The 144,179-nt window shown below is 36.5% G+C and overlaps 5 protein-coding genes and 2 long non-coding RNA genes across 8 annotated transcripts; 5 read left to right on the top strand and 2 right to left on the bottom strand.

Moving 5' to 3' along the window:
* Positions 1-2,099: 2,099 nt before the first annotated feature.
* Positions 2,100-8,850, bottom strand: LOC138325586 (WD repeat domain-containing protein 83-like). Its single transcript, XM_069271355.1, has 7 exons — positions 8,710-8,850; positions 5,862-6,086; positions 5,404-5,516; positions 4,956-5,088; positions 4,493-4,601; positions 3,842-3,956; positions 2,100-3,509 (listed from the first exon to the last, which is right to left on the bottom strand). The coding sequence occupies exons 1-7, from the start codon at positions 8,786-8,788 to the stop codon at positions 3,366-3,368; spliced, it is 918 nt and encodes a 305-aa protein (XP_069127456.1). The 5' UTR covers positions 8,789-8,850; the 3' UTR covers positions 2,100-3,365.
* A 211-nt stretch (positions 8,851-9,061) lies between these two features.
* Positions 9,062-19,331, top strand: LOC138325587 (protein mago nashi homolog 2). The gene is made up of 5 exons (XM_069271356.1): positions 9,062-9,210; positions 16,094-16,152; positions 17,542-17,652; positions 18,342-18,424; positions 18,764-19,331. Exons 1-5 carry the CDS (start codon positions 9,117-9,119, stop codon positions 18,861-18,863), a joined length of 447 nt encoding a protein of 148 aa, XP_069127457.1. The 5' UTR covers positions 9,062-9,116; the 3' UTR covers positions 18,864-19,331.
* A 5,398-nt stretch (positions 19,332-24,729) lies between these two features.
* On the top strand, positions 24,730-87,753 carry LOC138326448 (uncharacterized). Its single transcript, XM_069272555.1, has 30 exons — positions 24,730-24,868; positions 28,064-28,336; positions 29,103-29,120; positions 44,178-44,295; positions 44,774-44,942; positions 46,631-46,732; positions 47,295-47,419; positions 47,913-48,032; positions 55,072-55,199; positions 55,900-56,007; positions 57,192-57,265; positions 69,007-69,213; positions 69,682-69,901; positions 70,466-70,573; positions 71,250-71,347; positions 75,236-75,386; positions 77,931-78,210; positions 79,177-79,430; positions 79,741-79,860; positions 80,142-80,297; positions 82,805-82,921; positions 83,382-83,555; positions 83,797-84,030; positions 84,369-84,455; positions 84,746-84,832; positions 85,164-85,259; positions 85,593-85,700; positions 86,203-86,358; positions 86,753-86,845; positions 87,715-87,753. The coding sequence occupies exons 2-30, from the start codon at positions 28,154-28,156 to the stop codon at positions 87,751-87,753; spliced, it is 3,930 nt and encodes a 1,309-aa protein (XP_069128656.1). The 5' UTR covers positions 24,730-24,868; positions 28,064-28,153.
* On the top strand, positions 60,900-64,440 carry LOC138325584 (uncharacterized). Its single transcript, XR_011208802.1, has 2 exons — positions 60,900-62,241; positions 62,901-64,440. It is a non-coding gene; the product is annotated as an uncharacterized lncRNA (long non-coding RNA).
* Positions 87,754-101,351: 13,598 nt separating the features above from the next.
* LOC138325582 (uncharacterized) lies at positions 101,352-102,884 on the top strand. Its single transcript, XR_011208801.1, has 2 exons — positions 101,352-101,447; positions 102,558-102,884. It is a non-coding gene; the product is annotated as an uncharacterized lncRNA (long non-coding RNA).
* On the bottom strand, positions 102,537-115,828 carry LOC138325581 (DNA methyltransferase 1-associated protein 1-like). Of its 2 annotated transcripts, XM_069271350.1 has the most exons (14): positions 115,691-115,763; positions 115,256-115,288; positions 113,910-114,023; positions 113,295-113,386; positions 111,489-111,609; positions 110,950-111,024; positions 109,782-110,000; positions 109,013-109,120; positions 107,787-107,975; positions 107,104-107,175; positions 105,335-105,407; positions 104,539-104,693; positions 103,872-104,030; positions 102,537-103,559 (listed from the first exon to the last, which is right to left on the bottom strand). In XM_069271350.1, exons 2-14 carry the CDS (start codon positions 115,268-115,270, stop codon positions 103,503-103,505), a joined length of 1,449 nt encoding a protein of 482 aa, XP_069127451.1. In that variant the 5' UTR covers positions 115,271-115,288; positions 115,691-115,763; the 3' UTR covers positions 102,537-103,502. The 2 variants fall into 2 exon arrangements, with proteins under 2 accessions (XP_069127451.1, XP_069127452.1); XM_069271351.1 differs by lacking the exon at positions 115,256-115,288 and having other exon boundaries at positions 115,691-115,828.
* An 87-nt stretch (positions 115,829-115,915) lies between these two features.
* Positions 115,916-135,366, top strand: LOC138325580 (uncharacterized). Its single transcript, XM_069271349.1, has 11 exons — positions 115,916-116,438; positions 117,839-118,017; positions 120,712-120,783; positions 123,992-124,170; positions 124,731-124,917; positions 127,171-127,262; positions 127,395-127,546; positions 128,169-128,290; positions 130,230-130,325; positions 133,560-133,709; positions 133,929-135,366. The coding sequence occupies exons 1-11, from the start codon at positions 116,012-116,014 to the stop codon at positions 134,004-134,006; spliced, it is 1,734 nt and encodes a 577-aa protein (XP_069127450.1). The 5' UTR covers positions 115,916-116,011; the 3' UTR covers positions 134,007-135,366.
* Positions 135,367-144,179: the final 8,813 nt, after the last annotated feature.

Raw genomic sequence — 144,179 nt, 5'->3', positions numbered from 1 at the left:
CAGTTTTCTTATTTTTTTGTTTAAAGATTATAGAACATATACCAATTTGTATCTAGCAACAATGTTTGACCGAAAATCAACCATTGGAATAAATAAGTTATTTCTAACATGCACAAAAATACATAAATTTACTGCACTGTTAACCGACAACAGTTTAATTATTGGGTGCTCTTTTGCTATAATGACATACATTTACATTATAATGTAATCTCACGCTGATCTAGATATACCATCTTAGGATAAGAAAGCAGGAAAATTATATAATTATGATAAATTATATGCATCCTAATGCAACTTTCAAAATATATTGTATGTTCTTTTACCTTAAAAAGGTCAGTCATGTACAAGTAATACATTTTTAAAGTTTTGAAATCATATTTGACATAAATTCACTTACTCTTTGGTAGGTAATTAACGCAGATGTTACGTGTATTATATATTATATAAGGTCACTTAACAGACATATATGGAAGACCTTGTTGAAAAATATCACGTTTCAACTGGCAAAAGGCTTATATTATTTCAAACTTTTAATCGAATTGGTGTAAAACTAAGTTGAAATAGGATAATTCCTTTTTGGATTTTTTTCTTTGATATTACTGAATGGGAAAGTTACTTCCATGTGAAATAAGTTTCAATGAATTTTGCTTGATTTTAGTATCAATCCATTGAAAATCTAATGAGATTTATACCAGAGATTTTAGATCTATCAAGGAAATCTTTAAAATTCTTGAAATAAAATCATTGCGAATTAAATTTAATTTCATTCATAGATTCTATTGTTATATTTTCATAGATATTAACAGAAACATATATTATGTATATATGTATCTGATATTAAATCTGAACACTTATTGAAATAAAATTAATCAATATACATATAGATAAGTATCAACACAGGTAACTTATACAGGTAAATTTACCTGTTGGCATTGGGACTGCTTTTAGGAAAAAGACTATAACCACTGCCACAACAAACTACCCTACAGGTAAATCCAAAATGTTGGCGTTCAGAGATACACCCGTCCAGGGTTGAAGAGATAGTTAGTGATCATAACCCCTGAAAGATCGAGGATGATAGACAATGTGAAAGGGTTCATTAATAGAAGCTTATTAGCTATGTAGGCTAAGTCAATGACCGAATACAGACTAATATTTCAGTTTAATACTTAACTTTTTCATCATTTCTAAGAGCATTGGAGATCAGTAAACAGGTGGCATTCGTCATAACTATCACATGAATGATTCCACTGTGTATACATACATATGTACATGTATTAATATATTTGGTAATAAGTATTTGTTCCTGAACAAAGCTGCAAATACGCACAGAAAGGCGCAACCAAAAAGTTTTTGTAAGTATGGTGAGTTTGTTGGTGTATAATTTCTCTATAAGCTTACATGCAGGTTCTTCAAACTCGAACCATGGCCTTTCATACAGCTTTTTAATTTAAGCAGGCTGATATAAGTAAGTATGGCCATAAAAGTGTCAAACTGAACTCCTATCTACAAATCTGTGTACTACGGGAGATAGCTGCAATATTGTAGCTCAAAAGACTTTTAGACAGAAAATGGTATTGTCTTTTTTAGAGCTACAATTGGTGCCTATTACTGCTAATGGAGCAAAGTAATAATTATGCAAACCATTATAAAACATTTATTTGCATTTCATCTTACTTGTTTGATATTGCTTACTTACTAGGCAATAAAACTGAACCACATAGATTATCAAATTCCCACCGAGGCATTATTTTTTTATGTAATACATATGAAGGTCTTTCTGAAGGGGATTTTTATGGCAAGCCCAGAAATTGTGAATTTGACGTCTTGTGAGCGGTATGGTAGATATAGAGAATGGTAGTTATGTTTGTTTTGGACAAAAGTTATATGTTAATGCATGTATACTCTTAAAACAATTGGAAACCTACAAAAAAGTATAGAAAACTGTGTCCGAGTGATTTTCGGAGGCAGTGCTCCACTACGACACATACATGTAGGGACCAATTCGTACCCGGCCAAAAGGTATAGCTGGCCGGGTACATATTCGTTCTATACGGGAGATAACTCTTACACTTATAGTGACTAAGGCAGACACTTTGGTTTTTCTTTCAAAATTTTATTTTTAGTTAACACTGTACCATTGCATTAGCTTGCACTCTTCCCATAGAGTTGCCTTTACAGAAGTTCATGTCAGAAGTTCATGTCAGAAGTTCTTGTCAGTTGTCATGTCAGTTGTCATGTCAGTTGTCATGTCAGTTGTCATGTCAGTTGTCATGTCAGTTGTCATGTCAGTTGTCATGTCAGTTGTCATGTCAGTTGAGATTAATCACATGCACTAAGACAGACAACCTAAATTTTCAGTTGTTAGGGATAGTATCACCCATTCAAATACCTAATCCAAGGTCATGTAACTAATACAAGGTCAACTACCTAATACAAGGTCATCTACCTAATACAAGGTCAAGTACCTAATACAAGGTCAAGTACCTAATACAAGGTCAAGTACCTAATACAAGGTCAAGTACCTAATACAAGGTCAAGTACTTAATACAAGGTCAAGTACCTAATACAAGGTCAAGTACCTAGTGACCTAGATTTCCAAGTATTGACACTCTGCACCACATTCCTGTCAAGTGTCTTGTGACCTAGATTTCGGGTATTGACACTTTGTACCTCATTCAAGCCAAGTGTCTTGTGACCTAGATTTCCAAGTATTGACACTATGTACCATATTCCAGTCAAGTGTCTTTTGATTTAGATTTCAAGGTATTGACACTTTGTACCACATTCCTGTCAAGTGTCTTATTCCCAGGTATTGAAACTCTGTTCCACATTCCTGTCAAGTGTCTTATGACCTAGATTCCCAGGTATTGGCACTCTGTACCACATTCCTGTCAAGTGTCTTGTGACCTAGATTTCCAGGTATTGAAACTCTGTTCCACATTCCTGTCAAGTGTCTTATGACCTAGATTCCCAGGTATTGGCACTCTGTACCACATTCCTGTCAAGTGTCTTGTGACCTAGACTTCCAGGTATTGACACTCTGTTCCACGTTCCTGTCAAGTGTCTTGTGACCTAGATTTCTAGGTATTGATGCTCTGTACCACATTCCTGTCAAGTGTCTTTTGACCTAGATTCCCAGGTATTGATACTTTGTACAACATTCCTGTCAAGTGTCTTTTGACCTAGATTTCCAGGTATTGGCACTCTGTACCACATTCCTGTCAAGTGTCTTTTGACCTAGATTTCCAGGTATTGGCACTCTGTACCACATTCCTGTGAAGTTTCTTTTGACCTAGATTTCCAGGTATTGGCACTCTGTACCACATTACAGTGGTGATATAGCTAAGAGTATCTTGTCCATCTCAATCCCTGCTAGGAGCATATTTAGATTTCCAGACATACATTTTGTCCATGCTGGCTGTCAGAAGGCAGGTTTCCTCTGGATGGAAGGCAAGAGAGTGTATTGCTTTGTTGGAATCGTGATCTAACTTCTTCAAGACTTTTGCCTGGGTTAGAGATAGAAATTGTACAGGTCAGAATACTATATTTTAGAAGACTTAAGAGAGAAACAACAACAGGTAGTAAGAAAAGATAATATTTCTACCTCTGATTTTCATTTTAAGCATATGAGTGATTACATATTTTATTACAGTATTTATTCATTTAATAATTCTAAATGAAGGCAAATAGAACTTTCAAACTCTTACTCTAAATTTGAATGTATGTCTATAGACAAGTTTTGGTGTCTTCAATACCAGGTGATAAATGATTAAACTACAGTCAACCTTAAGATACTGTGTAATTAAACTAGAGGAAGATTGTCAACCTGTATAGTTACCTCGAGTAAACCCCAAATATATACACTGCCGTCCTCGGATCCACTCAGTACATGTGTATCCTGGACGTTCAGACAGCTGTCTAGACGGTAGTTATCGTTCTTGTGGCCTTTGTACCTAGGTGGAAATCAGACTTTATAATATATTTTCCATAAAATGTATACAGGCTCTTATTTTAGTGGGGCTGACCCAGCACTGCTTCACAACTTTTAGCAGTCATGTATTTGTTTCAGAAATTTTGGTAAAGCAGATTTTCAGCAGTTTGAAAATAATCTCCCTTCTCTTTAATTTCATCTTGACCTGTCCTTGGCATACGTGTATGTAGTGATACAGAATACAAAGATAATTTTATTATAAAAGCACCTGTATTAAGCTAAATTTTTGAACAAATTCCATACAGAGGTCTCTTCTTTTAAAATTTCATCAGGGCATTAAAATAAATCATATTTATAATGTATACACATGGTTGAATTTCCTTCTAATTACCGAGCACTTTCATTATTGATAAGCAAATTCTATGGGTGGCACCAAAAAACAAAACCTGATGTCTTAGAGTGGGGCAGACATTGTACAAAGAGGGATATCTTTGACATTTAGTTTAGTATTATATCAGAACTAGATTTCAAGTTAAACATTTAAAATCTAACACTCACTCGTTCAGCATCTCCCCTGTTTCTTTGTCCATCAGCTTTATACTACTGTCTAGTGTACTGGTCAGTATACACTGACCGTCCCGAGTAAAGTTCACACAGGTCACTGAAGCTGAAAACCACAAAATATGTGTCCTAGTTTGTAAATACTTACTGTAAAAATCATCCTAGGAAAAGGAATGTTAATAGCTGTCCCCTCTAAAAGTTCATACAATAAAGTTACATTCCTGGAAATCATTAAACCATGATTACTTGAATTGAACATACCAACTTTATAATCCCCTCAATAAGTAACAGGTACGTAACAGCAAGTGTGCTTTAAGAATTGGTATCATGACCTATTACAATAGAATTTATCAATTATCAAAGATGAATTATGGTTTCATACAAATATTACACAGGCACTACAGAATTTAAAAACATCTAACACAAGTCAGATTTTGTTTATGTTGTTGTTTTAACTTACCTCCTATTAGGTCTACCGACATCTTGCCGACACGGAGGTCGTATCTCCTGATCCTGCCATCAGTCGACCCAGTCAGGATCTCCTTGTCAGATACCTGAAGGGAGCTAACTCCATCTTTCGCTTCATCTAAAATCTGTTCAGGGAAAATCAAAATTTATTCTAAATATTATAATTTTGTACATTTTTGTATGTATTGTCTTAAATGAATAATGTGTGTACATATATAGCAACTTCATAGATTGAAATTTACAGAAAATTGATATAGGGAGTAAGGACAAGAAAATACACTGAGAGTGTCAAATTTGGAACAGAAATCTTGGTAATCAAATTGACTATTTAACATTATATCAGTTCATGACTTTTTAGAATATATTCTAATGTAATATCAAAAAAACCCATTGTGCCCCACCTGGGTGAATGATCAAAATCTGATGGTTCTGGTCCCTACCTGAATAGGTTCCATCTTTTTTGTGCGACAGTCCCAGATTCGGACTGTACTGTCTATAGATCCAGATAAGATAAGTGTTGACTCCTCGTTAAACTTCACACAATTTACAGTTCCTATATAGATAAAAAGAATTTGATAAAAAAACTCTCCCTACATTAAGGCATTTAATCAATCAAACAAAAAATCTTTTAGAATATCAATGATATATATAATATGATGTCTGATTAGGTTAAGGGGAGATATTCTTGCATTAGAAATATGCTGAGAAAATCTTATAAAATCTGGTGGCCATTCTGATGTTTTAAATGTATGGAAATAATAAACTTACAATAACAATAATAGTAAAGCTAGGTACATGTATATGCCTGAGGAAAAAGGATTCTTTATATCCTGATGCCAAGATCGAGGCAGGGCATAATTTTCTACAATTTTTCAAAGGCCTTTTTAGCTTTCATTACCTGCATGGCCTCTGTACTTGCGGATAGCTTTCCCTGTGGCCACATCAAACAACATGACAGTTTTGTCCATCCCTCCTGAGCATATCTGGCTATTGTCACTGGACGACTGGGCATCCAGTACTTCATAGCCATGGCCGGTGTAAGTCTTCAGGGCGATTCCTCTGTGGGGATTCCATAGTCTCACAGACTTGTCACTGCCACAGGTCAAACAGTAGTCTCCTCCAACTAAAAATGTAAACGTTAAAAAGGTACAGTACATTTAACAATATAACAGTCACATTCACAACATTTTAGTTATCTAAAACAGAAAAAACAAGTGATCCCAGAGGGATCTTGGCGCCCACCAAAGAATGAACTATATCTGACAAAGGAAAGATGGATCTTTTCTCTACTTTTTAAACTTTTTCAAACATACTACATATACAATTTGAGACAGATCGCTTCAGTACCTTTTGAGAAATAGCGGTAACAAACATTGAACATAAAAATCCAAGATGGGTGCCTGGCAGCAATCTTGTTGACCCATCGGTCCCAAATCACAATATGCACAACTAGGGCCCTAGGGGAACCTACATATGATTTTTGAGACAGATCCCTTCAGTACTTTCTGATAAATAGCGATAACAAACTTTGAATAACAAAATCCAAGATGGCTGCCTGGCGGCCATCTTGTTGACCGATCGGTCCCAAAATGCAATATGCACAACTAGGTCCCTAGGGGAACCTACATATGAAATTTGAGACAGATCCCTTCAGTACTATCTGAGAAATAGCCATAACAAACTTTAACTATCAAAATCCAAGATGGCGGCCTGGCGGCCATCTTGTTCACCGATTGGTCCAAAAATGCAATATGCACAACAAGGGCCCTAGGGGAACCTACATATTAAATTTGAAAAAGATCCCTTCAGCACTTTTTGAGAAATAGGGATATCAAACCTTAACTATCAAAATCCAAGATGGCCGCCTGGCGGCCATCTTGTTTTTCCGATCATCCTCAAAATCTGTATGGCACAAAAAGGGACCAAGGGTAACCTCCATGTGAAGTTTGAACAAAATTCCTTGAGTAGTTCTCAAGAAATATCGATAACAAACTTCAACTGCCAAAATCAAAGATGGCTGCCTGGCGGCCATCTTCTTTTTCCGATCAGCCTCAAAGTCAAAATCTGTATGGTAAAAAAAGGGACCAAGGGTAACCTCCATGTGAAGTACATTTGTATGAACAAAATTCCTTCAGTAGTTCTCAAGAAATATCGATAACAAACTTCAACTGCCAAAATCAAATGAAAAAAGATGGCTGCCTGGCGGCCATCTTGTTTTTCCGATCACGTCGCAATGTTTACATGTTGGGAACACATCTAGTATAGCGGACCCCATTTTTTCCGCGAAATATCACGAGTTTATTGACGGCGACCTGTATATATAGAGACCGCGTGAGCGGGCGGTCAAAAATTAAAAATATGGGTTTTTATGCAAAAAAATGTTAAAATTTGAGCTTACCGTGTCCTTTTTTGGTTAAAAACTGAAGTTTTCAACAAAGTTTTTAACTAAGGATCATGCGGAAAACATTGTAGACTGTACGAGAAAAAAATTCGGGATTTCGTTTTGGTTGTCAGCCGAGCACGCGCTGAACATGCGCAATGAGTGATTTTACGGACTTTGATTTTATTTGTAAACACAAGTACACGTGTAGTTTACGATGGTGACGATTCGAATGAAGGATATATGACAGAAATAATGAAAACGTGGCAATATCCATCCACTGGCTTATTGAAATTGGATCATTATTCAGTTTGTCAGGTAAATATTGCTCAACAGAGGAAAATTTGGCATGGAAAAGACAGCGAATCGGTGTTCACATGTGCTGGCCATGGTCCAAACATTATCGAAGATCACATTGAGGCCAAAGTTCCTTTCAAACGTCCTAGAATTGTTTTTTAAATATTTAAAATGCTACAAAAACAGTTAAGATGAGTTCAAGATGTAAAATTGAGTTGGTTTTTTTTTCTTTTCTCGGGGGTTTCACCCCCGAACCCCCGTCGGCTCTTCGAAGCGGTGATTCAAAATGGCGACATATTTACATGATCCGTAGCAACCTCTGACATGCGCACTGATTATTATGTTTCTAAACTTCCGGGGTCCGCTATACTAGAAACTTCCCAAAATATCTACTGTAAACTTCAACTGCCAAAATCAAATGAAAAAAGATGGCTGCCTGGCGGCCATCTTGTTTTTCCGATCAGCCTCAAAATCTGAATGGCACAAATATGGACCAAGGGGACCCTCCAGATGAAGTTTGAACAAAATCCCTGCAACAATTTTTAAGAAATAGTGATAACAAGCTTTGTTTACGGACGGACGACGGACAACGGACCACGGACGCAAGGCGATTTGAATAGCCCACCATCTGATGATGGTGGGCTAAAAATTTAAAAGATGCTACAGTGCTGACTAATGGTATGCTTTCGCTATCAAAAACAGGAGCAAATGAATAAGTGTATTTCTTCAGGTACAACAGTTACTTATTTAACACCATTAAAAACATGTGACCTGAAAAGTTTGAGTATATTTTATACTTCATGATAAAATGTTAAGCTACAATCACAGGGCCATGTATAGTTTCTATATGAAAAAAAATAGCCAGAAATACATATAAAAGAACACAAGGGATTATGTTATTTTTTTATGTATTTCTGGCTATTTTTTCATATAGAAACTTGTAGGGCTACAAAATTGTAGCACAGGGCCATGTAAAGAAAGAGTATTAGAATCTAACTTTAGCCTAAAAAATCTCTCTCGCATATCATTATATAGATTTCAACACAGAAATATAGCACGATATTTATACCATTAAATCTAACGGCTCTAACGGCTCCTTGTTTGCAATTCACCGTAGATATAAGTTTTTCTGGAAATTCTTCACCCATCCTCCATTCACATGAACTATAACGTTGTAGCAACGCTTGGTAAAGTTAGAGGGTAATGCGATACAAGCGTTTTGAAGACAGTGTATTGTAAAAATGTTTTCACGACAATTTCCGCTTTTAAAAGGCAAGCAACAGAAAATTATTTTATGTAATGTTATGTGGCATATACTTTACGATATATACATATATCAATATACCGAGATTCCAATATAAATAAAGTCATAAGTTAGCATTTATTACCGGGTTTTCTCAATACTTAGTATTAAATTCCGGAATCAATGACCGTCAAAACTCCCGTTTAACTATTAGAAATCGCGCATCTTGCAAAATGGCGGCGTCCTCGGATTTCTACCTACGATATTATGTTGGGCATAGAGGGAAATTTGGCCACGAATTCCTCGAATTTGAGTTTAGACCTGATGGTAAGTATTGCTTCATACTTCATAGAACTTGTTAGCCTCATTTGAAAACAAAAAGATTTCAACTTACAGAGAAATTAAGACTGAAATTTGTAGCCGGTGATGATCTCGGCACAACGTGTTTTGATTTCATTCAAATGATTTTTGATCGATTCACGATTGTTTACGCGGCACATTGCACAATACTAAATATATTGTGGATTGTGTTTTAAGGTTAATTTTCGATTATAATTTCAATGCAGGTCTAAGTGTGTTATATGATATAATATCGCCATGTGCATGATCATGATCAATAGAGCAGTACAGCAGACTCGTCTCCCTCAGTAACAAATATGGAGACTCTGTAAAGTTCACTATTCTAGAGTGCCCTTACTACAGTATCCGGTATGGAATGCGAATAAAGGCTATGAAAATCCTGAAACACTCGCCGACTCAGACTCTATCTTAAGAGCGAAAATAGATGAGCTGAACAAAGGTATCCACGCCCTAAACCGCGAATTAGGAACAGCCTCTCCCAAACTAACCCTGGACATGTTGAAGTCGAGAAAGAGCAACAAAGCCTACACAACCGAAAAAATATCATACTCGCTTCTATCTGACGGGGTCCATTCCACCAAAGTTCTAAACAAATACTGGCTGAGAAGGATCATAGAGTACGTTGTTGCTGACACTAACATTTATGTATACTAACTAGTTTCTGCTCAGTTGTTTGGGGATTGCTCCGCCACTGAGCTAGTAAACTACATATTTGTACAACATACAAGAACTGTCTTTAAATACCACATAGTATAGTTCATTTCTGTCTACCTAGTGTATTCACCATGGACAAAGACCAGCGCAATAAGAGGTCCAAAACCAGAAGACTCACTACATCTGTGTGGCCAATGTGAAACAGAACTCAACACACACACGAATCATATTCAGTGTGATATTTGTGGGTTAAACTACTGCCAAATAGATGTTCGAGGATTTCGGATATGGCCTATCAGTGTCTTATCAATAGTGACATTGATAACATGACCTGGTCATGCAGAGTGTGTAAAAGAACAAAACCAACTCTGGACCATATTAATAACTCCCTCAAAATGTTGTGTGAGAAAAACGAGGTCAGACTCGACAGCATAGAGAGCAGGCTAAACCAACTAGAAACCACCTCCAAAGAAACCAAGACGGAACTTCACAAAGCATCTACAATGATGGATAACCTCAGAGAAAATGTCTTCGATCTAGTTGACGAGAGAACGAACAGAACTTCAAGAACGACGTTCCAAGGAAGAAAATGTGATATTGTTTAATATGCCTGAATGTGAAAAACCAAACACAGATGAAATAAAAAAACACATGACACCCAGGTCTTTAACCAGTTATGTACAGCCCTCACTGGATCCATACCGGAAACACTCTCCATGTATAGACTCGGCAAGCATAACAAAGACAAATCCAGGCCACTAGTAGCTGTAATGAAGGCAAAACAGGAGCGTAAACAACTCCTGGAGAAGGCAAGAAATATCAAAGACAGAGCACCTCCATCTCTAAGAATGCCATATTGACAAGAGATCTTACCAAACTACAACGTGAGGAAAGAAAGGCAAAATTCAAAGCAAGAAAGACTGTGGAAAACTTAAAGGAGTCCTCCTCAAGCTCAAGCTCCTCTGGAACTAAGATAAAACAAAAAATCTAAGGAGAAAGACCTGCTGTCTGGGGATAGCCCCGCCACAGGTCCTATCCGAAACCCAAGTCATCAAAAACCCTTCAACCATCCAGAAATCAACAACCGTGGATGACGTTGTAGGTCACTACAATCAGTAGACTTTATAAGTCCTATAAGGCCCAGCCCAAAGGTCAGCCAAGTTGAGAATGGTTACAGCTAGTGTATATAATGATACAAAACTCTCAACTCTTCCCAAATATCCATCATGGACGACCAAGAGGAAACACTAGCATATGCAATTGATTCGGACGATGACCCGGTCAACGATACCATTACCGAATCAGGTTCCCAAAAGACCATATTATAGGATACCTGTTTTACCAGTTTTACCCCAAGATGATGTTCAAAATGAAGTATGTGGGAAACTAACTACTATGTACTCGAACTGTGATACACTAACACAAACCAAAAAAGCTGAATTAGAAGACATTATACGGATTAGTCACCCTGACATAATATGTCTAACCGAGATTCTTCAAAAAAACACCATCATATACTTATGATGATCGCCACTACAAGATAGAAAACTACCACCACTATGTAGCTAGCAACATTGAAGAGAGGAGTAGTGATCTACATTAAGAGTAACATCAACTCGGAATACGTTGAGCTAGACCCTCTAGAAGATCAAGTATCCTGCACCATTAATCTAACGAAATAGAGACCAACTCCTTATTTGGAATATCTATAGGAGCCCAAATAACACAGAAGAGAACAACAATAAAATACTAGAAATCTTTGACAGGCTGTATACTATGAACTTTACACATATATTAGTAGTAGGAGATTTGAACTTCAAACAGATCAACTGGGAGACTATGATCAACAACAGTCGGAAACAACCAACCTGCTAACAAATTTTGTGTCTACTATCGAGGACTGCTACATGTTTCAAACACGTAAAGGATCCGACTAGATATAGAGAAGGCCAAGTAAAGTAATATCCTGGACCTGATCATCACAAATGAGGAAGGAATGGTGGAAATCTTGAGTATAATCCAAGTCTAGGTTCCAGTGACCACCTAGTAAGACTAGCATTTGACCTAATCGTGTATGTTGATAGCAACCCTAAAGACAACACTAAAACAAGATACAACTTTCATAAAGGAGACTATGAAACTATCAGGCAAAATCTTACAAACATCCAAACTACAAGACATTGAGAACTGTTCTAATGTATCGGAAGCCTGGGAAAAAGTCTTCAGTCAACAACTCGATAGGGAAATTAGGGAGAACATTCCACTACATCACAAACTTACAGCCAAAGAAATTCAAAACCATACATATCCAAAACAGCAAAGGATGCAGTTAGACGAAAACGGAAATGCTGGACCAAATACCTACATTGTAAATCTGCTCACAATTTTGCTGAATATAAAATGGCTAGGAACCGAGCTACACAAACTCTGAGGCATTCCAAATACTACTACGAAAAAGACCTGGCTGACAAAATAAAAACTAATCCGAAGCTTTTCTGGAAATATGTTCGAACTAAAACTAACACAGCTACAACGATTGGAAATGTTACAATGCCATCAGGAGAGCTAACATCGACCTCCGAAGAAATAGCCAACACTATGAATAAATACTTCGCCAGTGTGTTTTACTGCAGAGGAAAGAATCAGAGAAAGACCACACCTTTCAACCAGAAATTATGCTGAACCCCTTGAGACGATTACTGTGACTGTCACACAAGTTGAAAAAGCCATCAATAAAATCAACCCTAACAAATCACCAGGTCCAGATAATATCCATCCAATGCTGCTGGCAAAAACATTAATGAAATAAAAAGTGTATACTAACTATTATATTCAACAAATCAATCCAAGAAGGGACACTCCCCAGACCCATGGAAAAAAGCCAACGTCTGCCCAATATTCAAAAAAGGTTCAAGGAAAGACCCAAGTAACTACAGACCAATCAGCCTGACCTCAGTACCTAGCAAGATTTTACAAAGAATAGTGAGAGACGAAATTGTCAAACATATGGATACCAACAACCTATTCACAAAAGAGCAACACGGTTTCAGACAGGGACGTTCATGCACCACTCAATTACTGGAATGCCTGGAAGACTGGACAATATCAATGGATGAAGGGCACAATACCGATGTGATATACCTGGACTTCAGCAAGGCGTTTGACAAGGTATGTCACAGCTTACTGCTACACAAACTGGAACAATATGGTATTAAAGGGAGAGTACTCCAATGGATAAGAAATTTTCTCACGGACATGGAACAACGAGTAATTGTTAACGGAACATGTTCCCATAGTCTACCTGTAACAAGTGGAGTTCCCCAAGGAAGTGTTCTGGTGACCTGTACTGTTTCTGATCTATGTAAATGATATTCCAGAAGTTGTGCCATGCCTCGTTAAAATGTTTGCTGACGACACCAAACTTTACAAAACAAATATCTACTCCGGGTAGCAGACAAGAACTACAAAATAGCATAGATAAAATGGTAAAGTGGGCAGAGAACTGGCTGATGACTCTCAATCTTACCAATGTAAACATATGGAGATTGGTAACAACGAGAAACACATCCCAATAACAACATCCGGAGACGAATCCTCAAACATAAACTATCCAGAAAGTCTCAACAGAAAAGATCTAGGTGTGATCATAGATGAGAAGCTGAACTTCTCGGAAACAAGCTAACATAGCAGCACAAAAGGAAATCGTATCATGGGAAGTAATTTTTAAAGTCCATTTACATACATGGCACCAACATATATTCAGAACTCTTTACAAATCCCTTGGTACGACCCGCACTTAGAATATGCACTACCCATCTGGTCACCATTCCTACAAAAAGATATCATCAAAATCGAAAATGTCCAATCGGAGAGCTACAAAGAGTGATTAAAAAATATCAAAAGACTTGTCCTACGAAGACAGACTTAGAACATTGGGTTCTCCCTACACTGGAGTATAGACGAAAAACGTTGTGATTTGATTCAACTAATACAAGATTATTTAATAAGCAGATAAAATAGTCTCAGACACAATGTTTAGTAGTCGACCATACCAGTCAACCCGAGGAAAATACCCACAAACTGTTCAAGAGACAGGTCAGGCTGAATACAACAAAAAATGCCTTCTCCAATAGAGTCGTCAACCACTGGAATGCATTACCAAACGAGGTAGTAAACGCCAAGTCAATCAACAGCTTTAAGACTCAGCTAAACAAATATTGGAAGACCAACAACAAGTTTGTCCTAAGTGATCATCCTTAGTGAGGCCGGTAGTGTAACTTTAAAATAGATTTGGTCTAAGGAAACTGCAAAAGAGACTCTATTAAACACATATGCAGCCTATAGACCAATTCTGATCGCCAGTCTACTCAGGTTTATATACTCATTTACCTTTAAGTAGTACAAGTTGTTTGGGGATTGCCCCGCCACTTGTATCAGTGTTCCCCATTATATATCATTGTATCAATCTACCCTATAGATAGATCATAATTTTATGAAACTAAATCTATTAACTAGTACGTATACACATAGGTACCCTCATTTCATTTGACACCAATATTTTAAAATGATACATATTCCCAGTCCCTATGACTGGAATTTATAGATATTTTATTTTTTTTTGTTAATAGTGATACTTTTAAATTTTTGTAAATAACTCTATAATATCTGTGCGTGCGTAGCCGGAACTCAAAAGTCGGTGTAGGAGGGGGAAAAACCCCTATCTCCACCAAGATCAATAATACCATCAATGCCTCTCTACAAGTGTGTACACTTTCAACGAGGCCGCCATCAGCGAAGTATCAGCGAAGTAAAGAAACTGGCATGGGCATTGCATTGCTAGCTAGCTCGAGATATCTGCTCGTCGTCATGATGCATGAAGCAGATCATCTAAGTGTCTGTAACTATAAATTGACCCAGCACGTTTTTCAGTCGTTTTTCAAATTCCCCAAACTATGATTTTATGTATTATTTTGACTTAAAAAAAGCGGCGTTGGTGGTGGGGGGTAATCCCTATTGAGATTCCTCCTCTAGACTCTTTCATATTCGGACGTCTGATAGATGTCTCTCGTCGGAATCCCTACTCGAGCCTTCTAAACTTTATTCTGGAAAATCAAGTCAGGTTGACCTACCTCTTGTAAGGGTCTATTACAGAAATAATCCAACTGGAGTGGTTCCCACACTGGCACACATCGATAGTGGAGATATTTTTCTCTCAAAACGCACATTTATTATGAAGTGACATGTATTGAAAACAAAGAACCATCTCATTTTGCAAACGATGTCTTGTTCTATCGCTACCTTGAGCAGCCATTTTGAAAGTCCCTCGCTGTCACATGACCACTATAGTGCGTTCCAGATAACGCCTATTACACTGAATGGAATAAGGTTATACAGGTAATGAATTTTATTGAAACAGACTATAGCGGTCACATGACAGAGAGGGACTTTCAAAATGGCTGCTCAAAGTAGCGATGGAACATAACATTGTTTACAATATGGGATGGTTCTTTGTTTTTAATATGTGTCACTAAATAATATATGTGCGTATGGAGAGAAAAATATCTCCACTAGCGATGTGTGCTAGTATGGGAACCACTGCAGTTGGATTATTTCTGTAATAGACCCTTACAAGAGGTAGGTCAACCTGACTTGATTTTCCAGAATAAAGTTTAGAAGGCTCGAGTAGGATTCCGACGAGAGACATCTATCAGACGTCCGAATATAAAAGAGTCTAGAGGAGGAATCTCAATAGGGATTAGTGGGGGGGGGGGGGGGGGGGGGGGGGAGGAGGAGAGCATTTCAAGCAAATATTCGTTATAAAATAAAGGGTGTTTAATATTACTATATTACTACCGGTTTGCTTTTAGCTTATTGAAGACAGTTTATAGTAATAAAGGAACTGTTTATATTTTTTTATATTGAGTTGGCCATTTACTGGCTTCTATGTCTAGAAATTCCCATGTTTAAATTTTACTATGCACATTTATATTGCAGAAATCATTGTCAAATTTTCTGTTAAAAATATTTTATTAATAAAGTTTTATGCACTAGTCTTAGATCTTCATTCACAATCATTAATTTGGAAAACAATGTTAAGTTTGGCAACACTGCTGTCAAAGGATGTGGTGTAAGTTCCAAAACAATCAAGCTTATCGAGGAGATGTGGGTTGACAACTTCTCTGTTCTTTGTTTTCAGGTAAACTTAGATATGCCAACAACTCAAACTACAAGAATGACACAATGATCAGGAAAGAGGTAATATTTACAATATGAAAACCTGATTAATTACCTGGTGCATTTTTATTTTAGCATTTGAATATTAACATCAAATCATTTAAGCGTCCCTTCTTTGCATCAGTTTAGGATGGAGAATATAGAGAGTACTGGATAAATTTCAACATTATATTGTTTGCATTTAGTTTCAATACACATACATGCCATTTCTACTTATATATAATAAGAAGAAATTAAAACATATTTTAAGTAATCTAGCTGCTAGGGATTAAAAATTCAAATCAAACTCAAAGTCTCTGCACAATTAAGTGATCAAAGCAATTCAAATTATATTGTAGTGAAACACTACCACATTAGTTGTAATCATGGTCACTTGGTCAGAGTGGTCAAACTATACAGATCTTCATTATGTTGCATACGCTATTCTACTTAATATTATATTTTGTGTATAAAAAGATCAGTATTTTAATTATATTAAGAGTACAAGGGGCAGAATACTGATTAAGATCTGGAACCAAAATTAGTTCATTACCAATAACCCACTTTAATGTTATACTTTCAAAACCCATGTTTTTCTCATGTAAAGACAGCCAATGAAAACTCGGGGAAATTGCTTTGATTGGCTAGACTCCATGTGGTGACCCCTGTTAGGTGTAGTGCAAACAATGTTGCCTTCAAAGGAACCTCCTAAATTGACTTGGCGTCACCTTTGTATCAATGATTTGTTAGCATACACCTGTGGATATAAAGATTTTTAATTTCTTTTTTTAAGTCACTCATCATTACATAACCACCTAGAGACAAAATCACACAAGATCTTTTCTGGCAGCTTTGCAAAACGTTACCTGTAAATGGCTATACATGCATATATGTAGATGTTTGAAAGGTGGAGAAAGGAAGCCAATCCGGAGGTGAATATGCCGCCTGTGACATGCATTGCCAATTGTAATAGAAATGATTAGAAATCTTCTTGTATATGGTCCTATAAAAGTCTTTGGTTTTTCACATATTTTGATATTTGAGATACTCTACATGGACTGGCATGGAGATATTAATCTAAGATTAGACTTGAATATAGGTCCAGATAATTAATCTAATTCCAACAGATCAGCATGACCCCTATGGTTAGCCAATCAGCGTGTCGTCTACGGAATCTTCGGTGTGTTTGATTTATTCGGAAGTGTAAACGGTTAAGAGTACATCCTGAGATGTTTCAATTCTAGGCCAGAGGTCATGCTGAGGTGACCCCGAACAGGGCTCTGTTAGATCTTGTATTGGAGCGTAATGTAGATTATCATAGTGGAGCGGAATTTAAAAGTCTGATTTTAATTAGATTGAGTGATACTTATATATTAAAATATTCAATAGTTTATTCAAGCATTATATAATTTGTTTTCTGTTCTATAATAGGCATTTGTACACAAGTCAGTGATGGAGGAACTGAAGCGTATCATTGAGGACTCCGAGGTGATCCAGGAAGATGACGCTGTGTGGCCGTCACCTGACCGTGTCGGCAGACAGGTAGAATATCATATATTGTCATGATACTGGCTATACTGTATTGTTTTGATGCCTTGATATGAGCTTTCTATATTTTTTATGCATTTGTTGTTAATAATTTGCATGAAGGAAAATGAAATACAATTTGGTTTAAAGATATGCTCCACCGCTGACAAAAGGTAATTTTTCTCTATAAAAAAACCAGGGACAGACAAATAAGCATTTTTCTTCAGTAACAAAAGTATTAAAGTTACACCATTACCACCATTGAAAAGTTTGAGCTTCTAATTTTTCTTCCAGACAAACATATTAAAAATAATTAATTGCATCCTGAAAAAATTCTATGGCACTATTTATGTCCTATGTGGAATGAAGTACTGATTGCGCATGCACCAAAAGCAAAATAAATTATCTTATATCATTTTTTGTGCTAATTAAACATATATGTATGGGTACATGATAAAACATCAATTATTGTTCAAAAGATGAGTATTGTTTATGCTCTGTCGGTGGTAGATTATCTTTAATGGAACAAATATCAAATATTAATTAAGGTGGTATTTGTTACATTGTCACAATAACTAGAAAAAACCCATACAATGGGATGATTGTTTTGAAAGAATCAATTATTGTTCAAATGATGAGTATTGTTTATGCTCTGTCGGTGGTAGATTTATCTTTAATTTAATTCTAAATAATTTTGATTTCAGGAGCTAGAAATTGTAATTGGAGATGAACATATATCTTTCACAACATCCAAAATTGGATCACTTGTTGACGTCAACCAGAGCAAGTATGTAAATGATATTTTATTTGATAAAGTTTAAATAAGGCACATTTCATGTTTGTACGGCTACGTTTTATTTCTAGGTCAAGTACTAATGTGAGATTATTTCCCCTTGACATGAAATTTGAGCTTGAATAAAACATTGTAATTGTAGAGACTAAAATAATCAACCTCAATTGTAAATGAATGTAATTTTGATATTGAGTTTATCAAGGGTGATATAGTTACTAAGTAGACTATAAAGAGAGTACAAAAAGCATTCTTGAAGATGGACTGTGTATTGATAATTTATTATCTTTTGTTATGTATTTGGTTTGTAATGATGTTTATTTGTCTAACACACAGAGACCCTGAAGGACTGAGGACTTTCTACTACCTTGTACAGGATCTTAAATGTCTGGTATTCTCCCTAATTGGGCTTCACTTCAAAATTAAACCCATCTAAAGATTCACTATCATCAGAGATTGTCTACGTATACATGTATACTGGCACAGGAGATATTAAGGGAGTACAATGGCTGCTATCTAGATATCAAGGGATGATTTGGCAACAAGTACTGAGAGTTTCATGAAGGACTAATTGATCATGTGATGACAGAGTGTGAGAGACATGGAATGGTTAAGTCCTGATTATCGAGGCAATGATAATAATCATCGAACTATTATGCATTTTCGTTGACATTTCTTATCACAGTAGTTTACAATTTTAATTCAGACTTCTATGGATGGCCGCCAGAGAGGATGAGGGATGGAAGATATTTTATGTTTCTGTAATGCAGTCTTAGAAAGCAACGTAACTACATTTCATTTCCATGTTTGTAAAATCTTACATATCTCTTTCAATTGCTGGTAAAGCAATTCATTTATCATTTCATTTGTCTTTTAGATAAAGAATAAAACTCATTAATGTAAATATATTTTGTTACTTTTTTCAATTGGAGGACAAATATACATAACTTTTCATTTTTTTTAGTAATCATAAACATTTACAAGAAAATTACCATGTTCTCTCTGCATAAGATGTTGACTAAAGCCAGGTTTGTCGTTACTGAGATCAACTGTGAAGTTTCGAAATAAAAAATATAAAAAAAAAAAAAAATAATCAATGTGGCCCACAATAAATATAAGCGGAAACGACACAACACAAAGAAGGATTTCCGCAAAAAAATCATGTGACCAGATTGACTTCACCCCCCCCCCCCCCCATACAGGTAAAATAGAAACAAACATGTTATCGGCCATAGAAAATGTGTAGACCTATTATTTATACAAAATGCTTCAGTAACTGTCAGTTTTGCTTTGTCTACTGTTTTCTTTTTTTTTTCTTTTCAAGACAATTCTTAACCGTTCGATATCATAGGTTTATCTGCATGGAATATAGTCATTATACACGTCTTTCATCTTTATTCTATGTCATCGGTACAATGTTGATCATTGTATATGTTTGTGTGATTACAAAAAAAAAAACACTGAAAAGTTACGTATATTCAAAATATTGATGTCTTCTTTTATTTGTAAAGTAATTTGAAAAACAAATGTCACTCAAAATTGATGTGATTTTTATGAAGAAAATTGTCAGTTTCAAGACCTTAGGTATTAATGACAAAACAAATCTTGAAAGTTGAACAGAATTTTTTTAAATAGATATTTCTAACTGAAATGGATGGATAATCTCCCCTGGATTGTTGGTGAATCATTTACTTAGTTTTAACTATTTAAGGGACCATGTCATTTATTATTCTACTTTTAGTTATCTGTTAGTCGATCATTATTTACTTGTACATGTTCTTAATTTAATTCAACATAGTATGCCTCACTGTTCTACTTTTTGACCTTTGACCAAGTACAAAGCGTATTCAGGGTATTACGCTGTATTTTGCCTTTTTTTCTTGTTTATGGAGAGTGTTATGATTAGGTGTCATTGTTAAAGATGGATTGGATATTACCATATTCGCTGTAATTAGCGCCCACAGCACTTTAAAAAAATGTAAAAAAAACAAGGGGGTTACTTATAAGTGAACCTAAATGTAAGTTTGATGAAAGAAGTTAGCCATGTCTTAACTCTTTCTGTAATCATGACACATTTTCTGTTACAGTAAATATGCATCATGCCTTTTATCCTCTGACACGTGTTATTGTGTCATGACTGACATGTAAAAGACTTGTAAGTTAATGTAATATGGGATACAATACTGATGTAAGAGGCATCCCATGTTATAAAACATTGTTAAATCCATAGGTTGGGGGCGTTTATATTTACAACTTCAACTCCTTCTCCAGAAAAGTGGAGGGGTGCTTATAGGTGGAGGAACTAATTTACGGCGCATACGGTAAACCATATGTACTCACTGGTAATGAAGAGCACCACATTTTAAGGGCACCTGAGATGAAGTTCAAGTGACCTATTCTAATCGCCTTTTGTGTGTCGTGCGTCGTCCATCTTATGTCCGTAAACAATTTACATTTTCGACTTCTTCTCCAAAACTACTGAAGCAATTTCAATGAAATTTTGCACAAACCTTTTAAGGCATAAGGCCAATCAAAATTTTGAATTATATGGTCCCCACCCCCCAGGGGGCTGTTGGAGGGGCCAAAAGGGGTAAAATTGAGTAAAATTTCAAAAATCTTCTTCTCTACTCACAGATATGATAGAATACTCTTCATAGATAGAAAGGTCTTAAGGTCCTTTACAAAAATTGTGAATTATATGACCCTGGGGTCTCTAGTTTCCCCCTGGGGAGGAGGTTAAGTTTACTATAGTTTATATTTGGAAAACACATTTTTGAGCATTATTTAGTCATTTGTAATAGAAAATGAGTCAAATGTTGTCAGAATTATCAGTATGAGATGGCCATTTAATCCTATTAACAAATTTTTTTATGACTGACCCCCAGGGGCCTTAGGGCGGGGTCAAAAAGGCTAAAACTTCAAAAATCTTCTTCTGAAATTCTGGAAATGGTAGAATCAAATATTAAGGTCCTTTACAAAAATTGTGAATTATATGACCTGCGGTCTCGTATTTCCCTTTGGGGTCAAATTTACTATAGTTTATATAGGGAAAACACATTTATGAGCATTTTTTTGCTCAATTTTCATTGGAAACGAGTCAAACTTGGTTAGAATTATAAGCCTGAGATAGCATTTTAACATCATATCCATATTGGTCCAGGCCGACCCCCTGGGGGCAGAGGGACGGGGCACAAAAAAGGGTCAAATAGGCTAAAACTTCAAAAATGTTCTTCTAAAATTCTGGAAATTGTAGAATCAAATACACTTTATAGATTAAAAGGTGTTTTATAAAATTTGTAAATTATATAACCCTAGGGTCTCGCGTGTCCCCTTGGGGAGGGAGTCAAGTTTACTATAGTTTATATAGGAAAAACACATTAATGAGCATTTTTTTGCTCAATTTTCATTGGAAATGAGTCCAACTTGGTAAGAATTATTAGCCTGAGATAGAATTTTAATATCATATCCATATTGGTCCTGGCCGACCCCCTGGGGGCAGAGGGGCGGGGCAAAAAAAGGGTCAAATAGGCTAAAACTTAAAAAATCTTCTAAAATTCTGGAAATAGTAGAATCAAATTATTATAGAAGGAAAGTTTGTAATGATCAATCATCGGTGTGTAAGTACGTCAATACTTAAATCAAGGATTTCTTCAATTGTTACGTAAAATTTCATTTTACAGTCACAAACTTTGTAATTCACAATGTATCAAAGATACAGACTACAGGAAAATATTATCTAATAAAAGCTTATTCGTTGCTGAACTCCTCGACAAAAAAAACGAAACTTTCATTTCTGTGTGGATTTTCTTTCATAATTACAAGAAGATACCTGCTATTAGAGCATAAATTAGAGTATTTGAAACATCGAATTTCACTCTTTTAGTTATTTACATTCGAGCTAATGTTATTGTACGATTAACTTCACTCAAAAGTAATCACAAAAAATCGTTGATCGGCTTTTCCTGTGACTGTCGATGTAAGTGATAGCACATCACTTAAAGTACAGCTATAAGCCACAGACTATTATGACGTCACACGGTTTAGAGCTAGAAAATATGCATAATCGGGCGGTCAGAATTTTGGACCTCAATATCGACGGTTTACAGGTTATTCTGGTCGCGCGCGCGGCACGGAGAGGTTTCTTCACGTGCTAATAAAGCCATTTCCAGCATAAACTGAAATTATCATTTTTGACTGCATAAATCCTTTAAGGTGTTTTATAAAAATTGTGAATTATATGACCTTGGGGTCTCATGTTATCCCCTGTGGAGGGGGTCAAGTTTACTTTAGTTTATATATCTCCAAAACATATTTGTGAACATTATTTGCCCAATTTTCATAGGAAATTAGTCAAACTTGATTAGAATTATTAGCCTAAGATATAGCATTTTAACATCCATATCAGTCCTCCATGACCCCCTGGGGGACCAGAGGGGCAGGACCAAACAGAGTCAAAATGATTAAGATTTCAAAAAAATACTTTTAAGTTCGCAGGTTTGATGAAAGCAAATACTCTTCATAGACTAAAAAGTCAAATTTATAAATCACTGACCAACTTCAAGGCCCAGCATATAGTGTTTATATGTCTTTAATTTGTTTCATTATTTGTTTCATTATATATTCTAACTCGGGTGACCGTTAAGGCCCATGGGCCTCTTGTTGTTATATGTTACCTTCTACTCCATTACTGATTGACTTGTATTTATAACGACAATTTGACATTTGACCTATGGGTACATCAAAAATAAAGATTCTCATTGCTCTTTCTCTAAAACTTGAGTATGTTTATAGTTATTGAAACTTCTATTTGAGTCAAAATTTCAGCCGGATAAGTTAATTGCTGGTGTATATATGTCATTTAGCAGAAACAGGTATTTCTTACCTATTGTTTTACCTTTGCTTATATGAATGAATATCAAATTTGATGATGAATTACGATTCACCTGGTAACTGATCTCTTTGGAAGTAATGTAAAGAGTTTTCCGAAGAGTGTAATATCTGCATAATAACTTATAAAGAAGTGATATCATTAATTATATACATGTATACAACTGAAATTTTGTCATATGTTTCTGTCACACCAAAATGTTAATTTATATTTACCATTCATTTTCAGCAGCTGTGTTATGAGACTAGCACAGATAGAATTAAAAAAAATTGAATGATGATGACCTGTCTAGCTTTTTACATGGCCTCATTTCTTATTCAAACATTTTCACATTTTGATATTGGCAAATCCATATTTTAAAAGGAATAATTACTTTTAAACGGAAAAGATGAAAATTTAAAGATTAAGACAGTAATGCTGACAATGCACTTAATATTGAGTCATTCACTTGTTAATTGACAAATGAAAATGCTAGCATAAAATTGAGTTTTAATTGTGTATTTCTTTTCTTCTATAAAACAGCTACCAATGTTGTAACGAAGTGTTGTTGAACATTCACAGAATACTAGAATGATGTTTCATAATGATTTGACCTCGATACTGGCCTTCAAAAATACGATGAATGAAGGAATATATTATATCATTACCTTGCAACAGACCTTCTTTGGCCTTGATCTTGCAAAAGTTGGAGTAGATATGTGGAAATATAAGACGTCTTAACACAGGGAACTATCTGTGATGGTGTAGCTCTAGACGACGGACTGAAGATGTGTAACAGATACTATTGTCGACAGAATGGAGTGAATGCAGGGAATGATTATTGGTTCTATGTTGAAGGTAAGATTCATATTGATGGACTTAATTTTACCAAGAGTTTGTTCCCTTTATACCCCTTGCCAAAGATCTATTATTGTTTCTGGTATTTCTTGAAAACTGACAAGATTAATTTCTTCGTGTACCTGTTATTTTCAAGCATAAAATACATTTTAGTTTGATCAATCAAAAACCTGCCTGTCACTTGATAAAATATCTAGGCCTATTATGAAACAAAATTATTTGTATTATATTTGTTCCTTTTTATTTTTATGTCCAATTTACATGTATTTAGATTAATATAAACTAAATTGAGTATGGAGATAAGCAAATAAATAAATGTCACTGAAAAGAAGGCTTGTGAAAAGCAGGTTTTGTTTTGTCTTTTCAGTTAATTAATGTATTAGAATCTATTTATTTCCCTTTTAATCCTTAAACGTTTGCGTTGTGCATTTCAAACTGTTTTATGAATGCATCAGCTGTTGTGGTCATAATTTTACTAAGTCTATGTGATGTTGTTCACTATAAAAAAAAACACGTGGTCGGTCATTGTGAAAGTAGGCTATTTGTAAACATCACCCAGGTAACGATAATAAAAGTAGCGATTTCGGCTGCGCGCGCAACAGGTGTCATGATGGCGTCCGACCAGAAGGTTAGCTTCTGTAGCGACCGATAAGAAAGTTTATAATGGATGTAAATATTCTGTAATATCGTTGTTTTGACCCAACTCTTATACAATGGTAAGTTTTATATTAATTTGATTTTAGTTTTGGTGTCTTTCTTGTGTGCACGGATATCGAATTGAAGTTGTCTTTATATGCTTTGCTAGGGCGGTACTTACTGTAACGCCTGTAACGTTACGCTAAGTCGGCAGTGTCGCTGACAGAAAGGCCTACACTTATATTTACGTACTGATTACTAAGGCATTGATGATGTGCTCCACGCTGTAACGAATACACATCTTGTGTAGTTTGCAGCGTATCATTTAGTCAAAGGATATTTACCCGCTTTGAAATTTTATTTCCTTTCTATTTCACATTTCAGTAGGCCTATGCAAAGTTAACAATGTAAATAATAAATAACATAAGCCATCAGAGGATAATTTGATTCATAACTCGATATCAGTAAACTATTTTCATACAGGTTTTGACAGTCTGTAGCAAACCAAAAGTTCTCAACATCCCACTGGAGTCAACTTCTCTTTTTTTTCCATATAACAACATAAACAACTAGTAGTTAGCCATGTAACTTGAAATACCTAGTCTGGGAATATCACTTTTAAATATTGTTAACCTTATTGTGAATTTTAGATCAGTTTGATATACATTTTATCTTATGTAGCTAGGAATTAAAGTACATTTCCATTTGCTTTAACTCTGGTTTTTGGATGGCAGCTGTCAATATTGCTTACATAATTCTGCTCCTAAAAGTTAATAAAATAATTTTAGGCCTACTTGTCATTCTACTCATTCAGTCCATAATGATAATAAGCTATGGATATCAAGGTTTCCGAAATGGAGTCCTTCTCTGATAATATGGACTTAAGAAAAAAAGCCAGTCATTTTCTTTTTCTGCCAGTTATGCTTAAAAAGGTCATGATCAGATCAGTGACTTGTATATAGATGGAGAAAACCATAATCCCTGGATATCATTCATGGTACATAACAAAGAGAAAATATTGTGGATAATTTTTTCAAAACTCTTGATAGTACTCTAAGGGATTTATGGGTCAGTTTAATTAGAAACTGATTTTAATGGCCTGCTGTATTATTATAAACTGTTTGTCTGGTGGTATGCTTCAGTAAGATCACACTATAAAATACTTTATGTATTGTAAAGAATCACAACACAGATATACCTCCGCCTCCAAAAACTGAAGCAAATAAGGGGTTGCTTTAATACAACCACATTTGGATTAGCCAATCATTGCACAAAGTAGCAGTGATTTTTCAGGGTATTTTGGGGAAAAGGTTTTGTAACAAATTGGGAATTTTTAATCGCGTAAAGAGCAGTTTTGGGAAAAATTACCCATTATAATTACTGAAAATGGTATTATAGGTGATTAAATATTGCAAAACAGTAAACTGTTTGATTTTACCAAAAGATGATGACCATCACAACAGTGTCAGCTAGCTAGAGTAGGTTGTTTTAGATTAAATAATGAGGGGAGAGATCTCAGGGTTTTATTTGTTTTTCAGCGATTTGATTTGGGAATTCTTCATTGTAATTGGGAAAAAATTGGGGAGGGGGGGGTTGGCAGGGGGGGGTTGGCATTGGGAATACCGACCCCAATTATATGAGTAGCCACAAATCATTTTGCAAAGAAAATTTTTTTATAAAGATACGACACCGTTTTCATATTTTGTAACTGCATTTAATTCGAGGTAAGTGAAATCAAGACCTCAAAAAGGGGGAGGAGCATTTATAGGGCACTTAGGTTTGAAAAGTTACTCTGATTACTGGACAAACTGGATAGATATATATTGTAGCAAAACTGAGTTGGGTCGATTATTGGCCACTATATTTTGTTATTTTGTTTAGCACAATTGGTAGAGCATCAAGCTTGAGTATTCAAGTGAAGTGTCCCTGTAGATTTGAATCCCGGTCTGGCTGGTACAATTTCTCATCTCCTGTTGCAAATATAAAATACACCCAAAAATTTCATATGTCCTGTAGGGAATATGTTTGCTACAGGTGTTTATTTGTCATTATAAATATAGTTTTATTACTAATGTACAATAGTACACAGAGAAAGTGCATTTAAAATCTACAATTTCCTAATTTGCGAGATAAGCAGATATTTGAAAATCTCTAAATAAAAATTTTTCAAAGATGATAAGATATTTTAGTATTGAATGTGACTACCAATACCTTCTTTTATTTGTTTACCATGCCCTTTATAAAATCTCATTATCAAACCATCCTATTATATAATGCTAAATAACTTTAAAATAAATTTTCTTATATTTTCCTATTTTGGGCGAAGGTACTTGACGTGTTGTTAATAAGGACATGAGGACACTAGAGCCCTCAATGATCCACTGTCAGTGTCGTGATAACAGTTGAGCCAGACTTTACAAAGCTACCTGGTTACCATACAACTGTTCATTTCATGTCCACTAATCTACCATAGGTGTGCAGAAATCAAATTTAAACATCATTGAAGTTTATGAAAAGGCAAATTCTGATCCTGGATGTCATTACGTTTTAGGATGGCGTTTATTATGTTCAGGTAAATAAAATGCTATTGAGAAATCCATGGAGCTTTGTAAATAGGCGGAATATGTCCTCAATACATGTATTCATGAAGAAAAGTCTAACGGCTCTATGTGGTGAAGAGGTCTGATAAGTAATTTATTACCCATGGATTCAAAGGTACAGGATATAATTTTGCTTTGTGAGAAAAATGTTGTGTTGTTTTTTCTAAAGATTTAAATTTGTGTAATGAGATTAGCATTGAAGAGGCCATGGTATAAATGTACTCTTGTTAATGCAGGTATATTTTTACAGTTATCATAATTATCTTTCATAAAAGTTAGTGCACTAATGTAGATATTGTAGTTGTTGTTGTTGAATAATAATATTGTTATTTACGGTAAGTTGATCCGTTGGTGAAATTGATTGTAATTTGGGACACTTAAAATCAGAAATCTTGATTATCTGGTATTAATGTAATTCACTAATTGACATATGATTATACTGACTTATATATTATCTTAGAATAGGTTAAAAAATAGAAATTGATAATTATAAATAATTGCATTACTTGTTCCAGGTCAAAAATTAGTTGGCAGGTGCAGCCATTTGTGTAATGGTGCGGTGTCTTTAATTTAAAGGCACAACTTAGGAAATCTCACAACATGCAATTAAATCTATCTAAACTTTGCTGGAGTTTTTATCGGTCAACAATGATGACATCTTTTATTTTCATTCAGTTTCAGGATTAAAGAATGATTTGGAGGAAGAGGAAGAAGAAATAAAACTTTTTTGTGTTAGTGTACGACAAAAAGGACAAAGCTGCCATCATGGCAGACGGGAAATATAAGTGCCATGATTGTCATATGACTTTTGATTCTACACAACTTTTACAAAAACATAAGAAAAAGTTTTGTGTTGGTGGAAATATTGGTGATCCTGATAATCTGTTGCTGAGGAGGGGTCTTTGGTCGGCTGGCACACCATCCCCTCCACCACATTCTCCTGACGTGGTAAGTTGATATATCCTCCATCATTATTGATTCTTTGAATGTAAAGATCTATAGTAAATAACTTTTTTTATATATCAAGATAATCTATCTTAGAGAACCAACTCCCAATCCCTCTAGGCTCTTAGAATAGAAGTATAGGTACCAGCTGATATTATCTTTTTTCCATCTTACCGTTATCCCAGAAATTCATACTCCTAAGCTTTTAAAGACTACTTTACTATCTCAATCTTAGTTGATTATCTTAGTTGATAATCTTAGTTCTGTGTATGAAAAAATTAATCTCTCAAAATATGATACAATATTAATGTATTTAATTATTTGTTTGAAAGTATAATTGGAACCCATTTTTCAAACTGATAATTGATATAATGTATGGTTATACGGATATAATTATAACCAGTACATTTTATTCCGTTAGAATTATTGTAAACAAAAAAAAGTGTTTTATCAGTACATGTATTATCATGTTTTAGTGCGTTTCAAACTAAAAATTTCACACTAAGATATGACTTTCTGTTCTAAATGTTGTTTGATAGCAATTTTTCTGTCTGGATAGACACTGTATAGAGTTATCTGTAAAATACAAATGCAGAAGTGTTAATCTACAAAGGAACGATAATCAGTTATTACCTGTACCTAATTTGAAGATTTACTGCAAGTTTGAGATAGTGAGGTTTAACTACTTTTTGATAAAAATATGCAAATTATAATAATAGCCTAGGATAATTTAGGGTAATGGTATGATAAGTAAGTTAATATTTTACAGAAAAAAGCAGAAAAGAAGGTGAGTGAGTGTATAACACTGGTTCTATGTGGTTTATTATATTAATTATGTCACAGAGTTAATTAATGCTTTATAATTAATTGGTTTTGAGTTTCTCCTTCAATAATACATGATCACCTGTCCTCAAACTCTCTCAAAGTCTAATACCACCGAGTTCTGCCAAATCCTTGACAAGATCGATCACCTTAGCTGGGTGTGATAAGAGATATCATAACAAAGCTTTATTTGGATATATTTCGGGGTGAATTCAGTTTGAAGAAGGGTCTGTTTATCTCTGGTTTCCTTCAAACAGTACCTTGGAAGATTCTAATTTCACTGTCGATATATGATCCACCCAGACAGGTGATTGGTCATTTTAACAGCTGAACTCATTTTCTGTTGACAATATTTCTGCTTTGTTTTTCTAAATAATTTGTTATTTAAATATTTTAGTTTGTGTAAATTTATCAAAACTTAATCTTATCTATCATTTAGCCAAATTCTGTTCTTAGATGTGTAAATATCATGTGTACAACTACAAACAAAACAATTTTAAACCTAATATATACAGTAAATTGGGATGGGATTCATGTTTGATTTGCTCAGGCATGGGCATTTATTTGCAAACTGTTTAGCGTCAAAGAATATTATTTTTTAAAACCTAAATAATGGATGTGTATTTCTTTGTATTTATTGATTGAAAATGACCATAAGGAGAAAAAACAAAGAACATTTTTGCACTTTCCTTTCTAAGTATGTATGAGTAGGAAAGAATAAACTGAAAATTGTGTCCCATCCAACTGGCCTTAGTACCTAATTGATTTACTTAAAATTGTTTATGTCAGATTTTTATCTAATTCAAGATATTGATGTTTTTATCCGAAGGGTCAGGATGACATATAGTCATCATGCACCGTCCGTCGTCGTCCACCGTGCACCATTTGACGTGTGCCATGCATAAATTTTCAAACGACTTCTTCTCAATAACCGTAAGGCCTAAAGTACTTATATATGGCCTGTAGCATGATTGGATGAAGGCTACTAATGTTGTGAAAATGAATGACCTTGACCTACTTTCAAGGTCACAGGAGTCAAATAGGCTTAAATCTTTTAATGACTTCTTCTAAATAACCATATGGCCCAGAGTACTCATATTTAATCTAAAGCATGCAGGGACAAAGGGCTACCAAAGTTATAAAAATGAAAGACCTTGACCTATTCTCAAGGTCACAGGGGTCAAATAGGCTAAAATCTTTCAATGACTTCTTCTTAATAACCGTAAGGCCCAGATTACTCATATTTGGCCTAAAGCATACTGGGATGAAGGGCTACCAAAGTTGGGAAAATGAATGACCTCGACTAATTTCAAGGTCACAAGGGTCAAATAGGCTAAAATCTTTGAACAACTTCTTCTTACCAACCTAAAGGCCCAATGTACTCATATTTTGTCTGTAGCATGCTGGGATGAAGACTACCAAAGTTGTGAAAATAAATGACCTTGATCATAACCTACTTTCAGGCCACAGGGGCCAAATAAGCCAAAACCTTTGAAGGACTTCTTCTAACTAACCGAAAGGTCTAAACTACTTATATTGGGCTTTGGTATGCTGGGATAAAGGGTGACCAAAGTTGTAAAATAAATGCCTTTGACCTATAGCTACTTTCAAGGTCACAGGATCAAATAGAACAACTTCTTCTCAATATTTGGCCTGTAGCATGCTAGGATGAAGGCCTAATGAAAGTGTAAAAATGAATGACCTTGACTTATTTTCAAGGTCACAAGGGTCAAATAGGTTAAGTTCTTTGAATGACTTCTTTTAACTAACCGAAAGGTCAAGGGTTTTCATATTTGGCTTGTGGCATGCTGGGATGAAGGGTTACCAAAATTGTTGAAATGAATGATGTTCATGTCACAGGGGTCAAATAGGCTAATATCTTTTAAGTTCTTTTTCAAACTAGCCGTAAGGCCTAGGTTATTCATCTTTAGCGGGTAGTATGCTGAGATAAAGGGCTACCAAAATTTGAAACTATCAAGGTCAAGGTCAACTATCAAGGTCACGAGGGTCAAATATTCTAAAATCTTCAATTTTGAACTTCTTCTCAAGTTCTGCCGGTGTGATTTAGCTAACACTTGCATGAAATAATCCTGACATGGTCCCAACCAAGTGTTGTAATATTTTATGTTGATCCAAAATCCAAGATGGCCACCACATCCGCCATCTTTAAAATATATTTTAAACTTATTCTACCAGTTCGATTTTGCTGGAACTTGCCTGAAATGATACTGACATTGTCCCAACAAAGTGTTGTTATTTGTCGGGTTGATCCAAAAACCAAGATGGCCACCATAGCCGCCATCTTGAAAACACTTTTTGAACTTCTACGTAAGTCTTACCCATGCAGTTTGACTGAAATTTGCATGAAATGATCTTTACATTGTCTCGACCAAGTGTTTTTATTTTTTAACCACATCACCATATCTAATTAATTTCCTGTACGGCTATTTGCCAAGGTAGTCAAATGACCGTTAAGGCCCTTGGACCACTGGTTTCTCCCACACTGCAGCTCATTCTGCTTGGTATTAAAGATACTTTCCATAATTGTTTAACTTGATTGACAGACTGTATTATTGAAAAAGTAAAACTGTATTAGAAGAAGGTGAATTTTGGGAAGTTGCCTTTAATTGGTTTGATCTGATGTGGCAACATCCTTTTTGAATTTTTCTTGCAGACATCAATTTCTTCTAACTTTGTAAGTAGTGTCTGCACATATAGTTATTCTGCATGATTCATAATTGGTTAATGTATACGAATATTTATCTATATATGTGCATGGTCAGACCTATCACAATTCAGCACAGGGATTGTTTCTGAATGGGGCAACAGCTTTGAAAAGTAGTATTTTCCAATTATTGTGAAAACAATAAATACGGTATAAACCTTAGTTTGAACAAAATTATGTAAATATTGATGTACCAGTTCGAATGGTCCTTCACGAAAAAAGTTTGAACTATCAGAGTTAAATTGATGAAAACAATTTCAGTTCCAATATATATGCTTGGCATAAAAAATTGCACACTATTCTTCTCCCCTTCCTTTGAAGTTAGCTCCCCTTTTTGGTAGAGGTACTGGAATTATAAAAGAACTATATACCTCTTCCAATGATGACTCAGCTAAAACAGTAGGATTACATTTTGTTTATAATTTTAAAAGTTTTTATTTCTTTTTAATCAATTTTTAGTATACCATTTTAGTTACTTTGGAAGTTGATGGACAGAAAAAACAAAACAAATATAATCTACCCACCATTTCGACAATTATTGTGAGCTATTTAATTTTGAATTAATGACTGAGGTAGGGTAAGGAGGAGGCATGCATAAAGCATCATCTGTATCAGCTAGGTCACTGAAAGTGTGTTTTGGATACATTATATACATGTGTATGATATAGCTGTAGAGTCACGCCAGTAGACTTGTAGTGATCACGTAATGATGTTGACATGTGTACGGAGATGCTAGTGAAAGTATCCTGGTATATTTGTTGTCTGTTTGTTCACAAGAAGCTTGAATATACATAACTCATTTATGATATGTAATTTATGTTTGAAATATAGCTGAAGAAAGTCTTAGGAAAAAATAATCTTTTTTACCATTTAGTTTTAGAATTCTAAATGAATGTACATTGTACATGCATATGTATGTACACTTGTTGATAATGTCTCTGAGTTTTCTAAAATAGAATTATAAATTTTGTGTACAAAAATAAACTTTTATGACAATTTTGAGAAAAGTTAGTGCATGTTAAAGAGCATGTGTTTGGTTAAAGATGATCTATATGCATGTTTACACAGCTTGAAGTATAACAAACTGTGGTAAATATCTTTAGGTAATAAAAGTTATAAATATGATGCTTGCGTCTTCACAACCTATCGAAACATTCAATATCTAAAAACAAGATGGTTATCCATCAATACTTCAAGTTTTGATCTTCAAAGGTTAAGCATCTTGTGATCATCAGGTCATCTGACCCATAAGTCATGCTTTGTCCGTCGTAGTGCGCTGTGCATAAACTTTTCATTCAAACGACTTCTTCTCAATAACCGAAAGGCCTAGGGTTCTGATATTTGGCCCGTAGCAAGCTTGGATGAAGGACTACCAAATTTGTTCAAATTAATTACCTTGACCTTCATTCAAGGTCACAGGAGTCAAAAAGGCTAAAATCTTTAAACGATTTCTTCTCAAGAACTGAAAGGCCCAGGATACTGATATTGGGCCTGTAGCATGCTGGGATGAAGGGTTACAAATTTTGTTTAAATGAATGACCTTGACCTTCATTCAAGGTCAAAAGGGTCAAAAAGACTTAAATCTTTAAATAACATCTTGTCAACAACCGAAAGGCCTAGGGTACTGATATTTAGCCTGTAACATGTTTAGGGAGTATTTTCCTGAAAAGTTCTACAACCATGTAGTTTTTCAGTTCATTAGTTTATACCAATATAAGCATCATCCATCTAACATACTTCTCAATGACAAAGACTCAGAATCCTCATATGGAATATGGAGACAAGCAAGTTTGTTCATTCAAATGACCTTGACTTTGTCTCAAGGTGATATGAGTAAAGTTTAATATGTGTATGTTTACATCATAACCTGACTTCAAGCTATCTATATTTATTTAGATAGCAATGTGCCAGGTGCCAAGTGAATGTATTTCAAACAAACAGTCAAACATTCTTTTGGTTTTGGTCTAGATTTGTACATGTATTCTCAGTTATTCTTAGAGTTAACATAAGATTTATGCTTATTTTTGAATGTTTACTAATGGTTGTGAATATGCAGTTGTACTGAGCTTTAAATAAATGTTAAATATAATGTATATGAGATCTGATGGTTATTGTGTGGTTAAGGGGATACTGAAATGCATGATAAATATAGTCAATTATAGTCACAGCTTGGTTAGGAGGCAATTAATGGTGGCATGTACATGTGGGGTGTTGTGGAGATAATGTACAGTCAAACTTGTCAACAAAGGAGAACTCTATAAAGCTGTTACTTGTCTACAAAGGACACCTCAATATAGATGATACTTGTCTACAAAGGACACCTCTTTATAGAGGATACTTGTCTACAAAGGAGAACTCTATATAGATGTTACTTGTCTACAAAGGACACCTCAATATAGAGGATACTTGTCTACAAAGGACACCTCTTTATAGAGGATACTTCTTGTCTACAAAGGAGAACTCTATATAGATGTTACTTGTCTACAAAGGACACCTCAATATAGAGGATACTTGTCTACAAAGGACACCTCTTTATAGAGGATACTTGTCTACAAAGGAGAACTCTATATAGATGTTACTTGTCTACAAAGGACACCTCTTTATAGCTGATACTTGTCTACAAAGGAGAACTCTATATAGCTGATACTTGTCTACAAAGGAGAACTCTATATAGATGTTACTTGTCTACAAAGGAGAACTCTTTATAGAGGATACTTGTCTACAAAGGACACCTCTTTATAGCTGATACTTGTCTACAAAGGACACCTCAATATAGAGGATACTTGTCTACAAAGGACACCTCTATATAGATGTTACTTGTCTACAAAGGAGAACTCTATATAGATGTTACTTGTCTACAAAGGAGAACTCTATATAGATGTTACTTGTCTACAAAGGACACCTCTTTATAGAGGATACTTGTCTACAAAGGACAACTCTATATAGATGTTACTTGTCTACAAAGGAGAACTCTATATAGATGTTACTTGTCTACAAAGGAGAACTCTATATATAGATGTTACTTGTCTACAAAGGAGAACTCTATTATAGATGTTACTTGTCTACAAAGGACACCTCTATATAGAGTTCTTGTCTACAAAGGACACCTCTTTATAGAGGATACTTGTCTACAAAGGACACCTCTATATATAGATGTTACTTGTCTACAAAGGAGAACTCTATATAGATGTTACTTGTCTACAAAGGAGAACTCTATATAGATGTTACTTGTCTACAAAGGACACCTCTATATAGAGGATACTTGTCTACAAAGGAGAACTCTATATAGATGTTACTTGTCTACAAAGGACACCTCTTTATAGAGGATACTTGTCTACAAAGGAGAACTCTATATAGATGTTACTTGTCTACAAAGGAGAACTCTATATAGATGATACTTGTCTACAAAGGACACCTCTATATAGAGGATACTTGTCTACAAAGGAGAACTCTATATAGACGTTATTTGTCTACAAAGAAGAACTCTATATAGATGTTACTTGTCTACAAAGGACACCTCTTTATAGAGGATACTTGTCTACAAAGGAGAACTCTATATAGATGTTACTTGTCTACAAAGGACACTTCAATATAGAGGATATTTGTTTACAAAGGAGAACTCTATATATAGGATACTTGTCTACAAAGGAGAACTCTATATAGATGTTACTTTTCTACAAAGGACACCTCTTTATAGATGATACTTGTCTACAAAGGAGAACTCTATATAGATGTTACTTGTCTACAAAGGAGAACTCTATATAGATGTTACTTGTCTACAAAGGAGAACTCTATATAGATGTTACTTGTCTTCAAAGGAAAACTCTTTATAGATGATACTTGTCTACAAAGGAGAACTCTATATAGATGTTACTTGTCTACAAAGGACACCTCAATATAGAGGATACTTGTCTACAAAGGACACCTCAATATAGATGATACTTGTCTACAAAGGAGAACTCTATATAGATGTTACTTGTCTACAAAGGAGAACTCTATATAGATGTTACTTGTCTACAAAGGACACTTCAATATAAAGGATATTTGTTTACAAAGGACACCTCTATATAGATGTTACTTGTCTACAAAGGAGAACTCTATATAGATGTTACTTGTCTACAAAGGACACCTCTTTATAGAGGATACTTGTCTACAAAGGACACCTCTTTATAGATGTTACTTGTCTACAAAGGACACCTCAATATAAATGTTACTTGTCTACAAAGGACACCTCAATATAGAGGATACTTGTCTACAAAGGACACCTCAATATAGAGGATACTTGTCTACAAAGGAGAACTCTATATAGATGTTACTTGTCTACAAAGGACACCTCTATATAGATGTTACTTGTCTACAAAGGACACCTCAATATAGAGGATACTTGTCTACAAAGGACACCTCTATATAGATGATACTTGTCTACAAAGAAGAACTCTATATATACAAAGGACACCTCAATATAGAGAATACTTGTCTACAAAGGACACCTCTTTATAGAGGATACTTGTCTACAAAGGACACCTCTATATCTACAAAGGACACCTCAATATAGAGAATACTTGTCTACAAAGGACACCTCTATATAGAGGATACTTGTCTACAAAGGACACCTCAATATAAATGTTACTTGTTTACAAAGGATACCTCAATATAGAGGATACTTGTCTATGAAGAATACATCAATATAGAGGATACTTGTTTACAAAGGACACCTCAATATGAATGCTACTTGTCTACAAAGGACACCTCAATATAGAGGATTCTTGTCTACAAAGGACACATCAATATAGAGGAGAATTGTTTACAAAGGACACCTCAATATAAATGTTACTTGTCTACAAAGGACACCTCAATATAGAGGATACTTGTCTACAAAGGACACCTCAATATAGATGATACTTGTCTACAAAGGACAACTCTTTATAGAGGATACTTGTCTACAAAGGACACCTCAATATAGATGTTACTTGTCTACAAAGGACACCTCAATATAGAGGATACTTGTCTACAAAGGACACCTCAATATAAATGTTACTTGTCTACAAAGGACACCTCAATATAGAGGATACTTGTCTACAAAGGACACATCAATATAGAGGATACTTGTCTACAAAGGACAACTCTATATAGAAGGATACAAACTCGCCAACCTGGTTTAGTACAATTTACTATGTAATTAAAATTGTCTAAAGGATACTTGTCTATAGCAGGCATTTTTGTAATGCCCCCTTTGGTGTCCTTTATTGACAGGTTTGACTGTATCTTATTGATATATATGCATGGAGACGTCTAAGACTATCTTAATATTTTTCACGAGTCAATCAAAGATGAAGTCTTACTGTTACCATACTTGTACAGCTTATCAGTGTAGAATGCCTTCATGCAAATTATTTCATGATTTTTTTTATTTATATTTTTTACTGTAAGAGTCATACAAAACAATATTGTATCACTTTAATTAATGTGATTTTAAATCAATTCTGAATAAATTTTCATATGAAATGTAATTACTGCTTTTTTTTTTTACACATATTCTACATTCTTTGTATGACTTCTATGAAAGTTACCATGTACAACCGTGCCTATTTTGATCTTATTGTACAATATTGTATTGTTCCATTCTTCTGTCAGTATTAGACACTTATGTGATGGTTCTTGATCAGGTGACTAGGTAGCTCAGTTGGTAGAACAGTACTACGGTTGTAGTGTTAGGGAGGACAAGGGATCAAATTCTGGTCTGGTCGTGCATTCTTTTGCTCCACTACCCTGATATCTAAAATCTACAATTTTAACATATGATCTCTGTACATTAGACATAAAAATTTGAATGAAACTTTTGAAACATATTTATTAAGTTTCTTGCTGGTTCTGTTTTTGGGGGCCTTGGTGCCCGAGCTAGTGGTCAAAGTATGTTCTAACATTTTAATTCTCTGACTCCAGGTTAATTAATTCTGAGTTTGTAATGTTAACTCATGTGGCTTAGTTGCTAGTGACTGACTGTAGGCTGATGGAATTTCCCAAATACTCCAGCTTTCCTACAACTGCAAAACCTGGCATATCCTTATTTAAGGTTTGCCTGTGTGCCTTTCTCCAATATCTCTTTGGCACAGTTTGTACCATTACATGATCTCTGCTAGTTTCTCTCAGGTATCTCTTTGGTGATTTCACATATATGGTTCATAGGCTTTCTTCTTTAAATGTTGATTACAGTATATACATGTGTATACATAAACGGGTGATTTTCATCTAATTTTGTTTTAAACCAGCTAGCAAAAAAGTTATTCTTGAATTTGTAAAAAGGCATATGAAAACAAAAAATGATTTAAATGTAAATTTGAAAAGGTTGCCGAACTGAAAAGTTATAAGGAGAATCGCAATAAGATAAGAGAACTACGTCAACTTGAGGAACGAATCCTGTTAGATACATTGGAGGAGACGGATCGTAAACTTGGTCGGACAACCCGACGTCCCAGTCGAGCTTTGTCACATGTCCCTCTGTCACATGACCAGGATGTCCGGCTGCTACAACTCGAGGTGAGCTGATCTGACTCACAAAATCAGAAAATTTATTTTCGTGACAGAATATTTCTAATTTGTGTAGGACACATAAATTTTCTAGATAGACTAGAGAAATATAATGAAAAACAAAATGAACATAAAAAGTTCGAAGAACAAATATGATACTCCCAACATTTTGATTAAGCAATATTGCAAAGGCAAGATGATATCAGGATTTAAACAAACGTGTGTTTGTTGTATATGCCCATATAAGCTAATTTTTTTATTGTGCTGTGAACATTGAAATCTTATATGAACAGTTTGTGTTGATATATTGTATAGTGTGTGTCTAATAAATACATGTCTGAGCATTAATACAAAACCAAATGACACCTTCCAGGTGGAATATGTTGGCAGTGTTACACTTAACATCATTGAACAGTAGAGGAAGTTAGATCTTGCACACTTTCTGTAATGAAAAACTTTGTGTGTTAAAAATATCTACTCAAAAATTAGCACTGGATGTATAAATTGCAAGGCTTTCCTATGTGTTTGAACTATTATTCATTGATCAACATGGCAAACCTTGTTCTTACATGTCATTGAATTTAAATCAATGTTCCATGAAGTTAAATATCCCCCATTCCTGTTGGAACATTTACGTACAATTGTATATGTATTTATTCCAGTGGCCAAAGGCCAATCAGAATTTAGTAAATTACACCAAGTTTTTCTTTCTAGTTGAAATAAATTTCTAAACTTGTATTTGCTTAATGTATACAATATGTTCATGGTCATTCCTTAAGAAAACTATCTGGGGAATTTTTCAGTATGAGAATTTGAAAGAGAAAATCTCGACAGATCGTCAGCAGCGTCCAGTGATGAAGGCAGACACGAGACGACGATGACGCCCGAATTATCAGCCTGTAGTACAGCATACTGACCGTCGGTCAAGGCAGGATAATCGGTCATTCATGGCTAGCATGAGCATCAAATGGTCAGTCATGTTTGGAAAGGGACCACCTGATGCTAGCATGAGCATTCATCTCAATGATGATGTAAGTCCAGTGTGTGACTAAAAATGTTCTGTGGATTTTTGCGGCATGTGAAAGGTGGATATGAATATTTACACATACAAGCTTGTTGGTATATGATCACAAACTTAACCTTTTTTATATTGAATTCTGTAGGTGATTACTATAATATGCATGCTTATTTTACCGATACTTTTACAATTTATCGACAAAATTGAGCATTAAGAACAGTTTGGTGAAAATTTTTACACTAATTTGCCAAGACATTGATGATTGAAAAGGTTTTTCTTGCATGTTAATAGTAGCTATTTTGTGATAAAAATTGCCTGTGACTTATTCTATAGCTTGTTATTTTTCACATTGACAATATTTTTTTTGTGATTTCATGGGACAAAATTGTGATCCGCGAAATGTCTGAATCATATATGACCATATAGTGAGATTGTGAAAATTTTGACCCACGTAAATAACCAGCTATGCAGTATTCAACTGTACTTTTTGATGTCTTGTAATGAAGGAGTTAATCCTTATGGTTTTATTGAACTCTTGAAAAAATTTTTTTCAACCTTTGAATGCTTCGTCAAAATGTGATGAAATGATGATTTTTTCAAATACCGCTGTATTAAGAGTCAGGGGAAATTAAAAGAAAATATACATATACTTAATTTTTGTTATGATTTCATTATCTTATGCTTTAACTGGGTATGGAAGTGTAATATTTAGTTTGATGGCACTTTGAGCAGGTATTGAAAGCGCCAACTCATTCCTGTATGTATCTAAAGTGTCTGTATATAAAATTTTAACGATGAATACTTACACTGATATACAAATACATTGTACCACTTATTGGTTGGTACGCTAATGAAGAACAGTGTCACAAGTTTTGAGATGGAATGACATTGCATTTTTTTTTTAATGATTTTTGATATCTGAATACAAGTAAATTCATAATCAAGTTTGATGTCTCAAGTGTGTTTTCTCAAACATATGTGTTTTAATGTTCTGGAAATCGACCCTAAACCTTGTTATCATTTCTATACCTACCATATTTCAGAGAAGAAAAAAGGTACGTACGTTGCACCAGTCTTATAAAATCCCTCAATATTATAAACCTGTATGGCAGTCTTTATTCTGTATTTGCATATTACAGAGTTATATGCCCTTCCAGATTTATATTAGTTATGATGTCATATCTTTGAGAGCGTAACATCAAAACTTTTCAGAGAAAACGATTCGTGTTTCGCTAACAAAATTATGACATCACAGTGGATACCCCGCAAGGGAGATAACTCTGTAAGATGTGAAAATAGAATAATGTCCACACTGGGTGTGCTTTGTGCTTTCATGCATGTCCTTATTTGTCCAAATGTCACTTATTAACAGATAAGTACAAAATTGGTGACATTTCAGTGAATTCTGAATTAATTGAATAAAATAATATTTTTCTGTTGATATTGACATGAAAATTATCATTGAAAATATGAAGATGATCAGGTCGCTGGGATGATTTGAAGATTTCACGATTTTAGCCACCCTTCCCCCGTTCCTGCGGGGATTTCCACCTCGATATACTCCTACCTATATAGCTATTGTACAATCAGTGATATCATAAATTGCATGTACCTTCTAAGCATGGCTTGATTATTTTTATTGTCATATTTTTAAATTTCAATCCATCGATTTACAAAATATCATACAATGTACACATATTAAAGCCTTTTTGAATTTTTGGTAGACAATTGAATAATTAAAATGTGTTAGAACTGAAATGTACATTTGAAAATCTTTTTTTTTCAGGTATTGTCATCTTGGTGTTTGTAATTTGTGTAACACAGGTTTTGATCTTTTGATTGGTGTAACATATTTTTTCTGTTTGTTGTATTTTTTACCTGATGTTTTGTTTATTTTGTTATAAACATAAATACCTACCACCTGTATAACCATATTTCCTATCCAAATCCCATCCTATACTGTATTATCTAAATGCCTCTGAGTATTTTAGTTAGATTTTTAAATTGTGAATTGAATTGAAATAACAACTAATTTTGTGTATAAAATCAAACATCTTTATCCTAAAATCTTACCAACGAGACTAATTAATACCTGTGACTTTGAAGTTTAAGTTGTCGGGGGATATTGAATGAGTGCAAGTTTAGAAAAAACATTTTTTGGCATTTTTACTAAACTGCTAACATATACATGTATACCTGGTATAAAACTACTGGCATATATCCATTTGTTTATTAGTGAATAAATGCAAAAATCTTTTTAGTAGCAAAGAGGTACATAACTAGACACTTCACATAGGCCTTTTGGATAATATACTATGGTGAAGGGCTATCAGCCTTAGCTTTGTCCATTTGATTGACCTTGACACTAAGTTAAAATTAAATAGGTCAAATATGCAACAAATGCTTTAAATTGCATGCCAACAACACTGAACCATGCTGAGATGAAGAGCTACCGACTGCTTTGTTGAAATGCTTGACCTTGTCCTAATCCAATGTCACAAGTATTAAATATTTCTTATAGACTTTGTGAACTGAATTTTTGTGCAACACCTGCCAAATGCACAATTTGTGGCATCACTTTATAGATTCTTTGGTCAGTAGGGTTGAAATATCTGACGTAAGTTGGAAGTGTTACCTGGTAAATACAATATCTATATCTGCCATGTTATATGTAGCTCTTATTACATTTATTTATCTGGTACAAAGAAAATGTTTATATATCTGTATACCTTTGATAGGGTGTGTGTGTCTTACACAGGGATTATCACAGCTTACAGAGAGCCAACAAGAGTAGCTTTGATGTTTTAGTATCAGGATATTGGCTTAATTGACTACGATATTCTAGAAATGAAATGTGACGAAATTGACACATATAAAATAACATCACGATAACATCATTAAAGGATGAACCAGAATTAATCCAAACAGAAGTGTATGAAAATACATGTGTTTACTGTATAGGGTAAAGAGGACCCTGTCATTGATATTGGGGAGACTCCCAGTAAGGTAACAGTGTTATTTACCTGGAAATTATTACATTAGATTTAGCTTTATTACAAAATCTTATGGTGAACCTTTCGCATGGGCTTGTTTACAATTTAGCTATGATAGCCAATATAAAAGTACATATAACAGCAGGGCATTCTGTGACATACTTATAGATATTACCTGTCCTGGCTTGTGTACAGGTTACTCAATAGAATTTTATAGAGTAAAATCTTTTCATTACATTTATACCTGTAAACATATCACCATACCTGCAGAACATGATCACAGTATGTGAAAGTGACAAAGTTCTCTGTGTGTTACAAACATTCTCGAGACCCTTCGTCATTGTCCCAGTGGATTTTAACCCCCACCAGTCATTCTCAGAGTCATAGTTTGATTTAGCATGGAGATTTTTGTCAATATTAAAAATGGCTCAATAAGACCTACTAATGTATAGTTTATATATTTACTAAATCATCGGGTTGGGTGTTTGTCTGACAGGTGTGTGTGGGTCAACATGGTCATGTTTGTGATATGTCCAAGACTGTTGATATACCTTTACATGTAATCAGATATTACCTTCTCTACAATATTGATCACATGTTTAAACCAGTAGATTATAATAAAGACATGTTGACTAGAAACCATGTATACTTACACAGTTGTTACTATACATTAATAAGTAAGAGATTTAGACAGATGTCATTTTTATATTGATCTCATTTTTTTTCTGTATAAGATAAAATTTCACTTGTATACAGTCACCTTATCAAATTTTGCACATTGCTCACTTTTTCAAATGAAAATTTAAGAAACAAATGATGTCATAACATCAGAAATAAAAAATAAAGTAATTTGCCTTACATATTAAATAAAATTGTAGTATACGTAATACACATTGGCTTTAGATATAGATTTAGGTAGTCTATAGCTGATCATTACATTAGCTGTGATTTGTTTTATTCAAACAAAGCAAGTGAAGTATTGTTTAGAACCATATTCTTTATTAAGATCATGATTATATATACCATTATATACCAGTATATATTTGCTTTGTTGTATATTCATTGTATTATAACAATGACTGAAATTTTAAAAGAATTTGAAATCGCTTAAGTTTGTAACTTGAAATGAAATACTTCCGTATAAATGTCTAATGAAAGAAGCATATGAATTACTGTATTGCTATTAAAGTCTTTTTTGGAGTTTTCTGTTTAAAAGATGACAGACTAGAAACCGAAGTTGATGTAGAAACCCAAAAATATAGGGAAAAGAAAAAGCAATATGTATTCAGTAGTCCAATGAAAAGCAGTGAAATTAGTAGTGTTATCACTGGGAAAAATCTATCACTTAATGTTTCGGTTAAGATGCTGAAATAAGAATCAGTACAGTTATTGAACATCTTTGTTGAATTGTTGGGAAAATAACAAAACAAAATAAAAATAAATAAAAATGCATCCATCTGAAATTATAATACATGTTTACCAATGATGATTCAAAGTGAAAACATGTTTCATTGATATGTAGATCAGTAAAAATAATCTTCAAAACTGAAAAAAAAAAAAAAAATTGTAGTATCTTTCAAGGATTTAAAAAAAATTGCAATTAAAAATTTAGGAATTACTGTAGATATTAAACGATAAAAGATAAGGAAAGAAAAATAGAGACAAGATAATTTATGCAATTAAACAGAATATTCAATAAACCAATATGTTATAAGTGGAGTCATTTGTATAAGAATATGTATTGATTGTGTGTTATAGGAATACCAGAGGTACAACCCTAACCAGGACTCACAGCTCCGCCAGCTCGCGGAAAACCATGGCCGCCAGATGGAGTACCTCCAAATCAAAAATAGGGACCTGGAAAAACAGAGAGAAGGTTAGTATAGTGGGATGAAGGTGAAAATATTTCCTCTGAAATAAAAATACAGTGATCTTAAATATCAATGACTTGAGTTTATAGAGAGTAAGGTAAAAGTACCTCCAATACGTCAATTTAGAGGTACTAAAATTATATCAGTTTACAGTCAATTAGTCCCACCTTCTGGTAATTGTGATGTCATGTTTTTTGTGGCACTAATATCATGGGAAGGTCGAACTAATCATTAGTAAATTTTACTTTGCCCGAGTCATTTTGGTATCTCGAAACCCCTGTATTAAGTAAAAGAGAGGGATCTGGAAAAAAACAAGAAGTTAGGTCTGCTGAGATTAAGGTAAGAATTAATTCCAAAAATAGCATGATAGGCTATGATATTATACCTTCACTGAAACATTTATGTGTATAAGAATCTATAATCACTTGTCTAATTTAAGTCATATTCTTGAATTGTGTAAAACAATTGCGCTCTTTTTGCCAGATATACGACGACGTTTAGAAGAGTTGGGTAAGGGAAGTAAGCCACAACCGTCAGATAACACATCACAACTGCTGTCTGAACTCCGTGCTCAGGAGGAACGCAACAAGATTGCACTGGATGACCTACGCAGACAACTCTACGACATCCATGGCCAGCGTGTTAACTTCATGTGAGTAGTTTATTTATGACTTTCAATCTGACGTAACATGCCCTATAGTGTAGATAGTACTCGCTTATGTGCCAGTTATATGAACTATTCCTCAATGTTTTGTGCTATTTTCCCTATACAGTCCTGTAGTTTGTGTCACTTATTAATTTTTATGAATTGATTGATGTCCACAAATTTTCGCATTCCAAGAACATTTGTGAAAGTTTAACTTTGCACATTGATATCTACGCGTACATTTAAAGCAAATTTTTGGTTAAATTAAAAAATTTGCCAATGTTAATCTTAGCGAACTTATTTTGAAATGGAAGTCGCAAAAATTAATTGCTACAAAAGAAAGTTAGTTTACATCTATTTATAACATAAATAATAAATTTGAAATAAAATGATTAAATAGATGTATACATGTAGTATATATTTAGTTTCCTATAATAAGTAGATCAAATTTTTGTTATATATCTACATAGCAAGGTATCAAATCTTATTGAAAACATGGATGCCTCCATGAACATTCTGGAAGCCTTAGAATACAAGCTTCTGGATGATCCAGAATCTGAGAAGGCTTTGGAATTGATGCTGAGTGGACAAGAGAATGAACTTTTATCAACTGGCATGTTAGGAAAGGGTAAAGATCTGAAAAAGGCTGGTTCAAAATCACAGAATTCTAGCTCACCAGAAGTTCGGAGAATAACTGCAGGCTCGCGAGGCACTGCCGAGAAACTTATTACTCATTCTGCAGAAATGATGACACCAGTACAAGAAATTTCAAGTGAAATGGAGATTCTCAGTTTGAGATCACAAAGAAAAAATGATTTGCAAAATTTGAAAGAAAATACAAGTTCTGATAGTGGTTCAAAAAGTTCTTCCCAATCCTTGCTAGCAGGGCAGAGTCTTGTTGATAAATATAAAAACTTGAGGAGAAACATGGAAACTATGAAGGACAGAGTAGCCAATAGATGGCAGGCTAGTCAGCCTCTGTATCGAAATAACCAGTTCACTTCATATCTACCCTCGTACCAAGCTTTTCCTAGCCATCCCCACCCTGACCAACCCTACTCTAGCCTCCTATCCTACCCTGCAAGCCTGTACCCATGGCGACAAAGGTTTGCCCAACGTTACAATTGTTACAACATTTGTTCCATGCATGCTTCTGACATTGTTGTGTTTTGATATTTCATAATACCAAATCATTTTGATAACATTCAGCTTTGTTTTTGTTTGTTTTTTTTTTCCCCAAAAGTTTGTTTATAATTCATTATCCATTGCAATGATTAAATTTTGTATTCTCCCAAATTTCAGATATTTACTATATTTTGCATGGATTTTGTTTCTTCTGTTCACAGATAAATGTTATAGATTAAAGATAATTAGTAATAAATAAATTAGATATAATCAAGGAAGCATTACATAGCATTTGTGAAAAGTGTGATTTTTTTCAAAAGGAAATAAAGCATTCATTTACATATATTTTGATGATAGTACGTATTTCATCCATGGAAGGAGCATTATAATCATTCTTTTACATATAGATTTTATAGTATTATGTAATTACATAAGGATTGAATAGTATATGTAATTTATTAATAGAAGGAACACATTTTGACTTGTAACTTATGACTTGGCATTGAGGGATGTCTATATTTGTACAGAATCCATTAGTAATTATAGCTACTTGTTTTCTTGTGTTTCAGTGAGGTGGAGAAATCTGCCCAGCCACAGCCGCCACCTCCCTCGGACCGTAAATCCTACGTGTACCCTGTGTACTATGGCAACTCTCTTGTAGCCGAGATCAGGTACGGAGGATTTATTTCTCACAAGATCTGTTCTTCATTGATATAAAGTTGTCATAGATATTAGTCCATTTGAGGTTTAAAAGGACAAAAAGAGGTTTATAAGTTTGTGGAGTACTTGTTCATTTACCATTTTAAATGTACCTTATAATAAACAATATGTTTGTGGGTCTTTTTTTATGATTTTGAGTTTTCATTTTTTTTTGTGGGTAAAATATTTTATGGTCGGAATATGTACAATGATTTATGTATACAGGTGATTTTGATGTAATAATATATATCAGTGATTCCTGCAACCATGAAAACAGCATGTTTCTATACAATGAACATTACATACTAATTACAGTAATATACTGTTATGGCTATATATGAGATTTGTTTTATTAAAAAAATAATCTATAATTCATATGTAATATGCACTCAAACTTATCTATAAAGACCACCCAGGGGACAATGAAAAAGTGGTCTTCATACCCACATCAAATTGTGCTATAAAAGGCCATTTGGGATTGTGAAAAAGTCCTCCTTTTCCCTAGTATTTATAAATACATCTGTTGATTTATAGTGCCATGAGGCAGGCGTACCTCCAGAACGGTGGTAATGACCCCGACGTACTGGCACAGATGGCACAGATGCAGGCCGAAGCTCAGAGTATTGAGGACGGCATGAAGCAGGCTCCGGTGAAAAAAGGTATTGTATTTCCATGTACAGTCAAGGGACATAAGTATTTGTCACTGTTGTTTTTTCACCATGTATTTCATGTGTAAAAAAGATTAAAATAGCATATGACAGTGCTCCCTTGAAATATTTCCTCCAGATAATACTGTCAAAACATTATGTTATTGTTGAGAGGGCCTATTTAAGCTTTGCCTGCTGCTGAATCCAAATTGAATATTATGATTTAATAACAATATTTTTGAGATGAAATGAAATATTATTAGACACAGATCACAATACATTTGCAAATAATATGAATCTGTGATAAATGAAATGTATTTGTTGTTTTATGGGTAAGGAAATGTAGATATTGTTTAACAGGTGAATGAAATGTATTTGATGTTTCACAGATAAATGACATATATTTGATGTTTCACAGATAAATGACATGTATTTGATGTTTCACAGATAAATGACATATATTTGATGTTTCACAGATAAATGACATGTATTTGATATTTTACAGATAAAAAAGACCACCATGGCCAGCTACAGATGTTGGAACTGGAGAACGAGAGACTACACAAGGAACTGATGCTGCTTCAGGAACAGAACTTCATGAACAGGAAGAAGTCGGACCGAGAAGGTAGGCAATACACCAAAGACGCTAACCCTAGAGTGACATTTAACCCCTCATTACAGGCCCAGCCCCTGATGGATCCTAATGACAGGCTCGATCGTTTTGAGGCACAGTACAGTCATCTTGTACAGCAGCTCTCAAAGGGTTCCGAGAAAGTTCCAGGCAGGCCACAGTCAAGGAAATCTTCTGTGTACAGTTTGGCTAAAACTAAAAGTAAAACAAGTAAATCTGATCAACCTGCATCTTTGATAAACCAGATAAATAGTAATGGCATGCCTTATCCCCAAAAACTTCATCATGACCAGGGTTCAATTCAAGGTCAGGGGTCAGTTCAAGGTCATGGAACTTATCAAGGTCAAGCTGCTAGTGAATCTTACAAAAGCATGGGTATGTCACAATATCAGAAAGAACTGGTTCGATTGGATCTAGAATTAGCTGACTTAGAGTTAAAGCAATCTAAAAATAAAGATTTGAAGTCTGACAAGCCAGCGGTGCCACGTCTTGATCTGAGGGAAATTACAGAAGAGGCGGAAGAACCCCATCACTCATTTGCAGACTATTTAAGAAATGAAAAAAAGAAAGAGGACGAATACAGAGCAATGCCGTTTATGGATTCTGATGATGAAAAAGAGAACAAACAGGAGAAAACAGATCCGCACGGAAAATTTAATCCACGTCGTCAGTTCTCCAACCTTGCAGATAATTACCACCAGCCCAACTGGGGAACAAGACGTCAGTATAGCCACCAGAGTGGATACGTAGACGCTGGTAAAAGTCGCACGGACTTTCTTCCTAGGAACCCTTATTATAATGGTCCGATTCCAACATCTCCAAAAAGTGAGATCCTAGACGGCTACCGACAGCTGGGAAGACCAATAGTGTTCAGGAATAGTTACTCGGGCAAAGGAGTTGGCTTAGGACAGCCTTCCAGGGTGTAATATTGTGGTAGATGACTATAGGGTATGATAGGGACAAGGGACTTCATGATCAAACTATGGATTCCTGGAATATCTGTCCTTCGTAGCAGATGGATTTTTACTTCTGGGATCGTAAGACTTTGGAATATCTATGAGTGTTTTGAATTGTTGGAAATCTACAAATTGTACCTTCAGCCAGTATTTGCCTTTTATAGACTGTGATAGTTCTGATGGACTGTTCAGTGTTGTATCAACTGTGACATTGGTAAATGGAAATTTGTCTTTAAGTATGTTTTCTGATAACGTAGAATTTGGAGATACATACATTGGATCAACAATGTTTTTGTCCATCAGTGTTGATTATCACTGACACTTGTGTAATTTGTAGGCCATGTCATTGTATAGAGACCATAGTATAATGGTACATTATTATTCAATAGTATAAAAACCATTTAGTTGTCAGGGCGTTGGTGAAGGGACCATATTTTCTCATAGTATTGTAGAGGGATGACAAAGTACCTGAACTGAAAGTAAGAGTGATTTTTCATACTGAGACAATGCTGTGAGGCTATAGTCCTTACTCTACATGTAACAAGGTCATAGTGGGTTTAGTACGTCACCTTCACACTTATTTGCTTATTTTATTACATAACCAGCCTTTTATCCTGTGACTTTGCCCTTGTAATATTTTTGCATATGTCACTATTGTGCGTAATAGCTTCTTATAAGTCAATGTCTATGACATCATCTAAAGTTGAGTTGATTAAACAGTTGACCTTGACCTAGACATTGGCTTATATACAAAATGTACAAAGTGACAGCTGGTTTATGACATGTATAGAAAATCATTGAACTCGAAATATTTAGATCACATTGCGGGAAAAACGCATTGCACTATCCAGGTTTACATTGTAGTGTCAAGTATTATTAAAGTAAGTTTGTCCCCTTCTGGATAATACTTATAGTAAATGTCCACCAGATAAATACATTTTGTAGAATTTGTAGGTAGGTAAATATTTAATTCAAGAGTTCATGATTGTTTGAATTTGATCTTCTTTCAAGGTCAGGGATGTCAGACATTGGTATCAATGTGATGTGAGATATATTCTAAAAAGGAATGATTTTGACATCCTCTCATAATTTCATATTTGTACAAAATCAGTGCAGATCTTTACTTGGAATTCTTTAAGAAATAAAAGCAGTAGGAAAATAGGTGCCAGTTTATTCATGATCAGGCCCCGATTTCTTAAAACAAAAGTGTAGACTTAAGACTTAAGTTTTTCTACTTATGTACTTATATGAAAATTTTGGACTTAAGTTTGTTTCTAGAAAACTGGAGCTATGCAGCACATTATTAATCCAAAAGTTTCAAGGTCAAGGTCATTCATTTGGATACATTGACATATAAGTTTGTGAATGTAATTCACAAACTTACATTTACATTATAATTCTTGTATATAGAAGTTAATGTAAACCTTCCTCCTGATACTTAGTCCACTATAACTGTAAAGTTTAATCACGACATAGTATTTATAATCATGTGTAAATGCTGAGAAAGTTATTCTGTGGTCTATTGTGACTGCGGTGTATTTACTAATTCATCTTGGTACTTTATTCATCACATGAAAAGTATGGTTAGATTGATTTGTGAGGATGATATTTTCACGATTCGTGGAACATAGTACAATTATGTTAATGTATTATAGCAAATTTCAATCTACTTATAATCAATGGTGCTATATATTACATCCATATTTGTTGCATTAATATTTGTCCTTTTGGAATGTGATGTGGAAAGATACATAAAAATATTTAAAGAATATAAACAATTGGAAAAATGAGGAGGTCAAAGGTAAAGGTCATTTACTAAAATGGAACCTAGATTAAGTTTTCTTTGCTTGATCAGACTTCATTATCATGCAGGGCTTCTTTAAAGATGCTCCACCGCTGACAAATAGTATTTTTTTCACTATCAAAAACAGGAGCAGACGATTAAGTATTTTTCTTCAGTTACAAAAGTTACTTACTTTACACCATTACCACCATTGAAAAGTTTGAGCTTCTAATTCTACTTCAAGTTAAAAATATGAAAAATAATTAATTGCATCCCGAAAAAATTCTGTTGCACTATATCCTATATGGAAGAAAGTACTGATTAAGCATGCACCAAAGGCGAAATAAATTATTTTATATTATTTTTTGTGTTAATTAGACATATATATACATGATCAAACACCAATTATTGTTCAACTGATGAATATCATTTATGCTCTGTCGGCGTTGGAGCATCTTTAATGAAATTACCAGTTAATTTGCTTGACATTGGAATTCGATCATGTCTAAAGGTCGAAGTTCAAGGTCACTGTTATTTAAAATATAACATTTGTTTCAATGCCATAGCATGAGTGCTCATCAATATATATTTATATTTAGATATTTTCATGGCACTGATCTCAAATTTTTTCAGTTGTTTTTTATTTTTATTCATTTGTTACATTCATATAAGATTGGTAAATGTAGTACAGTGGAACTCGGTTAATACAAACTGGAATGGTAGGAGATAAAACTTTGAATTAACCGAGTGTTCGAATTAAGCGAGTTCTCATGTCTACTGACTATCTCTTTACTTGGTATATATAGACTAGTTCCATGTCGTAAAACGATGTGAACAAGAGAGATGTCAAATTTGCCGATGGTAGTTGCAAAATTATAACAAGAAAACCTAGATATATATTTTGAAATGCCATTCTACGGCAGATTTATGAAAAAGAATTCGGCGATCTCGTTGTCCACAAAATCTAATTTCGAGTTAAAAGAACATTTTATGTATAATTTTGTCATTCGGACCAAAAATTTACTTCGTATTATCCGAGTTCTTAGAGTTTTTCAAATTCAAATTATCCAAGTTCTTTAAACAAATATAAAGAGTGAATTCGGTCAGGACCGTCAAAGTACTTCGTATTAGCCGGGTTGTCGAATTATCCGAGTTTGTATCAACCAAGTTCCACTGTACCTTTATTTGATTTTGTGAGAATTCATTATTGATACAACATCTTTGAATTTGTAGGTTCTTAGCTGCCTTGTTGTATAATGTATATTGTTAACATTTTCAATAAAGATAATTTTTATCACATAATTTTGGTCCCTTGTTGTTATTCAAAATTATGAAAACAAAAATGTAAATACACATGTATCAATACATGCAAAATGCTAATATTAGCATGTACGTCCGGTTAAAGTCAACACACCTATAAACACATTTGAACTCTTCTATTTCTATGACTGGGTTAGTTTATTATGAAATTAAAGGGGTAAATTAGTTATAAATATATTAAGACAACCATATGAAGACTGTTGCCATGTTGACTGACTTTGATAATTAATTTATCTAAAGCTCTGAACTCTTCACATCATTTTCAATTACACTGATATATATATCCTGGTAGATTTAATTTTGAAGGATGTTTTGTTGATTTACATATTTCTGATAAATACAATCAAGCACCGATCCATTTTTAGATACTCAGCATGACAATTATAAATTAGTATAATTAAAAGTCATAAAAGTTTTAAATGTGTGGAACCAACTACTCACAAAAAAACCCCACGTTAGATGGATAGGATAGAAGCCATTCAAATCTTACAGACGAGATCTACCCAATAAACTTTTGTCGGCTATTTACTTATCCCAATATTGAAAATACTGAACATTCATGGTGAACAAAAAGGCCAAAATTGAACAAATTCTATTTGAGAATTCCCATAGACTTTGTAAGGATTGTATGACTATGTAGAAACACTGTTTGACAAAGGAAAATCATTTGTATGCTATTTATTAAATGTCTTTGATGTGTTCGATGCTTTTCTTACCTTCAATTCATGATGTGAGAACATGACTGACTACATGTATATGAATGTAAAGCTTTTCAATGACACAGAGTGAGGGCTTTTAATTGATGGTTATAAATATTATTAGTCTTTACTAAGTTTAGGAACGATTTAGAAATCTTGAATTTTGATTTAAGTACTGTAAGGTGTGATTTGATATACCAAGTGAAAAGTACAAGGAAGTCGACATCCTTTGTAGTGTACAACATTTGTTGCAAAAGAAAGTCTTTTTCTAAATGAAAGACCCTCTCTGTGGAGAAAAGGTCGTAAAGGTCGATAAGGTACTCTGCACTCGATCAGCTCTGATCTGAGCCAAGTTGGTCAAAGTTTTACCTGCTAGGTTATTGCATTTTAGTAACAATTTATAAATTGTTATAAAACAATTTCTGATAAAGATAATTTTACAAGCTTGAAATTTTAAACAACTGTTCTCAGTACCCTTTCCGGAGCAAATTTTATAGGTTTCTTAAAGACATTAATAACATAAGAAAATACATATCGATGGCCTAAGATGAGGTTACAACACCAAACAAATGCAAGATTTCCTGCGTAATATATGAAAACTGTGGAGATTCATTTCGCTGTTTTGCCGTCTGGCGCAGTAGTATTCAACTACCGCGCGGCAATTAGGACGTCGGCGGGAAACATAAGACGACCCGCGTTATGAAAATTAACATTTTATTTATTTTAATGATTTTGTTCAGGAGATAATGATGAGTGTTGTATTAACGGTAAGTTAATAACTTTTGAGACTCTACGCAATTATCAATCTCGTTTTACATTCCCATTTTAAAAATTAAAAGCCGTTTCGGAAAGGTAGTGGGCCTTTAAACAACTGTTCTCAGTACTTCTCATAGAAAGTAATAAAAACCTATCAATGAGGGTATGGTAGTAGCAAAAAACCAAACTTAGTGCAAGCATCTTGATAAAATGGTAGAAATGGCATATTTGATTATTTTTGATGAATTTCATAATGTTTGATATATTTCAAATAAATATTATTATACTATAAATCTAGTAGATGTATACATGTACTGTAATTTTCTTAACTGTGTTACAGATGAATTAAGCCAAATTTAAAGCAAATGATTACGTTATATTTTTTTGAAAGCAAAAGCAGGAGAAATTATCGTAAAATACAAATCCATATTTGTAGGATATTGAGATTGACATCAATTTCATATATAATTCTTGTGTATTGAGGTACGCATTTTCATGAGTTAAAAGTTCTGACTGAAAACATTCAATAGCGTCAGATATCAATTTTATGGCATTTGATGTTCTCACATTTCATGAAAGGGAGGTAGGGTATTTTCAGGATTCAATAGTCAATATCGAAATTTGAAGGTAAATGTAAATTTCAATGCTTTATGTCAAATGGAAAAACATACACTGTATCCTTGCGGGGTATAGATTTCAGTGAATTGAAAAGGTGTTTATTATCCGAAAGTTCTCAGTCAAAGCACCATATTACTTTCAATTCACATAAAGAGTTTGAAGAGTGAAAAGAAATGAAAGAAGATTTTCAAACATGTATAACGCTGATCACATTTCAACAGCTTTTAAGATTATGAAGAGTGTAATCATATGATTTATGAAGTCTCAATTTCAGTTAAATTGTGATATTTATTGCATATAATAAGTTTTTTATACCCCGTACTTGTATTGATATACTTGTATATTTTGAAATGTATTCTTCATATAAGTAAGGAAGTACATGTATTTGGTAAAAACAACCATTTAAGTAACATTCTTTTAATGTTTTTAATCTTTAGCTGCCATAATTTCTTTTCATCTATTTTTCAAAGATGATATGTTCATTCAGTTTGTGCTTCACTTCAATCAACATGTCAGCTGAATCTAATAATCCTAACTGATAATATGAAATCGATACTCCATGAGATACAGCTCTGGTAATAGTAGCTTGTACTTAGGATTATCTCCCCTTGTTGGCTGATTATTCTAGTTTATTCAGATTCAAATGTTATTATTGCTAAAACATTCACCTAAATGCTATAAATTGGATTGTTTGGCAAAAGAACACTTTGAGATATTTGATACGATTGACCATAAATTCACTTATGATATAGTTTATGAATATTTTATCGCACCATACACTGTTAAGTTTGTTTAATCTTCAATTTTGTGATATTATAAACATGTATATACATTGCTTGACCATAAGCTGTAGTGTGTGAAACTTAAACTTTGACCTTGGCTTTGACCTTGTGTTTTTACAGATGAACTTGAGTCCCAGTTACGTCGTCTTCAGGAAGAACAACTCAGGAAGATGTTACAACTACAAAATGAAATAGAACTGCTTAAACAACAGAATATGTTAAAATCCAGAGTCCCTCCTCCAGCACCGGTATGTATAGAAACTACGTCAGTCTATTGTTTGAGTAAAATACTCTATGGACAAGTATATAAATTGGTTGATCCTAAACTAGAGAAACTACAGAATGGAATAGAAAATTGAGAGTCCCTTCTCTAGCACCGGTAGGTATACAAAATTTCTCAAATTAAAAAACTAAGTCTTGTGTCAGGGTATTCCACTCTGGACAAGATTGGCAACTTGTCTTGTTCAGGATATAGTAGGAAGGAGTTTCTACTATCACAAAAAACACTTAAAGTTCCTCGAACTAAACCGTCCAGATCATGAATTTTCAGGACTGCAGTCGGATTCTGCTCTTTTAGACAATGGCAAAATCTGTTCGCTGATATTTCCATCCATATTGTGAGTTTTACTGGACTATCAGTGTCAAAATTATTGCAAATTCACTGTACTATGATAGGGCAGTTGGTGTAGTCACATTCCACTATAGACAAAATTACTGTGTTATGCAAAGCTAAATTTATATGTAGGAAGGAGTTTCTCTCTAAGAGACAAACAGAAATATACCACAGTCTGTCAAAACACACATGTTCTCACCATTACTACACACTATTTACATGTATTAGGGGAGTCTTTCGTACGAACACTTGCCTTGAGAAGATTGAAATGGATTTCTGCCAATCTTGATGTGTTTTCTTAACTGTATCTGATATGTTACATCATTGCTCCTCAGGGGGGCTGGCATGAGCCAAGTGTGGCCCCCAAATCCCCAGTCACAAACAGGACCGTCCCAGGGATGTTTGTCGGGGACAGAGTACGGTATAGTCTCGAAGAACTCCAGGTATACGTCTCTAAGATGTTGAACGTATTAATCGTGGGCTGTGGTTATCTAAACAGTGTTTCATAATTTAAGTAAACTCTTGACTATTTTTCATTGAGTGTGAATTTTTTGAGTTGATTTAATATTTTGCTTCATATGGTTGGTTTCATTTTGATTTCAGCTTTGGATTAATGTACATGTAATAAGAGCTTTAGAGTGACTTAAATGATACATTCATTATGTACATGTGTATTTTTGTTTTGTTGTCTTCAATATACTGTTATACTGCTTATACCTTCATTAATATATCATATTTTTTTTTTCATAATTTGTTTATATTAAAATTTCTAATGTGATGTGTGATTGATTTAACCTGCTGCAGTGTATTGTACCAGTATACCATTTTTATGACAGGTCTTTATAATCAATAAGTCACATAATCTATCATATTATAAAATCGCCAACTAGGAGCTGTCATGATTAGTAAAAAGACATATGATTAGAGACAAGTTTGGAGGTGAAATAAGAAGAATAAAATTGATTGTAAGACAATGTAGTATCTATTGTAACACTGTATACTCTTTGAAGCATTATTTTGACTGAGAATAATCACAAATCAATAACAAATTTTTCACATAAAAATTAGGATGCATTTATTATTTCCCCATATATCGTAGCAAACTAGTCAGAATTATGAAAAGATGGCACAACTGACTTTGTGTTCAATTGAAAAATTAAACTCCAGCCACTATCTTAAATTTTAGGTAAAGTTGTGACTTGTTACTAAATTTAACTTAATTTGTATCTGCTTAATTTTTCTAACCAGTCTTTAGAATTTGTGATAAACCATCTGATGTGTTTTGCTGTATAATCCCAGCTGATGTTTGTGACATTTTATTATTAGCATTAATATAAAAATAAATCAGTTTACTGCACCATGTAATGTTCCTGTCCCGATTTCTAGTTCTACTACTTCTAAACAAACAAAAAAATTGCCAAAAATTGATCAAAAGGTTCTTATTTTATATCTTTGTAACATTTTAACCTTGCTGACTTAATGAGACTCATATGACATGAAAACCTAGCCAAACTTGTCTTGAACTCAGACCTTACATGATAGAAGTTTTATGACAATCTTTGTGACCATCAATTTTGCCAATTTTTGAAGCTGATACTAAGACACATGGTATATGATTCCTTAACAGAACAATGCCGACATGCCCTGGATGATGCAGCGCCCCTATGTAGATGTGGAGCCCATGCAGCCCTATGACCAATAGTAAGTACCATGAGTTGTCTCCCCCTGTTAAGAAGTAGCATGTAAAATGCTCTGGTTCAACTTCTTGACACATTTTACCAAAGCATTTCATTTCTTTGTAAGGTCAGATTTTCAACTGATACTGAAGGACAATAAAACGTGTTTAAAAAAAATCAACATTAGGTAAATATATATCCATTAATTACATCTAATTCTCAGTCTGATGAGTAAATATCTATCTACATACAATTTATAGAAATGGGATAAAAACAGCAACATACCAAGTTTTTTAATAAGTTTTGAATTTAATTGTCAGCTAGAGATAAAAAGTATTATGGTCTTTATTATTCAACTATACACAAAAGCACACTTTTACAACATTAACGTCTTAAACATCAAAAATGCTCTCTGTATCAAAATCTAAATTTCAATAAACAAAAGAAGATTAGGAAATGTACACCTGATAATGTCTGCTTTATAATTTATATGGAATTTCAAGGAAATGCCATGTACAAAGCATTATAATGTTTGGCAATGTTTCCTAAGCTAGATTATGTAAGTCAAATGTTGTAAGTGTATAAGTTAATCTGAAGAAGTCATATGCTCTATAAAGTACGTAGCCATGATCGTAAGTTGCCAAGTGGGAAATGGAGGAATAAGAAATGTGATATGTTTTGCTATGGTAACAGAAATATGACTGTTGCTATGGTAACACAGATTAACTACTGTTCCTATATGTTTCTCTGTTCAGTGTGTTTTGGAGTGGAAACGATAACCCTGGTCCAATAATGGTCATCGCTACTCCTCGTTCACTCAACTCACAGTTTAGTTGCTATTAGTGATGGCCAAATCAAAATGGCCGCCCGTGGTATCGTGGAAGGTTGGTTGACAGGGCGAGGTTTTTAATGAGGCTCACTTAACTGCTAATCCCCATAGAAATGTATTCACCTCAAAGTAGACACCTTCACTTTTTATCTGTGTTTTGCAAATGTGGACCAAGAGAACTTGTGCTACCAAATAATGTTTTAAGTGAAGTGTAACAAATTAATCTTCATTGAAAGTGACTCATTATAGAAAGCATAATACAATTTTGTTTTTAACTAAAAAACATTTGTCCTATTTCTTCTATTCATTAGCTTAAATTATTAAGATGTTGCTTTAGTATATGTAGTTTAAGTGTTCATGAGCTAATCGGTAATTTATAAGCCACATTTTCTCCCCCATTTTGAATAATACAATAATGTCTCATAAAAAATAACTGTTTCGTCTGAATTTCCATGAATGAACACACTTTGAACCTTTCATTTGTTTTTCTAGAACAACAACAACAACAAAAAAAATGAAAATGAATTATTATAACATTTTACTGATTTGTAGGGCTATTACTATAGCTTCAAAATTGCTAGGCAAATGTAGGGCGATGAAGTAGTTACAGATTTTGAGGAAACTAAGATTGTTATTTACTGTCTCCACTGCTCCGTCAGCTTGACATTTTCCTCAAGTCACTCAAGATGACATATTTGTGCCTTGTCTTTGAGCTCGATCATCAGCTGTTATGAGGGAGACTTCATATTCTTGTTTTCAAAAGACACAGGAGAGGCATGCCATTAATGTGATAATTTCTTGTACATGAGTTATCCTCCCTTTATTTCCAACTTCCTCCTAACCATCTATTACACCTATAATTATTTGATTGTTTTTCAGTCTGTATACGGCCGTTCCTATGCTAAGGAATGGACAGCCATGGTTGGGCTATCCATCCTAGGTATATATACCTATTGGGGTAAATCCAGCAATGCTTTCTGTCACCTTATTAGAACAAGCTAGTCTGCATTGTGCTCGTGTTGACCTTTAAATCATCAAGGTCAAATCGGAACTTTTCTATATTTAACAAATGCATGTTTATCTGTTTATGAACAAAATTGCCAGTTATCGATTGTTATGCATGCATTTTGCACTCATCCACCCCAGAATTTCATAATTCAGTGTTTCAACTCTAAAATAAAAGGAAAGAAAAACGATTGCAAATGCTAAAACAAAACAGATTAATTTGTTGAAAGGATCAAGAAAAGATCAAATGCATTCAATGCACAATGCTCAAAGACTGTACTGTGGAAAGAATAATTTCAGTTCTTAATTCTTCTAGTTGGTATCAGAATAAATACCTTATTTAATGTTGGAGATTTTTAATAAAACAAAATCAAGAATACAGATATATAACCTTGGTGTTGTGCCTCTGATACTGGCTTTTAGAATTACACAAAATCGTCAAGTATTTCAGAATGTGCATGCGTAGGGAAATATCATACGTTTTACTGGAAAATATAAAGCATGATGTTTCTGGATGACTTTATTATCGCAATCATTTGTAAAATTATAAAAGGAAGGTGTTATCTTTGGTTGCCTGTGTCATCCATTAATTATATAAGAAATGTGTCATCATTGCATTGGATTTCATTAATTAGAGTACTGGTAGGATGTCTTTGGATGGCTGTATCATTCATAATTTACAGGATGGGGAGGTAATTGCAGTATATACTGTCTTTACATGAATATATTATCGACATTTCTTTTCTTGAGGAAGGGGAGATAATCAAAGTATGCTGTCATAAGGGTGACTGTAACATCTAAAATCCACTGGAAGGGGAGGTAATTAGCACGTAGCTATTTGAATGTCCATATCATCTAAATATGGATCACAAGGGAAGTAATAAGCCTAATGTATATAGTAATGTAATTCACATATACAGGAAAGGGAGATAATTAGTGCTTACATGTTAACTGTTTCGAGAAGTTGCTGCAGATTTAAGGAATAAGATTTTACGCTAATTTTACTATGTCCCCATTGGTTATGCTGGGTTAAGATGAGTGACTGTTGATTTATGGGATGTGATGTTACCCTTATTTGGTATATCACTATTATTACGCATTTAGATGATGTGACTGTTGATTTATGGGATGTGATGTTACCATATTTTCCAGCCCCAATCGTTATCTGCCCACTGCACACCATACCTGGGTGTCTACCCAGCATTCAAAGACGTCACGACCACCTCCCACTGCACGGCCAGACCCCTTTAACAACATTGATGACCCCGATTAAGGGGCCGTGTGTTTTACTGTGTGTGTCAGGTGTAAGGTAATAATATCTGGTAGCACAAATCACGCGGAGGAAAACATTTGCATATTATTACACTAACAGTTATAAGGGGTTTCAAAATGGTCATCTTTCAATTTTTCTTAATATCTCCATGTTTGGTTTATACTACATTTCTTTCAAAATCTCTCTAAACTTTTTCTATGTCTATTGAGTTTTGCATGGCATCCATAAACAATTCTCTTGTCCTGGTTGGTAAAACAGACGATAAGCTTTTACCTAATCTAGGCCCATGGATAGTTTCTTGATGCTTTATACAAGAAGGATGCATTTGAAACCCTGAGTTATCCCCGTAAAACCTACTAACATGGACAAACATGTCCAATGTATATATTCACAGTGTGGTTAGCTTTCCATTGTAATATTTCAGTGATGCCAATCGGTTTGACAAAGAACGCTTACCTACAGCTTTCCATACATGGGTAGCCACTCAAAGCAATAAAGTCTACATTGATCCCGAACTGCAGTCCCCTTCCAAGTGACCAGTGGTCAGTTTCTGAGGCCAGACTCTGGCCGACAGTTAGGGTGTCTTTATATGAACTTCCAGTGTGTTAGAAAGCTTGATTACATTAACTATGAGGCACAACACTTAGGGAAGTTTATCCATACGATGGCACCTACCGGTATATTAATGCTTCTTGTCACATACTGCAGCTTTGTAGAAACATCAAATTCTTTTGTGTACACATGATTAATTAAGCTTTTAGTTGTATGATGCATCACCGTTTTTTCTGCACCAATAGATTTTGAGATTCATGAGTGTAGTTAAACAGCGTTTTTTATCAAAAGACATTTGTTATGTCTACCCTTAAGTGTATGAGAGATCCTAGGGCAGAATCTACTATTGCCCCTTCCTGTATTTTAATGCCAAACTAGAGCATGACAGACAGACTGTTTAGCAACAGACAGCTTAAAGGCCACTACCTTTGCGAAGCAAAAGTTATAATTTTCTCAGAAACAATAATAATCTGTACGAAAATGCAGATTAATTGTGATTCCCCGAGTAAACTATGTTAACAGTGAAGATTCATGTCGCTGTTTTGTCGTCTGACGCAGTGATAAACAACGTAAGGTAATTAGGACAACGGTGGGAAACATAAAACAACCTGAAAATAAGCATTAAATTTGTTCAATTAAAATTGTTAAGAAGGTGAGAGTAAGTGTAGTATTAACGGTAAGTTCTTAACTTTTGTTTTACTTTCCCATTTTAAAAATTTAAAGCTGTTTTGGAAAGGAAGTGGCCCTTTAATAATCCATTGAATATGTGGTGTATTCGTCCTTGTATTGAAGTAAAATAACAGACCATTTGGAACTTACCTAATGGTAGTCCAGCTAAAGTGCTACCTTTGTCAAATCTGTAGTATCAAAACTTATATATTGTTGATGTAAACAAACAAAAATATTTAGAACAATTTCCTTGCAAATCTGTCCATTTTGCCAGAACTAAGATTGCTTTGAACAAAGACAGCATCCATTTATAATGGTATATACCTATACATATTTTAAATAAGACCTTCCGGTATGTGAAGCTTTTACCTGTCTTGCACTGAGAGCTGGCCTCAATTTTTTAAAACATTTAACTCAAAGTCAAAGTTTCTCACTATAGTTACTTAATGAAGTGAATTTAGATTTTGATTTAAACAACTAGAGTAAATAATTCATTGCTACAAATGACCTGTTGGTTTTCCCAAAAGATATGAAGATGTACATTCAAAATGTGTCCGTAGCCACCTCAGATTTTTCATTGCACTTCCATGGGCAGCTAAAGATGCAGAGATGTGAAACTATACCTGTATTGTTGACGCCAGTGATAAGGAGCTCTGACTTGTCATTATATCTAGTAAGAACCTGATGTAAGACCGGACAACAACTGTGTCTTCTTACGCCAACTTATGTATGAGTAATGTATTATTACATTCAAATTCAGTATACAATAGTCCTACTATCTTCTGTGTATTAGCTAAGATGATAAAATCAGTAGTTAAATTAAAGTTAATAAACAATATTCTCTTCTTACATATGCCACCCTATATTGCTTTCACATATTTGCTTTTGTTCTCAAGCTTCCATAGACTGTAGATACACTTGTAGATTGTAAATAACAATGTTTATCCTGTATAGCTTAGACTCTGTATTGTAGACAATGTTTTCTTCCCCAATAAAAAGTTAATCTATTATTTTCAATTAAAAAAACAACTTAATCCATTTACAAAAAAATAAAATGATCCAGTGATGAAATATTTTAGTGGATAAATCTTAAAAATGATAGACATTGATTAAATTAGAGCTAAACCAGTAAAATCTATTTATAGTTTAAAGTCTTTTCTCAGGTATTTATCTCTGTAAAAAAATTGTTAATTATAAAGTCTTAATAATTGATACATTTTGTGTAGATCATAAATTTCTATATTGTTCAATAATGATAAATACATGACATACAGTAATTACTGATAACTTATTGAGGCTACATACTAAGGTATTTTCCTATTTCCTCCGTAGGATGCATGGCTTCATAATGGTCAACAGTCACTATGCCTTCCAACCACATCCGTTCAACCAACCATCCATGTTCGTCCAACCAACCATGTCTGCCCAAGCAATGTCCGCCCAACCATTCACCTGTAGGCTGAAACCCTGAGTTGCTGCATAATTTTTGTGCGGCATTTGTAAATGTAGGCAGTTATCTGCTCGTAGGATAATTGTGGATTAACTTTGACAATGATTTCGCTTTCTTAATATTGGATAGAAATGCTTCTTGGACTGTAATTGAATGTTATTTGGAGAAATGTGATTTTGTTTAGCTGAGTATGCCGTCTGGAGCATCGTACAGCAGAGACAATTTGCTTAACTTGACTGATGTACCTTCTGATCTTGTGTAACATAAACGCCTTTTCTCCTTTGTAATTTGGTAAATTAGATTATACTTCAGCCAAATAAGTTGGCATTCTGGAACTTTATATATATTTATACAAACTTTCAATTTATTTTTTTGCTGTTGATATCAGCAGCCAGGAATATTCTGCTAAACTTGTTTCTAATTGCATCTTGATATTATTGGACCAGTATCGTGTTATGATATGAAAATCAGCATATTTGAATATGATAGCAATATATAAGGTACTGCTATGGCCGAGTGTTCCCACCCGCCCTCTACCACAGATCAAAGCCCACTTAGGGTATTGAGCAGGTACTGACTGTAGGTCTGTGGTTTTTCTCCTGTCACTTTGGCTTTCTTAAACCACCTTAACCCAGTACAAAGATAGTTTCTGTAAATAAACTGCACATAATAAAGCAAAATTACACAACACGCTGTGTGATTCATAAAAATGTAGCTCATGCATTTTGTAGTGCATGATCAAGATATTTTTTGATGGACATTTATTAGAGTAGGAAATATTTTCATTTATAAATGCATATGTGCTACAGGAAATCGGTGATGTCAAATGATATCATATTGGCACCAATTAATTAGTGCATTCCATTAGACATTAAGATTAATTTACTTTAAAAAGTAGATTTTGGAGACTTTAATTCCAATGGATGACAATCTTATAAAAAACAAGCTTAATAAATATATGGTACTTTACATTGGAGAAACAAGAGTAGCAATTGGTTTAGGAGTTCAAAGGGAGGGGGGTAGCTTGATAATGGTTTGGTCTACAAATAGTTCATGTAGATGTTTTTCCTGAACAATTGATCATGATGTTTTTTATTAGTTATTACGGCAATCAGTTCTAAGCAATTTTTTAGCAATGATATCTATGAATGTGAATTTATGTTAGGTAAAAATCTGTAAATGAAACAAACTGTGATATATTTGTTTGGTATCTCGTGTACATGTTGATTCATTGTATGTAACATGTTTATTAGTAAGTACCTTTTAATTGGTTTTTTTATGTCATATGGAATAAGCAATTGTATGTCAATACTATATTATTAGATCAACAGTTTTATAGATGATCCTAATTAACAAATGATGTGTAATTAAAGTACAGTAGAATGTTTTGATAATCATAATAAATTCCAGTTGCAAATCAAACATACTCTAGTCATATTTTTTGATTGAAATACAAATGAATGACATTACACTGTATCATAATATTTAGCTTTAATTTGAGAATGTTGTATGAGGTACCAATTAGTACTAATTGAACTCATTCACCCCTGATATTTAAAATGGACTGGTCTAGTCTTTGATTTAGAAGAGCCTCAATGGGTCCTCAGGGATGAATGAGTTTATTTGAATCCCACAAGAAGTTTTAAAGCACAAAATAATTGCCTGTCAAATTCTATTAAGTCTCAAAAATACATGCACCTAATATGGGATAATGGTTAGTAGCTGGATACTCTACTTTTAAGAACGTCTGAATATCGACTTAAAAAAAAAAATCATCAGGATCATATAGAGATTGCATACCGTACTGATTATCCTACGTCTGGTGTATTGCAATTTGATGAAGAGATTTTATTCTAAGAGGATCTGAGAACATCCAATATGGAGATCTAAGTTTGGATTGACCAATCAAATGACACTTTCAGAATCTAAGAAGTAGTCAGTGTACCTGATGATCATTTCCAAAGTGTATAAAAATAAAACATTATGTTCCAAGTTGCCGTCCAAACATGATATGATACACTTGAGTGATGCAAGAAATGTCTTAAGTAATTGCCCAGTAAAGAAATGACTCTTATCCAGTGTAATGGTCACCAGGATGTGACTATTTATTGAAGTTTATTGTAACAGTAGAGGAGCCAAAAAGGGGTTAAAGAATTGGAAACTTCCAAACACCAGCAAAATGCTCTACCAATTGAGCTACCTGATGGTGAATGATCAACCCAAATCAGAAGTGTGAAATTATTATCAAATTCTTTATAAAATGGCATGAGCTTAGTAAGAAACTGTCTGTATTTCAACGAGATAAATAAAGTTCTTTATGTCATGATCAAAGCAAGGAACCCTACCATTATGAGACTTTATTACACCTCGGACAGAAATGTTCCCAAATGATTGGTGGAGAGTCGTCACATGGTGACCTCCTAATACTTTATAGGGGGTCAGTAAATTTGATTATGGTGCAATATGGCATAGAGGGTCAGTAAAAAGTATAGGAGTCTCAGACTACGCCCTCATCCCCTATAAATCTTACTGGCCCTCTATGCCTTTTTATCGCACCTCGGACCGAAATGTCCCCAAATGATTGGCGGAGAGCCGTCACGTGGTGACCCCCTATCACTTTATAGGGGGTCAGTAGATTTTATTATGGTGCAATATGGCGGCTCTCGCCCTCGCTTCAAAATTTAAACACATTATCTTGAACTAAATATACCACTTCATTACCGTAAAACTATATATTACTTGTTAATTTTTGTGTAAAAATAACTTCAATCGTTTTAATACTTAAAATTACATGAAATGCCTTTTTTTAAAATACGAGTTGCTTCCCCTACGCCAGTTTGAAAGTTGATGACGCGGCGAAAATCAAACGTAACAATCCAAGCGTTTTCCAAACTGTGATTATAAACAAATGGAGGTGTTCGTACCTACAGATCAATCTTCACTCTACAATCAATTTATCGGCATAACGTTTAGTGATTATCTCAGCGAGAATGCACAGATGATCAAGGAGATTGTGCTTAAAATGTTAGATGGATGTTTGTGTCACTCTTGTTTGTGATGCTTTCAATATACAGACGGTCTGGTGTCGTATTGAGGTAGGCCTACTGTGCACATAGGAATGTCGAAATTATTGTTGATTTATGAATAATTATTCATCATTATTCTGCAGGTTCCTTATACAGAATATTTGAAAATTCTTGAAAGAAATACATAGATAAATATTTAGCCTAGGCAAATTATTTTAAAAGTGGCGATTGTTTGTTATCATTCGTGCCAGTATGATTTAAGTTTGATTTCAGATTCTTGACAAAACAAATAGGAAACAAAGAATTCATTAAACAAATAAATGGTCCTCGATGCGATAAATTCGTTATATAGTCAGTTACTGACCCCCTATAAAGGCATAGAGGGCCAGTAAGAAGTATAGGAGGCTCGGGCTATGCCCTCGCCCCCTAATAAATCTTACTGACCCTCTATGCCTTTATAGGGGGTCAGTAACTGACTATATAACTAATAATAGGGGGTCAGTAACTGACTATACAACTTATGATATTACATTCAAAGATTTGTGAATATTTGTAAATATACACATTTTTCATCTTAAAATATTTTATTAAATCATTTGATTTAATAGGGATTGGACAGCAGGCTATTCCTATATAAGCCCTCTCCCTGTGGATACATACATGTACATCTCAAAATACACACATGCAGGCTTAATCTCCATCTGAATACTTTAATGATACTTTCAAACTGTATACAATGTATATCAGTGTTATATTGTGCAATATACCTCCGAGTTCATTTATCTTTCAGCGAAAAGAAAGTTTGATATATAACCTGGTGATTTCTCAAGATTTTTATTAGGCATGAAGCTATCAAATGGAATGAGAGTCGAGATATACCTGCATCATGGGTCATAGGAAAACACGTTTACATATAAATATTTTACAGAGAAAGAAAGATAGCATTAAAAACACTGACATGCATACATAATGTAGATATTGGCATAAAATTGAAGAGCTCCTCAGGTAGATCAGAATGTACTTCACTGTTTGACTTTTAACATTTCAAACACGACCATGAACACTTCAGTGCTATTTGTTGTCCTTGGTTTGTTGTCATGGAGCGGCTAGGATCCTTCTGCAATGTTGAACAATCTGAAAGTGAGGGTTTTGTGAAGGAGAAATCTCATCAGTTATCTGTCCTGTCTGCTTAGGGAGGAATCTAATTCAATTACTGGTGAAATGTGTAGAGTTCACAGCAGATTTGTCAGCTTCGTGATTACAAAATTTGTTCAGTTTTGTCTCTGTTGATTAAGAAATGTTGATAAATTAATTGTTTTAATGTCTTGCATTAATGGTATTTATAATGCTACCACATGGCATGCTTCAGATTCTAAGAGAGTGTATAAAAAATGAAATAAAATGATCTTTGATTATATGCATTAAGCTGTTCAATGATTTGAAGGCAAATATGTTGACAGTGAAATGACTGTCAAGCCAAGTGTTTGGCGATATGTGTTGCTATGGTAACTAATACCACCATCTTTACCTGGAGAGTTCTCTTTATCAAGTGTTAATCCTCAGGTTTGATACTATATAGGGCCTCCCAAGTCTTAATGTATGCACTTAAAGTTGTTAGAATATTTCAAATGTGAAAATTGTTGCCAAATTGAGCAAAGAAAATATCTGTCAAAAGTCAAGAAAAGTTGAATGACAATTTGATGATGTTTGTTACTTAAGTGAGTGTATGCACCTAAGTCTGTAGTTGGAGATACCATATAAGACCCAATAAGTGCCAAGGGAGCTTCAGTGTTTTAAAAAATGAAAGGATGTTTAATAGAACAAAATTTAGGCAATCAATTCACAATATAAAAGCATTGAGTACGCATTTAATCAATTTGAAAAAGAAACCCAATAGAAAAACCTACACAGTTTTCATAGTTTTAGTCTGCGTTTAATTTGAGGCTTCAAAAGGGGAGAGGCGTTTATAGAGACAGGGGCGCTGATTGGGGCGAATATGTTATGGTACTGTACTAATAATCCTGTCAGCAATTACAGGGGACAGACTTAAAGTTATTCATATCAATATTTATAATAACCATTTCTGCATCATTAACACCAACGAATATAATATAATGTGATGTGCATGTTCCTCCTTATTACCCGGGGTATATTGTAATAGGAGAAGAGAGAACATAGTCGCCAAACCAGGGTTTGAACCTAGGACAGACATCGTGAAATTTGCCAGTCCGATGGACATGTCTGATAAAATTTGACTCGGACCGCCTTTTTTAAAATCAACATTCCCGATGTCTGACCTAGGACCTCCAATTACAGCCGTAGTTGAGTTACCTGGTCACTGATGATCCAGTTCAACCCCTCTGCATTCCTCCATCCTTTTTCAAAATCTTTAACCTCAAAGACACACAAGACAATGCCCTATACCACCACTATACATGGGTATTTAGTTGGGAACAACCTTCTAATCAGGAAAAGAGAAAAAACTGTCTGGGAAACATCTTTTGGTATACTGAGGACCACACTTTCTTTAAAGATGCTCCACCGCCGACAGAGCATAAATGATATTCATCATTTGAACATTAATTGGTGTTTAATCGTGTATATATATGCCTAATTAACACAAAAAATAACATAAAATAATTTCTTTCGCCTTTGATGCATGCACAATCATTACTTTATTCCATATAAGATATAGTGCCACGGAATTTTTTCGGGATGCAATTAATTATTTTTCATATTTTTAACTTGAAGTAAAATTATGAAGCTCAAACTTTTTCATGGTGGTAATGATGTAAAGTAAGTAACTTTTGTACTCGAGGAAAAATACTAAATCGTCAGCTCATGTTTTTGATAGTGAAAAAATACCATTTGTCAGCGGTGGAGCATCTTTAACATCCACTAATTAAGCTGAACATTGTGTTTTTCATGCATTGCTGAGCAGTTTTGAACCTTTGTATTTCAGTGCTGGTTTTGTAATATTTTACGATTTTGTGCTGAACCTTGAGCCAAGCGTATCAGCATGTCGCCTCATCGTCGGCCTACACAGTACCTCTCAGGCCATGGGTGAGCCCACCGTTCTACCGACTGTTTACTGCGAGCCCGCTACCAGGGCCACCTATATGCAGAATGTTTCAAATGCTGTGATTGGTGCTCGTCAACCAGTACCCAAGTACGTTACATAGTATTAGTCTTATATTTTTCAACTATCCTGGAATGCTGTATAATGTTTTTGTTCAATGAAGCATACTCTATCCATTATCATATATAATTAGGCAGATGCTGAAGATTTATAGAGTTATCTCCCATAACTCTGAATTATGCTTTTAAAAGGTTTTGACATGGTAAAGTTATCTCCCTTGATAATTTTAAATGTTTATCTTGTTCCACATTAAGTATATCTGAGTTACCTCCCTTGTCTAAATATGTTTATTTGTGATCTGGTTTTAAGAGCCGTAACTCTCTTACTCAAAGTCTGCATTGATTGCATGATTTGTTTGTAGATGTACCCTGACTTAAGTTAAGCAGAGTTATTTCCCTTACTCTTTAATATGATTATACAGATCAAGCTTCGACTCAGGTTAAACATTAGTTATCTCCCTTTTCGGTATAGTTGTACAAATCTTTGTTTTATTTGTAGATGTCCTCCGAGCTCAGACCTTGGTATAGTAGTTGAGTTACAGTTGTCTGGAGGACCGGCCTCGGACTACGACAGACATAGCCTCATCACTCGAGCATGGGTCAAAATCCCCATCTTTGACAATGACCAGAGATTAATGGCGGGGAAGTTCCGTATACCATTCCGGAACGTTCCTATCAAACCTTTCTTCCATGCTAGTCAGTTACAGACCCTCCAGAAGGTAAGATATTATGCTTGACCACTGGTCAGTCTGTTTGATTGACCATTGGTCAATAAATTCTGGGATCAAAGATAGGTTGTGAGATGGATTTCACTGTGTACTTCACATTCATTCAACCAAATCTCTTTCTTACATTTCTCTTTGTAAATCTTATTTAAGGATTCATCTTATTATGCCTGCTGTTATTTTGTTCAAAATGGATATGCTTAAATCTTACATTTTTGCTGTTTTATTTTGTCTATTTAATTCAACACATTTGGGTATTCTATCTGGTGTCCTTGGCAGTTTTTTCGGTGAGATAATACTTAAAAATGAAAAATCAATTTTAATTTTAATTCAAAATTACTTTCCTTTCACGAGACCATTTAGGTTGTGACCAGAAAATGACCCTGAGATGAACTAGAATAACTATCATATTCAAACAGTGTATAATATGAAAACTTATAATATGATATATATAATAAAATGACATTAAATTTATGGTAATATGATATGATGAAGTGACATTAAAATTATGTCCTATTGTAAAGAAATCTTATTGAGATTTTGTTTTCATCTTTTCAGTACGGGGAATGTGAGTTATACTACCGCCTGGTGAACATGAGAGACATGGAGGTTCAGTCTATGAACAAGATATCAGCTAATAACCAAAACCAGTACCGAGCACCTAACGTAAGTAATATTTAGTTGTGATGTACTCACGTAGATTTCTCTGATATTATGTGTATTGCTTTAGATATTAAAATAGGATATTTTTTAATTTCATATCAGAAATCAAAGCCCATGTTGGTAGTTCTCGTAAATATTTATTCATGGCTTTCGTAAACAAAGATATAATTTTATTCAAATGCTGATATTTTTTTCCGCATATCTGTGAAATACTGTGAATGAACAGTGTTCTTATTTTAGCACTATATATCCTCCAGAAATTTGGCCTGACTAGTTATGCTAAATTGTTCAAGATAAATTCTGCTCTGAAATTTGATTATGTCCAAATTAGAACTTATATAATAAGTAACAAAATAATTGATATATTGGACCTAGTCATTGTTAAAAGATTTTTGGATAAAATTTAAAACTTTTTAACAGTAATAAATAGAAAACAAATATAGAGATTACTACCAACTTATTTGTAGCTTTCACAATTCTAACAGATTAACTTTGAATTAAGCTTTTGAGTTAATTTTGAGTTTGAAATGTAGGTTTTGAGTTTTGTATTAGCTTTTGATTTCTTTTTTAGCTTTTTAATTAACCTTCACATTTACTGTGTTAATTAGCTCACCGTTAATTACCCTTTCTATAATAAATTAGTTCTCTCTGCTTTATTATTCATTGAATTTCATTTCAGATACCTCCACCGCCCCCGAACCAAAAACCATTTACACCACAAATTCTCCCTCCTTCCCCCTCTATCCCCAGGTCCGCAGGAGAGGGCAATCGCTACAGGTAGGCAGACGTCATCTTAGTCTCGCAATATTCACTACAGGGTGTGCTGACTTTAACTTATTATATAGATGAGAGACTAATATATTGACATTTTATCACAAGTTTTAACACTAAAGAATGAGACATTGAAGCATTTGATGTGTAAAACTAGTGTATTCAGTGTTTATTTGGTTTGGGTGATCAAGTCCAGATTTAGCTTATCACCTTGAGACTTTACCATTCCTCCTTTCTCAACAGTAGTGTAGGACCAGCTTTGGCATTGTGGCTTATGAAAAGTTAGAAATTAACTTACTTTTAATTACTCACCTGTAAGCATTAGGAACCATGATTTAGAGACACTAATATGGATTAATCTTAAGAAGCTCAATTTTTAATGATTACAGTAAGGAAAAATATTTACTTCAACGGAAAAAGAACTAGTGGTGAGGTGTGTTGCAAATGTTTTTTATTTTAGGATATCAATTTTAACAAAAAGGGGAGATAATCATGAAATAGTCACAAAAAATGGAGATAATATGCTAAAAGTGACGGAAGAAGATGTCCAATTTATTTCAATTAATATATTTTTTTTCTTGAAATAATATAGTTATAAGAGAGATAGATATCTAAAATCAATTCTATTTGTTTGGTATTAACTAGTGTTATCACCCAAATCTACCTTACATAATTATACCTGGTAGGTCTTGGCTGAGAAAATATGTCTAAATATTCATATTGCTTCAATTATAGCTATAAGTTACGAACAACGAACAATGCACATCAAACAAGGGGAAGGAGGAGGTTGAATACATACAGTTAGTCGTAATGGAACACTACTGGCAGTAAATATTTCAACCGCTCCGCTGAGCTAAAAATACCGTCGTTCTGACTGAAGTTGGGGATTCCTGTTGGTTTCGTTACAAATATTAAACCATGGCGTGTTAGGATAAAATATTTTAAAAATATTTCTTTGAGATTCTAAACTTATTATCAACACAAATGCTATTCATTATTTCAGTCACACATTTTCGTTTTTGATCACAGAAATATGGGGTTTCCCCATTTTTGTCTGGCGGGTATATATACCTGTTCAGCACCCGACCGATGGATTAGAAATATACCCGTTCAGCTCTACTAGGGTTAAAACCTCAACAACTAATATGTCTGACATTTTATTTATGCTGTTAATGATTGTACTTATGATAACGTTTTATACTAATGCTTCTTCTCAAAAATGTATCTTTTTTAATCTTTTATCACAAATGTTCTTTGCTAAAAAGAACCTATAATAATATAAATATGTGCTGTCAGTAGTTCCAGATGCATAGGTAAATCTTTTGAGATTTGAATAGATTTAAAGAAATATCACTTTTTCACCATACAGCTCTAGTGTGAAGCACAGTACATTTATCAGGTATTATTTAAAATTTTCTCCCTCTCTGATGATATAATCCCATGGATGTCTGGGTTTTCCACCTAACAGGTCTCCCTCTCTGATGATATAATCCAATGGATGTCTGGGTTTCCCACCTAACAGGTCTCACCCTCTGATGATACAATCCCATGGATGTCTGGGTTTACCACCTAACAGTCTCCCTTGATGTATATCCATGGATGTCTGGGTTTTCCCACCTAACAGGTCTCCCTCTCTGTTGATACAATCCATGGATGTCTGGGTTTTCCCACCTAACAGGTCTCCCCCTCTGATGATACAATCCTATGGATGTCTGGGTTTCCCACCTAACAGGTCTCCCCCTCTGATGATACAATCCTATGGATGTCTGGGTTTTCCCACCTAACAGGTCTCCCTCTCTGATGATACAATCCTATGGATGTCTGGGTTTCCAGCCTAACAGGTCTCCCCCTCTAATGATACAATCCCATGGATGTCTGGGTTTACCACCTAACAGGTCTCCCCCTCTGATGATATAATCCAATGGATGTCAGGGTTTCCAGCCTAACAGGTCTCCCCCTCTAATGATACAATCCCATGGATGTCTGGGTTTACCACCTAACAGGTCTCCCCCTCTGATGATACAATCCCATGGATGTCTGGGTTTACCACCTAACAGGTCTCCCCCTCTGATGATATAATCCCATGGATGTCTGGGTTTTCCCACCTAACAGGTCTCCCTCTCTGATGATACAATCCTATGGATGTCTGGGTTTCCCACCTAACAGGTCTCCCTCTCTGATGATACAATCCTATGGATGTCTGGGTTTTCCCACCTAACAGGTCTCCCTCTCTGATGATATAATCCAATGGATGTCTGGGTTTCCCACCTAACAGGTCTCCCTCTCTGATGATATAATCCCATGGATGTCTGGGTTTTCCCACCTAACAGGTCTCCCTCTCTGTTGATACAATCCTATGGATGTCTGGGTTTCCAGCCTAACAGGTCTCCCTCTCTGTTGATACAATCCTATGGATGTCTGGGTTTCCCACCTAACAGGTCTCACCCTCTGATGATACAATCCTATGGATGTCTGGGTTTCCAGCCTAACAGGTCTCCCTCTCTGATGATACAATCCTATGGATGTCAGGGTTTCCCACCTAACAGGTCTCCCTCTCTGATGATACAATCCTATGGATGTCTGGGTTTTCCCACCTAACAGGTCTCCCTCTCTGATGATATAATCCAATGGATGTCAGGGTTTCCAGCCTAACAGGTCTCCCCCTCTAATGATACAATCCCATGGATGTCTGGGTTTACCACCTAACAGGTCTCCCCCTCTGATGATATAATCCCATGGATGTCTGGGTTTTCCCACCTAACAGGTCTCCCTCTCTGATGATACAATCCTATGGATGTCTGGGTTTCCAGCCTAACAGGTCTCCCCCTCTGATGATACAATCCTATGGATGTCAGGGTTTCCCACCTAACAGGTCTCCCTCTCTGATGATATAATCCCATGGAAGTCTGGGTTTCCCACCTAACAGGTCTCCCTCTCTGATGATATAATCCTATGGATGTCTGGGTTTTCCCACCTAACAGGTCTCCCTCTCTGATGATACAATCCTATGGATGTCTGGGTTTTCCCACCTAACAGGCCTCCCCCTCTGATGATACAATCCTATGGATGTCTGGGTTTCCAGCCTAACAGGTCTCCCTCTCTGATGATACAATCCCATGGATGTCTGGGTTTTCCCACCTAACAGGTCTCCCTCTCTGATGATATAATCCAATGAATGTCAGGGTTTCCAGCCTAACAGGTCTCCCCTCTAATGATACAATCCCATGGATGTCTGGGTTTCCCACCTAACAGGTCTCCCCCTCTGATGATACAATCCCATGGATGTCTGGGTTTTCCCACCTAACAGGTCTCCCCCTCTGATGATACAATCCTATGGATGTCTGGGTTTCCCACCTAACAGGTCTCCCCCTCTGATGATATAATCCTATGGATGTCTGGGTTTCCCACCTATATGTTTTTTTTATATTTTTTCCCACTTATATTTTAAAACAATATCATTATGGTAGTCTTTGACTAAGTGCTTTGGTTATCACACCCACAAAAAAATTCTCCTCCTTTTAAAATTCTAACCAATAAATTTTCTTTTTATTAGTTGTCACCTTTAATTTGCTTATATATATATATATATATATGTCTTAGAATGTATTAGCATATCTATTATTCTGACTATTATATACTGACTATTAGATATCTATACATGTTGAAATTAGTTACCAGTATGTATAAATAGTATGCATTACCGGTAAAGTAATTACATATTTTTTCTGGAAAAAATACCCTATGGAATTAAGCTGAATTCTCAGTATTGCTATCAAAACCATCAAAATCTAATATCTACATTTTGATTAGGGTAATGTTTTCTCCCATCAATTTATGAAAATGAAAATTTCTTATTTTGTAAATAAGACAATAGTGACATTTTCTGTACTACAGCAGCCGCCAGGGACAGCGCTTACCTACTATACACAACGCCCCCCTCCAGCCACAGGATACAACAATCGGATTCCAGGTTGATCGTGTCAAGCACGCGGAACAGGGGGAGGGGAAAATGAGACTTACTGCTTACTACGCTTCTACTGGAAAGGTGAGTCTACGGGATAGATTGGGGGTAGGTAAAGGTGTGTCTAGGGGGTAGATTGGGGGAGGAGAAAGGTGAGTTTAATGGGTAGATCATGGGAGGGGAAAGGTGAGTCTAGGGGATAGAATGTTGGTGGGCAAACATAACTCTAGGGGTAGATAGGGGATGGGGAATGGTGATTCTAGAGGCTAGATTGGGGGAGGAGAAAGGTGAGTCTAGGGGGTAGATTGGGGGAGAGGAATGGTGAGTCTAGGGGCGACATTGGGGGAGGAGAAAGGTGAGTCTAGGGGGTAGATTGGGGTTGGCAAAGATGAGTCTACGGGCTTGATTGGGATTGGGAAAGATGAGTCTAGGGGGTAGATTGGGGGAGGAGAAAGGTGAGTTTAAGGGATAGATCAGGGGAGGGGAAAGGTGAGTCTAGCGGACAGAATGGGGGTGGGCAAAGATGAGTCTAGGGGTAGATAGGGGGGGGGAAAGGTGAGTCTAGGGGGTAGATTGGGGGGAGGGGAATGGTGAGTCTAGGGGCTAGATTGGGGATGGGCAAAGATGAGTCTAGGGGCTAGATTGGGGTTGGGAAAGATGAGTCTAGGGGGTAGATTTGGGGAGGGGAAAGGATCAGGCTAGTGGGATGGCAAAGATGAGTCTAGGGGCTAGATTGGGGATGGGCAAAGATGAGTCTAGGGGTAGATAGGGGATGGGGAAAGGTGAGTCTAGGGGGTAGATTGGGGGAGGGGAAAGGTGAGTCTAGGGGCTATATTGGGGATGGGCAAAGATGAGTCTAGGGGCAAGATTGGGGTTGGGAAAGATGAGTAGGGGGTAGATTGGGGGAGGGGAATGGGGAGTCTAGGGGTAAATTGGGGATGGGCAAAGATGAGTCTAGGGGCTAGATTGGGGTAGGGAAAGATGAGTCTAGGGGGTAGATTTGGGGAGGGGAAAGGTGAGTCTAGGGGCTAGATTGGGGTCGAGGGGAGTCTAGGGCGTTGGGGGTGGGCGAAGGTGAGTCTAGGGCGTAGAATGGGGAAGGGCAAAGGTGAGTAGGGTTGATAGTGGGAGGGAAAATGAGACTTACTGCTTATTACACTTCTACTGGATAGGTGAATCTAGGGGGTAGATTGGGGGAGGAGAAAGGTGAGTTAAGGGGGTAGATTGGGAGTGGGGAAAAGTGAGTCTAGGGGTAGATAGGGGGAAGGGAAAATGAGACTTACTGCTTACTATGCTTCTACTGGAAAAGTGAGTCTAGGGGGTAGATTGAGGGTTGAGAAAGGTGAGTCTAGGGGGTAAATTGGGGATGGGCAAAGATGAGTCTAGGGGCTAGATTTGGGGTTGGGAAAGATGAGTCTGGGGGTAGATAGGGGGTGAGTCTAGGGGTAGATTTGGGGAGGGGAAAGGTGAGTCTAGGGGAATGGGGTGAAGTGGGGGGGGCAAGGTGAGTGAGTCTAGGGGGTAGATTGGGGGTGGGCAAGGTGAGTCTAGGGCCTAGAATGGGGATGGGCAAAGGTGAGTAGGGTTGATAGTGGGAGGGAAAATGAGACTTACTGCTTATTACGCTTTTACTGGAAAGGTGAGTCTACGGGATAGATTGGGGGTAGGTAAAGGTATGTCTAGGGGGTAGATTGGGGGAGAAGAAAGGTGAGTTTAGGGGAAGATTTGGAGTTGGGAAAAGTGAGTCTAGGGGGAGGGGAAAATGAGACTTCCTGCTTACTATGCTTCTACTGGAAAAGTGAGTCTAGAGGGTAGATTGGAGGAGGAGAAAGGTGAGTTTAGGGGGTAGATTGGGGGTAGGGAAAGGTGAGTCTAGGGGTAGATAGGGGGAGGGGAAAAAGAGACTTACTGCTTACTACGTTTCTACTGGAAAGGCGAGCCTAGGGGATAGTTAGGGGGAGGGGAAAGGGAAAGGTGAGTCTAGGGTTGATAACAGGGGGAGGCGAAAGGGAAAGGTGAGTCTAGGATTGATGACAGGGGAGGCGAAAGGAAAAGGTGAGTCTAGGATTAATAACGGGGAGGGGACAGGGAAAGATGAGTCTAGGATTGATGACAGGGGGATGCAAAAAGAAAAGGTGAGTCTAGGATTGATAACAGGGGGAGGTAACATTTGGGATTTACCATGGGGAAGGAGGATAGTGAATTTAGGGATACATTGGGATGGGGAAGGGGAACGGTGAGTCAGAGAAATGAGGAATAATGACACTTGATTGATTTTCACCTCTACTGGTTACTGTTGAACAACTCTCTTTTGCGGCTACTAAATTTCTGTGATTTCCATCTTAAAACAAGTTCACCAAGGTTAACTTTCGCAGATTTGAAATTGAATGCTAATTCCTATCAATATAGATGGATGTAGATATTTATTTGTGGAGATAAACTTCTGCAAATTTACTTGGATCGCAAAATTTGTGAAAGTAAATCACACAGGAAAGAAATTAAGTTTACAGTAGATGAGATCGGGAATGGGGATATGTTTAAAATGATCTACATAAAGTCAACGGACATCACCATTTTCTTTGTTGTATACAAGCTGCCTTATAATGTTTGTATATGTCTATGTTTCAGGTTGTACAATCTTCTGCTGGACCTGTTACATGTAGTACTACTGCTGTCAGGTCCAACTTCAAACATGGATACCATGTCTTCGGCCAACAAGAAGCCACGTTCAGTGACATCGAGATGCAGGGAGACATGATACTCATGGCACGCTTTTACTTACGCAAACGACAACAGGATGATTCTGATGACTATTTGATTCAAGACAATGCACAGGAAGCCACACTCTACGACAACGAAACACTTGTAGCCTGGGGAGCAATCCCTATAGTTCTCTCCAGTGACCCACGTAAGGATCAGTTACTATAGAAACACTTGTAGCCTGGGGAGCCATCCCTATAGTTCTCTCCAGTGACCCATGTAAGGAATGCACTCTTAACATTAAATTATTTGAGTTTAAAGAAGAGATAAACTGTATAGCTACTTAAGTTTGAGGTGGTGATTTTTTTGTGATTTTGTGGTCAAGTGGACCACAGGCTGGAATGAGGGGCTACCAATTTTTTGTTGTTATGAATGACCTTGACCTTCATTCAAAGTCACAGGGTCAATTGGGCTAAAATCTTTATTTGACTTCTTATTAGTAATAAGCAGGCCAAGGGACTTGATATTGGGATTGTTGTATACCGGAATCAGAATGTGGGACTACCAAGTTTGTTCAAGTGAATGACCTTGACCTTCATACAAGGTCACATGTGGTAAAATTGCCTGTAATCATTAATGGAAAAAATGTCTATGAAATATTAAGAGACCTCAATAAGCCTGCCTCAATTTGGGAATAAGTGCTTCCAAGTTTTAGGTCACCTGACCATAGGTCCACCTTGCACCAAGCTTTATGAAACTTTGAATGTAGACCTATTAGATGTACATGTATGTTCCTATTTTGTGAACAAAAGGCACATCAGTTGGCTAGTAAATTACACAACTAATTTGTAACAAATATCAAGTGACTGTTAAGGCCCATGGGCCTCTTGTGTAAGGTCTTTTAGATCTTATTCATAAATTTAGGTACTTTAGTGTATAGAATGCAGACAATTCGGACCCAATTGGACCCTTGTTCTCATATAAAAGGAAAATTGGGAAATATTTGCCTGTGAATTTTTAGTTTTCTAGGAAACCTCAGAATGATGTAGTACATGTATTTCAATTTCAACAAGATTGATGATTACCCTTATCTAGCATGTCTACAAACAAACCTCTATGTTGTAAATATTAGTTAAACATATAATAAAACAAATCACTGGTATTTTCCTTTCAGAAATCACATCTAGATCTAGAAGGAATTTTAACCCAAACACAATGACAATAAATTCTGGAACCCACACAATTAAACTGTTCTACCCACCGGCAGCTGAGGCTGGTCAGATTCCGTTTGAGGATATCCCAACTAATCGAGACTGGAAACGTTACGGAAAGAGTACTCTCAGGATCCACATATTCCAAGGCGAACCACGCCCTGGCTCTCTGACCCCGAGTGAAAACTCTGATGATGGCGAAGACGTTCTTCCAGAGGTAAGATAACCTCTTAAAGTCTGACAGAGGTCAAATGTCAGTTTCCTCGGAAATAATGATTTTAAGATAATAATGGTAAATGGAAATAAAGCTTTTATAATTTATAAGAATTTAAACTTAATGAAATATTTTACAAATATTTTGTGAGCTATTAAACATAAAGCTGTAAATTGTTTTAAACAGTATTAAATTTATTTTTATGTTTTAAAAGCAACATAAATCTAAAATTTTAAATCTATTTGTTATGATAAATAGGCTTATATAATACCTGTTAAAGAATATAAAAATTCCTTGTGATTTTTGTCGGTAGTATACATGGCTGCCCTTTGAGAGGAAGGCCCCACCTAAGGATCCCTTTCTCAAGGGAGATGGATTTGATGTGTACATTGATGGAGGAAGATATTTCCCAGACTCAGTCAGCTTCACTAAGGTATGATCAAGGTCATTGTTTAAAAACAATAACAGAGCCATCATTAAATAACCAAGTTACCAGTATTAAAGAAACATGTATGAAATGTAAAGAGAGGTAAAATGTTTAATCATCCATTTTTTGTCAAAATTTCTTCCGCATTAATTTAATGAGACAAATACTAGGTACAGGACGAAAAAAGTGCTTGATTTATTAAATAGATAAAAAAAACAATATTATATAAATGAATATTAGCAGCATTACATTATTTGCATGCTCGGTTAAATTTGCTGTTGGTATAGGTTGCTGGTCGACTACTGGACAGGAAGTACGAGGTCCACGGCCGGGATATAAGTACGACGGTCAAGCTGGACAGTGACATACATAGTCCAGTGTATGAAGATAAGACTGAGTTTAGGGAGAGTAACATCCCTCCGTCGTCTACACTTCTCCTAAAGGTAGTCTAGATCTTTTGTCTCTGTATAATACAGACAAACTTGTCTATAAAAAATACCCAAAGGACAAAGAAAAAAATCATTAAATTGTGTTAAAATTCGTCGTTAGGAACCCCAAAAAACTGGTGCAATCATAAGCAAGTGATTGTTATACGGAGATGGTAACTCTCTTTGATTAGACAAACTTGTCTATAAAAAATACCCAAAGAACAAAGAAAAAATATATTAAATTGGGTTTAAATTCGTTGTTAGAAACCCCAAAAAACTGGTGCAATTATAAGCAAGTGATTGTTATACGGAGATGGTAACTCTCTTTGATTAGACAAACTTGTCTATAAAAAATACCCAAAGAACAAAGAAAAAATATATTAAATTGGGATTAAATTCGTCGTTAGAAACCCCAAAAAACTGGTGCAATTATAAGCAAGTGATTGTTATACAGAGATGGTAACTCTCTTCGATTAGACAAACTTGTCTATAAAAAATACCCAAAGAACAAAGAAAAAATATATTAAATTGTGTTTAAATTCGTCGTTAGAAACCCCAAAAAACTGGTGCAATTATAAGCAAGTGATTGTTATACGGAGATGGTAACTCTCTTTGATTTATGATCAGGTCTGGTGTAATATATTACAGCAATTTCTAGTATAAAGTATTTCAGATCCCGGCCTTAAAATTTATAGGATGCAATTATTTCTGAAAGATGAAAAAAATATTGTTGAAAACAATATGCTTTCCTTTTCTAAATGGCCCTAGAATTTGTGTTAAAATTGATGTCAAACAATGTGGCCGTGCCCTTCTCAACAGAAAAGGTGTCTGGTAAGAAATTCTGATGCAGATCTTAACTTATTATAAATTGATGAACTCTTTTATGTCCCAGAAATGAAATGGGATACAGGGGAGAACATGTATGTAACGTTATCCACATGTCACTTCTGTCCTTTCTTTTCTCATTTGTTTCATTTATTTGTTGTTATTTTCACAATCAAATGTTGATCTTATACAGTTGTATATTATACAGCTGTGTTATATATACTAAGTATTGTTCTTTTAGTCTTTTTAGTTCCATGTCGTCTGATTTCTATTATCCCTAGTTTGAAGAGAAATGTTGTCTGATTTCTATTATCCCTAATTTGATGAGAAATGTTGTCTGATTTCTATTATCCGTAATTTGATGAGACATGTTGTCTGATTTCAATTATCCCTAATTTGATGAGAAATGTTGTCTGATTATATAATCCCTAATTTGATGAGACAGGTGTCTGATTTCTATTATCCCTAATTTGATGAGAAATGTTGTCTGATTTCTATTATCCCTAATTTGATGAGAAATGTCGTCTGATCTCTATTATCCCTAATTTGATGAGACATGTTGTCTGATTTCTATTACCCCTAATTTGATGAAGCATGTTGTCTTATTTCTATTATCCTAATTTGATGAGACATGTCGTCTGATTTCTATTCTCCCTAATTTGATGAGACATGTCGTCTGATTTCTATTATCCCTAATTTGATGAGACAGGTGTCTGATTTCTATTCTCCCTAATTTGATGACACATGTTGTCTGATTTCTATTATCCCTAATTTGATGAGACATGTTGTCTGATTTCTATTATCCCTAATTTGATGAGACAGGTGTCTGATTTCTATTCTCCCTAATTTGATGAGACATGTCGTCTGATTTCTATTATCCCTAATTTGATGAGACATGTCGTCTGATTTCTATTATCCCTAATTTGATGAGACAGGTGTCTGATTTCTATTATCCTAATTTGATGAGACATGTTGTCTGATTTCTATTATCCTAATTTGATGAGACATGTCGTCTGATTTCTATTATCCCTAATTTGATGAGACATGTCGTCTGATTTCTATTATCCCTAATTTGATGAGACAGGTGTCTGATTTCTATTCTCCCTAATTTGATGAAACATGTCGTCTGATTTCTATTATCCCTAATTTGATGAGACATGTTGTCTGATTTCTATTATCCTAATTTGATGAGACATGTCGTCTGATTTCTATTATCCCTAATTTGATGAGACAGGTGTCTGATTTCTATTCTCCCTAATTTGATGAGACATGTCGTCTGATTTCTATTATCCTAATTTGATGAGACATGTCGTCTGATTTCTATTCTCCCTAATTTGATGAGACATGTTGTCTGATTTCTATTATCCTAATTTGATGAGACATGTCATCTTAATTCTATTATCCTACCTATTTTGATGAAACATGTTGTCTGATTTCTATTATCCTAATTTGATGAGACATGTTGTCTGATTTCTATTATCCTAATTTGATGAAACATGTTGTCTAATTTCTATTATCCTAATTTGATGAGACATGTCGTCTGATTTCTATTCTCACTAATTTGATGAGACATGTCTGATTTCTATTATCCTAATTTGATGAGACATGTCATCTGATTTCTATTATCCCTAATTTGATGGGAAATATTGTCTGATTTTTTTTATCCCTGATTTGATGAGTTAATTGATGTGTTACAGATCTACACGGTGGACAACTTCTACAAGGGTCTGACTGTGGTGGGCTACTCTACACTAAACATCTTTGTGGAGTCGGGCACCGAGAGACAGCCAGCCATAGACAAACCAGGACTACAGGTCGGTGTCTTAATCCACGTGTCTGCATTAACCTTGTTAACTTGAAATCTGCAGGTTTTCTGTAAAACTTTAATTAACCAATTATTCAGGTTTAGTGTACTAGAATGAAAAATGAAAAGTTTGGATTTGACTGGCTTATACCAATTAAATATGGTTATAATAAGTCTTTAGAAACCAAATATATTACAGTAACAATGGCAAGGAATAGATATTTCTATGTTATAATTATGGATTCACTGTAACCGTGTCCGTTATAAACATGTTTTATTGTACTTGGGGTTTTATAAGTTATATGAGTTATTTAGATGAATTTCTTTAATGCTTCTTTATGTCCCTGTCCTGATATAGAGTGTTACTTCCAATCCCCTCCTGTCCCACTTTGATACCTGTGTATCTTGCAGAAAACACTACTTAATTATGTAACTTTTATATGTTCCAATACATCATTGCTAACTTGTAGGTTTCTCTGAATGAGGGAGCCCATCAGTTACGTTTGTACAGCCAGGGCCCTAATGGGGTTGACCCCCTCACAGAGTCATGTCTGAGGGACGCTGGGATAAGAGTTGTCCCTTGTGCATCTTTGCTGGTCAGGATAACGAGGGTTCCCAAGGGGCCCAGTGGCCACGCTCTGGAGGTAAAACTTATTTCATTCTTGAAAAATTATTTTTTACATTGAAAGACAAAAAGAATGTTGTTTTTTTCCAAGCATTATGTCAACCTTTCCAAAGTATCAGAGTGTGATATGATTTGATAACTTTAAAAAAAAAATAGTATCTGTTGACAAGTTTTAGGAATTAAAATGTCAGGTGAAAATAAAAATAATGTATCAATCTTAATGTTAAAATTATTGGATTGACTCATGATGTTCTCTGTAGGCCAGTAAGGTGCCTCAGGCAGACTGGCTCAGACTGGGACTATGGCAGCCCCGCCCTAAATACACAGACCGTATCTACTACTCCAGCAAGTGTATGCCATCCAAGGGAGAAAGCAAGTTGTTTCACTCCATGATGCGCCGACCTCCCATGTCTAACAGAGACGCAGTGGCCAGAATGGCCCAGGCCAAGGAAAGCTTCTTCAGGAGCGATAAAAATATTGAAGAGTTCATTAGGGTAGGTAACTCTGCACAAAAATGTTTTCAAAAGAAAACAATACAACATGTGTCAAAATAGTCAATTAGTATGACCTTGACAGTGATTTCTGGAAAGTGTATGTCAGATAACCCTGAAATAAGAATTATTGTTTTAAAAGAACAATTACTCACTTGGTGTTGATTGGTACCATTCTCTTTATATTGAGACCCTCCTTTTGAATCAGTGTAAAGGCTTACAAGAAGAATTAGCAGTTGTTGCAGATTTTTTAAATGAAATTTTGAGGCATACAGTGTAACCCATTATGTCCCATCACATTTCCTCAATTTCCTTTTTTTTTTTTTTTTTTTTTTTTTCAGAACAAGCTTACAAAGTCAGTGGACCAGAAACCTCTTGATCAGGACCTGAATTTTATTGCTACATACAGTCCTCGGCAAGGCTTAAAGGTATACTTTCACTTTTGAATCAGCATTCAGTTCTTTTACATCAATTGTTGAAGTTATATCTTTCTTTATGTAGATGTATTCCCTAACTAGGATTTTAAATTTTCAAATTTTGCAAGGAAATTTCGTGAACCACATCACTACGCAACAAAATCATTTACAACTGTTACACTAAGGCTTGAAGCTGGCTATTTTAACTCATTCAACCCTAAAAGACCATAATATACTTTTCCTGCCTTAGATCAGTTGATTGTATCAGTGGGGTGAAATGAGTTAACATTATTGTGTTACAGATAGCCGTAGATAGTGCGGCCAACCTTCCCTGGTCCAACTTCACCCACGCCCATGTGTGCCTGAACCCTCCAGGGGCATTCTACTTGGTAAGTATAATGTTTAAAGTCTTTAACTTAGTTTACATACTTGAATTTGTAAAATCCTATAACACTAGATGCTCACATGTTCAGATATGTCTGAATTATCCATAGGCAGAAACTATTGCAGGAATTCACTAATACTTATAGCACATGAAATGTCTCAACGCTAAACCTTGATAAATTATTCGCAAAATGCAGGAACCCATCTTAACATAAAGTTGTGTATTGATAGGTAAAAAGTATATAAAGGGTTATTTCTAGTTCAGACAGAAAGGTCCTGACTAAATCCTTTCATAATCTGGTTTGAAACATTTTACATGCATGTTAAATCTTACAGGGAGCCCCTCATGCTACATATGACAAGCTCACCTTCACCGAGATGCTGGATCTGAACAGTACCAACTCATCACCAGCCTGGAGAGATGGCTTCAAGGTAGATATATATACTTATACACGTGGTTGTCTGTCATCTGTTGTCTGTCAGTGTTATATAGAAACTTTAAAAGGTAGTTTTAAGGATATGATGGACATTTGTGATTATCTAACTGACTAATACACAGTATATTACACAGTATAAGAAAACTTAGCTAGTATTGGTATTATTACTTTTTCAACATCATTCTGATTTTATTTACTTTCTATGTGAATGTTTTACAGCACAATTAATCAATTCAGCATAGTACATCAAGCTCTTAAAGCGAATTAAGTAGTAATAAAAATGAACATTAATCAAATAATTTAATATGATTTCATTTTGTCTTTGCAGCACTTTCCCAGACGGTCCTACCATCGATTTTTGACCTACATAATACACCTGCAGGAGGTGTCAGTCACAGTAGCCAGGGAAAACTACAAATACGGCCTCATAGAACAGGTACGTATGCTGTGTTGGCAGTAAATTGAGGGAATATAGTGATACCCATGTTTGTCTCTTCCTGTCCTGTCCCATCTCATCTTGAACTGTTGTGTCCCGTCACATCCAGATTTTATATGAAGGAGAGGGCAGTTGTTGTACAGAAATTTCTAGTTAGTGCTGAATGTAATAGCATTTCTACATTTCATAGAAATCTTTATCATACATTTACATTTAAATCTAGGTATCTTTATATTGGCTGGATGGTGGTATTCAAGTAAAAAATGTACCTTTAGTTAGTAAAGTGTGGACTATACTTCAAATTCATGAGGAATTTTGAGTTTTATAAGTTTAATGCCAATCATATATATCTACATATAATGAGTCAAAATTCTATTTGTTCTGCATATCAGAAGAGTATTTAGAAGATCTTTTTCATGCTATTTTATAAAAATGTTCTTCAAATATATTCATCACAAAAATTATGATGATTGTAATTTCATAAAAATGGTATTCTTTGTAGGCATGGACAGCTGTCCAGGTGTTCACAGACAGGTACGCCTTTACCAGTATCTTCCAGCTCCCCCTGTACCAGGGCTCACCAACCCCTCAGATGCTCAAACAGCTGGCCAGGGAACCATGTCAAGAATGGATGGAACGCAACCTCCGCAGCAGGGCTGTAAGTTTTATATACTTCATTCAACTCAATAAGCTCCCAATTAATGCCAGCTAGAGCACTGAACATAAAGTAAGGAAAAGCAGAGGGATAATTATTAGGATCTTATTTCTAGAGCATGCTCATTCATCAAAGATCTGTCAACAACCTGGTATATGTTAATAAAACTGGTCAGTTTGAGCAAATTTCATAATAGTTTCTAATCATAATACCCTGTAGATATATAAATGATTACCTGGTATCTGGTTAAAAATGCATCGCCGAAACATAGCGCAAACTTATTTCTTCGATTTTTGATATGTCAAGAGAAAATTCTAAGGAGAATTTACAGGGTCATATTATGCATTGGGGTATATGCTGTAATAATTTACTTTTACACTTGTCTTTGTTTCTTTAGATCCACCTTGTTGATGGAGCGTCTGTGTTTGTCCGTCTGTCTGATGCCAGGAGAGAAGATGAGCTCCCTGGAGACGTAGCTGGCAATAAACTGGTCAGTGGTGATATATTTTTAATTCCTTTTTAGGTCATTGATATATTTTTAATACCTTGTTACATTTTAAGCTGTATATTTCTCTGTAGGCTGATGTATACTGACTATATTTCGTCCTCCTCTAACTATCATTTAGTGTTACATTTTAAGCTGTATATTTCTCTGTAGGTTGAGGTATATACCAACTATATTCTGTTTTCCTCTCTAGGTCAAGGTAAATACCAACTATATTCTGTTTTCCTCTCTAGGTCAGGGTAAATACCGACAATATTCTGTTTTCCTCTGTAGGTCGAGGTAAATACCGACTTTATTCTGTTTTCCTCTGTAGGTCGAGGTAAATGTTCTGTTTTCCTCTCTAGGTCAGGGTAAATACCGACTATATTCTGTTTTCCTCTGTAGGTCAAGGTAAACACTAACTATATTCTGTTTTTCTCTGTAGGTCAAGGTAAACACTAACTATATTCTGTTTTCCTCTCTAGGTTGAGGTAAATACCGACTATATTCTGTTTTCCTCTGTAGGTCGAGGTAAATGTTCTGTTTTCCTCTCTAGGTCAGGGTAAATACCGACTATATTCTGTTTTCCTCTGTAGGTCAAGGTAAACACTAACTATATTCTGTTTTTCTCTGTAGGTCAAGGTAAACACTAACTATATTCTGTTTTCCTCTCTAGGTTGAGGTAAATACTGACTATATTCTGTTTTCCTCTGTAGGTCAAGGTAAACACTATCTATATTCTGTTTTCCTCTCTAGGTTGAGGTAAATACTGACTATATTCTGTTTTTCTATGTAGGTTGAGGTAAATACTGACTATATTCTGTTTTCCTCTGTAGGCCAAGGTAAATACTGACTATATTCTGTTTTCTCTGTAGGTCGAGGTAAATACTGACTATATTCTGTTTTCTCTGTAGGTCGAGGTAAATACTGACTATATTCTGTTTTCTTCTGTAGGTCGAGGTAAATACTGACTATATTCTGTTTTCCTCTGTAGGTCGAGGTAAATGTTCTGTTTTCCTCTGTAGGTTGAGGTAAATACTGACTATATTCTGTTTTCCTCTCTAGGTCAAGGTAAATACTGACTTTATTCGGTTTTCTCTGTAGGTCGAGGTAAATACTGACTATATTCTGTTTTCCTCTGTAGGTCAAGGAAAATACTGACTATATTCTGTTTCCTCTGTAGGTCGAGGTAAATACCAACTATATTCTGTTTTCCTCTGTAGGTCGACGTAAATACTGACTATATTCTGTTTTCCTCTGTAGGTCAAGGTAAATACTGACTATATTCTGTTTTCTCTGTAGGTCAAGGTAATACTGACTTGAGGTAAATACTGACTATATTCTGTTTTCCTCTGTAGGTCAAGGTAAATACTGACTATATTCTGTTTTCCTCTGTAGGTCAAGGTAAATACTGACTATATTCTGTTTTCCTCTGTAGGTCGAGGTAAATACTGACTATATTCTGTTTTCCTCTGTAGGTCAAGGTAAATACTGACTATATTCTGTTTTCCTCTGTAGGTCAAGGTAAATACTGACTATATTCTGTTTTCTCTGTAGGTCGAGGTAAATACTGACTATATTCTGTTTTCTCTGTAGGTCGAGGTAAATACTGACTATATTCTGTTTTCCTCTGTAGGTCAAGGTAAATACTGACTATATTCTGTTTTCCTCTGTAGGTCAGGTAAATACTGACTATATTCTGTTTTCTCTCTGTAGGTCAAGGTAAATACTGACTATATTCTGTTTTCTCTGTAGGTCGAGGTAAATACGACTATATTCTGTTTTCCTCTGTAGGTCGAGGTAAATACTGACTATATTCTGTTTTCCTCTGTAGGTCGAGGTAAATACTGACTATATTCTGTTTTCCTCTGTAGGTCGAGGTAAATACTGACTATATTCTGTTTTCTCTGTAGGTCGAGGTAAATACTGACTATATTCTGTTTTCTCTGTAGGTCGAGGTAAATACTGACTATATTCGGTTTTCTCTGTAGGTCGAGGTAAATACTGACTATATTCTGTTTTCCTCTGTAGGTCGAGGTAAATACTGACTATATTCTGTTTTCTCTGTAGGTCGAGGTAAATACTGACTATATTCTGTTTTCTCTGTAGGTCAAGGTAAATACTGACTATATTCTGTTTTCTCTGTAGGTCGAGGTAAATACCAACTATATTCTGTTTTCCTCTGTAGGTCGAGGTAAATACTGACTATATTCGTTTTCTCTGTAGGTCGAGGTAAATACTGACTATATTCTGTTTTCTCTCTCTGTAGGTCGAGGTAAATACTGACTATATTCTGTTTTCCTCTGTAGGTCGAGGTAAATACTGACTATATTACTGTTTTCTCTGTAGGTCGAGGTAAATACTGACTATATTCTGTTTTTCCTCTGTAGGTCAGGTAAATACTGACTATATTCTGTTTTCTCTGTAGGTCGAGGTAAATACTGACTATATTCGGTTTTCTCTGTAGGTCGAGGTAAATACTGACTATATTCGGTTTTCCTCTGTAGGTCGAGGTAAATACTGACTATATTCGGTTTTCTCTGTAGGTCGAGGTAAATACTGACTATATTCGGTTTTCTCTGTAGGTCGAGGTAAATACTGACTATATTCTGTTTTCTCTGTAGGTCGAGGTAAATACTGACTATATTCTGTTTTCTCTGTAGGTCGAGGTAAATACTGACTATATTCTGTTTTCTCTGTAGGTCGAGGTAAATACTGACTATATTCGGTTTTCTCTGTAGGTCGAGGTAAATACTGACTATATTCATGTTTTCCTCGAGGTAGGACTCGAGGGTAAATACTAGGGTCGAATTCTTCTGACTCTGTAGGTTGAGGTATTTTCTCTGTAGGTCTGTTTTTCCATCTCTGCTACAAACAGAGAGAAGCCAGGCAAGTTACTCAGTCTCTCTAGTCACCCAGCGGCCCAAGCACTCAAGAAGCTTTTGTGGTGACGGGCAATGTAAGTTTTCTTATCTCTACATCTATTATGATTCTTATGTTGAAAGTAGGTTACAAAATAGAAACACATTGTTTTGGTGATATTTTACATATTTTAAAAGAAAATTAAAAGTCAAAAGAAAGATTAAGTCATTTTTAGCTCACCTGGCCTGAGCATATGTCATGGCGCGGCGTCCGTCGTCCGTATGTCCGTATGTCCGTCCGTCCGTCAACATTTCCTTTAAATCGCTACTAGTCATAGAGTTCTGCATGGATTGTAACCAAATTTGGCCACAAACATCCTTGGGGGAGGGGAAACAGAACTTGTATAAATTTTGGCTCTGTCCCCCCCCCCCCCGGGGCAGGAGGGGCGGGGCCCAATAGGGGAAATAGAGGTAAATCCTATAAATCGCTACTTGTCCTAGAGTTCTGCATGGATTGTAACCAAATTTGACCACAAACATGCTTGAGGGAGGGGGAACAGAACTTGTATAAATTTTGGCTCTGGTCCCCCAGGGGCAGGAGGGGCGGGGCCAAATAGGGGAAATAGAGGTAAATCCTTTAAATCGCTACTTGTCCTAGAGTTCTGCATGGATTGTAACCAAAATTAGCCACAAACATCCTTGGGGGAAGGGGAACAGAACTTGTATAAATTTTGGCTCTGGTCCCCCGGGGGTAGGAGGGGCGGGGCCCAATAGGGGAATTAGAGGTAAATCCTTTAAATTGCTACTACTCATAGAGTTCTGAATGGAATGTAACCAAAATTGGCCACAAACATCCTTGGGGGAAGGGGAACAGAACTTGTATAAATTTTGGCTCTGGTCCCCCGGGGGCAGGAGGGGCGGGGCCCAATAGGGGAAATAGAGGTAAATCCTTTAAATCGCTACTAGTAATAGAGTTCTGAATGGAATGTAACTAAATTTGGCCACAAACATCCTTGGGGGAAGGAACAGAACTTGTATAAATTTTGGCTCTGGTCCCCCGGGGGCAGGAGGGGCGGGGCCCAATAGGGGAAATAGAGGTAAATCCTTTAAATCGCTACTTGTCATAGAGTTCTGAATGGAATGTAACTAAATTTGGCCACAAACATCCTTGGGGGAAGGGGAACAGAACTTGTATAAATTTTGGCTCTGATCCCCCGGGGGCAGGAGGGGCGGGGCCCAGTAGGGGAAATAGAGGTAAATCCTTTAAATCGCTACTAGTAATAGAGTTCTGAATGGAATGTAACTAAATTTGGCCACAAACATCCTTGGGGGAAGGAACAGAACTTGTATAAATTTTGGCTCTGGTCCCCCGGGGGCAGGAGGGGCGGGGCCCAATAGGGGAAATAGAGGTAAATCCTTTAAATCGCTACTTGTCATTGAGTTCTGAATGGAATGTAACTAAATTTGGCCACAAACATCCTTGGGGGAAGGGGAACAGAACTTGTATAAATTTTGGCTCTGATCCCCCGGGGGCAGGAGGGGCGGGGCCCAGTAGGGGAAATAGAGGTAAATCCTTTAAATCACTACTTGTCGTAGAGTTCTGAATGGAATGTAACTAAATTTGGCCACAAACATCCTTGGGGGAAGGGGAACAGAACTTGTATAAATTTTGGCTCTGGTCCCCCGGGGGCAGGAGGGGCGGGGCCCAATAGGGGAAATAGAGGTAAATCCTTTAAATCGCTACTTGTCATAGAGTTCTGAATGGAATGTAACTAAATTTGGCCACAAACATCCTTGGGGGAAGGGGAACAGAACTTGTATAAATTTTGGCTCTGATCCCCCGGGGGCAGGAGGGGCGGGGCCCAGTAGGGGAAATAGAGGTAAATCCTTTAAATCACTACTTGTCGTAGAGTTCTGAATGGAATGTAACTAAATTTGGCCACAAACATCCTTGGGGGAAGGGGAACAGAACTTGTATAAATTTTGGCTCTGGTCCCCCGGGGGCAGGAGGGGCGGGGCCCAATAGGGGTAATAGAGGTAAATCCTTTAAATCGCTACTAGTCATAGAGTTCTGAATGGAATGTAACCAAATTTGGCCACAAACATCCTTGGGGGAGGGGGAACAGACCTTGTATAAATTTTGGCTCTGATCCCCCGGGGGCAGGAGGGGCGGGGCCCAGTAGGGGAAATAGAGGTAAATCCTTTAAATCACTACTTGTCGTAGAGTTCTGAATGGAATGTAACTAAATTTGGCCACAAACATCCTTGGGGGAAGGGGAACAGAACTTGTATAAATTTTGGCTCTGGTCCCCCGGGGGCAGGAGGGGCGGGGCCCAATAGGGGGAATATAGGTAAATCCTTTAAATCTCTACTTGTCCTAGAGCTCTACATGAATTGTAACCAAATTTGGCCACAAACATCCTTGGGGGAAGGGGAACAGAACTTGTATAAATTTTGGCTCTGATCCCCCAGGGGCAGGAGGGGCGGGGCCCAATAGGGGAAATAGAGGTAAATCCTTTAAATCACTACTTATCATTGAGTTCTGAATGGAATGTAACCAAATTTGGCCACAAACATCCTTTGGGGAAGGGGAACAGAACTTGTATAAATTTTGGCTCTGATCCCCCGGGGGCAGGAGGGGCGGGGCCCAATAGGGGAAATAGAGGTAAATCCTTTAAATCGCTACTTGTAATAGAGTTCTACATGAATTGTAACCAAATTCTGCCACAAACATCCTTGGGGGAAGGGGAACAGAACTTGTGTAAATTTTGACTCTGGTCCCCAGGGGGCAGGAGGGGCGGGGCCCAATAGGGGAAATAGAGGTAAATCCTTTAAATCGCTACTAGTCATAGAGTTCTGAATGGAATGTAACCAAATTTGGCCACAAACACCCTTGGGGGAAGGGGAACAGAACTTGTATAAATTTTGGCTCTGATCCCCCAGGGGCAGGAGGGGCGGGGCCCAATAGGGGTAATAGAGGTAAATCCTTTAAATCGCTACTAGTCATAGAGTTTTGAATGGAATGTAACCAAATTTGGCCACAAACATCCTTGGGGGAGGGGGAACAGACCTTGTATAAATTTTGGCTCTGACCCCCTGGGGGCAGGAGGGGCGGGGCCCAATAGGGGAAATAGAGGTAAATCCTTTAAATCGCTACTTGTCCTAGAGTTCTGAATGGAATGTAACCAAATTTGGCCACAAACATCCTTGGGGGAAGGGGAACAGAACTTGTATAAATTTTGGCTCTGACCCCCCGGGGGCAGGAGGGGCGGGGCCCAATAGGGGAAATAGAGGTAAATCCTTTAAATCGCTACTTGTCCTAGAGTTCTACATGAATTGTAACCAAATTTGGCCACAAACATCCTTGGGGGAAGGGGAACAGAACTTGTATAAATTTTGGCTCTGATCCCCCAGGGGCAGGAGGGGCGGGGCCCAATAGGGGAAATAGAGGTAAATCCTTTAAATCGCTACTAGTCATAGAGTTCTGAATGGAATGTAACCAAATTTGGCCACAAACATCCTTGGGGGAAGGGGAACAGAACTTGTATAAATTTTGGCTCTGACCCCCCGGGGGCAGGAGGGGCGGGGCCCAATAGGGGAAATAGAGGTAAATCCTATAAATCGCTACTTGTCCTAGAGTTTTGCATGGATTGTGACCAAATTTGGCCACAAACATCCTTGGGGGAAGGGGAACAGAACTTGTATAAATTTTGGCTCTGATCCCCTGGGGGCAGGAGGGGCGGGGCCCAATAGGGGAAATAGAGGTAAATCCTTTAAATCGCTACTTGTAATAGAGTTCTACATGAATTGTAACCAAATTTGGCCACAAACATCCTTGGGGGAAGGGGAACAGAACTTGTATAAATTTTGACTCTGGTCCCCCGGGGGCAGGAGGGGCGGGGCCCAATAGGGGAAATAGAGGTAAATCCTTTAAATCGCTACTAGTCATAGAGTTCTGAATGGAATGTAACCAAATTTGGCCACAAACATCCTTGGGGGAAGGGGAACAGAACTTGTATAAATTTTGGCTCTGATCCCCCAGGGGCAGGAGGGGCGGGGCCCAATAGGGGTAATAGAGGTAAATCCTTTAAATCGCTACTAGTCATAGAGTTTTGAATGGAATGTAACCAAATTTGGCCACAAACATCCTTGGGGGAGGGGGAACAGACCTTGTATAAATTTTGGCTCTGACCCCCTGGGGGCAGGAGGGGCGGGGCCCAATAGGGGGAATAGAGGTAAATCCTTTAAATCTCTACTTGTCCTAGAGCTCTACATGAATTGTAACCAAATTTGGCCACAAACATCCTTGGGGGGAAGGGGAATAGAACTTGTATAAATTTTGGCTCTGATCCCCCAGGGGAAGGAGGGGCGGGGCCCAATAGGGGAAATAGAGGTAAATCCTTTAAATCACTACTTGTCATAGAGTTCTGAATGGAATGTAACCAAATTTGGCCACAAACATCCTTTGGGGAAGGGGAACAGAACTTGTATAAATTTTGACTCTGGCCCCCCGAGGGCAGGAGGGGTGAGGCCCAATAGGGGAAATAGAGGTAAATCCTATAAATCACTTCTTGTCCTAGAGTTTTGTTTGGATTGTGACCAAATTTGGCCATAAACATCCTTGGAAGAAGGGGAACAGAACTTGTATAAGTTTTGGCTCTGACCCCCTGGGGGCGGGAGGGGTGGGGCCCAATAGGGGATTTGGAGGTTAATATTAAAATTCCTTCAGAGAAGAAACAATGAACCTGTATTCAGAACATTACTTGGCATTACAAACCAGGTGAGCGATACAGGCCCTCTGGGCCTCTTGTTCTATTCTTGATTTCGCTGAATATTAAATGAGTGATTTTGTGACTTATGTCTTTTTAGCTGGTGTATAAGCTGTATGAAGATAATGGTCCATGATCTGCACCTTAGAAAAGTAGGAGAAGGTGGATTCATCACCACAAAAAGACATTATAACAAAGTATTATTGAGATATCCAGCAGTGATCTGTGTGGTGGGTCTCTGTACAAGAGTCCTGTACCCTGAGATATCCAGCCGTGTCCCCTCTGCAAGAGTCCTGTACCATACAAGAGTTCTGTACCCTGAAATATCCAGCCATGGTCTGTGTGGTGGGTCCCTGTACAAGAGTCCTATACCCCGAGATATCCAGCCATGGTCTTTGTGGTGGGTCCCTGTACAAGAGTCCTGTACCATGAGATATCCAGCCATGATCTGTGTGGTGGGTCCCTGTACAAGAGTCCTGTACCCTGAGATATCCAGCCTTGATCTGTGTGGTGGGTCCCTGTACAAGAGTCATGTACCCTGAGATATCCAGCCATGATCTTTGTGGTGGGTCCCTGTACAAGAGTCCTGTACCCTGAGATATCCAGCCATGATCTGTGTGGTGGGTCCCTGTACAAGAGTCCTGTACCCTGAGATATCCAGCCATGATATGTTTTGTGGGTGCCTTCTACAAGAGACCTGTACCCTGAGATATCCAGCCATGATCTGTGTGGTGGGTCCCTGTACAAGAGTCCTGTACCCTGAGATATCCAGCCATGATCTGTGTGGTGGGTCCCTGTACAAGAGTCCTGTACCCTGAGATATCCAGCCATGATCTTTGTGGTGGGTCCCTGTACAAGAGTCCTGTACCCTGAGATATCCAGCCATGATCTGTGTGGTGGGTCTCTGTACAAGAGTCCTGTACCCTACAAGAGTTCTGTACCCTGAGATATCAAGCCATGGTCTATGTGGTGGGTCCCCTCTACAAGAGTCCTGTACCCTGAGATATCCAGCCATGATATGTGTGGTGGGTTCCCTCTACAAGAGACCTGTACCTTGAGATATCCAGCCGTGATCTATGTGATGGGTCCCCTCGACAAGAGTCCTGTACCCTGAGATATCCAGCCGTGATATGTTTTGTGGGTGCCTTCTACAAGAGACCTGTACCCTGAGATATCCAGCCATGATATGTTTTGTGGGTGCCTTCTACAAGAGACCTGTACCCTGAGATATCCAGCCATGATCTGTGTCATGGTCCCTCTACAAGAGTCTTGTACCCCGAAATATCCAGCCATGATATGTGTGGTGGTCCACTTTACAAGAGACTTGTACCCTTAGATATCCAGCCATGATATGTGTGGTGGGTCCCCTCTACAAGAGACCTGTACCTTGAGATATCCAGCCGTGATCTATGTGATGGGTCCCCTCGTCAAGAGACCTGTACCCTAAGATATCCAGCCGTGATCTGTACCCTGAGATATCCAGCCATGATATGTTTTGTGGGTGCCTTCTACAAGAGACCTGTACCCTTAGATATACAGCCATGATATGTGTGGTGGATCCGTCTACAAGAGGCTAGGACCGTTTCGCTAATTACATGAAAGTCGCTTGATCACAAAAACTTCCCAAAAGCGTAATATACTGTACATATAAACTTGTTAACAGAATGAAAGTGTATCTATTGCATATATAATAGCAGTGAAAGTTTTATGCATGAAAATTGCAAAATTATGCACTCACAAAAATATCAATGTTTACAGTAAAGGGTTTGACTAGTTGGACCTAGTTCTTCCTTTGTGAATTAATTAAAGATCTGATGATTTTATATAATTTTCTGATGAGTAGGCTTGAATCAAAATAAGCAGGGGTCTCCGGATTTATACTTGAAATAATTTTGTTTACAAACAGTCAAACCAGTTCAAGTTTATAACAAAAACTGCCTTCTTCTACAAGATATCCAGTTGTGATGAGTGTGTGTGTGTTTGTCTGGGTGCCTATAGAGTTTGGCACCCTAAGATGAGATAGTTATTCCTGTTCTGTCACAGAGTTTTATTGTCTGAAGTCAGTCCTTGTTGTCTTATTGTTTTATTTCTTGAAACAGACATTTTATATGATGTTCGATTGAACTTTGGGTTTCTTTTTTCTGTCTTAATCCACAAATGCTTAAAAAGCTTTATATAAATGCACGATGATGATGAACAATTAGTGCCATATTACTTATCCATATGTTTATATATAGCTAATATAAAATGTACTGTTACTAGTAACTATGCATAAAATGTTACTAGCTGTATGAAAGATCATGGAAGAAATTGTTATTTGGTAACTGATTTACGTTTTTCATCCAACACAAGGAACAGTTGAAGTTTAAAAATCAGTCATAAGTGTTGTGTATGTAATATGTCTGAAATGGCTATTGGTCGAAACTGTCACTATACTTTATCCTGAACATGTTTGAAATGTTACACAGAGTAACTTATCTTATTTTGGCGGGATAGCCATGTTTCTAGATTATACAGGTTTTAGTAAGCATAAATTAAGGAGGGAAATGCCATACAAGTACGCCGGAATACACCAATCCAGATAAGTTTTTTAGCAAGTTTACTGTTCTTCCATTATTCAAGATCACAGGGTTTGAAAAGGCTGGGAGATTATTTTATAAAGTTGTAATTTCAACACTTTAAATCATAAGACTGATGTCGATAATGTGGTCTATTTGTGTATAGGCACTTGTTTTTTTTTTAGTTTGTATATTTGTGTAGGTGTAGTACATATTAATGAAGCAGTGTCCAAGATTGTATGACATTTCCAAATGTTTAATATTACATGTATCTGAATGTTATTTATCATAATGAAGCAGTGTCCAAGATTGTATGACCTTTCCAAAATGTTTTTTTTCCCTTATTATTTTGCTTATTTATAATAATGAATTGAAAATTATGTTAAAGATTGTACATCAACCGTTCCAAATGTTTATTATTTAATACTGTTATTTATTTTATTCATAATGAATTGAAAATTATGTTAAAGATTGTACAACCGTTCCAAATGTTTATTATTTAATACTGTTATTTATTTTATCATAATAAACTTATTTTAGATTGTACAACCTTTCCAAATGTTTATTATTTAATACTGTTATTTATTTTATCATAATAAACTTATTTTAGATTGTACAACATTTCTAAATTTGATGTCATAATAAACTTATTTTAGATTGTACAACATTTCTAAATGTGATGTATATTTAAAGTATTTTAAATCATTATTTTGTACAACTTATTGATTAATAATCCAAGTCATTCAAATATGACCACCTGTACCAGACATACTTGGTATATTAGAAGCAGTGTGATACATGCTAGTTGATTTGTCACACACACACTTAAGTGCCTTTTACAATTATGTTATAGATCTTGGTGTATATATCCGTCCATGATAAAATGATACATTGGGATTGAACACCGATTCATCAACACATTTACCATTATTATACCTCACTTTCATTTAGAATGTTCCGATTGGATTAAACTTGATCAAATGACATTGAATAACTTGGATATTTAACCGGAATTGGGAGGCGGGGCAAATAACCCTAGAGAAATAACCACTTGGAAGCTCCGCACATGACTGGAAATTGATGTCATCTGCAACATCAACCAACAATGACAACGCTGTTTCTAATTTTTTGCAGCTCGATGAATTTAGCAATGTGGTTGGGAAATATCTTTATGAGTTCTTTTACAAGAGATTTAGATAGCTTGTTGATGTAACAAATTTATGGATTTGTTTCAATTTTGTTTGGTATGATTAAATAATTATGTCCCTATGTGTTGGGACACATCTAGAATTGTCTCCCTGGAAAGAGTTATTTTCCCGAGGGCGAAGCTCTTTCCATGAGACAATTCTAGATGTATCCCTCCATAGAGGGCTATAAATGTATATTATGTACTTTTATTAATCGATCATGAGATTTATGATGCATTTTTATTTTGTGATATTTTAACATGTATTTCACATAACCTGATCAAAACACTCACATTCTGCTATGTTTAGAAGTTTTAACTTTGACATGCTGAGGAAAAAATCAAATGATAGAAGTGGTATTGGAGCACTATACATGTATATATTTTAAATGTGAGATGGTATATTACATTGCATCCAATTCTACTAAAATCATGGGGAAATACATACTAATGCTTATACATCAAGCCATTACTGAAAGTCTACAGGGAATCTCATTCTACCATTTGTCATTAAGTTTGTTTGTATCAAAATGACATTGGTAAAGTACTAGGGTATTTCGGTTGATTAGTCCCACCTTCCAGTGATTACGACATCATTTCAGTATCGTGAAATCTCAGCATCAAAGTTGTTTCAGTAGTTTTCCTTCCTTCTAAAATTTTGATATTAGTGTCGAATTGCAATACCGAAGCTGGTGTTCATTATCTTAATTTAAATCACAATATAAAGTAACCTTTTGAGGAACTTACTTTGCCATTAGTCATACACTATTATCGTGATAATTGTATACAACAATAATGTCACATCTATTTATTTGTAAAAATTCATTATTTTATCATTCTTCATTTAAAGAAATATTTATTTTTAGTACTTCTAAAATCTAGTTTTGATGTGTCAGATTTTTTAACAATATTAGACTTATTTTAGATAGATGATGATATATGTAATTCCATCCATTCCTTTAAGAAGTTGTTGGATTATAGATACCGAGTGTTTTTCCAAAGACCCGGTTTATCATTCAATGTATTATTATGCCAATACATTCCATGTCAAATCTGCACTTAATAATGATTGAGCAAAAAGAATACTTTAAAAAAAAAAATTCATTTCAATTTTATTTGTTTTGATCTCTTTTATTCATCCATCAATATTGACACACGAGCACATTGTAGCTTTCAAACCGTGCCAGGTGTTAGGGATGGAGGTTCTATATAACACAGCTTACAAACCGTGCCAGGTGTTAGGGATGGAGGTTCTATGTAAGGTGTTAGGATGGAGTTCTATATAACACAGCTTACAAACCGTGCCAGGTGTTAGGGATGGAGGTTCTATATAACACAGCTTACAAACCGTGCCAGGTGTTAGGGATGGAGGTTCTATATAAACACAGCTTACAAACCGTGCCAGGTGTTAGGGATGGAGGTTCTATATAACACAGCTTACAAACCGTGCCAGGTGTTAGGGATGGAGGTTCTATATAACACAGCTTACAAACCGTGCCAGGTGTTAGGGATGGAGGTTCTATATAACACAGCTTACAAACCGTGCCAGGTGTTAGGGATGGAGGTTCTATATAACACAGCTTACAAACCGTGCCAGGTGTTAGGGATGGAGGTTCTATATAACACAGCTTACAAACCGTGCCAGGTGTTAGGGATGGAGGTTCTATATAACACAGCTTACAAACCGTGCCAGGTGTTAGGGATGGAGGTTCTATATAACACAGCTTACAAACCGTGCCAGGTGTTAGGGATGGAGGTTCTATATAACACAGCTTACAAACCGTGCCAGGTGTTAGGGATGGAGGTTCTATATAACACAGCTTACAAACCGTGCCAGGTGTTAGGGATGGAGGTTCTATATAACACAGCTTACAAACCGTGCCAGGTGTTAGGGATGGAGGTTCTATATAACACAGCTTACAAACCGTGCCAGGTGTTAGGGATGGAGGTTCTATATAACACAGCTTACAAACCGTGCCAGGTGTTAGGGATGGAGGTTCTATGTAACACAGCTTACAAACCGTGCCAGGTGTTAGGGATGGAGGTTCTATATAACACAGCTTACAAACCGTGCCAGGTGTTAGGGATGGAGGTTCTATATAACACAGCTTACAAACCGTGCCAGGTGTTAGGGATGGAGGTTCTATATAACACAGCTTACAAACCGTGCCAGGTGTTAGGGATGGAGGTTCTATATAACACAGCTTACAAACCGTGCCAGGTGTTAGGGATGGAGGTTCTATATAACACAGCTTACAAACCGTGCCAGGTGTTAGGGATGGAGGTTCTATATAACACAGCTTACAAACCGTGCCAGGTGTTAGGGATGGAGGTTTCTATGTAACACAGCTTACAAACCGTGCCAGGTGTTAGGGATGGAGGTTCTATATAACACAGCTACAAACCGTGCCAGGTGTTAGGGATGGAGGTTCTATTAACACAGCTTACAAACCGTGCCAGGTGTTAGGGATGGAGGTTCACCGCTTACAAAACCGTGCCAGGTGTTAGGGATGGAGGTTCTATATAACACAGCTTACAAACCGTGCCAGGTGTTAGGGATGGAGGTTCTATATAACACAGCTTACAAACCGTGCCAGGTGTTAGGGATGGAGGTTCTATATAACACAGCTTACAAACCGTGCCAGGTGTTAGGGATGGAGGTTCTATATAACACAGCTTACAAACCGTGCCAGGTGTTAGGAGGAGTTATGGAGGTTCTATATAACACAGCTTACAAACCGTGCCAGTGTGTTAGGGATGGAGGTTCTATATAACACAGCTTACAAACCGTGCCAGGTGTTAGGGATGGAGGTTCTATGTAACACACAGCTTACAAACCGTGCCAGGTGTTAGGGATGGAGGTTCTATGTAACACAGCTTACAAACCGTGCCAGGTGTTAGGGATGGAGGTTCTATATAACACAGCTTACAAACCGTGCCAGGTGTTAGGGATGGAGGTTCTATATAACACAGCTTACAAACCGTGCCAGGTGTTAGGGATGGAGGTTCTATATAACACAGCTTACAAACCGTGCCAGGTGTTAGGGATGGAGGTTCTATATAACACAGCTTACAAACCGTGCCAGGCCGTGTTAGGGATGGAGGTTCTATATAACACAGCTTACAAACCGTTGCCAGGTGTTAGGGATGGAGGTTCTATATAACACAGCTTACAAACCGTGCCAGGTGTTAGGGATGGAGGTTCTATGTAACACAGCTTACAAACCGTGCCAGGTGTTTAGGGATGGAGGTTCTATATAACACAGCTTACAAACCTGCCAGGTGTTAGGGATGGAGGTTCTATATAACACAGCTTACAAACCGTGCCAGGTGTTAGGGATGGAGGTTCTATATAACACAGCTTACAAACCGTGCCAGGTGTTAGGGATGGAGGTTCTATATAACACAGCTTACAAACCGTGCCAGGTGTTAGGGATGGAGGTTCTATATAACACAGCTTACAAACCGTGCCAGGTGTTAGGGATGGAGGTTCTATATAACACAGCTTACAAACCGTGCCAGGTGTTAGGGATGGAGGTTCTATATAACACAGCTTACAAACCGTGCCAGGTGTTAGGGATGGAGGTTCTATATAACACAGCTTACAAACCGTGCCAGTGTTAGTGGTTCTAGGGATGGAGGTTCTATATAACACAGCACAACCGTGCTTACAAGCTTACAAACCGTGCCAGGTGTTAGGGATGGAGGTTCTATATAACACAGCTTACAAACCGTGCCAGGTGTTAGGGATGGAGGTTCTATATAACACAGCTTACAAACCGTGCCAGGTGTTAGGGATGGAGGTTCTATATAACACAGCTTACAAACCGTGCCAGGTGTTAGGGATGGAGGTTCTATATAACACAGCTTACAAACCGTGCCAGGTGTTAGGGATGGAGGTTCTATATAACACAGCTTACAAACCGTGCCAGGTGTTAGGGATGGAGGTTCTATATAACACAGCTTACAAACCGTGCCAGGTGTTAGGGATGGAGGTTCTATATAACACAGCTTACAAACCGTGCCAGGTGTTAGGGATGGAGGTTCTATATAACACAGCTTACAAACCGTGCCAGGTGTTAGGGATGGAGGGGTGCAGGTGTTAGGGATATATATAACACAGCTTACAAACCGTGCCAGGTGTTAGGGATGGAGGTTCTATATAACACAGCTTACAAACCGTGCCAGGTGTTAGGGATGGAGGTTCTATATAACACAGCTTACAAACCGTGCCAGGTGTTAGGGATGGAGGTTCTATATAACACAGCTTACAAACCGTGCCAGGTGTTAGGGATGGAGGTTCTATATAACACAGCTTATGACACAGCTTACAAACCGTGCCAGGTGTTAGGGATGGAGGTTCTATATAACACAGATAATGACTTATGCTGGTGATTCTGATTATCAAGATTAATCTCATTACTATCAGTTACTTAATTAGCATCATTCCAATGGCAAAGGATTTTGTAAGCACTAAATGTGTTAGAATCTGTCTAATAACATATGCTAAAATTTTAGCATTTAATAGTAAAAATAATTATGCCAAAATAAGCTTTCTCTGAGACTTATCATTATGAGAAATCTGGGACTTTTCTTAGCAAAAAGAAAAAAAAAATTGTCACATGATTGTTTCAGAAATTTGAATTAAAATCACAACTTTACATGCTTTCAGTTGTAGTTTGTTATCAATATAAACATCACTTGTTCTCAAACATAACAAACCATTAATACATCCACATTGTACAGTCCTTCACATCCTCCGTCACATCCATTAACTCTCAGGTAACATTCAAATACCTGACACATATATAACAAAGTATCACTTCCAACATTCAATTCAGTCTCGTAATCTGTTCACACTCATTAACAACATATATCACGCACACAGAATGAATACAAAGATTTAACATATTCAAATCAGCCTTTAAATCCATTCAACTGAACTCGCAACACACGTCCATACATTTGAAAGTCTCTTCCGACCGAAATAGTTTTTCGTTGCTTCAGAACTGAAAGTGAACACAGCTCCCCCAATGGAATTGTGCTCATCATTAAAATTGCACTACTCACTTTAACTAACAACTTCAAGACATTTCTCCAGTGCTGCTAAGCATGAAAGTAAGCTGATGTTATTGGGGAAATGTTCTTTCTATTTGCTTCTGGAGTAAAACTTTGTGCAGTTGTACTTGTCAGTTGAGCAAGGATCCACATGTTGACTACCAGGGGAGATAACTCCAGTAAGACAGAATATGAGCCTTGAAGTTGTACTGTTGTGTGTGCTTTCATCCTTTAGTGTTTAATCTTCTTGAGGATGTTACTCTGCTCAAGTGCAGCCTTTCTTTTTCTCTGAAAAAGAAAACAAATTTACTTTCAGAAATCCTTTTTTTTTTATTTCAAACAAAAAAGAGAGAAGCAACAAATCGATTTAAAAAAGAAATGAAATAACAAAACTACACATTATTTTTTAAACTACATTTGGTAAAGATATATTATGAACACAATATAAAAATACTACATTTAATTTTCATTCCGTAGAAATTGATATTTTTGTGATTACAAATATATCATTGGGTTCATGTTAAGTCCAGTCCATGAGGAATGATCAAGTCCTCGCCAGTGAATTGACAGTTTTTGTATTATTTACTTAATAATACTTACATTTGGCGTTCCTGGAGTTCCCACAACATCAATAGCCTCAGCTAACTTCTTCTGTCTTGAGGGTGAGTCGGGTGTGAGGAGAGCAGGATTAAACAGATTGGAGGATATTTCCAGGTTAGCAGTACTTGTATCTGGTTTCAATAATTCTGGTTCTACAGCCTTCAAATCAAAACGTTCATTATATATATATATATAATTAGTATAACATATTCAATAACGTCAGATTTTAATGTCAACTCTTTTACTTATTCAACAAGGCCAGATTTTAATGTCAACTATTTTTGATTAATTTGTTACAAGACGCATAAGATTATTTCAAGGCTGGTCAGGTGGTATAGATGTCGTTCACCTTGCCTGTCACAGCTGTATTCCCAGCATGGACGTGAAAATGTCAGGGGACACTAGCTTTACATGCCAGTAATCGATAGTGATTTGTGTACGTCTTTTAAAATTGTTTGCTATTGATGTCAAATAAACAAACGTTTATAGCATGCAAGAGATATTGTAGATGTTCTATAATTTAACTATGTTCAAACTCAACTTATTTTAAAAGTTTATTAATATATTAATAAATTATATAAAGATAAGTATAAAACTTTATTGATATATTATTACATTACCTCGGTAATCAATTTTCTGAGAGACGGTTAAACTTCTACAAGCTTACCTTTCCGGGAGCTAAGGTTTCAAATCTGTGTCTCAGAGATTCGACCTCGTAATCACACGTAGCTAACGCCAACTTCAGTTCATACAAAAGCACAATATCCTGTCGCAGTTCATTAAACTGTGTCACAATTTCTTCCGTCGGCATAGGGTTATATTCTACAGAGGACAGACAGCAACGATTGTAATTTAAATGTGATTAACATACATAAACAATGTATTGGTATAGCCTTACAAGAGAATCAGCACACTCTTTAGTTACATAAGTATATTATCCAATTCACAGTGTCACACATGAGTAACTTATTGTGAAATGTGTGATTATGTATGTGTGGCACCGTTGTCATGTAAATCTCTTGATAACTGCATATGAGAATGACATGAACTTTTCATGCAAAACTTATGATTCATATAAACACACTTTGTTACTGCTGTGAAACAAGTTTGTATTCACCATTATCCCCATTATGGATGGAACAAGTTGACTAAAATGAGTTGATTTCTTATGCAATTTTACAAAGAATCTTGATAGGTTTTAATTTTCCCAGTTAAGCCATATCAAGTAATTAAATTTTAAGATTATGAGTTTCAGAAAACTCAAAGATAATTTGATCACAAACAGTTGTATGCTTAAAAAAAAATTCAATATCAACAGATTTAAGTCCAACCACAATTACACGATACTAGTAAGATATGCAATAATATACATGGACAAGTTAAGTGGATAACAGGTAATAGTTTATATGATAAATACAAAAATGTACTCATACAGTCAACTTTCATGTGCAGAAAATACTGACCTATTCCTAGTTCCTCTAGAACTTGTTCTATAGCCTTGGTCTTTTTCTGACCTATGGATGCAGGCAGCTTCATCTGGAAATATAGAGCGTTAATCTAAGATACATGTTCAATAAATTTATGCTTGATTATTTTAAATGTTATGTCTCTGAGGTAAAAAATTAAACGCTAAAACCTATACTTACACATCAAATATATTAAAAACCAATTGAGGCGACTTCATTTAGCATTTTCACGTCTATAAGCACTCTTTTAGAAATACTTGATTTTGAAATTTAGACCCATATGGATGTATTCTACCTCTGTTGTTAATATTTTTGTGGCGACCAATTTTCAGAATTTTCAATCCCAGCAAAAAAGGTGAAATTGATTTGCAATAAAAACATGTTGATTTACGGTATCAACAAACTTGGAAATAATGCCCCAAGACATTATAGAAGAAATGCCCCAAGACATTATAGAAGAAATGCCCCGACACATTATAGAAGAAATGCCCCAAGACATTATAGAAGAAATGCCCCAAGATATTATAGAAGAAATGCCCCAAGATATTATAGAAGAAATGCCCCAAGATATTATAGAAGAAATGCCCCAAGATATTATAGAAGAAATGCCCCAAGACATTATAGAAGAAATGCCCCAAGACATTATAGAAGAAATGCCCCAAGATATTATAGAAGAAATGCCCCAAGATATTATAGAAGAAATGCCCCAAGACATTATAGAAGAAATGCCCCAAGATATTATAGAAGAAATGCCCCAAGATATTATAGAAGAAATGCCCCAAGATATTATAGAAGAAATGCCCCAAGATATTATAGAAGAAATGCCCCAAGATATTATAGAAGAAATGCCCCAAGATATTATAGAAGAAATGCCCCCAAGATATTATAGAAGAAATGCCCCAAGATATTATAGAAGAAATGCACCAAGATATTATATAGAAGAAATGCCCCAAGACATTATAGAAGAAATGCCCCAAGACATTATAGAAGAAATGCCCCAAGATATTATAGAAGAAATGCCCCAAGATATTATAGAAGAAATGCCCCAAGACATTATAGAAGAAATGCCCCAAGATATTATAGAAGAAATGCCCCAAGATATTATAGAAGAAATGCACCAAGATATTATAGAAGAAATGCCCCAAGATATTATAGAAGAAACGCCCCAAGATATTATAGAAGAAATGCCCCAAGATATTATAGAAGAAATGCCCCAAGATATTATAGAAGAAATGCCCCAAGATATTATAGAAGAAATGCCCCAAGATATTATAGAAGAAATGCCCCAAGACATTATAGAAGAAATGCACCAACACATTATAGAAGAAATGCCCCAAGATATTATAGAAGAAATGCCCCAACACATTATAGAAGAAATGCCCCAACACATTATAGAAGAAATGCCCCAACACAACATTATAGAAGAAATGCACCAAAACATTATAGAAGAAATGCCCCAAGATATTATAGAAGAAATGCCCCAAGATATTATAGAAGAAATGCCCCAAGATATTATAGAAGAAATGCCCCAACACATTATAGAAGAAATGCCCCGACACATTATAGAAGAAATGCCCCAACACATTATAGAAGAAATGCCCCAACACATTATAGAAGAAATGCCCCAACACATTATAGAAGAAATGCCCCAACACATTATAGAAGAAATGCCCCAACACATTATAGAAGAAATGCCCCAACACATTATAGAAGAGGAATAGAAATTATACGTAAAAGATTTGAAATTTTGTCCAGCTAACACTTACCCTCTGACTTCTAAGTGATACACCCGACGCCTTAAAATCGGCGAACTTGATACCAGATGGTTCCACAGATGGCTGAAATCAAATGAGGTAAATTACAAAGTTTCAACACATAGTATGGTACAATACATAATTATTTTTTTCTTTCAGAAACTTGCATCACCAATGATCTTTTTGTGGCAGATTTCAACCAATACTGTACCTCTTTAAGTGAACTTTGGTTACAAAAACAAGGATTAAATATTTACCTTATGAAAACTCTCCAAAATCAATTAGCATCACCTGTTTATTCTTTGCATACAGTTTTTAAATATATATAGAGATTGAACAGTGTTTTGATTGCGTTAAAGGTGGTATGAACGCAATGGGATACAGACATATTCAATGTAGCGCGTTAGCTTGTACAGATTGGGTCAAGTGTCCTGTCCAAGGACACAGTCATGACAGCCCAGACCTGTATATTTCTCAGATTCTAATAAACTTACATCGGTACCCGTAGGTAAATAGGTGTCGTCAGATACAATATAGTCACTTCTCAAACTGATTTGTGCTTTTGGAAAACAATATTTTTGGCTACTATAATGTCACTGGTTGCATATGATAGCATATTGATAAAATAATTATGGACAACAGAATAAAATTTGTCGATCATTCAGAAAATTGAGTTGACCAATATGGGATCTCACCAGTCCTTCCTTGAGTTTCTGCTGTTGGTGTACTTTCTTTTTGTTGTGTTTTTTCTCTGCTCTACGACTATCAATGTTACTGTCTGCGGCAGTGATCAGCTTCTGTAGGTCCTGTGTCTTCTTCTCTCGTTCCTTCTTTCTTAGTTCAATCTTTTTAAGCTCTGCAATCAAATGTTCCTCCTCTTCAACCTGTAAATAAAAAAAACACCATATTCATCAAATTAAAGTGGAATGTTTACGAAAAAACAACGCACAAATCAACTAAAATCAATGGCAATGGCCTCCTCAATAACAAAACAACAACAGATACCTAGTAGATGTAGGCACATGGGGAGGGGGAGAAAAGAGGACTATATTCATAGCTCTTTACTTTAAGTTATCTGTATTATTTCATTTATTCTGTCTTTGCATATTCCAGAGTAAGCTCCCTTGCAGGTAGGTATCAAATCTTATATCATTATTTTGTGAACGCAATTCCCATCATTTTCTCAGAAAGTTGATGTTATGCTCACAAACACATAACATCACATGCAAATGCAGAATATCAAGATACAAGAAATTGAATTCAATATCTTACCAACCATAACATCCTAACTGTTTTTAACCTTTTTTTATCCACCTCGGATTCCTCCACCGAACCTTTGCCGACCAAGCACCCTCAGGACGTTGAATACCTGTCACTCCCTTCATTTACTTCACATTAAATCCTAAAATAACATTAAATTACCCGACACCACCACCACCACCACACACATGAAAAGGAAAAGGGGCGGGGTATAGTATTACCCATGTTCCCTCCCCCCTCCACATACAAAAGGAAAAGGGGGCGGGGTATAGTATTACCCATGCCCCCCACACACACACATCAAAAGGAAAAGGGGGCGAGGTATAGTATTACCCATGTACCCCCCCCCCCACCACCACCACCACCACCACCACACACATCAAAAGGAAAAGGGGGCGAGGTATAGTATTACCCATGTACCCCCCCCCCCCCCCCCCCACCCACCACCACCACCACCACACACATCAAAAGGAAAAGGGGGCGAGGTATAGTATTACCCATGTACCCCCCCCCCACCACCACCACACACATCAAAAGGAAAAGGGGGCGGGGTATAGTATTACCCATGTACTCCCACCACCACACACATCAAAAGGAAAAGGGGTGGGGTATAGTATTACCCATGTTCCATTCCGTCCCGTACATGTATAATACTAGATACCTGTTCTGGTGTTCTTTCAAATAACTTTGTCAGCTGTAGTTTCCTCTTTCTTTCATGTTCGGCATCAAATACTCTAATTTTGGGTTCAGTGCCCTGTGGAGCTCTCACCTGTGTAAAATGATTAATTTATTATTATTACAGAATCTTATAGATTTGCCTTATGCAGCTTTCACCTGTGTAAAACAATCATTATCATTACAGAATCTTTTTATTAACTTACTAATAAATGGTATCTTCATGAATTTTTTCATGACAGATAAATACAAAATAATTGTCAACAATGAAGGTACTAAATTTTTATCAATACAATGTATAGTAAAACTTGAATATGGTTTAAACTTGGTAAAACATATTCTTATCTACATATAACGAAATAAAAATAAATAACCGACTCAGCATTATATGATATAAATAATATGACCATGTGTGTAACAAATTCTTAATATAATAAATTTTTGTTCATAATGAACTTGTTCTTGTGTCCATTCATCTTATTTTCATAGTACATAAATGTAATTTAACACTTACATAACAAACTGCAAATGAAAGATAAACCTTTTACTTTTTTTTCGGAATAAAAGAAATGTTGTTTGCTTGTAAACATAATTATCTGCGAATGAAATGAAGATTGTACATATAATGAATTAATAATCTGTTGATAATCATTTGTATTTCTACTGAGGCAGTTCTAATAGGTCACATGGCTGATAAAGCAAATGAGACATGTTTTGTTCATACTGTTCATGAGACCCTTTCTTTAGATACCTACCTTTGTGAGGTTGTTACAGATGCCGTAATATCTCTCCTTTAAATCCTCCACACTTCTATTGTGGAACTTCTCTCTATCCCATCGATCATGTATAATCAGAAATCGTAGGTCAAATCTTTTACAAAGGTCAAACAGGTGGTCAGTTTCCTGGCGTGTCCAGTTGTCGTCGTGAAGGTGCTGTTGATACTCCAGATCAGAGTAGACAGGGACATCCACAGCCTAAAAGACAAAGATCTGTACAATTAATCTATTCGAGAAGTGGCAAAACAGACACAGACTTTCCCTTCATTAATTAATATAAGGGTTCCAGTTGGGAGTACTAGTCCGATATTAAATCTTGGGAGGCAATTTATATAAACTATACAATATATTTTAGAATTGTATGCTATATGGTATACTTTATATTGCAATGAATATAATTTTATTTGAAATATCCAAATGCTTATATATATAGTTCATTTAATTCAAATATATTTCACATTGAGTTCATGGGAGCCCCATCATCTTATTTTAGAAGTGACTGAGTCCACAGCCATCCCTTTACCTAACAGAAAACCATGAAACACCATAGCAACATATTTTTCATTAAAGGCCCACTACCTTTCCGGAGCAAAATAACCTCAGAAAATATATACCGATGGCCTAAGATGAGGTTACAACACCAAACATATGCAAGATTTCCTGCGTAATATATGATAACAATGGAGAGTCATTTCGCTGTTTTTTACCGTCTGCTGCAGTGATAGCCAACTTCCGCGCAGTATTTAGGACGACGGGGGGAAACATAAGACGACCCGCGTTATGAAAATTTACATTTTATTTATTTTAATTAAATTGTTTAGGAGGTGATAATAAGTGTAGTATTAATTACAGTAAGTTAATAACTTTTGCGACTCTACAAAATTATTAATCTCGTTTTACATTCCCATTTTAAAAATCAAAAACTGTTTCGTAAAGGTAGTGGGCCTTTAACATTCAAAGGTGAAAACACTTTCAATTTTTTGCACATATGCGGTAAATATGGTAGTTACATAATATGGCAAATATGTTGAGAAATGTTTTCTTTGAAGAGCAACTTCCCGCTCTGCTACGTTTATCATGTATATATTGATAAAATCTATGTACATTGTATTATCATGAGTTTTGCTAGATTTTTAATGAAGCTTGCCTTGTTAAAACGAGCAAATGGATAATCTTTTCCTTCATCAGCTTCTCTTCTCCAGTGGTAGAATATAGCACCATCCTATACAAATAAACAGATAAGTCATTACAATAATTACAGTTAATGATTACCTAGGTAATTAATCAGATAATTAATCCAAATGAAATCTGATTGTGTACTGTGGAAGTTATGTCTCTGAATACAATATTGCCATTTATCTTCCAAGAATGATCTCTATTTGTGATATATGGCTGTAACAGAATCTAAACTAGGCATCTCTTATTACTAAATGGATAAAATGTTTGCAGACAAGTCAAAGACACACAGAATCACTAAAATATTATCACTAAAACATCCACTAGCAATAATGTATAATATGTTTTTGACATCAAGAGATTAACTTGTGTGAAATTCTTTCATGAATCTAAATTCCTTTATGCTCTTTTAAATCAGTTATTTGTTATTTGTTATTAAATGCAAATAAATTCTACTATTAAATCAAATTATCAATCTAGTATACAGTTACATTTTAAAGATGTTCATACCTTCCTAGCAGGGTTAGAGAAGGGCATCCATTTCCAGGGCCGCACCTTACTACTGCCAATCTTGGCCTTCATTTGTTTGTAGCCCTGGTTTGTGTCAGTCGGTATAATTGGTGGAGAATCTCTGAGGACACAACAAACAATGTTAACAATTATATAACTAATACCATAGAATCTATAACATAAACATCAAATAAACACATAGATAGTTTTGATTAACCAGTTATTAAATAATTAAAATGTGTTCACTTTTCATTGCATTTCATCTATCTTAAGAAATCTTTCAGCATTATATCAATTAGCATCTGAATGCAAACTGAGAAACTTGTGATTAGAATTTCCAATAGAGGTACGAGGAAAATAAAAAGATACTTATTCCACAAATAACATTCCAAATTACCAGTGATAGAGCATCTGTGACAAAATCGCTAACTGTCGTAGCGTTGATTCTTTCACTAGCCCTCCAACACCGAATTGAACATTGAGACCCAGCAATTATATTCTATTTTTTTAATTCAACATCTTAATACCAGGTTTAGACAGCCGAGGATTGGAAGACAACCTATGATAAGTGTCATCTTTCTCCTCTCAGATACAGATGGGATAGTTGCCACTTACTTGTTGTCGGTCCACAACAGGCCCCACACCTCCCGATGCCACTTACTTGTTGTCGGTCCATAACAGGCCCCACACCTCCCGATGCCACTTACTTGTTGTCGGTCCAGAACAGGCCCCACACCTCCCGATGCCACTTACTTGTTGTCGGTCCAGAACAGGCCCCACACCTCCCGATGCCACTTATTGTTGTCAGTCCACAACAGGCCCCACACCTCCCGATGCCACTTACTTGTTGACGGTCCAGAACAGGCCCCACACCTCCTGATGCCACTTACTTGTTGTCGGTCCACAACAGGCCCTACACCTCCCGATGCCACTTACTTGTTGTCAGTCCACAACAGGCCCCACACCTCCCGATGCCACTTACTTGTTGACGGTCCACAACAGGCCCCACACCTCCCAATGCCACTTACTTGTTGTCGGTCCACAACAGGCCCCACACCTCCCGATGCCACTTACTTGTTGTCAGTCCACAACAGGCCCCACACCTCCCGATGCCACTTACTTGTTGACGGTCCACAACAGGCCCCACACCTCCCGATGCCACTTACTTGTTGTCGGTCCACAACAGGCCCTACACCTCCCGATGCCACTTATTGTTGTCAGTCCACAACAGGCCCCACACCTCCCGATGCCACTTACTTGTTGACGGTCCAGAACAGGCCCCACACCTCCTGATGCCACTTACTTGTTGTCGGTCCACAACAGGCCCTACACCTCCCGATGCCACTTATTGTTGTCAGTCCACAACAGGCCCCACACCTCCCGATGCCACTTACTTGTTGACGGTCCACAACAGGCCCCACACCTCCCGATGCCACTTACTTGTTGTCAGTCCACAACAGGCCCTACACCTCCCGATGCAACTTATTGTTGTCAGTCCACAACAGGCCCCACACCTCCCGATGCCACTTACTTGTTGACGGTCCAGAACAGGCCCCACACCTCCTGATGCCACTTACTTGTTGTCGGTCCACAACAGGCCCTACACCTCCCGATGCCACTTATTGTTGTCAGTCCACAACAGGCCCCACACCTCCCGATGCCACTTACTTGTTGACGGTCCAGAACAGGCCCCACACCTCCTGATGCCACTTACTTGTTGTCGGTCCACAACAGGCCCTACACCTCCCGATGCCACTTACTTGTTGTCAGTCCACAACAGGCCCCACACCTCCCAATGCCACTTACTTGTTGTCGGTCCACAACAGGCCCCACACCTCCCGATGCATGCCCTCTGGACGTTTGAAGGAAACATCCATAGACTTCCTTGTCACCTTTTTCTGTACAAAACATAATGTTCAAAATTACAAATAATCAGCTTCAGTAAATACTATATTTTTTTTAATTTATCATCAACTGGGTAAACAAAACACATCTCAACCTTATGTAAGTTTGTAGTATCATCATGTAAAATATATTTTCCCGGTAATTTCTAATGTCATCATTCTTTGGCAATAGAATCATTAATCCTTAGACTGTCTGAGCAATTATCATTTAGGTAATAATGTCTGATGATAACTAAGGTTATAAATCATTTAATGAGGTTCATTCACTGCTTTAGTGGTATGGTCATGAGGGAATGTCACATACCGGTATTATATTTGTTCTTGATGAATTCTTTGTGTATGTGTATTTTACCTAAGGTTTTCTCATAATGGCCTTTTTGTGTAGGTATTTTACCTGATCATAAGGGCATCTTCATTTTTTGTATGGGTATTTTACCTAAAGTCTACTTTTGTCATCTACGTTGTTTTTTAACCTGACATTTGCTGATGAGGGTATTTTTGTGTAAGGGAATTTTACCTGAGGTTTGCTCATGAGGGCATCCTTGGTAATAAAAGCCTGCTCTGGAGCAGCTTCAATATCCAAGATGTCTCGCACATCACTGCCCGCCATCTTAGCACTGCGTTCCTGAACCTTAAATTTGATAAGAAGCTTTGACATCAGTATCAAAACAAATTAGAACATTTTACTTTTATAATCTTATTATCATAAAAAATAACAACACATTTCAAAATATGCAGCTGTACAAATATCAGCTAATCATATAATATTGATATACACAATATCATACATATATACTTTTTGCTAAAGATGTATATACTAATTATCTAGAAAGTACAAGGTAAAATGTCATACATGCACTAAACTTGTCATTTAACTAGAAATAGCAATTATAAGAACATTGCTATTACACTATAAGCACTTTTAAAATTCCATGAAGACCTACAAAAGTATAAATTAAAGCAGCTGTCTATCTAACATGAGGAAACACAACAGATTTCCTAAAATCCTTTTTAATTAAGAACAAAATTGTGTTAATCAAAATTCAATAAATTAAATCATAAGTATTAGAAATACAAATTTAAAATGAAGAAATTTAATGTTCAGACTATTTTCCTTGAGTTCTAAATTTTCTGAATTATTTCCTTGAGTTCTAAATTTTCTGAATTATCAACCCAAAAATTATTTCAGTCTGATATTGCAGTTTGAAAATTGTTAATTATTTCTACCACATGTTCGCATATATATACTGGTATGCATAAACTCAAAACTCAATCATTAGGTATTTATATAGTAAGTCTTAGATGTTTGTTTTGTTTATATATTAAACCATTGTTTGCTGATATCAAAGATTCAAATGTCACCCAAAAGTATCTCAAATTTGAAGTATGATTGATATACACTTGACCTGTGATAAGTAAAATATGTGAAGTCAAGGATTTATAAGCGAGAAGGATTTGTCACTGTCTCTTTACACTTCTTTACACCACACGAGACACCTATGAATCGAGAATAAATTCACTTTCTCAACAGATACTTGTCTTATTGATTCAAGTGAAACATCAATATAAAGCTTAATAAATTTCACAGTGTCTACTAATTGCATTCCGGACGGAAGATTTAGAAGAAATATTGTAAGATTTCATTAAAAATATACGACATTCCTCGCACCCACCCGCAAGCTACATCAATGGTTGTGCCGACAGATATCAAAGGAAAATCTGTCATCGCCATAACGCCATGGTCAGTGCGCAAACACAAAAGCGCTCACTACATATTCGTCCAAAACCCAGAGTGACTTATCCTTCTCATCTCCACCCTTGGTTTAAGTTTTATAACAAAAAAGAACAAAAACAACCAGTTACCTCCCTTGACATCATTAGTCAATTAGACAGCAGCTGTTGAATTAATTAAAAGAAAAGAACACTGTCACACAGACATAATTTGAGGTATGGAAAACTGGCAAAGAACTAAAAGAGTGTAACTTAGATATACTCATTCCTAATTATATAATTTCCCCCTATGTTAGAAATTAGAAAAAATCCGAACTTGTAGATTTACAATATATTAGCGGACTTACCATTAATAAGTCTGGCAATAAGGTTTAAATTATGGTTTACAAATACAGTACAAAAGTTATTTATTCTACAGCTGTTCTTATTCTTTCAAATCCTTTAATTTCTTCCCTTCGAATTCTAAGTTAGGAGTGTTATTAGGCTACAATGATCATAGCATGGTCAAATATTCATGAACAGCAGGTCTTAACCGTGATTAATGATTTAGTTATGCTATATACTCACCAAACAGAAATACAAATGTAAAATATTATTTTTTCGTGACTTCTAACAAACTACAATACATTGCTTTCCTCATTTTTCATTTGGTTTGGTTATTATATCTCTTGATTTTGAGAGGTAAAAGTGTGAGCGATTAAAGCGTTTATCTGATCAATAATAGCAAGACATCGGCTAGAAATCGGGATTCTAGAAACGTTTGTCATTAATGCGTCTTCCACATCAAGCGTCTGTGTAACATTGAAGGGAGCGAAGTTCAAGCCAGAGTTGCTATGCGGTTCTGCAAATGATTTCTTTTAATATATTTCGCATGATAATTAGATCAGAATGAGATATAGAAGATCGTTATCATCCCTCAGTAAATCATGGTCTCAAATGAAGAATTTCTTGGAGAGATCACGCGGGAGTACACAATATGAGATATGGTGGGGCGGTATTGTCAATAGGCAGTTGTCAATTTCACACAGGAAAAAATCTACATTTTCTGTTTTGTCAGATCATGACGACACTGCAAATTCAGATAACATATCGCTTTCGAAACACTTATTTGAAAGATATGAACAATGCATAGCTGTCGCACACGCAGGAGGAGGTGAAAAGGCTATCCAGCGGCATGTTGAGAAACAGAAGAAACTGCTGGCAAGAGATCGCCTAGCCCTCTTTCTGGATGATCCAAATGACTTCCTCGAGCTTTCCGTAATGGCAGGGCTAGCTATGGAATATGGCAATGTGCCTAAAGCAGGAATGATCGCTGGTAAATGCAATCAGAAAATTCCAATATCACAAAATACTGTAAAATCATGAATATTATTTATTCTAAATCACTTAAATTACAATGTAAATTAACCTTACATACAATTAGCTTGTAAATCTACTCTTGGTAGAAGTACTTGGTACAATTACTGTAAACATTCTATCAGAGTTACTTGATTGCACTTGATTTAATCATATTTTATTTTCACATTAATATATATATAAATGGGAATCCGATTAGACGCAAGTTGAAAACTTATACTCCATCTTCTCTTGTAAAAAATAATGATGATATATACATTTGACGGCATATGTTAATCAAATTAAAAATGATGATTGGATAATTTATTAAAACCAGCTTTAAGATAAAATTTACAATGTAATTCAAGCATGAGGAAATTTCTCTGTACCCGCATGTCTATACAGGGGTTTCATTAACTTTCAGAAGTGGTGGTACAATTTCAATTTCAATTTCAGAGGGTACTTTTCTATACTATTTGTATGCTATAAAATGTAATTTAGCCCAAATTAGGCGGTACCACAGCCAGGTTCAAGCGGCAAAAAGTACCGGGTACCGCCTGATTTTGAAACCCCTGTCTATACAATATAAAATTCTGTAAAAAACAGAATGTATTTGTAAATAACTCCATCCTACTAGTCCATCATTATATGAATAAAATGTCAAATGTTAGAAATACACCTTTGTTCAAAGTACATGAAAGTATAGTAATAGATACATTCAACAGTAATTATAAATTTAAATGGGATCCAATGAGTTAACTGCTTGTGTATGTATCGATCACAAATAAAAAATTACGAACTGCTGGTTAGTAAGTTATTAAAATGTGTAAATACTTATCTAAATGATCAACAAAATAAGACAAACAGATGTTCGGTTGACACAGAAAACTGCCGTCTACACATAACACTTTCTTAATCATTCAATGATAAAAGCACCACACCATAAAATGTCTACACTTCTATACTGACGAAATCAAATAAAAATAACTCAGACAAATCAGATTGTACTTCACTTCCACTCCTAATCTAAGTTATTGGGCTCTTGCTGACAAAAAAATGTGGCAATTTAATTTTAAATTATTATTTTGTTACTAGCCTCAGAATCATTACATAATTATTAAAGGGTCAGTTGCATGCACCAGTACTTAAAACAAATCTGAACTTTGAAGTAAATTTGTCTCCAAATTGATTATACTTTTATCATAAAAAATGGACCATATGAGCTACATATTTTAATATATACAGTATTGTTCAATTTAACAAATACTCTTGATACTGTTTTTCATGAGACATTCTAAATTGTCCTTCAATACGTTGTACATGTATATTTTATGAGGAAGTATACAGGATTTTGTTCTACAGACATATGATAATTTACAGGTGTGGGTAGAGTACAAGGAAAGCTGTGTATGATAGTGGCTAATGATGCCACTGTAAAGGGAGGTACTGTTTACCCTATCACACTTAAAAAACAACTCCGAGCTCAGGAGATAGCTGAACAGAATCGCCTACCTACTATCTACATTGTAGAGTCTGGTGGAGGTTTTCTACCACTACAGGTTTGTACATTTATTTATAATGTGTTGGAAATTCTGCTTACACTAGAAATGTTTGTAATATTCACTGTAGGTATCCCAAACTCAGAATTTTGTAGTACCCTCCCCTTGCCAATCTTAGTAGATACTTTAGTAAATGACATGGCTGAAAAAAATTGCACTATAACCCCAAAATAAATGTAGTATTTCCCTTACCTTCCAAAACAAAAAATAAAGGTTTCTTAAAGATGCTCCACCGCTGACAAATGGAATGTTTTTCACTATAAAAAACAGGAGCAGAGATTTAGTATTTTTCTCCAGTTACAAAAGTTACTTACTTTACACCATTACCGCCATTGAAAAGTTTGAGCTTCTAATTTTATTTTAAATTGAAAATGTAAAAAATAATTAATTGCATCCCGAAAAAATTCCTTGGCACTATATCCTATATGGAATGAAGTACTGATTGCGCATGCACCAAAGGCGAAATAAATTATTTTATATTATTTTTTGTGTTAATTAGGCATATATATACACGATTAAACACCAATTATTGTTCAAATGATTAACATCATTTATGCTCTGTCGGCGGTGGAGCATCTTTAAAACAATAAAAACATCAGAAAAATTATATAAGATGAGGTTACAACACCTTGCAAACAAATGCAAGATTCCCTACATAATCTATGTTAACAATGAAGAGTCATTTTACTGTTCTGCCATCAGGCGCATTGGTAGTCAACTATTGTTTTGTAATTAGGATGACAACAGGAAACATGAGACGATCCGCATTATGAAAATCAACATTTTTAGCCCACCATCATTAGATGGTGGGCTATTCAAATCGCTTTTTGTCCGTGGTCCGTCGTCCGTCCTTCCGTCCGTCCGTCCGTCCGTCCTTCCGTCCGTTAACATTTCTTGTTACCGCTATTTCTCGGAAAGGGCTGAAGGGATCTTTCTCAAATTTCATATGTAGGTTCCCCTAGGGCCCTAGTTGTGCATATTGCATTTAAGGACCGATCGGTTAACAAGATGGCCGCCAGGCCGCCATCTTGGATTTTGATAGTTAAAGTTTGTTACCGCTATTTCTCAGAAAGTACTGAAGGGATCTCTCTCAAATTTCACATGTAGGTTCCACTAGGGCCCTAGTAGTGCATATTGCATTTTAGGACGGATCGGTTAACAAGATGGCCGCCAGGCCGCCATCTTGGATTTTGGTAGTTAAAGTTTGTTACCGCTATTTCTCAGAAAGTACTGAAGGGATCTCTCTCAAATTTCACATGTAGGTTGCCCTAGGACCCTAGTTGTGCATATTGCATTTTGGGACGGATCGGTTAACAAGATGGCCGCCAGGCCGCCATCTTGGATTTTGGTAATTAAAGTTTGTTACCGCTATTTCTCAGAAAGTACTGAAGGGATCTCTCTCAAATTTCACATGTAGGTTCCCCTAGGGCCCTAGTAGTGCATATTGCATTTAAGGACCGATCGGTTAACAAGATGGCCGCCAGGCCGCCATCTTGGATTTTGGTAGTTAAAGTGTGTTACCGCTATTTCTCAGAAAGTACTGAAGGGATCTCTCTAAAATTTCACATGTAGGTTGCCCTAGGGCCCTTGTTGTGCATATTGCATTTTGGGACCAATTGGTCAACAAGATGGCCACCAGGCCGCCATCTTGGATTTTGATAGTTAAAGTTTGTTACTACTATTTCTCAGAAAGTACTGAAGGGATCTCTCTCAAATTTCACATGTAGGTTTCCCTAGGGCCCTAGTTGTGCATATTGCATTTTGGGACCGAACGATCAACAAGATGGCCGCCAGGCCGCCATCTTGGATTTTGATATTTAAAGTTTGTTACCGCTATTTCTCAGAACGTACTGAAGGGATCTCTCTCAAATTTCACATGTAGATTCCCCTAGGGCCCTAGTTTTGCATATTGCATTTTGGGACGGATCGGTCAACAAGATGGCCACCAGGCCGCCATCTTGGATTTTGATAGTGTAAGTTTGTTACCGCTATTTCTCAGAAAATACTGAAGGGATATGTTTCAAATTTCATGTGCAGGTTCCCTTTGGTCCCTAGTTATGCATGTTACATTTTGGGACTGATCGGTCAACAAGATGGCCGACAGGCCACCATTTTGAATTTTGATAATTGAAGTTTGTTAACGCTATTTCTCAGAAAGTACTAAAATGATCTGTCTCAAATTTTATATGTCGGTTCTCCTAGGACCTGCATATTGCATTTTGGGACCGATCGGTCAACAAGATGGCCAACAGGTTTTTGACAATTGAAGTTTGTTAGTGTTATATATCTCAGAAAGTACTGAAAAGATCTTTCTCAAATTTCATATGTAGTAATATGTAGTAAAAATTTGAAAGCAGAGAAAAGATCCTTCTTTCTATTGTCAGAGGTAGATCATTCTTTGGTGGGCGCCAAGATCCCTCTGGGATCTCTTGTTTAATTTGTTGTTATTAAATTGTTCAGAAGGTGAGGATAAGAGTAATGTTTGCGATAAGTTAATAACTTTTGCGACTCTACAACATGTCATCTCATTTTACATCCCATTTTAAAAATCAAAAGCCGTTTCGGCAAGGTAGTGTGGGCCTTTTAACGTTTTCGGGAGAAATAAGTTTTGCATAACAATTCATGTACAATGTATACATATTATCATGTGTGCAGTCATCTATGCATAAATGACTTTCTATGAATTTTTTGTAGGCTGATATTTTCAATCCTGGAGGAAGAGTATTTTGCAATGAGGCTGTGATGACTTCAATGGGTATCCCACAGGTAAATTTCAAAGACGTGTTGATGATAATGTTGCCCATGAAAAGAAGATATTGTGTATTACTATATCTGTGGTGATGTCAACATCTTTGTTCTGATTTGCAATAACTAGAAACTTTGTTAGGCCTTTCAAACTTAAACTTCCAAAGTTCCGACCAGAATTTCTGACTAAAATAATGGCTTGAGATTGTTTGGTATACGTACTTGGTCCTAGTTTTCATGTGACAGATGGCTATAGTTTGTGGTAACTGTCTTTTTACCCTGACAGATGGCTAGAGTTTGTGGTAACTGTATATTTATCCCCCGCCCAACGAAGTTGGCAGGGGATATACAAATGGGTTCCGTCCGTCCGTACGAATGGTTTCCGGAGCATAACTCTAAAACCAGTAGAGATATTTCCACGAAACTTCATTCACACATTGGTCTTATGGTCTAGTAGTGCCTTTTGCTATTTTTAGGTTTTCATTTTTTACATTTTTTCCGTAACCATGGAAACATTGCTGAAAATATCATTTTTTGTACCAGGTTCGTTTCTGGAGCATAACTCTAAAACCGATTGAGATATTTCCACGAAACTTCATAGACACATTGGTCTTATGGTCTAGTAGTGCCTTTTGCTATTTTAAGGTTTTCACATTTTGTACTTTTTTCTGTAACCATGGAAACATTGCTGAAAATGGCAGATTTTTGTGTAAGAATCGTTTCCGGAGCACAACTCTAAAACCAGCAGAGATATTTCCATGAAACTTCATAGACACATTGTTCTTATGGTGTAGTAGTGCCTTTTGCTATTTTAAGGTCTTCATTTTTTGCACATTTTCCGTAACCATGGAAACATTGCTGAAAATATCATATTTTTGTACCAGGTTCGTTTCCGCAGCATAACTGGAAAACCGATTGAGATATATGCACGGAACTCCGTAGGCACATTAGTCTTATGGTCTAGTAGTGCCTTTTGCTATTTTAAGGTTTTCACTTTTTGTACTTTTTTCTGTAACTATGGAAACATTGCTGAAAATGGCAGATTTTTGTGTAAGAAGCCCTGCTCTACTTGAATTATACTCTATCTTTCTTTAGCTCAACTTCCTTTTTCCTGTTTTTTTTCATACACATAAGTCTCCACAATCAAACTTACTTCAGCTTTGATATCTTCATTGGCGGGGGATCTGTATGACTATGTCCTTGTTTTGTCTGACAGATGGCTGTAGTTTGTGGTAACTGTCTTTTTTTCTGGCAGTTGGCTATAGTTTGTGGTAACTGTCTTTTCCCTGACAGATGACTGTAGATTGTGGTATCTGTCTTTTTTCCTTGACAGATGGCTATAGTTTGTTGTAACTGTATTTTCTTCCTTTCCCTGACAGATGGCTAGAGTTTGTGGTAACTGTATTTTTTTCTGACAGATGACTGTAGTTTGTGGTAACTGTAATTTTTTTTCCTGACAGATGGGTATAGTTTGTGCACATGGTAACTGTCTTTTTCTCTGACAGATGATTAGAGTTTGTGGTAACTGTCTTTTTTCCCTGACAGATGGGTATAGTTTGTGGTAACTATTTTTTAGGTCATCGGACCGAAGGTCAGGATGACCTATTGTCATAATGTTTTGTCCATCGTCATGCGCTGTCTGCCGTGCGTCATGCGTAAGACTATTTATACAAAAGCCTACTCCTCCTTAACCCTTTAGTGGATTACATCTATATTTGGTGTAAAACATCATTGGGGAAGGACAATAATAAATTTTTATAAATGAGCCTGGTCCAACCCCTAGGGGCTGAGTGGTGGGGACCCAAAAGGGCAAATTTTCTTAATTTAAGCTTTAAAATCCTACTCCTCCTTCATCCTTGGATGGATTTAATCCATATTTGGTATGAAACATCATTGGGGAAAGACAATCATTTTTAATATAAATGAGATAGGTCCGACCGCTAGGGGCTAAGAGGCAGGGCCCTAAAAGGGCAAATTTTCTCAATTTATGCTTTAAAATCCTACTCCTCCTTCATCCTTGGATGGATTTCATCCATATTTGGTATGAAACATCATTGAAAAGACAATCATTTTCTGTATAAATGAGATAGGTCCGACCCCTTGGGGCTGAGAGGCGGAGCCTCAAAAGGGCAAATTTTCTTAATTTTAGTTTTAAAATCCTACTCCTCCTTAACACTTTAGAGGATTTCATCCATATTTGGTGTTAAATATCATTGGCAAAAGGCAATCATATTGTATATAATGAGCTTGCTTGAACCCCTAGGGACTGAGGGTTAGAACCCCAAAAGAGGAAATTTTTTAAATTTTATATTTTAAATCCTACACTTCCTTAACTCTTGAGTGGATTTTATCCATATTTGGTGTGAAACATCATTTGGGAAGGACAATCATATTTTATATGAACGAGTTAGGTCTGACCCCTGGGGACAGAGGTGTGGGGCTTAGAAGGGGGAACTTCAATGAAATTTGGCTTTAAAATCCTACTCCTCCTTTACCCTTGAGTGGCTTTTTTCCATATTTGGTGTAAAACATCATTAGGGAAGGACAATCATACATGTATTTTATATAAAGATTTTGGTAATCCAAGACGGCCACTGGCCCTCTTCATGTTTTCAGGTTTCGGTCTCCGATCTCACTGAAAATGGGTCTATAGGGGTTTTAAAGGATGGCAAACAACATGCTAACATTTTAGTAAAGATTTTGGTATTCCAAGATGGCCGCTGGCCCACTTCCTGTTTTCAGGTTTCAGTCTCTGATCTCAACGAAAATTTGGCTTTAAAATCTTACTCCTCCTTAATCCTTGAATGGGTTACAACCATAATGGATGAAGGGCTACCAAGCTTTTCAACAAATGACCTTTACCTATTTCAGAAACTTACATATTCAACAAAGGAGTTCCTTGTATTGCTTATATTAATCAATAACCACTACTGTGACTTTGTTGTTTTGTGCCATGAGTCAGATGACTGTTAAGGCCCATGGACCTCTTGTTTCTGACAGATGGCTATAGTTTGTGGTAACTATTTTTTTATGACAGATGGCTATAGTTTATGATAACTTTCTTTTTCCCTGACAGATGGCTATAGTTTGTGGTAACTGTCTTTTTTTCTGACAGATGGCTAGAGTTTGTGTTAAATTTTTTTTGACAGATGGCTAGAGTTTGTGGTAATTTTCTTTTTTTCTTACAGATGGCTATAGTTTGTGGTAACTGTATTTTTTTCTCTGACAGATGGCTATAGTTTGTGGTAACTGTACTGCCGGCGGTGCCTACATTCCCACAATGGCAGACCAGACCACCATTGTACATAGGAAGGGTTACATCTTCCTTGGAGGACCTCCCCTGGTACAGGCTGCTACAGGGGAAATTGTGTCTGCAGAGGAACTGGGTGGTGCTACTCTCCATTGCAGGTAGATTACCAAGTCTATAACTTATTCACCCCTGAAGATACATATGTACTCTCCTTATTCAAAGGTTGGAGCAGTTCACTATAAAATTTCAGGGTTGAATGAGTTAACATATTAACAAACAGGGTCATTTACAAAGACATTTCATGTTTTGGAGATTAAGGAAAACAAGAGTATACAGAGAAAATCCATCAACCCACAGTCTCTACCTGACTACTGCTTCACTTGAACTTGAACCCAGATATGTAGTTAATAGAGTCAATATCACCAAGTTTAAAAGTATTTGAAAGTCATATCACTAATAATATTGAAAATACAAAAATAGAAACGTTGATATAAAAGATTTAATGAAATAATGTAAATATCATTCCATGTCAGGAAGTTACCTCCCCTTAACATTTCATCAATATTCATGTATATTTATATCTCCTGTTATACAAGGAGAGGACTTGTTCTATTGGCATCTACTATTCTTGTCAATGAAATATTTGTTAATTTATTGATAGTTAGAACACCAGCTCTGATAAAGCCTACCTGCCTCAGAATCATTTCTCTATCTGCAGTGTGAGTGGATGTACTGATTACTTTGCGGAGAACGAAGAGGAAGCACTAATTACAGGACGCGACATGGTGGCCACGCTCAACCTCCAGGATAAGTTACCTGTCCATAACGACTGGGAGGAGCCACTGTACAGCGGGGATCATTTGAGGGCTCTGGTGGGCAAAGGCAACACCATAGATATATATAAGGTACATATATACATATAAATAATCTCAGTAGTCAGCAGGAGGGCAATGGTACAACTTCAAACCTCAGTAGTCAGCAGGAGGGCAATGGTAAAACTTCAAACCTCCTTAGTCAGCAGGAGGGCAATGGTAAACCTTCAAACCTCAGTAGTCAGCAGGAGGGCAATGATAAAACTTCAAACCTCATTAGTCAGCAGGAGGGCAATGGTAAAACTTCAAACCTCAGTAGTCAGCAGGAGGGCAATGGTAAAACTTCAAACCTCCTTAGTCAGCAGGAGGGCAATGGTAAAACTTCAAACCTCAGTAGTCAGCAGGAGGGCAATGGTAAAACTTCAAACCTCCTTAGTCAGCAGGAGGGCAATGGTAAAACTTCAAACCTCAGTAGTCAGCAGGAGGGCAATGGTAAAACTTCAAACCTCCTTAGTCAGCAGGAGGGCAATGGTACAACTTCAAACCTCAGTAGTCAGCAGGAGGGCAATGGTAAAACTTCAAACCTCCTTAGTCAGCAGGAGGACAATGGTAAAACTTCAAACCTGAGTAGACAGCAGGAGGGCAATGGTAAAACTTCAAACCTGAGTAGACAGCAGGAGGGCAATGGTAAAACTTCAAACCTCAGTAGTTAGCAGGAGGGCAATGATAAAACTTCAAACCTCAGTAGTCAGCAGGAGGGCAATGGTAAAACTTCAAACCTCATTAGTCAGCAGGAGGGCAATGGTAAAACTTCAAACCTCCTTAGTCAGCAGGAGGGCAATGGTAAAACTTCAAACCTCCTTAGTCAGCAGGGGGCAATGGTAAAACTTCAAACCCGAGTAGACAGCAGGAGGGCAAAGGTAAAACTTCAAACCTCAGTAGTTAGCAGGAGGGCAATGATAAAACTTCAAACCTCATTAGTTAGCAGAAGGGCAATGGTAAGACTTCAAGCCTCAGTAGTTAGCAGGAGGCCAATGGTAAAACTTCAAGCCTCAGTAGTCAGCAGGAGGGCAATGGTAAAACTTCAAATCTCAGTAGTCAGCAGGAGGGTAATGGTAAAACTTCAAACCTCAGTAGACAGCAGGAGGACAATGGTAAAACTTCAAACCTCAGTAGTTAGCAGGAGGGCAATGGTAAAACTTCAAACCTCAGTAGTCAGCAGGAGGGCAATGGTAAAACTTTAAACCTCAGTAGACAGCAGGAGGACAATGGTAGAACTTCAAACCTCAGTAGTCAGCAGGATGGCAATTGTAAAACTTCAAATCTCAGTAGTCAGCAGAAGGGCAATGGTAAAACTTCAAATCTCAGTAGTCAGCAGGAGGCCAATGGTAAAACTTCAAACCTCAGTAGTCAGCTGGAGGGCAATGGTAAAACTTCATACCTCAGTAGTTAGCAGGAGGGCAATGGTAAAACTTCAAACCTCAGTAGTCAGCAGGAGGGCAGTGGTAAAACTTCAAGCCTCCTTAGTCAGCAGGAGGGCAATGGTAAAACTTCAAACCTCAGTAGTTAGCAGGAGGGCAATGATAAAACTTCAAACCTCATTAGTTAGCAGAAGGGCAATGGTAAGACTTCAAGCCTCAGTAGTTAGCAGGAGGTCAATGGTTAAACTTCAAGTCTCATTAGTCAGCAGGAGGGCAATGGTAAAACTTCAAATCTCAGTAGTTAGCAGGAGGACAATGCAAATAATCCACGTATTTACATGAAGTGTTCTTGGCAGTAATACAAGGTAGATACTTAACAAAGGGCTACAGGGAAGTTCCCACATGCTTTGAGTTATCAAGGTTTTACTTTACAATGTTTCAACTGTATTTCATCCATTTACTGGTGTTATATAGCAACATTTTCACTATATCAAAGCAAAACTGACAGCATTCCAAGTAAGAAAAAACTGACCAATCACAGGCCTACAGAAATTTCTTTTGAAGATTATGGGGAACAACACAGAACGTTAAAACCAATACAGTGTGCCCAAGCTTATTTAAACAATTGATTACTTTTTGATGAAACTATTCCGCCTCGTGTTTTACACATCACGTTAACATTACAAACACTGGTGACGTTTTGCTGTAACATAGCCCATAGGTGGATATAATGATAATGATAGTAACCCCTGGAGGTAGAGCATGACTGTATCTATATATCAGTATTACTCTGCAGTTAAAGTAGACTTTTCAAAAGAACTGTGTAAGCCTTGTTGACATCAAAGATAATTTCTGTTGGAAAACCAATATATACAAAAATATCTAATCTTATAAACACTAAAAATGTTCAATTGTTTTGCTACAGGTCATAGCTAGGTTGGTCGATGGAAGTCGGTTCCACGAGTTCAAGAAGCAATTTGGACCAACACTTGTGACAGGATTTGCACACATCAAGGGGTAGGTCAGATTTCAGGAACCTCATCAAAGTAATTTGATAAACGTACATTTTTGTAATATTCCTATAATAAGGATCAAGAGCATTTTATTAAAGTTTGTTCATGTAGTAAATCTTTTTTCCTCTACCCCCAGATATATAGTAGGAATTCTAGGTAGCCAAGGCGATATTACAGACAATGCAGCAGAGAAGGCAGCCCATTTTGTCCAGATGTGTGATGATCGTGGCATCCCCATGGTGTTCCTTCAGAATACAAGCAAGTCCACTTCAGCTTCAGAAAATCCAGGTACAGTGTTTGATAAACAAACTAACAAAACAGATTAACAATTGTTTAATTTACCTTCACAGGGACAGTGTGAAAGTCTCCAACAATATTTTTAGTTCACCTGTCCCAAAGATGTCATTCTGTCTGCATGTTGTCTGTCAACATTTCATTTAAAAAACTACTAGTCATAAAGTACTGGCTAGATTTTAACTTAATTTTGTCAGAAACATTATTTTGGGAAAGTTGATCAGGTTTTGTATAAATGGTGCATCTAACCCCACTGGGGCTGGAGAGGAGGGTCCAGGACATAGAAATAGAGTGAATTCTTTAAAAAAATCCTTTTTCTATCATAGGAGTGAAAGAATTTAGTTTATATTTGGTCTGAGCAATATTGAGTGTAAGGGATCTTATTTTGTATAAAAATGGGATCTGGATTCCCTAGAGGACAGATAAATGGGACCAAATATGGATTAAATTTGTAACAAAATCTATTTTCTACTGTATATTTAGGTTCATAGCATCCTTGAGTTTGTATTCAATACAATTGTATTGATAACTTTTGATTTTTATATTAGGGACAAAGTAACTTTGATACATCTGATACAGATAGAGATTATCTAATTGCCTTGGTTCTTTATAACAGGTCTAGACTCAGGAAACAAACTGCGAGGTCATGCTAAGATGATGGGAGCTGTTAGCTGTGCTTTAGTACCCAAGATAACGGTCATCGTAGGAAACTCTATAGGCCCAGACAGTTATCTCATGGTATGTATAATCTATATAATACTTCATAATCTTATTTACATGGGGCCTCCTTTTGTTTTCTGCTTACATGTATCAGTATTTCAAATAAGAACTTTGAAATGGATGAACAATTTTAGAATTTTACATCTTAATTTATCTTTACTACATTATTATTCCATTTTATAATAAGAGTTTTACCGAGTCCTTTTCTAGGCAGAGTAATCCATTCTTTGGAGCTGTATCACGAGTAGGGAGTAACATTGATCATTAATTTGTTAGAAAAAAAGCCTATTTTTCTCATGGAAATAAGTGAGATAAAATTATTAGGTAGTAATCCAAGTAATCGAGGTGATAACTCAGGATTTAGTACAGGGAAGTAATCGAGGTGATAACTCAGGATTTAGTACAGGGAAGTAATCGAGGTGATAACTCAGGATTTAGTACAGGGAAGTAATCGAGGTGATAACTCAGGATTTAGTACAGGGAAGTAATCGAGGTGATAACTCAGGATTTAGTACAGGGAAGTAATCGAGGTGATAACTCAGGATTTAGTACAGGGAAGTAATCGAGGTGATAACTCAGGATTTAGTACAGGGAAGTAATCGAGGTGATAACTCAGGATTTTGTACAGGGAAGTAATCGAGGTGATAACTCAGGATTTAGTACAGGGAAGTAATCGAGGTGATAACTCAGGATTTAGTACAGGGAAGTAATCGAGGTGATAACTCAGGATTTAGTACAGGGAAGTAATCGAGGTGATAACTCAGGATTTAGTACAGGGAAGTAATCGAGGTGATAACTCAGGATTTAGTACAGGGAAGTAATCGAGGTGATAACTCAGGATTTAGTACAGGGAAGTAATCGAGGTGATAACTCAGGATTTTGTACAGGGAAGTAATCGAGGTGATAACTCAGGATTTAGTACAGGGAAGTAATCGAGGTGATAACTCAGGATTTAGTACAGGGAAGTAATCGAGGTGATAACTCAGGATTTAGTACAGGAGTAATCGAGGTGATAACTCAGGATTTAGTACAGGGAAGTAATCGAGGTGATAACTCAGGATTTAGTACAGGGAAGTAATCGAGGTGATAACTCAGGATTTAGTACAGGGAAGTAATCGAGGTGATAACTCAGGATTTTGTACAGGGAAGTAATCGAGGTGATAACTCAGGATTTAGTACAGGGAAGTAATCGAGGTGATAACTCAGGATTTAGTACAGGGAAGTAATCGAGGTGATAACTCAGGATTTAGTACAGGGAAGTAATCGAGGTGATAACTCAGGATTTAGTACAGGGAAGTAATCGAGGTGATAACTCAGGATTAAGTACAGGGAAAAATAAATACTGTGAAACCAGTTATTTTTATTTGTCAAGTATTTTGCATTTTAGCCTACCATTATGAGATGATGGTCAACTCAAATTGCTTTTTATCCATGGTCCGTGTTCTGTCTGCTGATATTTCTTGTTAAAGCTATTTCTCAGAAAGTGCTGAAGGGATCTTTCTCAAATTTCATATGTAGGGTTCCACTAGGGCCAAAGTTGCGCATATCAAATTTTGGGAATGATCAGTCAACAAGATGACCGCCAGGCAACCATCTTTGATTTTGATAGTTAAAGTTTGTTACCGCTATTTCTAAGAAAATACTGAAGGGATTGTTCTCAAATTTCATTTGTAGGGTCTACTAGGTCCCTAGTTGTGCATATTGCATTTCAAGACTGATCGGTCAACAAGATGGCTGCCAAACAGCCTCCCCTCTGGAATCTCATGTTAACTTAAAATTTTAAACATAATGTTAATTTCACTATCTGACTGCGTATGGAAAGACCTAATCCATGTCTTATTATTTCCCAAATCTTATTTTCCTGACCAACTCAACAATCTTAAATCACGAAATTTCACCTCTTGTATAAAGAGTCAGTTATACGGTATCAACAAGCAATATACATTTGTATTTATAGGGAGGACGATGCACCAGCCCAAATTTTATATTCTGCTGGCCCAATGCTGTGGTAGGAATGACTGATCCAAAGGAGGCTGTTCAGGACCTGTGCCAGGTAAGCTGGAAATTATTAACACACCAGATGGTGAGCTATTGAAATCTACTGTTTTAAAGTTGATCAACATTGTTTCCATATTAAGGTTATTTAATTGGCAGGTGATCTGAAAAGGACTGACCATACTTAAGCATTGCATTGCCTTCTTGGGGGATTTATGGTCCTATAATTCTCCCAGGATTGTAGACAAATTGAATAACGCGTGTTAGTGCATTATGATTGATATGTCTGCAATCCTAGGAGAATTATAGGACCTTTAATCCACCAAGAAGGCAATTTAATGCTTATATTTCCATTTTCTGTTATTTTTAAGCCAACCCGTAATGAACACTGTAATTGCTATTTCCAAATCAATATCCCCGCTGCCCCAGTAAGTGGAGCCTCTTCTTGTGACGTCATAAGTACCTCCGATGTCATAAGAACTCCCAATCTCGTTCGCGGTAAAAATGTCCATGGGAATAAACATAAAATCATCTGTATACTTCCAATATTTTAATCAAAGTGATCCACTTTAGGATATTCAACATTTTAAAATCATAACTACAAATACTATCGCAAATAATTGGGGTTTTCATTCAGGTAGCATGCAAGTACACACTAAAAATGTGCATTGTATTATGACATCATTCAGAACAACGTCACAATACATGTTAAACATATCACTACACCAACGGGAGTTATAGGAGAAGTATGATCTCATAAATTCCCTTTTTGTTTGGTAAGGTTATATAGTGTCAGTCCCGAGCAAATGGAAATATATATCGATGGAATGATTTTAAGAAGCTTTTTGAGGAGTGATACTCATCAATACTAATATTTCCAATAAAAATCTTTTTAGCGCACGTGATACCGGAAGTCACTTTCTTACACCATTTAATAGATTTCGCCGTGATTTAGTGACACCAACCTTTCAAAAATAAGAGATATACCTGTCAGCGATGTTCTTCTCTAAATTAACAACAGTGACATTAAATAGTGCTAAACATATTCTTTTTGTGTAAGTTTCAAGCGGCGTATCATACAAACTCTAAACTCGACTTTGGAAACCTCCAGAACAATACAATGGGAATCAGGTTTATGTAGTCAATCAAAGAAAGGGGGGGAAACAGATAACTTTTAGTGCCGGCCAAAGACATTAACAGTGTTACTCAGCAGATTATATTTAATTTATTTCACATCATCCTAAGTTCTAGGTATACATATACGTTGTACTGTCGCTAACTAACCCCAGTGACTATATAGACCGCATTTACTACGGTTCTAATAAATATTTATAAAATCACCCAGCCATGCGTAAGAGAAACAGAATAAAAAAAACATTATACAATATCAGTCCGGGTGCCTGAGCTTTAGATCTGATGTACCTAGAAAGGCATTTAAGCATGACACAGGTAAGTCACCACGTGCACAGGGACTGGACAGTGCTGTATGTAGGGGACGTCTATTTTGAACAGGGAAACAAGTCTATCTTATCAATATCAATAAGAACTTCTGATGACTTCAATGTAACAAAGAACACAATTAACAAATTTCAAAGTAATTTCACATTTATAGTTCTGATGACATAATTTAAAGAAAATTATTTATTAAAATACATCAAGGACGTAAACCATCTCCCAAATGAGCGATAGTGCTACGTACTGTGCACCTGTTGCCTATGATGATTTCATGATCAGTAGGCTTGTGAGTATATATGTTTATCTGCGGGTTATTTATAAATTAGGTCTTACAGTTTTGTACGTACAAACTATCTCACCGCAGGAGCCTTATGCATGTAGATGCTTATCGTTCTGGAAATTAAGGTTTTAGGAAGTAGTTAGCGAGCACCTAATGTCTAACAGACATATTTCTAGTTTGATATTCTTCTCATCTTTAACTCTTTCTGTATTGTTGCCAAGTTTACTCTCTTTCTTTCCCATTGTCGACTATAGTCGACAGGAGTTTACACTCTTTCTTCCCCGTTCTCGACTATCGTTGACAGAATTTTACCCTTCCTCTTCCCCGTCAATAGTCAACTATAGTCAACACTATGTATTAAGTTTTCTTGATGTTAGCGTTATGAATTCAAAAGAAATTTGAGTGTTATAAGTAACCAAATAATGTACCTTTTACTTGGCAAAAGTATATGGCCATGTTTTATTATGAGTCAAAAGTCGACAAAGCACAACTCACGGTATAATGTTCTGCACCAACCAGTTACTGTTAGGCTTACGAAGACTTGCTAAAGTCCGGTACATAACATGAAGTCTTGTGAATTAAAAAGAAATTCGAGTGATATACGTAATGAAATAATGTACCTTTTATTCGGGAAAAGTATCTGGCTATGATTTATTAGTCAAAAGTCGTCAAAGCAACGTTAACCCATGTAAGTTTTCTAAAAAGGAAACCAAAAATTGTTCGGAAATGGTAATATTTCTAATGTTATATTTTTCCGAAAATATTCTTCAATGTTAAGTGGATATTAAGATACGGATATGTTTACTTATTATTTTTTGTCTTTGTAGAGACATTGATGAAATTGATAATTTAGTAATTAAAAAAGAATTATAGAAAATGATACTCAGATTCTGAACGGTTTCATTGGTGTCGAAATCATTATTTCAGAAATAATTTAGATACAAAATTTATTACAGTTATTTCAGGAAAATGAGTTATTCAACTTATTATTCTTAAAAAACTTATCATAAAATTAAATACGGTATACTGTAAATATATTTTTTTAAACTCCGAAATTCAACACTGCACACTTAAAGTATACTAAATTCAATATTTAAATGAAAATCCAATTTCTTTATTATTTGGTTTGGATCCTTCAATCACAGCATCTATGAGTGGCCTTGGCACTTTGATCTCAAAAACTTCTAGGGGCCAGGCTAATAACTACTTCGGCCGGTACAGAATCTGGAAAGAATACTAAGTACGGAAAGAGTTAAGAGGTGTTTTTTTCTATATTTGCATATTTCAGAATTATCATCTTTTGTGGGTAGGTATCGATTGTGACATCATTTGTTTTTGATCGTTACATCATACATCATAGAAAACAACACTTACAAAACAATGACGTCACAATGGGTACCTGCATACCCGCAAGAGAAGTAACCCTGTTATATGCAAAGATGGAATACTATTTGACCCAGGTCTTCAACTTAATTTGATTAATGTAATGCTTTTCTTACAAGAAAAGCATACAATTTTCAGATAGGTTTTCTATAGTTTCAATTCTTGGTGTTTCAGTTGAAATTCGAGGGAAGTGAAATGTCAGAGGAGGAGAAAGAGGATTATAAAAACAAGGTAGTAGAACAGTGTATGACACAGAGTTCAGGATTTTATGCTGCGTCTCGGGTCTGGAATGATGGCATGATTCTTCCTGAGAACACTCGCAAGGTAAGTCAGATACTGTTACTGCAGATAAGTTTGTATTTGGATGTTATTGTTGTCAGTTTTCAAACAAGTTGCAGTGTGATAAGTTTTGTACATTATATCTACAGTTATATTATTTACATGTCAAAACTTGAACTTGTTCATATTTCTTTGCGAAATCAACGCACAACTTTTAAATGTTGGTACAACACTGCAGTAAATTGTCTCTTGTTATATATACAGGTACTACACCAGTGCATAGAGATTTCCTTAGCATACAGACAGCCCACAGAGATGTCGTCCTCGGTCATCAGGATGTAGATATATTTCTTAAAGAGATCTCCTTAGCATTCAGACAGCCCACGGAGATGTCGTCCTTGGTCATCAGGATGTAATATATTTACTAAAGTGATCTCCTTAGCATACAGCCAGCCCACGGAAACGTCATCCTCAGTCATCAGGATGTAGATATATCTACAACAGATATCTCCTTGGCGTACAGACAGCCTATGAAGATGTCATCCTCGGTCATCAGGATGTAGATATATTTACTAAAGAGATCTCCTTAGCATACAGACAGCCCACGGAGATGTCGTCCTTGGTCATCAGGATGTAGATATATTTACTAAAGAGATCTCCTTAGCATACAGACAGCCCACGGAGATGTCGTGCTCGGTCATCAGGATGTAGATATATCTACAACAGAGATCTCCTTGGCGTACAGACAGCCCACGGAGATGTCGTCCTTGGTCATCAGGATTTAGATATATCTACAATAGAGATCTCTTTGGCGTACATACAGCCCATGGAGATGTTGTCTTCAGTCCTCATGATGTAGATATTATTGATACATATATCTAAGCCATACATCATCCAATTAACCAGGTTGTGCATTTCTAAATGAAATATCTGTGTGAATGTCTTTGTATTCTTTGTTGACAGATACATGATTGAAAATTGAAAATAATGTACAGATGCATTTCTATATTTTTGAATTTTTATAAAAAAATTGATTTAAAAATCTATTATTCATATACATAGAATTTACATTTGCAATGTGATAAAATGTAATTCTTCTGCATTTGCTTCTCTACCTTGATGAATATCTAGCGGTGACCAATAAGAGGTCAACTGTATACAGTGGGACCTTTTCAGCCAATCAGAGACTCCTACTTGATGCTGCCTCATGTTGCCTCATTACCAACTGTGCTCTGATGTACATGATTAGGTAACTTAGGCAAAGGTCACCTGAACATGACCTTGTATTGACCACCTTCAGATCATCATTAACATAGTCTATTATACAACAGAAATGTGTATGATTAGAAAATTGTCGCTCTATATCAAATTTTAGAAGAAATAAGTCTCAAATTTATGTTTAACTTAATTGCACAGTTCTCAATGATTAAATCTAAGGAAGTGCGAGGTAAACTATGAACTTTCTTTGGTAATTTATTCAATGATGTTGCGTATATAGAGATATTAAACTTTGCACTATTTTTACTAATAAAGATATTTGTGATAATGAAAATGCTACAGCACATACAATGATTAATAACATTTATGTTAATGTATATTATTGAACTGCGTTTGTACTGAAAGTGATGTATGGATTAGTTTTTTTATATATAAAATTGACATAATCACAACATTAAATAAAACAATTAACCCGTTCCATCTCCTCTAGTGTACGAGTTATTTGTTCTTGTTCGTAGGTATTGATTGTAATATCATTGAAAATAAGCGGGTTTTATTTGATAAACAATGTATCCACAATTGACTGTGCAAAAGAGAAAGACTTGGTATAAGATATCTGCAGTATACATGCATTACAGTAAGGGAATCACTTGTATTATTGAGAGTATAACTTTTAAGCTCATTGTCCTTTGTTTGCCCTCTGTAAACTTTCTGTTCAAAAATCGCTTTTACAATAACCGAATGGCACACTCATACTAGGCATGTAGCATGCTTGGATGAAGGGCAACCAAGTTTGTTCAAATGTATGACCTTGACCTTCATTCAGAGTAGCAAGGGCCAAAAAGGCTAAAAAAAATTGCGTGTACATCTTGTCTTGTCAATAACTAGGTCTGTGTCAATAGTCGGGTGATAATTAAGACCCATGGACCTCTTGTTACTAAGTACAAGTTTTAGAATTGTTTTTAAGTTTGCATTAATTTGTTAACGACACAAAGGGTTAACAAGGGCGCACCAGGCAATGAGATTCATTAAACACTAATGGACCTATTATTGGAACATTAATAAACACACAAGTCCACCACCAGCCTCACAGGGAACTCAGTAAGGGTCGTCATTGACCTCATCTCTGGGTCCTCTCGATTAAACCTGAAATACACTGGGAGGATTCCATCCAAGGACATGTCAAGCATATCAATAAAAATCAATATCCCTGGGCCAAGATACAACGACGATGTGTTATGGGATAAGTTCGATTAAACTATCTTTGCTTCTTTTGAGAAGTATGCTCAAATCTTTCCGGGTTTAGTTGGGATTTGAAACACTTTGTAAATCAAGACCATTCTACGGTGGCTGATTTGTGCCATTTCGTCTTTTCGTCTTTTCGTCTTTTCGCCCCGAAAAGACGAGAATTAAGAAACCTTAATTTTCGTCTTTTCGTCTTTTCGCCCCGAAAAGACGAAATTTAACAACTTTAAATTTCGTCTTTTCGCCCCGAAAAGACGAAAAGACGAAAAGTCAAACACGAAAAGACGAAAGTGATACACGCTAATTAGCCACTTTGATTCTCGTCTTTTCGCCTTCAAAATTCTCGTCTTTTCGTCTTTTCGTCTTTTCGCCCCGAAAAGACGAAAATTAACAAACCTTAATTTTCGTCTTTTCGTCTTTTCGTCTTTTCAAACCTTTCGCCCCGAAAAGACGAAATTTAACAAACCTTAAATTTCGTCTTTTCGTCTTTTCGCCCCGAAAAGACGAAAATTAACAAACCTTAATTTTCGTCTTTTCGTCTTTTCGCCCCGAAAAGACGAAATTTAACAAACCTTAATTTTCGTCTTTTCGCCCCGAAAAGACGAAAATTAACAAACCTTAATTTTCGTCTTTTCGTCTTTTCGCCCCGAAAAGACGAAAATTAACAAACCTTAATTTTCGTCTTTTCGTCTTTTCGCCTTCCGGTCTGGTGTGGAAGTCATTTTGAAATCTTTTTATCTTAATATTGACTTAATTGTTCAATATAGAAGCATCAAAGTAGTTTATGATAACAATCGATTTATTAAATTGATAGTATTACAAGTATCTTCATCAATAACTAAGATTAGAAGTTTTAAAACAGAAGTCAACATGTTTGTTTACAGCAGTTACGTAGATTTCTCACACGTGGCATATGCCACGTGCCACTAACAGATTCATCATTCCGCAAATCCTTTAGCGTGATTGATACATTTTTAGGTCATCTGACCCGAAGGGTCAGGATGACCTATAGTCATCATGTTTCGTCCGTCGTCGTCCGCCGTCCGCCGCCGTCCGCCATGCGCCGTGCGTTAACTTTTCACAGTTTGAACTTGAGCGATTTGACTGAAACTTGCATGAAATGATCCTGACATGGTCCCAACAAAGTGTTGTTATTTTTCGGGTCGATCCGAAATCCAAAATGGCCGCCACAGCCGCCATCTTGAAAACACATTTTGAACTTCTTCTCAAGTTCTACCAGTGCGATTTGACTGAAACTTGCATCAAATGATCCTGGCATGGTCCTGACAAAGTGTTGTTATTTTTTCGGGTCGATCCGAAAACCAAGATGGCCGCCACAGCCGCCATCTTGAAAACACATTTTGAACTTCTTCTCAAGTTCTACCGGTGCGATTTGACTGAAACTTGCATGAAATGATCCTGACATGGTCCCGACAAAGTGTTGTTATTTTTCGGGTTCGATCCGAAAACCAAGATGGCCGCCACAGCCGCCATCTTGAAAACACATTTTGAACTTCTTCTCAAGTTCTACAGGTGCGATTTGACTGAAACTTGCATGAAATGATCCTGACATGGTCCCGACAAAGTGTTGTTATTTTTCGGGTCGATCCGAAATCCAAGATGGCCGCCACAGCCGCCATCTTGAAAACACATTTTGAACTTCTTCTCAAGTTCTACCGGTGCGATTTGGCTGAAACTTGCATGAAATGATCCTGACATGGTCCCGACAAAGTGTTGTTATTTTTCGGGTCGATCCGAAATCCAAGATGGCCGCCACAGTCGCCATCTTGAAAACACATTTTGAACTTCTTCTCAAGTTCTACCGGTGCGATTTGGCTGAAACTTGCATGAAATGATCCTGACATGGTCCCGACAAAGTGTTGTTATTTTTCGGGTCGATCCGAAATCCAAGATGGCCGCCACAGCCGCCATCTTGAAAACACATTTTGAACTTCTTCTCAAGTTCTACCGGTGCGATTTGACTGAAACTTGTATGAAATGATCCTGACATGGTCCCGACAAAGTGTTGTTATTTTTCGGGTCGATCCGAAAACCAAGATGGCCGCCACAGCCGCCATCTTGAAAACACATTTTGAACTTCTTCTCAAGTTCTACAGGTGCGATTTGACTGAAACTTGCATGAAATGATCCTGACATGGTCCCAACAAAGTGTTGTTATTTTTCGGGTCGATCCGAAATCCAAGATGGCCGCCACAGCCGCCATCTTGAAAACACATTTTGAACTTCTTCTCAAGTTCTACCAGTGCGATTTGGCTGAAACTTGCATCAAATGATCCTGACATGGTCCCGACAAAGTGTTGTTATTTTTCGGGTCGATCCGAAATCCAAGATGGCCGCCACAGCCGCCATCTTGAAAACACATTTTGAACTTCTTCTCAAGTTCTACCGGTGCGATTTGACTGAAACTTGCATGAAATGATCCTGACATGGTCCCGACAAAGTGTTGTTATTTTTCGGGTCGATCCGAAATCCAAGATGGCCGCCACAGCCGCCATCTTGAAAACACATTTTGAACTTCTTCTCAAGTTCTACTGGTGCGATTTGACTGAAACTTGCATGAAATGATCCTGACATGGTCCCGACAAAGTGTTGTTATTTTTCGGGTCGATCCGAAATCCAAGATGGCCGCCACAGCCGCCATCTTGAAAACACATTTTGAACTTCTTCTGAAGTTCTACCAGTGCGATTTGGCTGAAACTTGCATGAAATGATCCTGACATGGTCCCGACAAAGTGTTGTTATTTTTCGGGTCGATCCGAAATCCAAGATGGCCGCCACAGCCGCCATCTTGAAAACACATTTTGAACTTCTTCTCAAGTTCTACCGGTGCGATTTGGCTGAAACTTGCATGAAATGATCCTGACATGGTCCCGACAAAGTGTTGTTATTTTTCGGGTCGATCCGAAATCCAAGATGGCCGCCACAGCCGCCATCTTGAAAACACATTTTGAACTTCTTCTCAAGTTCTACCAGTGCGATTTGACTGAAACTTGCATCAAATGATCCTGGCATGGTCCTGACAAAGTGTTGTTATTTTTCGGGTCGATCCGAAATCCAAGATGGCCGCCACAGCCGCCATCTTGAAAACACATTTTGAACTTCTTCTCAAGTTCTACTACCGGTGCGATTTGACTGAAACTTGTATGAAATGATCCTGACATGGTCCCGACAAAGTGTTGTTATTTTTTCGGGTCGATCCGAAAATCCAAGATGGCCGCCACAGCCGCCATCTTGAAAACACATTTTGAACTTCTTCTCAAGTTCTACAGGTGCGATTTGACTGAAACTTGCATGAAATGATCCTGACATGGTCCCGACAAAGTGTTGTTATTTTTCGGGTCGATCCGAAATCCAAGATGGCCGCCACAGCCGCCATCTTGAAAACACATTTTGAACTTCTTCTCAAGTTCTACCAGTGCGATTTGGCTGAAACTTGCATGAAATGATCCTGACATGGTCCCGACAAAGTGTTGTTATTTTTCGGGTTTGATCCGAAATCCAAGATGGCCGCCACAGTCGCCATCTTGAAAACACATTTTGAACTTCTTCTCAAGTTCTACCGGTGCGATTTGGCTGAAACTTGCATGAAATGATCCTGACATGGTCCCGACAAAGTGTTGTTATTTTTCGGGTCGATCCGAAATCCAAGATGGCCGCCACAGCCGCCATCTTGAAAACACATTTTGAACTTCTTCTCAAGTTCTATTGGTGCGATTTGACTGAAACTGGCATGAAATGATCCTGACATGGTCCCGACAAAGTGTTGTTATTTTTCGGGTCGATCCGAAATCCAAGATGGCCGCCACAGCCGCCATCTTGAAAACACATTTTGAACTTCTTCTCAAGTTCTACCGGTGCGATTTGGCTGAAACTTGCATGAAATGATCCTGACATAAACCCGACAAAGTGTTGTTATTTTTCGGGTCGATCCGAAATCAAAGATGGCCGCCACAGCCGCCATCTTGAAAACACATTTTGAACTTCTTCTCAAGTTCTACCGGTGCGATTTGACTGAAACTTGCATGAAATGATCCTGACATGGTCCCGACAAAGTGTTGTTATTTTTCGGGTCGATCCGAAATCCAAGATGGCCGCCACAGCCGCCATCTTGAAAATACATTTTGAACTTCTTCTCAAGTTCTACTGGTGCGATTTGACTGAAACTTGCATGAAATGATCCTGACATGGTCCCGACAAAGTGTTGTTATTTTTCGGGTCGATCCGAAATCCAAGATGGCCGCCACAGCCGCCATCTTGAAAACACATTTTGAACTTCTTCTCAAGTTTTACTGGTGCGATTTGGCTGAAACTTGCATGAAATGATCCTGACAAGGTCCGGACAAAGTGTTGTTATTTTTTCGGGTCGATCCGAAATCCAAGATGGCCGCCACAGCCGCCATCTTGAAAACACATTTTGAACTTCTTCTCAAGTTCTACCAGTGCGATTTGACTGAAACTTGCATCAAATGATCCTGGCATGGTCCTGACAAAGTGTTGTTATTTTTCGGGTCGATCCGAAATCCAAGATGGCCGCCACAGCCGCCATCTTGAAAACACATTTTGAACTTCTTCTCAAGTTCTACCGGTGCGATTTGACTGAAACTTGTATGAAATGATCCTGACATGGTCCCGACAAAGTGTTGTTATTTTTTTCGGGTCGATCCGAAAACCAAGATGGCCGCCACAGCCGCCATCTTGAAAACACATTTTGAACTTCTTCTCAAGTTCTACAGGTGCGATTTGACTGAAACTTGCATGAAATGATCCTGACATGGTCCCGACAAAGTGTTTGTTATTTTTCGGGTCGATCCGAAATCCAAGATGGCCGCCACAGCCGCCATCTTGAAAACACATTTTTGAACTTCTTCTCAAGTTCTACCAGTGCGATTTGGCTGAAACTTGCATGAAATGATCCTGACATGGTCCCGACAAAGTGTTGTTATTTTTCGGGTCGATCCGAAATCCAAGATGGCCGCCACAGTCCGCCATCTTGAAAACACATTTTGAACTTCTTCTCAAGTTCTACCGGTGCGATTTGGCTGAAACTTGCATGAAATGATCCTGACATGGTCCCGACAAAGTGTTGTTATTTTTTCGGGTCGATCCGAAATTCCAAGATGGCCGCCACAGCCGCCATCTTGAAAACACATTTTGAACTTCTTCTCAAGTTCTAATGGTGCGATTTGACTGAAACTTGCATGAAATGATCCTGACATGGTCCCGACAAAGTGTTGTTATTTTTCGGGTCGATCCGAAATCCAAGATGGCCGCCACAGCCGCCATCTTGAAAACACATTTTGAACTTCTTCTCAAGTTCTACCGGTGCGATTTGGCTGAAACTTGCATGAAATGATCCTGACATAAACCCGACAAAGTGTTGTTATTTTTCGGGTCGATCCGAAATCAAAGATGGCCGCCACAGCCGCCATCTTGAAAACACATTTTGAACTTCTTCTCAAGTTCTACCGGTGCGATTTGACTGAAACTTGCATGAAATGATCCTGACATGGTCCCGACAAAGTGTTGTTATTTTTCGGGTCGATCCGAAATCCAAGATGGCCGCCACACAGCCGCCATCTTGAAAATACATTTTGAACTTCTTCTCAAGTTCTACTGGTGCGATTTGACTGAAACTTGCATGAAATGATCCTGACATGGTCCCGACAAAGTGTTGTTATTTTTCGGGTCGATCCGAAATCCAAGATGGCCGCCACAGCCGCCATCTTGAAAACACATTTTGAACTTCTTCTCAAGTTTTACTGGTGCGATTTGGCTGAAACTTGCATGAAATGATCCTGACATGGTCCCGACAAAGTGTGTTGTTATTTTTCGGGTCGATCCGAAATCCAAGATGGCCGCCACAGCCGCCATCTTGAAAACACATTTTGAACTTCTTCTCAAGTTCTACCAGTGCGATTTGACTGAAACTTGCATCAAATGATCCTGGCATGGTCCTGACAAAGTGTTGTTATTTTTCGGGTCGATCCGAAATCCAAGATGGCCGCCACAGCCGCCATCTTGAAAACACATTTTGAACTTCTTCTCAAGTTCTACCGGTGCGATTTGACTGAAACTTGTATGAAATGATCCTGACATGGTCCCCGACAAAGTGTTGTTATTTTTCGGGTCGATCCGAAAACCAAGATGGCCGCCACAGCCGCCATCTTGAAAACACATTTTGAACTTCTTCTCAAGTTCTACAGGTGCGATTTGACTGAAACTTGCATGAAATGATCCTGACATGGTCCCGACAAAGTGTTGTTATTTTTCGGGTCGATCCGAAATCCAAGATGGCCGCCACAGCCGCCATCTTGAAAACACATTTTGAACTTCTTCTCAAGTTCTACCAGTGCGATTTGGCTGAAACTTGCATGAAATGATCCTGACATGGTCCCGACAAAGTGTTGTTATTTTTCGGGTCGATCCGAAATCCAAGATGGCCGCCACAGTCGCCATCTTGAAAACACATTTTGAACTTCTTCTCAAGTTCTACCGGTGCGATTTGGCTGAAACTTGCATGAAATGATCCTGACATGGTCCCGACAAAGTGTTGTTATTTTTCGGGTCGATCCGAAATTCAAGATGGCCGCCACAGCCGCCATCTTGAAAACACATTTTGAACTTCTTCTCAAGTTCTATTGGTGCGATTTGACTGAAACTGGCATGAAATGATCCTGACATGGTCCCGACAAAGTGTTGTTATTTTTCGGGTCGATCCGAAATCCAAGATGGCCGCCACAGCCGCCATCTTGAAAACACATTTTGAACTTCTTCTCAAGTTCTACCGGTGCGATTTGGCTGAAACTTGCATGAAATGATCCTGACATAAACCCGACAAAGTGTTTGTTATTTTTCGGGTCGATCCGAAATCAAAGATGGCCGCCACAGCCGCCATCTTGAAAACACACATTTTGAACTTCTTCTCAAGTTCTACCGGTGCGATTTGACTGAAACTTGCATGAAATGATCCTGACATGGTCCCGACAAAGTGTTGTTATTTTTCGGGTCGATCCGAAATCCAAGATGGCCGCCACAGCCGCCATCTTGAAAACACATTTTGAACTTCTTCTCAAGTTCTACTGGTGCGATTTGACTGAAACTTGCATGAAATGATCCTGACATGGTCCAGACAAAGTGTTGTTATTTTTCGGGTCGATCCGAAATCCAAGATGGCCGCCACAGCCGCCATCTTGAAAACACATTTTGAACTTCTTCTCAAGTTTTACTGGTGCGATTTGGCTGAAACTTGCATGAAATGATCCTGACATGGTCCCGACAAAGTGTTGTTATTTTTCGGGTCGATCCACAAAATCCAAGATGGCCGCCACAGCCGCCATCTTGAAAACACATTTTGAACTTCTTCTCAAGTTCTACCAGTGCGATTTGGCTGAAACTTGCATGAAATGATCCTGACATGGTCCCGACAAAGTGTTGTTATTTTTCGGGTCGATCCGAAATCCAAGATGGCCGCCACAGCCGCCATCTTGAAAACACATTTTGAACTTCTTCTTAAGTTCTACCGGTGCGATTTGACTGAAACTTGCATGAAATGATCCTGACATGGTCCCGACAAAGTGTTGTTATTTTTCGGGTCGATCCGAAATCCAAGATGGCCGCCACAGCCGCCATCTTGAAAACACATTTTGAACTTCTTCTCAAGTTCTACCGGTGCGATTTGGCTGAAACTTGCATGAAATGATCCTGACATGGTCCCGACAAAGTATTGTTACATCTCTGGTTGATCACAAATCGAAGATGGCTACCATGACACTATATCTAATTAATTTCCTATATGTTAAGGCCCTTGGGCTTCTTGTTTGAAATAAAATTTGTTGAAAGAAATTGATCCTGACATGGTCCTGACAAAGTGACACCATATATAATTAGTTTTAATATTGCCAAGATTGTCAGATGACCGTTAAGGCCCTTTGGGCCTCTTGTTTTAAAATTCATTAATATCTTATTTTTTGTGTTCTAATCGCCCTCTTTAGCAATCACGCTTATCAAAACATTGCCGTGTATATGTAAGGA

Source organism: Argopecten irradians, chromosome 6, assembly GCF_041381155.1.
Source record: "Argopecten irradians isolate NY chromosome 6, Ai_NY, whole genome shotgun sequence".
In the NCBI taxonomy this organism is placed as follows: Eukaryota; Metazoa; Mollusca; class Bivalvia; order Pectinida; family Pectinidae; genus Argopecten; species Argopecten irradians.
The sequence above is the reverse complement of the archived record's forward strand: the minus strand, read 5'-3'. Positions and strand labels throughout refer to the sequence as shown.

Excerpts from the sequence above, each read along its gene's own strand:
- LOC138325581 (XM_069271350.1), bottom strand. Across the intron at positions 107,976-109,012 it reads TTGAAAGAACACCAGAACAG|GTTGAAGAGGAGGAACATTT; the intron begins GTATCTAGTATT and ends TTTTATTTACAG. Across the intron at positions 104,694-105,334 it reads TCTAGAGGAACTAGGAATAG|AATATAACCCTATGCCGACG; the intron begins GTCAGTATTTTC and ends TGTCCTCTGTAG.
- LOC138325580 (XM_069271349.1), top strand. The coding sequence starts at position 116,012 with ATGAGATATAGAAGATCGTTATCATCCCTCAGTAAATCATGGTCTCAA. Across the intron at positions 120,784-123,991 it reads CTTCAATGGGTATCCCACAG|ATGGCTATAGTTTGTGGTAA; the intron begins GTAAATTTCAAA and ends TTTCTCTGACAG. Across the intron at positions 124,918-127,170 it reads ACACCATAGATATATATAAG|GTCATAGCTAGGTTGGTCGA; the intron begins GTACATATATAC and ends GTTTTGCTACAG.
- LOC138325586 (XM_069271355.1), bottom strand. The coding sequence starts at position 8,788 with ATGGGTGAAGAATTTCCAGAAAAACTTATATCTACGGTGAATTGCAAA. Across the intron at positions 5,517-5,861 it reads CAAGTACAGAGGCCATGCAG|GAACTGTAAATTGTGTGAAG; the intron begins GTAATGAAAGCT and ends TTATCTATATAG. Across the intron at positions 3,510-3,841 it reads ATATTTGGGGTTTACTCGAG|GCAAAAGTCTTGAAGAAGTT; the intron begins GTAACTATACAG and ends TCTCTAACCCAG.
- LOC138325587 (XM_069271356.1), top strand. The coding sequence starts at position 9,117 with ATGGCGGCGTCCTCGGATTTCTACCTACGATATTATGTTGGGCATAGA. Across the intron at positions 16,153-17,541 it reads ACACAATGATCAGGAAAGAG|GCATTTGTACACAAGTCAGT; the intron begins GTAATATTTACA and ends GTTCTATAATAG. Across the intron at positions 18,425-18,763 it reads GTTGACGTCAACCAGAGCAA|AGACCCTGAAGGACTGAGGA; the intron begins GTATGTAAATGA and ends TCTAACACACAG.
- LOC138326448 (XM_069272555.1), top strand. The coding sequence starts at position 28,154 with ATGGCAGACGGGAAATATAAGTGCCATGATTGTCATATGACTTTTGAT. Across the intron at positions 83,556-83,796 it reads CCAGTGGCCACGCTCTGGAG|GCCAGTAAGGTGCCTCAGGC; the intron begins GTAAAACTTATT and ends TGTTCTCTGTAG. Across the intron at positions 84,031-84,368 it reads ATATTGAAGAGTTCATTAGG|AACAAGCTTACAAAGTCAGT; the intron begins GTAGGTAACTCT and ends TTTTTTTTTCAG.